The sequence below is a fragment of the Dromiciops gliroides genome, chromosome 2, assembly GCF_019393635.1.
Source record: "Dromiciops gliroides isolate mDroGli1 chromosome 2, mDroGli1.pri, whole genome shotgun sequence".
In the NCBI taxonomy this organism is placed as follows: domain Eukaryota; kingdom Metazoa; phylum Chordata; class Mammalia; order Microbiotheria; family Microbiotheriidae; genus Dromiciops; species Dromiciops gliroides.
In genome coordinates, this window is record NC_057862.1 from 176,707,579 (window position 1) to 176,851,757 (window position 144,179).

The following is a 144,179-nucleotide window of genomic DNA, read 5'->3' on the forward strand; positions in this document are numbered from 1 at the left end:
TGCCACCAAATGGTGATGTTACCTCAGAACTGAAGGACTGTAGAAGGGAAGATATACTGATTTTCAAAAATCAGTTGAATGAGGAACTTGACTCTGATTCTGGGCAAAATTCTAGAATGTACTATGAAATTCAAACCATTGACTATTTAGAGTCAAGCTAAAAATTAACATCAAAGTAGAAGAAAGATCCAGGATGAGAAGGAGAAATAAGAGACAACAACTTCAACCTGATCTATTAAAATGAACTGCTTGGGGCAGCTAGGTAGCACAGTGGATAAAGCACTGGTCCTGGATTCAGGAGGACTTGAGTTCAAATCCAGCCTCAGACACTTGACTCGTACTAGCTGTGTGACATTGGGCAAGTCACTTAACCCTCATTGCCCCGCAAAAAAAAAGAAAAAGAAAAAGAAAAATATATGTTTCTAAAATGAACTGCTTATGATAAAAAATGGGATGTTGAAAAAAGTCAACCATTTTCAGTTTCCTTACACCTCCTCTTCCTCTCCAGCCCTTTACCATATACTCTGCAATCCAGTGATACTGACTTCTCTGTTGTCCCTCAAACAAGACACTCCATTTCCTGATATCAGGCATTCTCATTGGATGTTCCTCATACCTGGAATGCTCTTTCTCCTAATCTCTTGGATTCCTTCAAGTGACAGCTAAAATCCCATCTTTTATAACCTTTTCTAACCCCCCTGAGTTCTAGTTCTCTCTGTTGTCCCTTCTTTCTGTTGATTATTTCCAGTTTGTTTTGTATTTGTATTGTTTGTACACAGCCATTTGCATGTTATTTCCATTAGACTGTGAGCTCCTTGAGAGAGCAGGGATTATTTTTTGCCTTGCTTTGTGTCCCTGGTACTTAGCACAGTGCCTGGTGGAAGGTAGGCACTTAATAAATATTTATTGACTAACAGTCACCTTTCTTGTAAAAGCTTAATCTAAAGCAAAGCAGTCACCATAACAAGGAGGCCAAAAAGACCCCAGAAATTGCTTTAGCCTGCAAATATTTGATTTCCTTCCCAAATAGAGAGAAATGGCAATTGAGGACATTGATTTAGAATAAAAACATAATTGTAAAATACCATGGAAGAGGGTGACAGATGATTAAGTGCATTCTTTCCTCATAAAACTACAAAAACAGTAGAGGCAAAACCAAACCTATAATATGTTTGGTCTGAGACCCAGTTGAGCTGTGTCATTCCAAGAGCTTACTTAGAGAAAAATGGCAAGAGAACAATGAATAGATGAAAAAATAGATGGAACCAATTTGTTCAAGTTTCTATAATTTATTTTCATCTTTGGAGGCAATGGAGCCATCATGCTTGGATGCTAATACTTCAGTTCCTGATGTGCTATGTGAGGAAGCTGAAACAGAATTAAGAAGATGAAATTAGGGGCAGCTAGGTGGTGCAGTGGATAGAGCACCGGCCCTAGAGTCAGGAGGAACTGAGTTCAAATGTGGCCTCAGACACTTAACACTTACTAGCTGTGTGACTCTAGGCAAGTCACTTAACCCCAATTGCCTCACTAAAAAAGAAGAAGAAGAAGAAGAAGAAGAAGAAGAAGAAGAAGAAGAAGAAGAAGATGAAATTAGGAAGAGAAGTCATAGCAGACTGGGTGTCCATCAAAGTCTTCGCTAGTGAACATGTAGACTTGAAGCTTTGCAGGATCATTTTACAAGATGAATCAGGGATAAGAAGATACTAGAAGTATGGAAAAAAATGATGATGTGTGATTATCCACAATTGGTGATTGAGAGAACACAAATAGCAACTATACATTATATCTATTTGTTCACCTTTATAAAATCCTTTAAATGATATGTATATCAAGAGTATCCTTGGTGAAAACACAAGAAATAAACCTGATGTTGTTTGTCCTTCATTCTTGAAGAGGTGACATGACATCAGGGTGATGTCATGACTTGCACTAAATTGGATTTAAGTGAGGTAGGGCTGTGCAAGGTCACCAACTTCACTCTTTCCTTTAGAGTCATCTCAGTCCAGTGGCAAGCTATAGATCAGAATGACTAGAGATGGCCCCAGATGTTTAAGGCAATTGGGGTTAATTGGTTAATTGGTGTGCCCAGGGTCACACAGCTAGTAAGTATCTGAGGTGAGATTTGAACTCAGGTCTTTGACTCCAGGGCCAGTGCTCTATCCACTGTGCTACCTAGCTGCCTATATATTTATAATCACACAATTAACTGAAAGGGACAGAGAATTAAAAAAAAATATTATGCTGAATTTATTATTTACTAATTGAACAAAAAGATTCAGTACATTGAAATACACCCTCCAAGAATCTCTCTTCCAGTCTCTCATGCATATGTTAAGATCATATAAGATTCCTTGACAGACCCAACCACAGAGACAGTTTTATTCAATGATCCTGTGGTAATTAACATCAAACAAGGCATTATGTATGCTTACCAATGCTGTTTGCCACTATCCTGGAGCATGTCTTTTTCTTTCTTTCTTTCTTTCTTTCTTTCTTTCTTTCTTTCTTTCTTTCTTTCTTTCTTTCTTTCTTTCTTTCTTTCTTTCTTTCTTTCTTTCTTTCTTTCTTTCTTTCTTTCTTTCTTTCTTTCTTTCTTTCTTTCTTTCTTTCTTTCTTTCTTTCTTTTTGCAGGGCAATAAGGGTTAAGTGACTCGCCCAGGGTCACACAGCCAGTAAGTGTCAAGTGTCTGAGGCCAGATTTGAACTTAGGTCTTCCTGAATCCAGGGCCAGTGCTCTATCCACTGTGCCACCTAGCTGCCCCCAGCATGTCTTTTTTATTCAGTCAATAGACATTTAGTAAGCACCTCCTTTGTGCCAGACACCATGCTACAGGCTACAGGGATACAAAAAGAGGCAAAAGACAGTCCCTGCCCTCAAGGAGCTTTCAGTCAAAGGCTCAAACAGAAGAGGGATTCTTCATATGCCCTAAACCAAAGCTGCTTAAGTTGTGGGTCTCGACCAAATATGGGGTAGTGTAACTGAATGTGGGGGTCATGAAAAATTTGGCAACAGTAAAAGGTTATGTATACCTATTTTATATACCTAGATACCTGGGGTCATGTAAAAATTTCTCTGGTGAAAAGGAGTTATTAGAGGCAGCTAGGTGGCACAGTGGATAAAGCACCAGCCCTGGATTCAGGAGGACCTGAGTTCAAATCTGGCCTCAGACACTTGACACTTACTGGCTGTGTGACCCTGGACAAGTCACTTAACTCTCATTGGCCCACAAAATTCACAGAAAAAAAAGTAAGGAAAAGGAGTTATTATTGGAAAAAGTTTAAGAAGCCCTGCCCTCAACCTTTAGATGTTCCTATTTGCAGATGATATTGAACATTACTATACCTTAATGAGATCCATGACTGTTTAAAATAGATTATTCACACATTTGTCAAAATAATCTTCTTACAACACAGGTCTGACTATATTGCTCTCTTGTTCAAAAATCTCCAGTGGCTCCCTATTGCCTCTAAGATAAACTACAAACTCCTCAGCTCAAGAAACTTCAGCAGCTCCCTATTGCTTCTAGAACGAAATGCAGACTCTCCACTTTGGTGTGTAAAGCCCTTCACTATCTGGCTCAAGCTTACCTGCAAGACTTCTTTTAATTTACTCTTCTTCATGAACTCTATGTTCCAGCTGCACTACACCATTTATTATTTCTCAAATTTGGCATTCCACTTTGTATACTGTGATAGGAGCTGTTCTAGTTCTTGGCCTGCTGGCCCATCTCCTAGGTGCAAGACATGCCAAAATGAAGATCTGAACAAAAGGCCTTGAGCAAATGTTAATCTGCTCAGTGGACCTTTAGTATGTTTTAGAGTCTAGAGACTGGCACAGAGGAGTTGAGTTAAATCAGAAATTCAAGTCATGAACAAATTATGGTGCTTCTTTATATGAACTCATGGCTTCTAGTATAGGGGAAAGTTTCTCAGAAGTCTTGTTCAGACCATGAAGAGTGACAACTAACTCTATTAAAGAAAAAATAGGACCAAAACCAGACATTTGCTGAGTTAGATTCTCTACTTCCCTATTTGTTGTTCAGTCATTTCAGTTGTGTCCAACTCTTCATGATCCCATTTGGGGTTTTCTTGGTAAAGATACTGGAGTGGTTTGTGATTTCCTTCTCCAGCTTATTTTACAGATGAGGAAACTGAAGGTTAAGTGATTTACCCAAGGTCACACAGCTAGTAAGTGTCTGAGGCCAGATTTGAAATCAGGAAGATGTCTTCCTGACTCCAGGCCTGGCACTCTATTCACTGCACCACCAACCTGCCCCACTTTCCGATTTCCTCTTAGATTAAATACAAATCCCTTAATTTAAGAAGCTTTGGCATGAGTTATTTTAAGATTTCCCAGAGGCAACTCTAGGTGGGGGCAAAAGAAGCTGAAGAGAAATTATTTTGGGGGTTGCCAAGAGTGAAACTAGAACCCAGTGTCTGAGGTGCTGGGCCACAGGTTATATCTCAGAGACAGTGCCTTGTGGTTTTGTTCTCGATTGTTCTTTAATTATTGTATTTATGTTAGTTTTTTCCCTCCAATTTGATTAGAGCTAATTAAAGGACCATATCTGCTACTTTTGTATATCTCAGACAATCCCGTAGAGTGCTAAGAACATAGGAGATACTCAGTAAATACTTGTTTATTGATAACAGGCACTCTAGGAAGGGCAGATTGTAGTTTAAGGAACCGTTTCTGTATTGTTCATCAACACAGGTTGCCATAGCATCATCACATTGTCCCCCAGATAACTTCTCATCATGGAGCACCAATCGTGTCCAGGGAGAGTTTTAGATATAGGCACCCTACTCAGCTTCGAATTAGGGATTTTATGACTTAAAATTGGAGAGAGTTGGGTGGAAAATTGGAAAAATATTTATAAGTCTGGGTCATAAATTCCATTCAGCTGCCCAGGCTGGGAATTGCATTCCATTAATCATGTGCAAAAGTGTGTGACAGACACTGACTGTGCAGAGCTCCATATTAATACCCTGCGGTGTCTGCCTCTAAGGAGTTCAGAGCCCTGGGGTATGAGGAGTCCTCACAGGTGCCACCCCCCCCCCCCCGCCCCACTTCATTGATGGAAGGGTTGGAAGCACAGGTTATCCACAGAGCTAAGGGTGAAGCTGGTGTGTAAACCTGAGTGTCTCAATATCTAGCCATAGCTCAACCAACTAAGCTATTCTGGGAGTTTGGCTCCTGGATGGCTAACCCAACCTAATCCAGAGGTGGCTGGAGGCTAGCAACAAAAAAAAAAGTGGAATAGTGATCACATGGAGAAGGCACGAGGGAGTAAGAGCCATTCTCTTTGTATGTTGCCATTCTTCTATAGGTTACCCTGTGGAGTGACTCTAGGTTTTGCCCCTGCAGAGGGAGGAAGCTCCCCCTAGAGAGAGCTGGGCTAATGAGAACTTTGTTGTAATTGTGACTTTACCTGCCCAAGTTTTATAGATGATTAAAGTGAGAACACAATTAAAAGTGAACTTTATTCCCCAGGGCATGCATTCCCAGCTAGCTCTGATTTCCCTGTGCTTGTTAAAAGTTTGGGTGTGTGAATCTTGCCCTGCCTGGGCACAGTGACAGGGAGGATGGCACAGAGCCTGCAGCTGGTTCCCAGATTCTGTCCTTTAGATGCCTCTTGGTGAAGTCCAGCCTGGCTCCAGGAAGCAGAATGATGTTTACCCTGAACAGGAGTAGAATTAAGGCATAGGAGAGAAGCGAGGAGGCTTGGAAGGATGTAGTAGAGAAAAACATTCTAAAAACGCTAATGTTTTAGATGTCCACTAACTTAAAATTATAAAAATAAATGAGAATTAGAGTTCCATTTTAAAAAGCAAAATTTAGACATAGAATTAAGTCATGCGATGGTATCTTAGTTTAGGTAGTAGAAAGAGTTCTGGAATCAGAGGACCTGGGTTCAAATTTTAGCTCTGTTGCTTACGTGACCTTGGGAAAGTCACTTGACCTCTGGCACCTTTGTTTTCTCATCTGTGAAATGAAAATGGAGTATTAGATGATCTCTATGGTCTTTTTCAGCTGTCTCCATATGATCCCTCTAATAATCATAGAATTGAGGGTTTTTTGGGGGGTAAGGCAATTAGGGTTAAGTGACTTGCCCAAGGTCACACAGAGCTAGTAAGTGTTAAGTGTCTGAGGCCGGATTTGAACTCAGGTACACCTGAATCCAGGGCTTTATCCACTGCGCCACCTAGCTGCCCCATAAGATTGAGTTTCAAGAAATAGATTATTAGAAATTATTTAACCTCATAATTTTATTTAAAACATTTTAAATTATTATTTTTAACTGAAACTTGCTATAATTTACAGATTCCTGGTCACATAACAGGCTTAATGAAATCAGTTCCCCCAGAAATGGATGGGCACCTTAGATACTATATATTATATTTTATCCTTGGCACAGAATGAATAAAAACAAAAAAATCACACACTGAAAGATATTTACCACACAACTGTGTCTCACAGCTTCTTCTAAACCAAGGCTGCTCCTAGAAAGGACAAAAATTGCTCTGAACCCAGGAGTTTCAGGAAAGACCTAGTTCATTTTTATTTAATATCCTATCATGGCTCCTCCTGCAAGTGGGTAAAGGAGTATACAAAAGTGAAGGAAAATACAACATATTCCCCAATTAATGTTTGACCTATTCCATCTAGTAGAGAGCTGGTTTCCAGATTAAGGCTCAGAGATCTCTGGACTCAGGTCTCAGTGCTTTCTCATGAGAGAGTATAGTATATACTTTTTTTCTATTAGGTGTCCTGTTTCTGTCAGGGACCTCTAATTGTATGATTTACTGTGGTTAGATCACTGCTTATTGAGCAGAGAGGATAGACTTGGAGAGAAACTCTCTACACTGGTTTGCCATCTTGCTTCCTCTATCTCTACTCTCATTTTTGACCTTGAATCATTTAGTTCCAGTGACTGAGAGGTATAGCACATCCTTTGCAGTCCCATGGCCCTCCTCAATTTAAAAAAACTTTTTGGATGGGTCTGATGGAGATGCAGGACTCCTACTACCTGTGCAAATTATGTCAATGTTTTGTTAATACGTTTATTTAAATGCCTATAACTAAATGTTCAGGAGGACCTGAGTTCAAATCTGGACTCAGACACTTAACACTTACTAGCTATGTGACCCTGGGCAAGTCACTTAACCCCAATTGCCTCACAAAAACAAAACAAAAAAAATAGATAAGCAAACAGTACCTTTCTGGAGCATCTAGGAGTTGCCAAAAGGCTCTGGGTCCCAACAAATAATAGTCCAGAGGAAAACTTGGGCATTTTTGCAGGAGACTGAGAATTTGAGAAAGAGAGAATGAATGAGTATGTGGATGAATAAATACTTGACTCTGTGAAGGGATAAATGTATATTCAAGTTTCCCACTTAGGGAGGTTCCAAAAACACTGAACTGATTGTAAAGAACTGGAGTCTGTTGATGGGAATACTGGCGTGCTGAGTTGGGGAGATAGAGGTATTTGAAAATATTCATATCTGAAGCAAGAGTTAGCAGGAGGATCAAACAGACATTGAGGAGAGAGCAAAGAGGAATGACCTGAGTGTCAGGCTAAAGGACTTGGCATTGGAATAATAGGATTTAAGTCCTGCACATACAGAGATTCTTTTCAGCTCTAAAGTGATTATCCTTCACTCAGTATCTTTGTTGACACTGAGTTTTTTATACAAAGCCAGCCCCATCTTCTAGCTTCCCCTAAATTTGCTGTATTAGTTGCTACCACTAAGGCTAGAAGCCTTACTCTCTAAGGAAATGGACATCTCTAAGTGGTTATTGTATGTTATTCTGCTTGGGAATATTCTTGAGCCTTGGACTCGATGGGGAGCTATCAGTAGAAGGCTCCTATTAATTCAGCGGCAAGAAGGTGGTGTGTTTACCAAGTTCTTTCTTCTGTTCATCATCAGTGCCCTCATGAATTAAGAATTTTCTTGCTGAGAAACTCTTCATGATCCACCCACTACCAGGACTGTGTGTGATGGAGCACAAATGTGAAATATGAGATGAATATGCATTGAGGCTGAGTGCTGGCATTTGCAAGCCATTGGCTTTGTTTTCTGAATATTTGGGGATAGTTCTCTCCCTCAGTCTCCTAATTTCCTTTGAGGGTCCCAACAGTTTTGAGATTCTCAGTGCTTGGTCATACTTGGTCCTCTACATGCAAACCTGTCCCTCCCACCAAACTCTACTTCTCTGTGCTCATAGGAATATTTAATCAGTGGTAATGCCTTCCCTCAGTCTCCTGAGTTGCTTCCAGTTCTTCTGGGTTGTCATCAGTCACCATCATTGTGGTTGAGGGGATGACCACAGGAGAAATTTGGAGTGAAATGCACAGTTGAAATGGAAGGGAGGGTTTAGGGTGGAGACAATCATTTGCATTGTTAGAGCAGAGTTTTGGGGTGGGCAGGGAGGTGGACCAGTTATGTCCATCATAAGAAGTATAACAATTAAGTTAGTAGTCCTGTGTTTAGTTGCTTTCTACTGACTGGTCATCAGATTACAGGCAAAAGGCAGGGGAGAAATGAAGCCTAGGTTGAAAGGCAGTGAACAGGGAGAATACAAAATGCAATGTAAATTGCATAATATGTGATGGGATGCTGTCTAGCTAGAGGACTTCATAGAGAAAGAAATGTTTGGTCTTGAGTGCAATGGGGGATGCTGTGAGGGCAATTAAATGAACCATAGTTGTGAGGGGATTCAGTATCCCAAGGAAACACTTGTGATAAAGAAAGCTCCACTTTATAATCTATCATCAGTCCCAGTTTCCCTCCCTGTCACTTCCCCAGGGCCACTGGGGAATTCACAAGATCATAGATTTAGAGCTATCAGGGATATTAGACATAATCTAGTTCATCCCCTTTATTTTACTGTTGGGTCCCAGAGAAGTCAAACCCACAACCCCCTCAAATTTTTATAGATCCTTGGTTGTTGCAAATACCCTTCATTGAAAGTCTTTCTCTACCTTTATGGCTATATCTAATCTCCCCCTTGTCTTATCACATGTTCTAGGAATTCAAGTTCTTTCTCAATGGATATTTCTCTAGCTTCTTATGAACATTTGATTCTGGCACAGGTATTGATGAACTGTTTTTGCCAAGGTGATATACTGACCCCTAAAAAGTCAAGATGGGGGAGGGGGAAAAGGAAGTAATAAGCATTTATATAGCACCTACTATGTGCTGGACACTGATAAGGATTTTTGTTTTTGTTTTTTTCTGGGCAATTAAGTGACTTGCCTGGGATCGCACAGCTAGTAAGTGTCAAGTGTCTGAGTCCAGATTTGAACTCAGGTCCTCCTGAATCTACTTTAATCACTTAAAAAAATCATATATCATCTCATTTGATTCTCATGACAATCTGAGACATAGGTGCTATTATTATTCCCATTTCACCATCACAGAAACTGAAGCAAACAGAGGTTAAGTCACTCTCCCAGGATCACACAGCTAGTGTCAAGTGTCTAAGGCAGGATTTGAACTCAGGTCCTCCTGAATTCAGGGCCAGTGCTCTATCCACTGCGCCACCTAGCTGCCCCAGCTAGTAGGTTTCTGAGGCGGGATTGGAATTCAGATCTTCCTGATTCCAGGCCTAGTATTCCATCTACTGAGTCACCAGATGCTTCTGTATGTGCTACTGATTACACCACTATTCACTTTGACTAGCAGCTTGTGAAAGGTCATTTCTTAAAGTGTTGGAAAACTATCTGGCCATCCCACAACCAAAAAGTTATTACTTTATATTTCAACCATTCCTGATCTATCTGAAATGCCATCCTCTTCATGGAGTTGGATCAGGTTATGGATTCCTAGCAGTCTGGTAAAGGTAACTGCCCACTGTAGCAAGGCCAATTATTTGAGTATCCTATATACCAGGCCATGAGAGAGCTTGATAATCATGGGAAAGTCTTGGTTCTTTATTATTTTTTAAGTTTAATTTTTTTATCCGGGGAGGAGATATAAAAATATTAATAAATTCTTTAGGCACATTTTCTCTAGAAACTCCCAGAGCATTTCCTTCTTGGGCCTAGTCAGTGAATAGTTGTGGCTTGAGAGAATGGAGACACCTGGAATCAAATTAACTTTGTATTCCCATGGTCCGTGTGGGGAGGGCATTTTTTCCTATGTGGTATGGAACATGTCCTAGTGCTGCTGATGTGGTGGGGGAAATATGATATCTAGCTCTGGGGAGGCCATTTGCCATGAGCCTCTTGAATATTGCAAATAGTAATATGCATAATTGACCAAGGCCACCCTGAGTTCTAAGAAATGTCGGGTTATGCTGAATCAACCACTCACTTCACCACAGTATGATAGGAAATATGGGAAATCAGGTTATTCATGATTTATAGCACATATAACTGACTATAAGAGCTATCCATCAATACTCTCCACTACCACCAGGCTTCTCCTGGTGATGCAAAGGCACATGGGATTTCTGGGATAGTTTTTTATTTAGAAAATTTGCTGAGGATTCTAAGCCCATCAAGACATGAACCCAGAGCAACTAGTGCCCTAGTGATGCCATTTTGAGAGACAGCAACATTTGGGATGACAATCTGGGTAGATTGGGGGAAGGAAAATAGAGGTCACCACATAGCAGAACCCTTGCATTTCCCTTGACTGATCATTCCAGTGAGTAATGCCCTGGGAGGCCCTTTCCATTCCTCTTTGGTGTTAGTTTGGATTGGGCCCCTCCAAGTTGCATTGGCTTTTGTCGATTGAACAGTATGAGATTTCAGATTAGACTATGGGTTGGATGTGGCCTGTACTTAGGTTATCATCACAATTATGAGTTAAGGGGCATCTTTATCATACTGAGCTATTTGATGAGATCTAATAGTTACTTTGACAACACTACTTTGGGAAATTCATCTTAGATTATATTTGCCAAGGCCTCATAAGGTGATCCATCAATGTTAGTGGTTTCCATCAGATGCCTTGGGCCAGAGTGGGAGAAAATACTGTTGCACTTTCCCAGGGCTGGCAGATCTGTTGGTGGGCAAGTTTTGAGTAAAATAGGTCATCAGAAGCATCCTGGAGTTCCCAGAGAACTATCAAAATCAGTAATCATGGTGGTTGCCAACTAAATTGGGTATGGCTCAACAGGTGGTCTCTTTCATTGGTCAGGATACCTTAGAGGCTGCCGTAATGTGTTTGGAGTGGAATAATCCAAGTAGGAATCCCTAAATAGCACCAGTTGAACACTCTGTCTAAGAAATTGGCACTCCAAGGCACTCATTGAACCATTACCTTCTGTTGGCTCTACAGTGAGCTGGCTACACTGCCCCAAATTGTGTTTTGGCTATTGATAAGCCCACATCTTTCTGGAGAGTTAGTATTTTGGATCTGTAGTTATGACGGCTGCTGTTGAAGCAGGCCCATTCAGGTTTTAGATCCCTCATCACTATGGTAATCCCTCATTTCTGGAGTGCTGCAAGATTTTATTGTTCTTTCTGCTCCCATCTCTAGTGTCAGGGAAAGATCTTCATATAGGCTGGGACTTTGTATTTCCTGGTACTGGTTGAAGACTCCCAAGCCAGATGCTATAGCTAGAAGGTTCCTACCTGGTGTCCCATCCTACTTGAATGAATGAATTCTAACCCATGGAATTCAGGAAGACATCACTTAGCTGAGAAATGTTGGTTGTAGCGGTTATTAAAAAGTCCCAAATTAATATGTCCCTTGTCACTTTTTTTTGGTTGTAGGACCTATTTGAAAATGGTGATGATAGGAAAGTATTTCTACTAAAGGAAGAGTTGCTCATCTTTTCCAGGGTGTCATGATGGGATTTGGGTGGTAACAGAATGGAACAGTCTGTGAGGAACCAGGATCAGGAGTTTGCCTAGATAGGACTAGTAGGTCCTTCCAAGTTGTGAGGTCAGTGGTTATGTCAAAGGAGGTCAGTTATGACAGGTAGAAGCAGGAAAGTATCCAAAGTCTAGGCAGAAAGGGTTTAATTTTAAATTAAAATTAAAACTTAATTTAATTGAGGGGGATTAACTGTCATGGAGGGAATAATTAGGTAGACACATTCAGATTAGGTAAGTGAGAGATGATAACCAGACTCTGGGAGTGGTAAGGATGTATGTTCTTATGGAAACCTAGGTTAGATTACCAAATAACAAAAGTTAAGAATTTATGCAAGAGGGGGCAGCAAGGTGGAACAGTGGATAAAGCACCGGCCCTAGATTCAGGAGGACCTGAGTTCAAATCCATCTCAGACACTTGACACTTACTAGCTGTGTGACCTTGGGCAAGTCACTTAACCCTCATTGCCCCCGCAAAAAACCCAAACCAAAACAAAAAGAATTTAGGCAAGAGGTCTGTATAGGCCCAGGACACCAGAAATGAGTGGAGCTTGTTACATAGAGACAGCCAAGAGAAACAGTAACTTCTTTCTGAGATTACCTCTCATTTACAGTGTATATGTTTTGTATGTACAAAGTTGTTTACATGTTGTCTCCACTGTTAGAATGTGAACTCTTTGAGAGCAGGGATTTTTTTTTTGTCCTTGTATTCCCAGTGCTTAGCACTGACTACTGATTGGTAGTCAGTCAAGCAAAAAGCATTTATTAAGCTTCTACTATGTGTCAAGCACTGTGCTAAATTCTGAGGATACAAAGAAAGGCAAAAACCAGTCCCTGTCTTCTAGGAGCTCACAATCTAATGGGGGAGGCAATATGTAAACAATAACATACAAACAAGCTATACATAGAATAAATAGGAAATAATTAAAGTGGTAGAATTAAGAGATTTTGGAACATAGTAAGCATTTAATAAATGTTTGTTGAGTTGATGATGATGGTGGTGGTGGTGGTGATGGTGTTGGTAGTGATGAAGAAATAGGGAATCAAAAGCCATTCTCCAGTAGTTAAGTGGTCAAAGGATCTGAACAAATAATTCCAAAAATGAGCATTGTAGACTATTAGCAATCATATACTCCAAATCACTAATTATAAGAGAAATGCAGATCAAAAGAATGTGGAAATTTCACGCTAAACCCAATGAATTGGCAAACATGACCAAAGTTGAGACTAGAGATGAAAATGTAGGGGTTGTAAAAACAAAAGTTATCAATAAAAACTTATTTAGAAAAAAAGACTTGGGAAAAAAAAAGAAAAAAAGATGAGTTGATATTACTACTCTGTGTCAGGATCTGTTAAGTTGATTCCTGTCTAGGATCCAAACTCTCTCAGAGCTCAGGTAGCACTGAGCTTATAGGGAGAAGCAGGGAAGATCAGACTTGAGTGAGGGAATTTAGAGCTGGTCATTTTAAATGTGGGATTTGATGTCCTATCACAGTGAAAGGCATCAATGTATCTTTTTTTTTTTAAAGATTCTCTTCCTTTTCAAAAATTATTTTTTAAAAAATTGATTAAACATTTATTTTCTCTTTCTCTTCCCACCACTCTCCCACTCTCATGGGAAAAAAAAGAAAAAAGAAAACCCTTGTAAAAAACATGCATAGTCAAGCAAAACAAATTCCTGTTTTGGCCAAGTTAAAAAAATGCATAGTTCTCAGTCTGTGCCCTGAGTTCATCACCTCTCTGTTGGGGGGGGGTGGTTGGAATGTTTGTCATTGGCCCTCTGAACTTGTGATTGATTATTGGGTCAATCAGAATTTCTAAGTCTTTCAAAGTTATCTCAAGCATGGAAATTATCTCAGAGTCTCCTCAAGCATGAAACCTCATAAATATTTTAAAATTGGTGTAGCCATTCCATTCAAATTCTTACTTGTTGAGTGTCTGCTATGAAATTACATCATGAACTATATTAAAGTTTATGAGAATTATAATAATGGAACAAATTAGGGTTTACAAACCCTATGAAGCAGGCCATGTAAATATTATTGCCCCCTGTTTTATAGATGGGAAAGCTGAACCTCAGAGGGGTTAAGTGATTTGCCCAGGGTTACACAGCTAATAAGTGTTGAAGGTTAGATTTGCCCTAGTTGTTTGCTGACTTTGGAGTCAGCCAACCAGTCCAGTTTTCTTCTCAGTATACTGTGTTAGACACCAAGATTCAAAAGAATCATATATAACAAAGTTATAATACTCAAAGAGCTTATAAATTTTGTTGGGGAGGCATGATTTATATGCATGAGACAATTGGAGAATAATATAAATTAGCACAAAATAATATGCTAAACTGAGGGGGGCAGCAATGTGGTATAGAGAAAAGAGTTCTAGCTCTGGAGTCAGATATCCTGGGTTCAAATTCCACTTCTGATGCTTACTACCCATATGACCTTGAGCAAACCATTTAATCTTCTTAGGCTTTAGGGGCAGCTAGGTGGTGCAGTGGATAAAGCACTGACCCTAGATTCAGTAGGACCTGAGTTCAAATCCGGCCTCAGATACTTGACATTTCCTAGCTATGTGACCCTGGGCAAGTCATTTAACCCTCACTGCCCCACAAAAAAACAAACAAAAAAGGAGTCTTTGAAATCTTCTTAGGCTTTAGTTATATCATCTGTAAAAGAAAGGGTTGGAATAAGATGGTCTCTGAGGTCCCTTCCAGTTCTAGATTTGTTATCCTATGAATACCAGTAAGTTCTAAATGTATGGAAGAGGTGGTGGGTGCCATGTCTAATCTGGAAGATGAAAGAGAAATATTGGCTAGAGTAATTGGGGAAGGCCCTCGAGGAGGTGTGTGGGGGGGTGAGTTAGAGATTGAGTAATTAATAAAATCTGGGTAGATGATGAAAAGGATAAGAGCATCCTAAAAGGGTTGAACAGTACAAGAAACAGCACAGATGTGGGAATAAATCATATTTATATAGCTGGCAAATGGTAAAGAACATTGTGTATGCAGGGAAGAAGAGTGATAAGACGAGGTTGCTGTGGCTGGAAGGAGAGAGAAGCAGACCTAGATTTAAGTCCTATATAGCCACTCACTAGCTGTGGAAATTTGCTCAAGCTGCTCCACTTTTCTGGGCCTCAGTTTCCTCATTTGTAAAAATAATAGTTTGAACTAAGTGGTCTCTCTAGTCTCTTGTAGCTTTAAGTTAATATATAAGTACAGTTGTTATCACTTTTTAGATTTGGGCATGGTGTGGTGCAGGATAAAGAGTACTGGCTTTGAAGTTCTGGAACTGGGGTTAAAATCCTGTCTCTTATTTATTCTGACCTTGGCCAAGTTGCTTCCCTTGGCAACAGTTTTCTCAACTGTAAAATGAGGAAACTGGAGTAGCTGATTTCTAAGATCCCTTCTTGATCTAAATCTATGATCCTATGTTTTCAAAAGGTCATTTCTTTCTTTCTTTTTTTTTTTTAGTGAGGCAATTGGGGTTAAGTGACTTGCCCAGGGTCACACAGCTAGTAAGTGTTAAGTATCTGAGGCCAGATTTGAACTCAGGTACTCCTGACTCCAGGGCCGATGCTTTATCCACTGCACTACCTGGGTCATTTCTTTCTTTCTAGGGGCTTTGCCTGTAATCAGGGTAGCCAACCAGGTGCTGGCTATGACTTTGTGGTGTGGACAGCTAGATTTCCTGTACTGGCATACCTTGTTTTATGGCTCTTCACTTTATTGCTCTTTGCAGATTTAAAAAAAAAACAAATTGAAGGTTTATGGCAACACTTGTTGAAAAAAGTCTATCAATGCTATTTCCCCAACCGCATGTTTTCGCATTGTGTCTCTGTGTCACATTTTGGTAATTCTCACAATATTTAAAATTTTTTCATTATTATTTTATCTGTTAAGGTGATCTGTGATTAGTGATCTTTGATATTACTATTATAATTATTTGGGGGTGCCACCAACAATGGCATATAAGATGGTGAACTTAATCAATAAATGTGTGTGTTCTGACTACTTCACCTATGGGCTGTTCCCAGTCTCTCTCCCTCTCCTTGGGCTTCCCTATTTCCTGAGACACAACAATATTGAAATTAGGCCAATTAATAACCCTACGATGGCCTCTAAGTGTTCTAGTAAAAGGAAGACTCAATCATTGAGGCAAACTTCTTTGTTGTCTTATTTTAAGAAATTGCCACAGCCACCCCTAAAGACTTTATCATTTTTATGGCAGTTAGAAAGAGTCTACATAGACAGTGGAGAAGGATGTATCACTTACATTGGGATGATCTCTTTAAAAAATGAAGGGGTAAGAAGGAGGAATTCATTGGGAAAAAGGGGAAGGGAGAGATAGAATGGGGAAAATTTTCTCATGCAAAAAAGGTGCACAGGAAGAACTTTTTAGTGGAGAGGAAAATGGGGGTTAGCAGTCAGTGCTTGAATTTCACTCTCATCAGAATTGGTTCAAAGAGGGAAGGATATATATCCACATTCAGTCATGTACAAAAATGTAACTTACCCAGTAGGGAAAAAGGAGGTGAAGGCAATAAGAGAAAAGAGGGGGCACTGATAAAAGGGAGGGCAAATTATGAGAGGCAGTGTTCAGAAGCAAAACAGACTTTTGAGGAGGGACAGGTTAAAAAGAGAGATAGATAATAAAAGTACCCTTATTTATTCCCATTTTACAGATGAAGCGAACAGGCTCCAAGGAGTTACGTAACTCATCTAAGGTAAATACAAGCAATGATGGTTTGCAAACCCCAGGAAGCACTGAGGATGTTTTTAGGGTTGTCATTGCTTGTTTTTTCAGGATTTTGTTTGTCTTTTGGGAATCCATTGAAATTCACTCCAAGTAGAAAGGCCCTGACCCCCATAGGCTTCTTTGATAGACAGTGTCATAGGATCTATTGTGTAGGACAAAGTGTTGAGTTTCCCTTATGTGACCTCTAGGTTAGGAGTTCAGAGGCTCTGGTGAATTAGTGTAGGCAAGGCCAATGGCTACTTTCACCCAGGCAGGTTCTTTTCAAATGGAGTCATTGAGTCCTGGAAACCCTTCTACAGAGCAAACATCCTTGTACAGGTCCTAGGTTAATATTAATGAAGAATTGATATAGTCTGGGGCAGACATATTACCTTTCTTGAATCTATTAATTGACAGGTTCTTTCCACTACAGGTCTCAAACACCATTTGGAGCTTCAGGAGCTATTCTCGGATACAATGATCAAGTGACCAGTTTGGTCAGGCAGGTGGTGGGGAAGCCTATATTTGTGCAGTCATTTGGGAAGTGACAGGGGAATAACTCCATATAAAAGTGAACTTGGACCAGAAAGCTGGGCAGCACTTCTAAAGTCATCTTAATCTATCTGATTTGGGAAAGGGCAAAAGAAGTGGGTGTACTCCTAAAGACCAGGAAGGAAACCTCAAGTTGCTTGCACAGGTTCTACTTGTGCTCATCAAGAGAAACTATCCGTATAATACCTTTTTCTTCTTCTGTAGTGCCTCAGTGATGGCTAGATGGTTTTACAGTATGTTTTATAGAAGTGGGGTATTTGGAAGGACCTTCCTGATACAAGCTCAAAGCAGGTGAGGCTCGGTAGCTCTAAGATACTACTGGTTGCAGGGCTTCAGTTGCCTTGGAAAATGGAGACAGAGCTCAGGTGTGGAAGCACCTGGTGATAGTATGGTTGGACAACTGTTTGTGAATTGACTGGAGAGGCCTGGTAAGATACATCCTGGAGAGTCACAGTGAAGACAAGTCATCAAAGGCATTGTCTAAACCAGTCTAGTTGTAAAAAGGACAGGTCATAGAATAAGAGAACAGACAAAGGTGGAGTCCAACACAGAATAGAATAGAGAGCTAGGAAAGAGTAGGTTACTGATATGACAGGATTAGAACTAATGGCAGGAGTCTGCAAGGCAAGCATGGTTAAAAAAATGCTTTTAATGTTTTATTGATACTAAAAACCCCCAAAACATTATGGTCACTTCCTAATCACTTCTTTCTCTAAGAACTTTCCTATGTAACAAATAAGTAATAATAACAATTTGCATTTATCTAGTGCTTTAACCTAACCATATAAGTGCTATTTCCCCCCTCATTTTATAGTTGAGGAAAGATTCAGAGATATAAAGAACTTGCCCATGATCATACAAGTGTCTCAGGTGGGATTTGAACCCAGATTTCTCAGATTCCAAGTCCAGTGCTCTCTCTGCTATGTCATGTTGGTCATGTCGAGCAATGTACACCTCATTCTTCCTATATGAATTTCACCATCAGTCCTTTGGAGTCATTATTGGTCATTTTATCACTCAGAGTTCTGATGTTTTTTTCGATGTTGTTTTTCTTTACATTATTGTAGTCATTGTGTAGTTATTTTCTTGGTTCTGTTTAGTTCATTCTGCATTAGTTAATACACATTTTTCAAAGTTTCCCTGAATTCTATATATTTATTATTTCTTGTGGAACAATAATATTCCATTCCATCAATTTACATACCACAATTTGTTTAGCCATTTCCCAATTCCTAGGCACCTACTTTGTTTCCAGTTTTTTGATGCCACAAAATGTGTGACAATAAATGTTTTTGTACCTATGGGGCATTTTCCTGTTTTTGACCTTCTTATGCTATGCCTTCTAGTGGTATTGGTGGGTCAAAGGTTATGTATAGTTTCGTGATTTTTCTATCATAGTTTCAAGTTGTGTCCCAGAACAATTAGCACTATTTATATCTATCAACAATGCATAGGTGTGCCTGTCTTTGGATACTCTTTCCAACATTTACCATTTTCATCTTTTGTCTTCTTTGCTAAGTTACAGATGATAATTCTTAGGTGAAGCTTCAAAGTTGTTTTAATTTGCATTTCTCCTTTTCTAAAAATTTTTATTGATATATTTTTAAAAAATTAATTTGCATTTCACCTATTAATAAATTGGAACATTCTTTCATAAGGTTGTTGATAGTTTGCATTTCTTATATTGAAAACTGACTATTCATATCCTTTGGACCACTTATCTACAGGAAGGATCTTCAATAAACATGAGCATTGAGAACCCCTTGAGTTGATTCTGCTAAGTGAAGCTCTCATTGCAATCCACCAGCTGCGCATCTAAGAGCCCCTCTAACTTCTTGTAGTTGCCTTGTCTTTAGGCAATTAGGAAGTCAGTAGTCTGAGCCCTTCATCCATTGAGCTAACCAATTCTTAAGGAATGTTTCACTTTTTTTTTCTTTTTTCTTTTTCTTTTTTTGGTGAGGCAATTGGGGTTAAGTGACTTGCCCAGGGTCACACAGCTAGTAAGTATTAAGTGTCTGAGGTCAGATTTGAACTCAGGTCCTCCTGACTCCAGGGCCGGTGCTCTATCCACTGCGCCACCTAGCTGCCCCTTAAGGAATGTTTCAACTAACCTAGTCTGAGTGGAATCAGGTAAGAGTGGAGGGAGATATTGCTCCTATGATAGTGGGTATGCAAAGGAATGCTCTGTGAATGTCAGAAAAATTGAGCAGATAGGCTCAGAAGGAGGATTACATAAGGGAAGCTTGAGAGTGTAATTATATGTTGTGTTACCTTTTTAAATACTTCTATGAAAAAAACTACCTCTATGGAGTTAAAGTCTGCATCTTCACTGGTGGAGACTTATGACCTGCTCTTGCCCAGGAGGTCATATCCTTCTCTTTGACCTAAATTTAGTTGCTTTATATGGAATTATAAAATGGCCCTTGTGCAAATGGAAAGGACAAAGGCCTCTTGTTAATGATCTTTTTTGGACACTCTGCTAAACAGTTCTCTTTCTCTTCCCACTAAAACTTCTCTGACTCCCACCCACATCTCCCTGAGGATCCACTGCACAGTGTCATTGCACAGGGTATAGATGAAGGGGTTGAGGAAAGGTGCCACCACACTGCTCAACACCGAGGGTATTTTGTTGATCTCCAAGGTTTCTTTCTGTGAGGGAGTCACATAGATAAAGGCTGTGATGCCTCCAGCTATTACAACGATGGTTAAGTGAGAAGCACAGGTGTTAAAGGCTTTCTTCTTCCCACTGGCTGATGGGATGCGTAAGATAGTCGTGTTGATACAAGCATAGGAATACCCAGTGAGAATTATGGAAAAAATAATGACAGTGGATGACAGCAGGAAGTTCATCAGCTCAATGGATGCTGTGTCTGCCAGGGCCAATAGAGGTCCACTGTCACAGAAAAAGTGGCTAATGCTATTGGCTCCACAGAAGGGTAACCTAGAGATGAGTATGATAGGGAAAAGAACAGATAAGAAACCACCCAACCATGAGAAAAGAAACTTTCCAATGGACACAGAAAGACTCATGATGGTGCTATACCTCAGTGGGTTACAGATAGCAGCATACCTGTCATAGGACATGGATGTCAGTAGAATAAACTCCATCATTTCCAGGAAGAAGTAGAAATAGCACTGGGTGATACACCCAGCAAAGGAGATGTTCTTATCCCCAGTGGCCAAGTTGTCCAGTACCCTTGGAGAAATGACAGAGGTGAAGAGGATGTCCAAGACAGAGAGATTGCAGAGGAACAAGTACATGGGTGTATAGAGGCGTGAGAGGGACATAACGATGTAGATGATGAGGATATTCCCCAGGAGTGTAATCATGTATGTGGGAAGAAGGAGCATGAAGAACAGCAGCTCCACCTCTCTATCGATGGGAAAAGCAAGCAGAATGAACTCGGTCACTGCAGTGGTCTGATTCTCCATGGATGGTGAAATTGTCCTGGATCTCTTCCCATGAGGGAACAATAGGAAAGAAGTGAGTTGCCGAACTCCATAAATTGTCTCTAAACAATTCACAGTAGGAAATTAAATCTATGGGAAGAGAGTGTTACCTTGGGCATCATAACTCTGGGACATACTAGAGTGTTAAGAACTAGGACTGGAGCTTCTCATGGTATAAGTGAGGGCTATGGCCAGGATGTGTGGCTAGGCCAAGTCCCCCACCTCCCCCAAACCTCCCAAACACAGCCTGTTAGAAAACAGATATTGATTGAATCTTTGTAACCATCTTCTGTTCTCAGACCTCTTTATAAATAAATCCCTAAAACTAACAGCAACCCTACCTTGCTTTTTTTTTTTTTTGTGGGGCAATGAGGGTTAAGTGACTTGCCCAGGGTCACACAGCTAGTAAGTGTCAAGTGTCTGAGGCCGGATTTGAACTCAGGTCCTCCTGAATCCAGGACTGGTGCTTTATCCACTGAGCCACCTAGCTGCCCCCCCTACCTTGCTATTAGGAAATATGCAGATGATAGAGAAATCATCTTGTCCTCAAAAGAACATTGAGAGCGGTGTTAGGACACCTGGCTTTTAGTGTCATCTCTATACTAACTAGCTCTGTGACCTTGAATAAATCACTTTACTTCTCTAGGCCTCAGTTTCCTCATTTGCAAAATGAGGAGTTGGACTAGACTTCTGGTTGAATTTTAATCTCTGAAATTCTATGATTTAATGACATGACAGCGGTTAAACAATGCCTTCTAGCTCCCAGTTCCCATTCCCCCAGTTCCCACCCCCCGCCATCTTACACTCAAGACTGAAAGGAAAGCTCATCCTTCCTCTGTTTGAAGTAATTTCTTCAAACTTATTAGGGGAGTTTTAAGCTCTATAAATTTTCAGTTCTTCAGTCACAGTCCTAAATTTAGAGCTTATGGATAAAATGAAGAGTAAGATCTAGTTAACTGATGTTCTGAAACTAAACTCCCTGAGGGACTTATTTACTTGGCTTGCTCTCTCAGTTGGCTTTATCATTGGTACCTACTCATGCTATCATATGTGACACATGATAGAGTGAATTGGATATTTTTTAATGGGACCTATGATTTCAGCAGTGAAAGGAACCACATGGTGAAGGTCTTCTACCAGTGCTGATCAGTACTTTCCCCACCTTCTACAAGAAACTTTCCTTACCCTCTCTCTCTTTTTTTTACATTTATATTTAGAATTTTATTTTTCCCAAATGACATGTAAAATACAAATTTTGACATCAATTTTTTGTTTGGGTTTTTTTTTTTTTGTGAGGCAATTGGGGTTAAGTGACTTGCCCAGGGTCACACAGCTAGTAAGCGTCAAGGGTCTGAGGCTGGATTTGAACTCAGGTACTCCTGAATCCAGGGCCGGTACTCTATCCACTGCGCCACCTAGCTGCCCCTTGACATCAATTTTTAAAAAACTTTGTGTTCCAAATTCTCTTCCTCTCCTCCCCCTGCAAGAACTCAGTATAAGCTATAATGAGCAGTCATACGAAACATTTCCACATTAGCCAGGTTGTGAAAGAAAACAGACAAAAACAAAACTTCAGATAAAGGAACTAACAAAAAAAATTATGTTTCAATCTGTATTCAGATACTATCAGTTCTCTCTCTGCTGATGGATTGCATTTTTCATAAGATCTTTAGAGTTGTCTTGGATCATTGCATTGCTAAAAATAACCAAGTCATTTACAGCAAATCATCTCACAATATTGCTGTTATTTTATATTCAGTACATTTCACTTGGCATCAGCTCAGGCAGGTCCTTTCAGGTCTTTCTGATAGCATTTTTAAAAAATGGTAAACTACATTTATATAGTACTTTCAAGAGAGATTACCTTATAATAAACCCATGAGGTACTTATCCTATATATAGCTTGCTTTCTACATATTTGTTTGCATGTTATCTCCCCCATTAGATTGTAAACTCCTTCAGGGTAGTTACTGTCTCTTGCCTCTTTTTGTATCCCCAGTTTTTAGTGCAGTTTCTTGCACATAGTAGGTACTTAATAAATATTTATTGATCATTTGAACTTATAGTCTTTGAGAGTTGCCTAGGAGCACTGAGAAGTTAAGTTATTTGCCCAAGATCATATAGCCCCTATGTGTCAGAGATAAGATTTGAACCCAGGTCTTCCTAGTTTTGAGGCTGGCTCTTCATCTACTATAGCACTGCTTCCTCTCCTGTGAAAGCAATGCTACTTCTTAATGATTCATGGTCTCAAATTATTACCAGATGCTTTCAGGGCCTGTTCTCATAGGTAGCTTTAAATAAAGTGGCATATTTCTTCCTCCTTTCTTATCCTTCTCCTTTAATCCTGTCCTTTCTATTACAACCAATTCACTCATAACATAGTGAAATTCTTGTGAGAGACTGGGACCATAATATTTTCCTACAATTGGAAGGTATTCCTTATTGATGCTTGGTGTCCAGTGTAAACAAAGGGATTCTGGCTGTCAAAACTCTCTCCTAAGGTAACCTCAGTTTAGCTGAGACCAGATGATGAAAATGTAATTTAAAAAAATTCATGGCTGCTATGCCAGAGAAGTGGGACTATATATTATACACACACACACACACACACACACACACACACACACACACGCATATATATATATATATATATATGCACACCCACCTATCCACATACATGGATATGTATATATGTGTATATGTATGTATGTATGTAGGGAATACAGAAAGATGAAGGGTTAAGGGATGGCACAGATATTTCTTCTGGGCTCTGAGCTAGGAGTTTGCCTAGAATAGGCTTGGTCTGTGAGCAAAACCCAAAAGCACCACTTTTTTTTTTTTTTTTTTGCGGGGCAATGAGGGTTAGGTGACTTGCCCAGGGTCACACGGATAGTAAGTGTCAAGTGTCTGAAACCAGATTTGAACTCAGGTCCTCCTGAATCCAGGGCTGGTTCTTTATCTACTGCATCACCTAGCTGCCCCCAGGGCTTGGATTTTTAATAATGATTTGACCAGGAGCTCAGAGATGGGCCTGGAACCAATACAAAAAGGATCTTGTTTCCTCAGTAACACAAAGTATTTCAGAGAACTCCAGAATTCCAGAACACTCCTGAATGCTTGAAGAAAATGATAGGATTAAGGGGAAGCTAGGTGGCACATTGGATAGAGTACTGGCCTTGGATTCAGGAGGACCTGAGTTCAAATCTTACCTCAGACACTTAACACTTACTAGCTGTGTGATCCTGGTCAAGTCACTTAACCCTCACTAAAAAAAAAAAAATGATAGGATTAAAAAAAAAGGGAATTGCCATTCTATACAGTGAGCAGTCAATTCTGGGAACTCACTACTCTACATGCAATTAAGACATTTAAAAGTATCCAAAATTTTACATACATTTCGGGGTGATAATGAGCTATTTTGGGTCCTCACCATTCCTTCCTCTAGACAACTGCAAAAGATACATATGAGTTTATGAGTCAGCAGGTAGTCTGATTGCTCTCCGGGAGTAGTCCCACCTTGAGTCATTCTTTACATCCTCTTTAAACTGGATGCTGATAGAAATACCACCTTTTGAGTTTGGCTCTGCTGGTTGGCCCATTGCTGTCACATCTATTATTTATAGTCACCACTTGATCCCCAATAGACATTCATAGTAACAATATTTTATTCCAAGGCTTCCAAGGCCTGCTTCTCTGGTGTGGCTTGCCTGGGGCTGGATCTGTGCTGGTGTGGCCTATATGGTTCTGTGCTCCACTCTCACCCTGGTACAACAGACCTTTCTTGCCGACCTTCTAAGCTGTCTTTGGCTGGAAAATGATCTCACCCCATCCTTTTGTGGGTTCTGCTGCTCCAGGAATTGTCTTATGGCATTATTTGAAGATATTTGGAGGAGTCTTGGGGAAAGCTCAGGGAAGTCACTGCCTTTCCTCTGCCATCTTGGCTCTGCCAATAACAATATTTTATAAAAATATTTTATAAGCAAATACTGACTGTTTTTCAACTCATTGAAATTATTCCATCTGACTTCTTTGACCTTGTACCAACCTTGAAGGATCAAATGACATTTGTAAAAAAAGTGCTTTCTTTACTAAAAAAAAAAAAAATTAAAAAAAAATAAAGGGGCAGCTAGGTGGCACAGTGGATAGAGCACTGGCCCTGGAGTCAGGAGTACCTGAGTTCAAATCCGGCCTCAGACACTTGTAATGATTGGAATGATGCCACCTACTGGAGACTTGCTGTGGGAAAGCTCTGCCATGAGGAAAATGCCTCAGAGGCATTGTGGCTTTTCCTTGGCATCAGGAAATGACTTTTGCTCATGGGTGCTGTCTATCAAGGCTACCAGCCAATCAACTTGAGGAGCCTCCTATTTTCTGGGAGGAGACAGGAAGGAGGAAAGGGAGCCTGCACAGAGAGCTCTCGTGCTTTTGGGTTCCTGACTTGATGGTAGTGGTGGTGGCAGAGGACTTCACAGGAAATTTGAGGAAAGATAGGAATGCCAGGCTGTTGGAATTCTGTTCTCAATCTTTTTCTTTCTATTTTCCAATAAACCCTTGAAAACCTAAACTCGTTTTATCAGTGATTTTAGTTAGTTTCCCCCGAAACTGGGGGAACAGATTAGAATCCACATTTAGAATCTTAAATTATGCACACGTAACACTTAACTAGCTGTGTGACCCTGGGCAAGTCACTTAACCCCAATTGCCTTACTAAAAAAAAAAATTAAAAAAATTAAAAAGTGCTTAGCACAGTGCCTGGCACAAAGCATACAAATGCTTACTCCCTTCCCTTCTCTTCCTCTCTTGCTATAAATTCTTCCCTGACAAGTATTTGAGTGCTACTATCTGTATGTTAGAAAGTCTATTAAATTTGATATGTATATATATATATATATTTTTTTTTTTTTGGTGAGGCAATTGGGGTTAAGTGACTTGCCTAGGGTCACACAGCTAGTAATTGTTAAGTGTCTGAGGCTGGATTTGAACTCAGGTCCTCCTGAATTCAGGGCCGGTGCTCTATCCACTGTGCCACCTAGCTGCCCCCAATATGTATATATTTTTAAACACATCTCAAGAATTTGGTCTTTGACTCTCACAAAATAAGAGTCACAGAATCTGAATTGGAAAAGAAGAGTTCAAACTGTACCTGAATTTTAAGAATCTCCTCTACAAGATTCCTGAGAAGTAATCCAGCCTTTGCTTAAAGACCTTTGGTGAGGAGAAACCCATTACCTCTTCTAATTGAGTGAAGTCTTTAAAGTCTTGTTGACCCTGTCTGATACTTTGCTAAAGAGAGGAGAATGTGTCTAAATCAAAGGCCACCAGGCCAATGTGGCTTGCAAACTCTGAGCATGGCTTATCTAGATTAAAATGTAATTGGGAAATATTTAACAAAAATACATAAAAATACAATAGAACATAGATAATGTTAATATGAGTTTTTCTAAGTCTATGTAGCACCCACATGGTTCCTTATTTATGGTTTAGTCTAGATACCCAGATATATTCTGACATTACAGGAGCTTCTTACAGCTCTCTGCTATCTGCTCCATTCAGTACCAAACAATCGAGCCAGAGTTGTCAGCCTATATTTTGAGCTGATTTATTATTCTTTTTTCCCCACATTTTTTTCTCAGTTATCCTTAGGATCATAGGTTTAGAGCTGGATTACATCTAGTCTCAAGCCCTCATTCTATCTTCAAGTTCCCCCTTCTTCTCAGACTCAAGCAACTCTGTCCTTGTTATGCCCTGTTACAAAGTAAGTATATAGGTGTTGTTTTTTTTGTTTTTCTTTTTTTAATTTAATTTTTTTTTTTTTTTTAGTAAGGCAATTGGGGTTAAGTGACTTGCCCAGGGTCACACAGCTAGTAAGTGTTAAGCGTCTGAGGCCGGATATGAACTCAGGTACTCCTGAATCCAGGGCCGGTGCTCTATCCACTGCGCCATCTAGGGGCCCCTGTTGTTTTTTTTAAAGGCACTGGATTTGACATTGAGTTCAAATTGTGATTCTGCTATTTACTACTAGTTTGTCCTAGGAAAAGTCACTTAAGTGCTCTGGACCATTTGTAGAATTAAAGTGGCTGGACTAGATGATTTCTAAGGTTCTTCTCAGTCTTAAAGCCCTGATCCTTTACTTTAAAAGAGGAAGAATAAAGTTGCCACCCGGGTATTATGTTGGTTTTTTTTTTTTTTTTGTGGGGCAATGAGGGTTAAATGACTTGCCCATGGTCACATAGCTAGTAATGTCAAGTGTCTGGGGCTGGATTTGAACTCAGGTCCTCCTGAATCCAGAGCCAGTGCTTTATCCACTGCGCCACCTAGCTGCCCCCCGGGTAGTATGTTAATTTCCTGATTGAACTCCAGTTTTGTACCCGTACCATAGCATTTTAGAAACTGACAAACCATCAGATCTTTAACAATTTTGGCTCCCTAAGCAAGAAACTTGAACCATACTTCTATTAAATGTTCTGAAATAAGTTTAAAAAATAAATTAAAATAGGCGAGAGATGGGAGAGACTCTGGGGAAACCACCCTCAGTTGGGAGACAGAAAAATTGGGCCACTGAATCTTCTTAGTGGTAGAGGATCTCGTCAGCCAGTCAGTCAGTAAATATGCATTTATTAAGCACCTACTACTATGGTAGGTTCAGAGGATACAAAGAAAGGCAAAACCAGTTCCTGTCCTCAAGAAGCCCCCAGTCTAATGGGGGAGACAAGATGAAAACAACTATGTACAAACAACCTATCTACAGTATAAAATGGGGTTGGTTTCAGAGGGAAGGCACTAAGATTAAAGATTGGGAAAGGCTTCTTGCAGTTGGGACTTCTGTAACGTTGTGATGCTGCTTTTGGATGCTACTCTAGGACTATGTTGGAAAGAACAAACCTAGGGTGGCTGAAGGAGTGGGAGAGGAAGACTGCCAGCTAGTAACTATTTTAATGAACTATTCTTGCTAGATGGGTATTAAATACAGTTATTTTGGGGGGGGCAGGGCAATGAGGGTTAAGTGACTTGCCCAAGGTCACACAGGTAGTGTCAAGTGTATGAGGCCAGATTCGAACTCAGGTCCTCCTGAATCCATGGCCAGTGCTTTATAAACTGCACCACCTAGCTGCCCCCTAAATCCAGTTATTTCTTTTTTTTGTTGTTTGTTTGGTTTTTTTTTAGTGAGGCAATTGGGGTTAAGTGACTTGCCCAGGGTCACACAGCTAGTAAGTGTTAAGTGTCTGAGGTCAGATTTTTTTTTTTTTTTTTGCGGGGCAATGGGGGTTAAGTGACTTGCCCAGGGTCACACAGCTAGTAAGTGTCAAGTGTCTGAGGCTGGATTTGAACTCAGGTACTCCTGAATCCAAGGCCGATGCTTTATCCACTGCGCCACCTAGCTGCCCCTAAGGTCAGATTTGAACTCAGGTACTCCTGACTCCAGGGCCCGTGCTCTATCCACTGCACCACCTAGCTGCCCTAATCCAGTTATTTCTAAGCTACTGAAAGTGTGCTATTAACACCTTCTAAATTGTGGCCCTGTGGTGGAGCTAAGCTTTGATTATTCTGCATTAGTTATGGCTCTGAAGGTCCTAACCCCATAGTATCATACATATTAATGAAAAACATTTAAAACTTGTTCTAAGGAGCTTTATTATTATATTGTTTCAGTCACATTAAGGATCACATCATATCCCTCAGGAACACCAGGATGCATAGAGCATCTCTCTCACTAAAGTACAGGAAGCTTAAGTATGCTGTTACTGGTGGTAAGTTTTTCTTTCCAGTTACGACATGATCCCAGTATAATTTATAAATAAAATCATCTTATTCTAGTCATTACATGTTGTTTGCTACTGAGAATGAAGGTTATTTCCTCCAGTGGAGTATTTAAGACTCACTTGTCCAAGGTAGCAATGTTTCTACTTCTGTGGAGAACTGAAAACAGTTCCTTCACACACTTCCTACATTCTCTGGCAGAATCAATAAGTTTGAGGCTACAGAATACTCACATTACCCTAACTGAGACAGGCGGTGGCAGAACCTGGGATCCATTGTTCCACAGAAGGACTGGCTGAAGATGCAGCTTTTCTCTTTGAGCTCTGAGATCTCAGAATTCCAGGGTTTCCAGTGCTTCTGGAGGCTGCTGTATTGAGACTTCCCCTGCTGAGACTTGGTGAGTCTTGGGTCTGAGTACACCCTGCCCTGGCAGGATAATGTAGGGTAGGATAGAGAGGGGCTTTGGGCTTGGGTTGAGGGGCATGGTAGGTTCATCTCTAATTGAGACCAGTGTACTGTTGATGAGTGGGACTGTTCTCATTCAGCAGAGGGACCTCTAGGACCCAATCAATGGAGATCTCTCAAGGGGCACAATTTACAAACTTGTTCCTGAGCACAAAACCTCAATGTCATGCTCCTGAGGATTGCTCAGGAGACTGTGCCAACTCAAACATGTCTGTACTGGAAGACCAGCCAAGGTGAACAATACTTCACTAGTGCAGCCAAATCCTTTTTCCTTCCTCCTTTGCAGAATTTCTGTAATCTGTCATTTTATTTCCAGTCTGTCTCTTTTCATTCTCAGTCTCACCACTCTAGTACAGGACCTTATGGAGTCACCTGGATTGCAATAACAGCCTCCCAACTTGTCTTCTTACCTCCACACTCTTTCCCTCACATTTATCCTACATCCCAGACTAATCTTTCTAAACTGACATATTTATAAGGTCATGTCCCTTCTCAAAAAGCCTTTAATGGTTAGCCATACCCTGTAAGATGACATCTAAGACCTTCTAAAATCCTGCCCCCTACACAGACTTGTTTCTCATAGGATTTAGAGTTGATAGGAGTCTTAGTGTTCATGTAGTCCAACCCCCTCATTTTACACATGAAGAAAATGAGGTCAGAAGTGAAGTAACTTGCCCCAAGTCATATGGAAGTAGTAAGTAGCAGAGTTAGGATTCTTCTTCTTCTTCTTCTTCTTCTTCTTCTTCTTCTTCTTCTTCTTCTTCTTCTTCTTCTTCTTCGTGGGGCAATGAGGGTTAAATGACTTGCCCAGGGTCACACAGCTAGTAAGTGTCAAGTGTCTGAGGCCAGATTTGAAATCAGGTCCTCCTGAATCCAGGGCTGGTGCTTTATTCACTGCATCACCTGGTTGCCCCAAGAGTTAGAATTCTTATGAAGATCCTATGCCTTTGCATATAACCCTCTTTCTACTATACCTTTCCTATGAACTGTTCATTGCAGTCAGATTGGCTTATTCTCTATCCTCCAAATACTCCTTTGGCATTTGAGCCTTTATTCATTTGTGTTTTTTTAAATAGGATTTTATTTTTTCAGTTAATAAACATTGATTTTTTTCTCATTACCAATCTCCCTACTGGAAGAAGAAAAAAATTCTTCCAATACATATACATAGTTAAGCAAAAAAAATTCCCGTATCGTGCAGGTCAAAAAAATGTATGTCTTGTTTTGCATATTGAGTCCTTCAAATTATATGAAAATACTTAGAGAAGCCTGATAGTTGGTTAATAAATATTTATTAAGTACTTACTATGTGCCAGGCACTGTGCTAAGTTCCAGGGATATAAGAGGCAAAAGTCAGTCCCTGTCCTTAATGAATTTACAATCTAAAGGGGAAGACAACACACATAAGGAAGCAGCAAAGGTGCGTGGGGGGGGGGGGGATGGGACACCAGGGGTATTTGGCTTGGGGACATCTTGTTGCATGGAGGGCAGGGCAGCAGATGCAAGGTGGAGGGATCTGAGAGTCCAGATTCTGCCCTTTAGAAAGGAAGGCATTGGGAGGAGTTTGATACTCTACCTCCAAACAGAAGAGAGAGGAAGCTGAGGGAAGTGGAGTCAGTCAAGGCTTCAGTTGGCAGCATGGTGGTGAGTTTACAAGTGATGAGCTTATCTTGGGAGGGGTATCTTGTTGTATGGAGTTGAAACCAGGCAGGGCAGCAGATGCAAGATTGAGCCCATCACAGGTACTTAGGAACTATTTGCTGGCTTTAATAAGATTTTCTGTTTCATCCCAAAGCATACATTTGCCAATAAATTGACAAAATTATGTCTACATGTTAGTATTCTTGTGGGCAAAACTAGATGATTTGGAGGTTTTCTCAAAGAGAGACATCTTCAGCCAAAGGCAAGGTTAAAGCTACTCCCAAATAGCAGTATTTGAACATGGTCCTGGTGTAAGTTATAAGTAAATTCATTTCACCCTGTACATATATCCTGTTTACTATTGATGAAAACTAGTCAAGTAAAGTCAAGTCAAAAAACACTGTTCTAAGCCCTGATATACCAATATAAACAGAAAGACATTCCCTGCCCTCAAGAAGCTTACATTCTGATAGAGGAAGACAACACATGAAAGGGACCTAAAGGGGAGGGGCTTGGAAGACAAAAGTTATCCATATGGAACATATTGGAAAAAAGTCTGGAGAGTCAGGTGTGAAGCCTGGAGAAAAATGAAAATGTGACTGGCCTGGGAATTTTCCTTAAAGTGAAGATTTTGGGAGGAAACAACCAATCAGAGGAAGGGGTTGCAGGGATGTATTTCCAGTGTGAGAAGGCCAAGGGTAGAGTGAACTTCCAGGGAGAAGAGAACACAGGGCAGAGTGAACTTTCAGGGTGAGAAGGCTATTGTGGCATGGTGGAGAAAGTCTGAAGTATTTCCCATGGAATTCTGTAAGATTCTTCTCCAGACTATCACTGCCTTTATCTGGAGTACCTGGCTTTGCCTTATTGGGAATACTATGCATAATACAATTCATTACTGCCTAATACAAGCCTAGACTATTGCAATAGCTTTCTGGTTGGTTTCCCTATCTCAAATCTCTCCCCACTCCAATCCATCCTCCACTCAGGTATCAAAACGATCTTCTACTTGTTGCATGGAGTCTTGAAAGTTCAAGTCTGACTATATTACCTCCTATTTAATAAATTCTAACAGCTCCCTATTACCTGTAGGATCAAAATGTAAAATCCTTTGTTTGGCATTCATAATCCTTCATAATCTGGCCCCTTCCTACCTTTCCAATCTTCTTCTTCTTCTTTTTTTTTAGTGAGGCAATTGGGGTTAAGTGACTTGCCCAGGGTCACACAGCTAGTAAGTGTTAAGTGTCTGAGGCCGGATTTGAACTCAGGTACTCCTGACTCCAGGGCCAGTGCTCTACCCCCAATCTTCTTATACTTTACTCCCTCCTACATACTATATAATCTAGTGACACTAACCCTCTTGTAGTTCCTCCCTTGAGATGTACCAGTCTCCTAACTCTGTGTATTTTCTTTAGCTGCCCTGGAATTCTCTCCATTTTCATCTCTACCTCCAGCTTCCCTGGTTTCCTTTAAATCTGTGCTAAAATCTCACCTTTTTATAAGAAGACTGTTCTGGTCCCCTTTACTGTGAGTGCCTTCTCTGTTTTGATTATCTCCAATTTATCCTGTTATATTTTCTGGGTCTATAGTTGCCTAAATGTTGTCTCCTTCATTAAACTGTAAACTCCTTGAGGGGAGGGACCATTTTTGCCTTTCTTTGAAATATCCCCAGGATTTAGCATAGGGCATAGAACGTAGTAGGTGCTTCATAATTTCTTATTGAGGGGCAGCTAGGTGGTGCAGTGGATAAAACACCAGCTTTGGATTCAGGAGGACTTGAATTCAAATCTGACCTCAGACACTCGACACTTACTAGCTGTGTGACTCTGGGCAAGTCACTTAACCCCAACTGCCTCACCAAAAAAAAAAAAAAGCTTATTGACTGAATGTCGGATATGGATTTTGCACTCTGCCAGGCTCAATCAGTGTTTTCATGTGGATGATAACTTTCAATATGGAAAGTGTCTATCTGTTAAAAATGTTTTATTAGTACTCTTTTTTCTAAAAAATAACACCCTGCCTTCCCATTGACTTTCCTCACTCACCCCTAACTACTAACAGCACAATACTAATTTGAACAATTAAGCAAAACAAATTGAACACATTGGCCATGACTGACAAAGTAAACCTTTATGCTTGCAGTCTACTAGCTCTTTCTTCTGAGAGGCAGGAGACCTGCCCTATCATCAGTCCTCTGAAGTTGCTGCATTGATTAGAATTCTGAAATCTTTTGAGTGTTGATCTCCTTTACCTTATTGTATTGTTATTGGGTAAACTGTTTTCTTGGTTTGGTTATTTTTTTAAATGTTTGTACAAATCTCTCCAAGATTCCCTGAATTTTTCTTATTGATTGTTTCTTATGGCACAATAATATTCCATTACACTCACATACCACAATTTGTTTAGTCAATCCCCAAATGATGAGCACTCATTTTCCTTCCCACTCCTGGCTGTTCTAAAAAATGCTGCTATAAATATTTTTGTGTATACAAAATCTATCATCAGTTTTTAAAGAAAGCCATTAACTTCAGCTTACCACAGTCAAAATGAACATTGTCAGTTGAATTCTCACGGGGAAGTCAATCACTTCAGAAGAATATGAATTTATGAAAATGCTTCACACTTGGAAAAGCTAGCTTTCTTTTCACATTCTTTATTCCAAAAGGGTTTCCAGATTCCTGATCCCCAAACCGTGTAAAATAAGCCAAGAAATGCCTGAGACCCAGCTTCACTGACTACTTTGATTTCTGGCCAGATGGCTTTTTGGGCAAGAAATGCTATTTATTATTTTACTTATATGACTGGAAGCAGGGGAGATTTTTAGAGAAAGCGGCAAAGGTGAGAACCTCTCTTAAGACGCCCATCTTTCCCAAAACTCTCCCACACAGACACACATACCTCTACTGCTGATATTGCCTGACCTCTTTATATCTGACCCACAGTTTCTAAATCCCCCAGTTACAGTGTTATTTTCTGTCCTGTCCTTAGCTAATGGCTGTAAAACCCACAGCTTTGAAACAGGCTTGCCCTCTTGTCTTTCTCCTCTGGTCCTTTGACTAAGGTCACTAAACTTCATCACAAGTAAAGTTCCTGTCACATATGGAGCAAACAGAAAAGTTTTAGTTCTCTAGTTAAACTAAATACTAGCTAAGGGACGTGTGAAGCATCTGGGGCCTTGTTATCACAGTGTTAAACTGATTTCTTGGAAAAACCCAGCCTCATCATCCCAGAAAAGGCAGGGGATCACTGGGCAGGTGTATACTATGGACTATCTACTGCTGTTTCTGTAGAAACAAAACATTTCTGTGCTGCAGAACTGGGACCTGCTCCAAAGGGAGCCAAGGTCTTTCTTCCACAAAGATCTCATTCACAAAGTTCTCTGGGGGCACATAGCCCCTGGATATGCCAAGGATGAAGCAACTGAACCTCCATCAGCCAGTGTGGTTCTGGGAGCCAGAGGGGGAGGGAGGATGATTTATTTCCCAAAATAAGCTTCCAATTCACTAATTATCCGAATTCACTTTACTGTATGTATTTAAATCTGGAAAGGACCTCAGAAGAGATCTGATCCAAATTCCCTCATTTTATTGATGGGGAAATTGAAGTATAGAGATATTAAGTGACTAGCTTAGAGTCCCACAAGTAGTAGTATATGGTGAAAGCAGGATTCTAACCTGGGTCTTCTGGCTCCAAATCCAACATTTTTCTTCCTGAAAATCACACCTGAACCCCCATGGAGAGTTCAGATTTAGCATCATCAGAACAGAATGTCCTGATGGGCTAGAATGAAAGGAATATCCCAAGAGCTTGGTCACTCCAGAGAAGCAGAATGACAGGTGGAGCCTAAGAAAAGCTTCCTCTGTGTTCTTGAGTTGGTTTGGGGGAGATATATATATATGTATATATGTATATATGTGTATATATATATATATATATATATCAGTGGTATCACATGAAAGAAGCTGTCTTACAGGAAATGTGATTGACAAAAGATACTGACAAGGAGAGAAATGGGTTTGACATATAAAGGCAAAAAGAATACAACCTCTCTTGTTTGGGGCTTGTAGAATATGATCAGCTCCAAAAGCTGTCAGTGAGAGACACAAGTCTTCTGCCACCTTCTGAACAGCATTCTCAGTCAAGTCAACAAACATTTATCAAGTGCTGTCTATGTGCCAAGTGCTATATTTTAAGCATCGGGGATACTGCACAAAGAAAGGCAGAACCAGTCCCTGTCCTCAAGAAGCTGATAATCTAATGGAAGAGACAACATGCAAATAACTTGTATAAATAAAATATAGACAGGATAAACAGGGGATAATCAACAGAAGGAAGGCACTGGCATTAAGGGGGATTGGGAAAGACTTTAGGCAGAGGATGAGATTTTAGCTGGAGCTTGAAGAAAGACACTGAAGCCAAGAGGTGGAGATGAGAAAGTGGAGATTTCCAGGCATGGGGGACAGCCAGTGAAAATACATAGAGTACAGAAAGGGAGTGTTACATGTTCAAGGAACAGTAAGAAGACTAGTGTCACTGGATTATAGAGTCTGTGGAGGATTTTAAGGTGTAAGAAGACTGAAAAGGTAGGAAGGGACTAGGTTATGAAGGGCTTAGAATGCCAAGCAGAAGATTTTGCATTTTACATTCCAGGGGGCCACTGAAATTTGTTGAATAGGTGGGATAACATAGTCAGACCTGCACTTTTGGGAAAGACCGATTTGGCAGCTGATTAGAGCTGCAGTGGGCTGCAGTGAGGATAGATTTGAGACAAAGAGACAAACCAGAAGGCTATTGCAGTAGTCTAGTTGGGAGGTGATTAGGGCCTGTACTTGGGTGGTGGCAGTGCCAGAGGAGGGAAGAAGGCATATTCAAGAGATATTGCAGGGGGCAGCTAGGTGGCACAGTGGATAAAGCACTGGTCCTGGATTCAGGAGGACCTGAGTTCAAATCTGGCCTCAGATACTTGACACTTAACTAGCTGTGTGACCCTGGGCAAGTCACTTAACCCTCACTGCCCCGCCCTCCACCCCCCCCCCCCAAAAAAAAAAAAGATATTGCAAAGGTAAAATCGACAGGCCTTGGCAACAGATTGGCTATGGGGAGTGAGAGAGAGAGCAAAGAATTGAGGATGATGCCTGTGACCAGGAGCATGGTGGTGCCCTTGACAATAACAGGGAAGTAGGAAGAGGGGAGGGTTTTGAGGGAAAGATCCCAGTATCATCAGCCTGGAACTGCTTTGGAGGGCAATCAGGCATCTCTCTGGTGGCTCACGACCCAACCTGAATCTTCATTTTTTGTGTAAGAAAGAGAAAATAGTACCTGGAGCTCATGGAACCTCTGCCCTGTAGTTTGGAATCTTTGTGTATATGTGTAAACAGCATTGTCTCATAAGCCTCTGGCCCTCTTCTGTGTCTCATAATGGATGCTCAATCTTTGAGTCATGGTACCAGAATAGGAGGAGATCTATAAACATTACCCACATACACTTTACAGTCATGTTTATAAACTATTTTCTGACCAGTTATATCATTTGATCTACACAATACCTTGTGAAATAGGCAGGGCAGAGAAAAAACTGAGACCCAGGGGGATTAAATCATTTGCCTAAGGTCATACTGCACTCTGAACCCACTTTGACTCCAAGTTGTGGGTTTGTTTTTCTCCTGCTGCACCAGGTTGTTTTCCTGTTCTCCTCTCCCGGTGGGAGAAAAGACTGCTTTTGGCTACTGGACTAGTCTCTTCTCAGGTCATCTAGAGCCCTGAGGGAAAGGGAGAATCTAGAGAATTATCCGATAGACAATCTTTTCTCTCCAACAGTCACATATATAAACAAAGAACAAAATTATTTTACATAAAATCATAAACTTACATCATTTGTAATTTAACAAAATTATTTAAATTAACTTTAATAACACATTTATTTCCTTATAGATTTCCTTTTCCTTCTACTTCATTTTCTGCATTTTCCAGATTATTATTGTTATTATTATTCACATAGTTATAATGATTTATAGATCATACTCTTGATATCTCTTTTGTAACCCTATATCACTTCCTATAAATCTTTCCATATCCCTTTATATCCTTCATATTTATTATTTCCTATAGGGGAGGAAATTATTTAGATTTAAGAGAAAGAAAGGAGCTCAGTGGTCATCTAATCCAAACATTTTATAGATGAAGAAACTAAGTCACAGTTTCCTGAGTTTCCTGAGGTCACACAGATACACAGCTGGAATTTTAGCTCGGGTTCTTCCACTTTATGGTCCACTTGATTTCCTTTATGCCACACTGCTCATGGAACAATAATGTTTCATTACATTTATATACCCCAATTTGTTCAGCCACTCTTTCAATAATTGGATACTGGGGTTGTTTCCAGTTTTGCTATTACAAAAAAAATGCCGGTAAGGTATCTTTTCTGAAAGATATTTTACCTATCAATAAAATCAATGGGTTATAGTACCATTATATAATTGCTTCATTGGGTCAAAGAGTGTGAAGAGTTTTGTAAGAGTAGAATTATATCAACTCTTATTCATTAAGTGAGATCATTTGTTGTTCAGTTGTTTCAGTCATAGTCAAATCCTTATGACCTCTTTTGTTTGTTTTTTGGCAAAGATACTGGAGTGGTTTGCTATTTCCTTCTCTAACTTATTTTGCAGATGAGGAAATGGAGGCAAACAGGGTTAAGTGACTTGCCCAGGCTCATACAGCTAGTGTCTGAAGCCATATTTGAACTGAGCCACCAAGTTGCCCTTAGAGAATCAACTAAAAAACTAATCAAAACAATTAACAACTTCAGCACAGTTAAAGGATATAAAATGAACTCACACAAATCATCAGCATTTCTGTTTTACCAACAAAACATATCAGGAAGAAATAGAAAGAGAAATCCTATTTAAAATAGTTATAGACAATAAAAGAATACCTGGGAGTCTACTTGGCAAGACACACAAGAATTATATGAGCACAATTATAAAACCCTCTACACAAATAAAGACATCTATATAATTGGAGAAATATTAGTTGCCCATGGGTGGGCCAAGTCAATATAATAAAAATGACAGTAGTACCTAAATTAATTTACTTATTCAGTGCCATACTAACCAAATTACCAAAGAATTACTTTATAGAGGAAGAAAAAAATCATAACAAAATTCACCTGGAACAACAAAAGGTCATGAATATCAAGGGAGGGGGCAGATAAGGTGGCACAGTGGATAAAGCACCGGCCCTGGACTCAGGAGTACCTGAGTTCAAATCCAGCCGCAGACACTTGACACTTACTAGCTGTGTGACCCTGGGCAAGTCACTTAACCCCCATTGCCTGCCCAAAAAAAAAAAAAAAGAATATCAAAGGAATTGAAGGGAAAAAAAAACACAGGAAGGAAGGTAATCTAGCAGTACCAGATTTCAAGTTTTACTGCAAAGCTGTAATTATCAAAACAATTAGGTGCTGGCTAAGAAATAAAGGTTAATCAATGGAATATACAGATGCAAATGAGTATAGTAACCTAGTGTTTGATAAACCCAGAGATTCTAGCTATTGGGACAAGAATTCACTATTTAACAAAAACTGGGGAAAACTGGAAAGTCACCTGGCAGAAGCTAGGAATAGTCTAATATTTTACATTATAATATCTTGTATATCAAGGTAAATTCAAAATGGGTACACAATTTAGACAAAAAGTCTTTTTTTTCTTTTCTTTTTTGGTGAGGCAATTGGGGTTAAGTGACTTACCCAGGGTCACACAGCTAGTAAGTGTTAAGTGTCTGAGGTCAGATTTGAAACCAGGTCCTCCTGATTCCAGGGCTGGTACTTTATCCACTGTGCCACCTAGCTTCCCCTTGACATCATAAGCAAATCAGTGGAGCGTGGAAGAAATTACCTATTCGATCTGTAGATAGAGGAAGAGTTCATGACTAAATAAGAGATAGACAAATTTACAAGAAATAAACTGGATAATTTTTATTACATTAAATTAAAGTTTTTGAACAAACAAAACCAATTAAAATGAGGAAAAAAGCAGGGAACTGGGCAAAAAACCCCACCCTTTTCAGTCACTTTCTCAGATGAAGGTTTCATTTCTAAAATATATAGAGAAATATATATAAAATATATATTCATATTTATAAGAGCAGGAGACAGCCCTCAATTGATAAATGGTCAAAGAATATGCACACAGTTGTGTGATCCTATACAAGCCACTTACTCCTGTTTGCGTTGTTCCTCATGTGTAAAATGAGTTGGAGAAAGAAATGGCAAACTACTCCAGTATCTTTACCAAGAAAACCCCAAAATTGGGTCACAAAGAGTCAGATACAATTGAAACAACTGCATAACAACAACAATTATGAATAGGTTTTCAGAGAGTGAAATAATAGCCTTATGAAAAATTGTTATCACCAATAATAGAGAAATGCAGATTAAAACAACTCTGAGATACTACCTCATACCTATTGTGTTTGTTAAGATGATGAAAAAGGAAAATGGCAAATACTGGATGGGACTCATGGTGAAAAATACTATCCACCTCTAGAAAGAGAACTGATAGACCCACAGTGCAGAATGAATACTTTTTTGTTTCTTTCTCTCCTCCCCCTCTTCCTCTTCTTTCTCCTCTGCCTTCTTTTTCTGAAACATGACTAATGCTGAAATTTGTTTTGTCTTGAACTATTTGTAGTGGGTTTTATATTTCTTGCTTTCTTATTGGGTAGGTGGGGGGAAGCGTGAGAGAATTTGGAACTGAAAATTAAAAAAACAAACAAATATATATATATATATATATATATATATATATATACACACACACACACACAAACACAAAATTCAGGTTGGGTCATGGGCTAGTTCCCAGCCTGATGATACTGAGATCTTTCCCCCCAAACTCTCTCTTCTTCCAAACTTCCCTATTACCATCAAGGGCACTACCATTCTCCCAATCTAGATGCCATTCTCAACTCCTTACTCTCTTTCACTCTTCAAATCCAATCTGGTGCCAAGGCCTGCCAATTTTTATCTTTTTAACATTGGATTAGATCACAGCTTCTTATGCTTTTTCCACTTTTGACCCCTTTTCAACTGAGACATTTTTCAGCAATCCCAGTTATATAGGTATATAAAATAAGTCTACATAACCTTTTACTGCTGCTAAAATTTTCACGACTCCCACATTCAGTTATGCAATCCTCTATGGGGTTGTGACCCACAGTTTAAGAAGCTTTGGGATAGACGACTTCTAAAGTTCCTTCCAACTCTAAACTATGATCCCATGGATTTTCATTATATCATGGTCCCTTGTTCTTACTATAGGAAAGTGTACTGTTTTCCATAGGGTTCATGCCTTCAATTGTATAGTTAGTGTCACTTACATAGGGGTATGTATGTATCCTAGAAAGCTTTTGATTCTGAGATAAAATATTAATAATTTAAGTTGATCCTTTTTAATTATAATATTCTTTGGGCCTGAAGTCTGCTTTAAGAAAACTCATATACAAAAATTCAAACTTAGAAAACAATTAAAGAGACATTGTTTAAACACAAGGGAATGTGCTTGGAAAGAGAAAAATGTGAAACCAGCCTACAGTTCCTTTCAAAATAAGGTGACCAGTATTAATAGACTTTAGACTCTCACCAGTACTAGCTTTTCTCCTGCCCTTAGTTCCCCCCAAACCAAGCACTACCATACCCCCTTCCATGGTTACAATGGCCAGACTGTTGACACAATCTTGTTTGCTCATCTCCCTCCTCCAAGTGCCTCAAAGCATTATCAAAGTTAACAATGAAAAAATAACTTTCTTGGCACAATTAAAGTTTATCAAAAGTAATTCTATTTCTTGGCAAGAATAAAGGAAACTCTTAGTTCCAGTGCTAGAAAAAGTAACAGCCAAATGGGTTGTGATGAGGCTGAGTCCTTGTTACAATAGTGTTATAATGAATCTCTAGGGAGCTCAGCCCCATCAATTCAGAGGAAAGAGTTTATCCCTTAGTGAGTCCATAGTTTGGGGTTGTGTATGTTTCTATCTCCATGAAAACAAATCAGCAACTCAAATAGTACAGATCTTGTGCCTGCTCCACAGAGACGCCCATAGTCTATTTCACCAAAGTCTCATGTACAAAGTCCTCTGTGGCTACAGTGCTCTGAGACATGAACAACAGGCCCCTTGAGCCAACCTGGGGATGGGTTAAGTGAGCCACCATCAGCAAAAGTTACCCTTTTGGACTAGGATGAGAATGATTTGGACTAGGAGAGATGATTTGTAACCAGTGATGAACATATCTTGCTTCTATATCCATTTCCATTGGAAGCTACTCCTCACCACTGTCCAAGAGAATATAGAGATATAGATCAGAGCAAAGGACATTGTCAATTTATGATGCCATGATGCTGGAAGAACAAGAGGGTCCTGAAAGGGAAGCATAGGTCTATGGGAGATCAATGTGATACTCTACTGAGACTGGCTGAGAAGAGGGGTCCAGAGGAAGCCTCTTCTCTCTCATTAAGTGGGAGGTGAGAAATGGATTGATAGTAGTGCAGGGAACCAAGGAAAGGGTGTTTCTGGGAAACAGTGAACTTCCTGAGAAACATGGCAGCCCAGGTCAAGAAAAGAGGGGACCTCTGACTGTTTCAGATCTGCAGACCATGTGCTGTCCCCTGGAGCCAGTGGGGAGAATCAGATGTACCCTGCCACCCTGTGAGTAGCACCATCAGTATTATCAGAAGTACAATTGACCCAGAGGGGAATTTGGGTATTTGCCCAGTGACCTGTGACATAATTTACATAGTAGACCCTTTTTCAAGGAGTTAATGACTGGGGCAGCAGCTGCATGGGAAGCCCTGGGAGGTATCTTGTAGTCACCAATTTTTTAGCTGCTTATGCACAGAGTCTAATATGACCTAGATTGGGCATTCTAGAAAAAGTGATGATGGATAGACAAAAGGAAGGAAAACACAGTATTGAAATTCATCTTGCCTGGCTTGTCAGGGTTGTTTGACCCCATGGATCACATTACTGTCCCAACTGAAAAAAGTCAAAGGTCCTGGCTGTCTCAAGTTAGGGTTGAATGAAATTCCTTAGTGTCCTTACACAGGATAAAGATGACATATCCTCCATGTGTAAAAGTGTCACAGAATCTGAGTTGAAAGGGTCCTCAGAGGCTGCCTAGTCCAACCTTTACCTGACCAAGAATTCCCTGACAACATACCACTAAAAATACCCCACCTTTGTGCAAGGGGAACCCAACAGTTCTAAAGGCAGTCATTCTGTTTTTGGATACCTCTAATCATTAGGGGCAGGTAGGTGGCTCCATGGATAGAGCAATGGGCTTGGAATCAAGAAGACTCATCTTCCTGAGTTCAAATATGGCCTCAGACACTTTTTGTAGCTCTGTGACCCTGGGCAAGTCTCTCAACCCTGTTTGCTTCAGTTTCCTCACCTGTAAAATGAGCTGGAGAAGGACAGAACAAGACACTCCAGTATCTTTGCCAAGAAAACCCCAGATGGGGTCACAAAGTGTCAGACACAGCTTAAATGACTGTACAATAACAGCCATCATTAGGAAGTCTCACTTTACAAATCTGTTTTCATGTAGTCTCAACCCATTGTGCCTAGTTCTGCCCCTGGGGCCACACAGAACAAGTCTAATCTCTCTTCTGGCTGACATCCTTCAAATACTTGGAGGCAGCTTTTCTAGCCTCACTGCCTCCTCGGTTCTGGGATAAACATCCCAGTTCTTTTAACTTCTCTTTAAATGGCATGACCTCATGCCCCTAAACCATGCATGTTGCCCTCCAGTTTAACAACATCCTTAAAAGGTGTTACCCAGAGCTGAACATAATATGGCAGATGTGGTCTGAACAGGAGGGGATAGAGAAAAACTACCACATCCCCATTCTGGACATTATGTCTCCTCTCTTCATGAAGTCTAAGATTGAGCTCTTCTTGGGGGCTGCTCTTTCACTCATAACTGTAACAATTGGAGTGATGCCACCTACTGAAGAGTTACTGTAGGAAAGCTCTGCCATGAGGAGAAGGCATCTGAGGGCAAGCCATGTATCTTGGGAGGTCAGTTCCTTGGCATCAGGAAGTGATGTTTGATGTTTCCAGTTGAGACAGGAACCCTACAGTCAACCTTTTAACCAGCTGAGGAAATAATGAATAACATTTATATAGAACTTTAATATTTGCAAAGTACTTTGCATACATCATCTCATTTAATTTGTGAATTAATTTAATTTAATTTGTGAATCAATCTTGAAAAGTCCATGTTGGGTAGCTAGATGGCGCAGTGGATAGAGCACCAGCCCTGGATTCAGGAGTACCTGAGTTCAAATCCAGCCTCAGACTTAACACTTACTAGCTGTGTGACCCTGGGCAAGTCACTTAACCCCAATTGCCTCACTGAAAAACAAACAAACAAACAAAAAAGTCCATGTTAACCATCCCTCCTGCATGAGTCACCTGCACATTTGATAAGCATAACTTCTCTGACTTTATCCAAGGCTTTGATCAAAATCTTAAACTGCATGTGGCCAAGCTCATGACCCTTCATGACTCCATTGGAGACTTCCTTTGAAGTTGACACCAAGCCATTAAAGACTACTCTTTTGGTCTAATTATTAAACCAGTTCTTAATGTACCTAAATGTACCATTAACCAGCACACATCTTTCTATCTTGACCATAAGAAGAGCATGAAAATACTTTATTAATTTAAAAAAAAAAAGAAGAAGAGCATGAGATGTTTTGTCAAATTCTTTACTCAAATCTGGGTAGATTCCATCTCTAGGATTTCCTTGTCCTCCTCCTCTATTAACTCTTTCAAATAGTACTGGACAAGCCCAGGATAGAACCTGGCCTGGAGCACCATGAGGCAAGATCACTCCTGCCAACACAGTAATGACTTTCAAACCTGGCCAATCCACTTCCACACAAGTCTATAAAGAAAAAGAGCTACTCTCACAATGAAGAATATGATGTTATTTTTTTTTCTTCTCCAGCCTCTACACAGTGAGAACCCAGATTCTTTCCACCTACAGTTGGGGAGAATATTATGAATTCATAGGAGGATAAAGCTCTACTTCCTACCTAGGAGGTCTGTCATAAATTGTCTCATTCTGGTTTGGGTCTTGCATATTCAATTCCTGAGAAATACCAGAAGGACTGATCTGATTATAAATTGATGCTCAGTATATTTTCTGGAACAATGTGTTTTATACTCTTCTTGGAATATGTCACTATCTCGCTTTTATTTTTCACAACAGCTTGGTATAGTTGATTTATTTTCAACTTATGTTTTACCCATAAACCCTAAATTTTTTTCCTGCCTGAATCACATAAAAACAGCTCTTCTCTGTCTTATTCCTGGGTGTCTCTTGAACTATCTCATCCAACTCTTTTTTTTTTTTTTTAAGTGAGGCAATTGGGGTTAAATGACGTGCCCAGGGTCACACAGCTAGTAAGTGTTAAGTGTCTGAGGCCGGATTTGAACTCAGGTACTCCTGACTCCAGGGCCAGTGCTCTATCCACTGTGCCACCTAGCTGCCCTTATCCAACTCTTAATCCTAATGAATTTGATTCTGTTGACTCACAACTTCTCCAGATTATCCTGATCACTGTGATTCCTGCGCCTGTCCTATAGAAGGGGCTACAAACCAAACCTTAGCCAGCAGCCAGCCCTCATCATTGAACTTGATGATGACACCATGTAGCTCATTGTGACTTCAACATTCAATTCAATAAATGTTTATTAAGTGCCTACAATGTGCAAGGCCTTGTGCTAGGTGCTAGGAACATAAAGACAAGAATGAAACCATCCTTTCCCCCAAGGAACTTAACCTCTACTGAGAGGACACAACAGGTATATAAATAAGCACAGTATAAGAAAACTGAGGAGGGAGAGAGAATACTAATGATTCCAGGATCTGGGAAGGTTTCCCAGATGAAATAACTCCTGAGTTTAATTTTAAAGGAAAGTTTAGGGGTTCTGATAGGCAAAGCTAATGATCAAGTTCATTCAGGCAATGATGAGTGACTTCATAGTTCATAGAGCTGAAAGAAGCATTGTCAAGATGAGGGAATGGATAGTAATCCAATCTGACAAATATACGGAATGGCAGGGAGTAGTATGAAGCAAAGCCAAAAAGGGAGGTGGGAGCTAGGTTATAGAGGGCCTTCAATGCCCAGTTCTGGGCACTCATGAGGAACTACTGAATGTTTTTCTTTCCCTTTTTTTGGATTTTTCCAATTATTTGCAAAAACAATTTTTATCATTTTTAAAAAAATTTGAGTTTCAATTTCTTTTTCTCTTTCCTTTCCCTTCCCTCTCCCTAAGAAGGCAAGCAATTTTATATAGGTTATGCATATGTTGTCATAGAAAACATTTCCATATTAGTCATGTTGTGAAAGAAAACAGACAAAAAAATCCCAACAAAAATAAATACAGTTTTTTTTTTTTTAAGAAAAGTAGGCTTCAATCTGCATTCAGAATCCATCAATTTTTTCTGTGGAGGTGATTAACTTTTCATTTATTTATTGTCCTTTGGAATTGTCTTGCATCATTATATTGCTGAGAATAACTAAGTCATTCACAGTTCTTCATGGAACAAAATTGCTTATTGTATACAACATTCTCTTGGTTCTGTTCACTTCACTATGCATCAGTTCATGTAAGTCTTTCCAGCTTTTTCTGAAAGCATCAGGTTCATTATTTCTTGGGGCACAATAGTATTTCAATCACAACCATACACCACAACTTGTTCAGCAATTCCCCAGTTGATGGGCATCTCTTCAATTTCCAATTCTTTGCCACCACAAAAAGAGCCACTACAAATATTTTTGTATATATAAGTCCTTTTGGTCCCCTCCTGCCCCCACCTTTTTAATCTCTTTGGGATATAGACCTAGTAGTGGTATTGGTGGGTCAAAGATTATGCACAGTTTCATAGTCCTTTGGACATAGTTCCAAATTATTTTCCATAATGGTTGGATCAGTTCATAACTCCAACAACCATGCTTTAGTGTCCAATTTTTCCACATCCCCTCCTACATTTATCATTTTCCTTTTCTCTCATATTAGCCAATCTAATAGGATGAGGTGGTACCTCAGTGATGTTTTAACTTGCCTTTCTCTAATCAATAGTGATTTAGAACATTTTTTCATATGACTATAGATAGCTTTAATATCTTCTTCTGAAAACTTCCTGTTCCTATCCTTTGACCATTTATCTCTTTTTTTTTTTTTTTGTGGGGCAGTCGGGGTTAAGTGACTTGCCCAGGGTCACACAGCTAGTAAGTGTTAAGTCTGAGGCTGGATTTGAACTCAGGTACTCCTGAATCCAGGGCTGGTGCTCTATCCACTGCGCCACCCAGCTGCCCCCTTTGACCATTTATCAATTGGGGAATAATTTATGTTCTTATAAATTTGATTCAGTTCTCTATATATTTTAGAAATGAAGCCTTCATCAGAGAAACTTACTGTAAATTTTTTCACAGTTATTATACTGTGTATTTCCCTCTATCCTATTTTTTCTTATTTATACTTTTCTTTTTCTTCCCTTTCACCCTTTCCCTCCTCAGAAGTGTTTTGCTTCTGACCACTGCCTCCCCCAATCTGTCCTTCCTTCTCAGCCCCATCCCCTTCTCTTATCCCCTTTTCTTTTTATTTCCCTGTAGGGCAAGATAGATTTCTATACCCAATAGAGTATGTATGTTATTTCCTCTTTGAGCCAATTCTGATGAAAGTAAGGTTCAAGCATTGTCTGCCATTTCCCATCTTCCCCTTCACTGTAAAAGCTCTTTTGTGCCTCTCTTTTGTGAGACAATTTATCCCATTCTACCTCTTCCTTCTTTCTTCTTCCAGTGCATCCCTATTTCTCATCCCTTAATTTTATTTTTTAAGATGTGATCCCATCATAGTTAACCCATACCCATGACCTCTGTCTATGTATACTCCTTCTAACTGCCCTAATACTAATAAAGTTTTTAGAGTTATAAGTATGATCTTCCTATATAGAGATGTAAACAGTTTAATCTTATCGAATCCCTTATGGGTCCTTTTTCCTCTTTACAATTTTATGCTTTTCTTGAATTTTGTATTTGAAAATCAAATTTTGGAGCAGCTAGGAGTACCTGAGTTCAAATCCAGCCTCAGACACTTGACACTTACTAGTTGTGTGATCCTGGGCAAGTCACTTAACTCACATTGCCCCTCAAAAAAAAAATTAAATTTTCTATTCAACTCTGGCCAGGAATGCTTGGAAGTCCTCTATTTAATTGAATATCCATTTTCTCTCTGAAGGATTATACACAGTTTTACTGGGTAGTTGATTCTTTATTGTAATCCTAGTTCCTTTGCCCTTCAGGATATTATATTCCAAGCATTCTGATTCTTTAGCATGGAAGCTGCTAAATCTTGTGTGATCCTAACTGTGACTCCACAATAGTTGAATCGTTTCCTTCTGGCTGCTTGAAATATTTTCTTCTTAACCAAGGAGCTCTGGAATTTGCTTATAATACGCCTGAAGATTTTCATTTTGGTATCTCAGGAGGTGATCAGTGGATTCTATCAATTTCTATTTTACCCTCTGGTTCTAGGATATCAAATTAGTTTTCCTTGGTAATTTCTTGAAATATGATGTCTGGGCTAAATTTTTTTTATCTTGGTTTTCAGTAATTTTAAAATTATCTCTCTTCAATCTACTTTCTAGGTCAGTTGTTTTTCCAATGAGATATTTCACATCTTCTATTTTTCATCTTTATTGTTTCTTTTCTTTTGTGGGACAATGACGGTTAAGTGACTTGCCCAGAGTCACACAGCTAGTAAGTGTCAAGTGTCTGAGGGTGGATTTGAACTCAGGTCCTCCTGAATCCAGGTCCAGTGCTCTATCCACTGTGCCACCTAGATGCCCCTTTCTTTATTGTTTCTTAATGTCTGATGGAGTCATTAGCTTTCACTTGGACAATTCAAATTATTAAGGAATTATTTTCTTCACTGAGTTTTTGTAACTACTTTTCCATTTGGCTAATTCCACTTTTTAAGGAGTTCTTTTCTTCAGTGAGTTTTTGTATATCTTTTACCATTTGATCTTTTTTTTTTTTTTTTTTTTTGCGGGGCAATGGGGTTAAGTGACTTGCCCAGGGTCACACAGCTAGTAAGTGTCAAGTGTCTGAGGCCGGATTTGAACTCAGGTACTTCTGACTCCAGGGCCGGTGTTCTATCCACTGTGCCACCTAGCCTCCCCTGATCTATTCTTTTTAAAAAGGTATTATTTTCTTTAGTATTTTTTTGTACCTTCTTTTCAAATCTGTTGACTTTTTTTCATAATTTTCTTTTATCACTCTCATTTCTTTTCCCAATTTTTCCTCCACCTCTCTTACTTGATTTTTTTTTTGGTGGGGCAATGAGGATTAAGTGACTTACCCAGGGTCACACAGCTAGTAAGTGTCAAGTGTCTGAGGTCAGGTCTGAACTCAGGTACTCCTGAATCCAGGGCCAGTGCTCTATCCACTGCGCTACCTAGCTGCCCTCTCTTATTTGATTTTAAAAATCCTTTTTGAGCTCTCCCAGGATTTTTTTTTTTGGATCTGAGACTAATTCACATTTTTCTTTGAGTTTTTGCTTGTAGCTATAAAAAATTTTTTTCAATATTTAGAATTTTATTTTTCCCAATTACATGTAAAAAACAAATTTTGACATCAATTTAATAAAAAACACTTTGTGTTCCAAATTCTCTTCCTTGGGGCAGCTAGGTGGAGCAGTGGATAAAGCACTGGTCCTGGATTCAGGAGGACCTGAATTCAAATCCAGCCTCAGACACTTGACACTTACTAGCTGTGTGACCCTGGGCAAGTCACTTAACCCTCATTGCCCTGCAACCCCCCCAAAACAAAACAAATTCTCTTCCCCCCCGCCCCCCAAACTCAAGCAATTCTATATAAGCTATACATGAGCACTTATGCAAAACATTTCCACATTAGTCACATTGTAAAAGAAAACAGACAAAAACAAAACTTCAGATAAAGGAATTAACAAAAAAATTATGCTTCAATCTGTATTCGGATACTATCAGTTCTCTCTCTGTAGATGGATTGCATTTTTCATAAGATCTTTAGAGTTGTCTTGGATCATTGAATTGCTGAAAATAACCAAGTCATTTATAGCAAATCATCTCACAATATTACTGTTATTTTATATACAGTACATTTTACTTTGCATCAGGTTATGTAGGTCTTTCCAGGTTTTTCTGATAGCATCCTGCTCATCTTTTTTTTATAGTAAACTACACTTATATAGTACTTTATTATTATTATTATTATTTATTTTTTAGTGATGCAATTGAGGTTAAGTGACTTGCCCAGGGTCACACAGCTAGTAAGTGTTAACTGTCTGAGGCCGGATTTGAACTCAGGTACTCCTGACTCCAGGGCTGGTGCTCTATCCACTGTACCACCTAGCTGCCCCTATATAGTACTTTAAAGAGAAGTTTCCTTACAATAAACCCATGAGGTTGATTATAGCAGTGATATCTAGAGGTTGGATTAGAGGAAGGAAGATCTATTTGGAGGCCATTATAATAGTCCAGGGTGTGATAATGAGAGTGTGTTCTAGAGTGGTGGCAATGGGACTAGAGGAGAGAACAGATCTAAGAGATATTGTAAATATGGAATCAATGGGACTTGATTTCTTATTGGATATGAGAGGAGAGAGAGAGAGAGAGAGAGAGAGAGAGAGAGAGAGAGAGAGAGAGAGAGACTAGCCAAAGATGTCCATAAATTTAGGAATATTGGAGATGTTTTCAGTGTCAGACACTTATATACTATCAGAGGCAGTGCCATTGAAAGAAATAGTAAAGTTGGGAGGAAGGGCAGTGTTGGGGGAAAGAGAACTTGGGGCTTAACTTTGAAATCTTATTGGGGAAAAAATGGGCAGCTAGGTGGCGCAGTGGATAAAGCGCTGGCTCTGGATTCAGGAGGACCTGAATTCAAATTTGACTTCATACACTTGACTCTTATTAGCTGTGTGACCTTGGGCAAGTCACTTAACCCTCATTGCCCCACCAAAAAAAAGGAATCCTATTGGGGACATCCTGATGGTGATTATCCTGAAGGTAACTAAAGATGTGAGTCTAGTAGTCAGGAAAGAATCCAGGCTAAAGATAAAGATTTGGAAGTCATGTGTGTAGGGAGCCATAGGAATTAATGAAATCACTAAATGAGCATATAGTGAAAGAAGAGGGCACGACCAAAACTGAAGTAATATATTTACTTTCTATTGGCTATTCCTGGTCCTCTGGTCCACATCCTGACTTCCTCTAGGCCTGACTTCCTTTCTGTGAGTCCCTACCCACTGGCATGTCAGAAAGTAAAAGCAATAGCAAAAATCATAGAAATCAAGTGGGCAGCAAGCCTCTGGACAATCAAGACCATGATGATGAAGAAACTCCTTTTTCTTGTATCCTTGAGGAGCCCCCCTCAAAGCAAGTAGCTGTTTTGACTTTGTTGTCTTCTCAGTTTATATTGTGATCTTGTCACCTTAGTAACTTTCTATGATTAGGGTTTTTTGGGCTTGTTTGCTCATTTTCTAGTCTATTTCTTGACTTTTAACTTCATGTTAAAATTTGACTCTACTTCTGGAGTGTGGGGGGGTTACTGTTCCAAGCTTTAGGTTTTCATACCGCTATTTTTGAGCTAGTTCTGAGGGTCTGTAAGTTTTCAGTTTTTTCAGGGTGATCTAAGGAGCATTGTGGTCATTGATCTTCTTGTCTGTGAGGGACCATAAGCCCTCTTTTCTGCCCTAGAACTGTTACCAGGATCCCAACTTCCTGGCAACTTCTTCCTCTAGTGTGTTAGTGCTCTCCTTGTCCTAATACTGTGACCCAAAACCACTTATGGGAAATGCAACAGAGTACTGCCCCCAGTACCAACAAAGGGTCCCTTGTAATCCCATTCTGATCAGTTGTCCAACCCCTTTACTTTCTGTGAGCTGAGAGCTCTGCAAGGTACTGTTGTCAATTCATTCACCCTTAAGACCTGCTGCTGTTTTGCCAGGGCATCATGGCCTGCACTGGATTGCACTCTACACATGAAAGAGAAATATCCTTCCTTCCAACCTTTTAGGCTCTCTTGGGCTGGAAAATTGTTTCACCCCATCTTTTTGTTGGTTATGACACTCCAGAATTTTTTTTGAAGTGCTATTTTAAAGTTGTTTGGAGGGGAATTTGAGAGAAGTCAGGGGAGGCCCTGCCTTTACTCCTGCCATCTTGGTTCTGTCCTCACTACTGAATGTTTTTAAGCAGGGGAGATAACATTGGCAAAACTGTGCTTTATAAGGATGACTTTAGCCCCTGTGTGGAGTATGAATTGGAAAAGGGAGAGAATAGAGAGAATGTAAATTAGGAGTACATAACAGTAGCCTCTAGGAAAGAGATGGCAAAGGTCTGAATTGGGATGGCAGGCATATGCATAGAGAGAAGAGAATGAATATGAGAAATGGTGTGCATATAGTTTCTAGATTAATTAACAACTGATTAGATATGGTGAATAAGGAATAGACAATAGTCAAAGATAGCTTCAGGCATGTAGGTGGTACAGTGGATAGAGTTCTAGGCCTAGTCAGCAAGATCATAGTTCAAATGTTGCCTTAGACATGTACTAGCTGTATGACCTTGCACAAATCACTTAACACTGTTTGTCTCAGTTTCCTTATTTGTAAAATGAGATGGAGAAGAAAATGGCAAACCACTCCAGTACCTTTGCCAAGAAAACCTGAAACGGGGTCACAAAGAGTCAGACACAACTAATCAACCAAAAAAAAAAAAAAACTTGAAATGACTGTCAGCTTTCTGGTAGTTGGTACTATGCGATTAGAGTTGAGTAGAGAAATTAAGGGTGGACATTTAAATGAATCTTTAAGCTCATTGATATGAGTACTTCCTCCAATTGCAATACATTCATCCGTGCTTACAATTTTAGAAATGTTCCCATAAATACCCCATGGAGTGTATTAACCAGAATTTGGCTCAGAATATATCCTTGAGTACTAATAGTCTTCCAAAGTTGAAATTGAACAATACTTTTGATATCATTCTTTTGTTACTGTTGTTCCACTCATAAGGCTCACTGAGTACAAGATAGTGAATATCATATACAATGTACATGATTTCTGATCTCTATAGCAAATTGTATGCTTAGCATATATATATATTCCTCAAAAATGCATCCTACAGAATATAATTCTCTTTCATCCAGTTTAATTCTTGCTTTTGTTTTAATTACTTCTAATATGAGCTTCTAGTTTTTGTTCCTTCATGTTAATTTTTCCTTTTCCTTACTTAGTTAACGATGTAATAGATTCAAAAATGAAAAATTCAAAATGAGGAAATTTTAAAAAATAATTTATTTTCTGTGTTTATTATCTCTGCTTCCCACTACTTCACCACTGAATAATAAAAAAATTAAACCCTTATAATAAATATGTATAGTCAGACAAAATAAATTTCCCCATTGGTTATATCTAACAATGTATGTCTCATTTTGCATATTAAATACATTACCTTTTTGGCAGGAGGTGAATCACATATTTCATCTTCAGTCCTCCACACTTTGGGTTTATCATTGTGTTTATCAATCAATTAATCAATGATTAGAATTAAAAAACAATGAAAAGTTATTTTTCTCTATAATGTTTTCATGATATAAATTTTTCTTAGTTCTCCTCACTCCACTCTGTATTAGTTTGTAGAGTTATGTCCAGTTTCCTCTGAAACTATCTATTTAGTAATTTTAATGGCATAATATTTCAGAGAGCGCAGTTTTCCGATGTCCTCGTTGCAGGAGTAACTGCACAGCCACACCGTGGCCTGTGGCTCTTCAGGGCGCTGATCCATGGTCGTCCTCAACTGGTGGAAGCCTACTACTACTATATTAATATACCATGATTTTTAACCTTTCCCCAATATGAGGACACCCAATTCAAGTTTTAGGATATTATAAAAAAGCCACTACAAATATATTTTTTTTGTCCATGTAAGTCTTTTTCCTCTCTCTGTGATTTCCCCAGAGTATAGGTATAGAGTATAGGTCTGGGGAGCCAGGCAGTACAATGGATAGAATGCCAGACCTGGAGTTGGGAAGACTCATTTTTTTGAATTCCAAGCCAGCCTCAGACACTTATTAGCTATGTGATCTTAGGCAAATCACTCAAGCCTCTTTGCCTCAGTTTCCTCATTTGCAAAATGAGCTGGAGGAGGCAATGGCAAACCACTCCAGTATCTTTACCAAGAAAAACACAAATAGGGTCACAAGGAGTTAGACACAATTAAAATGATTAAACAGCAACACAGGCCTATATGGTATAGCTGGGTCAAATTATATGTTCATTTTACTTAACTTTGGGGGGATAGTTCCAAATTACTTTTCAGAATGACTGGACTAATTCCATCAGTTCCTCCAATAGTTCATTGATGTGCCTGCTTTCCTTCAGCCCTTCCAACATTTATCATTTTCCTCTTTTGTCATCTTTGTCAGACTGATAAGTATATCTCAATGGTATTTTAATTTTCATTCCTCCATTTATTAGTGATTTGGAATATTTAAAATTTTTAAAAGAGAGAAGCTCCTATTAGAAGTAACATTGGGGGCAGCTAGGTGGCGCAGTGGATAGAGCGCCGGCCCTGGAGTCAGGAGTACCTGAGTTCAAATCCAGCCTCAGACACTTGATACTTACTAGCTGTGTGACCCTGGGCAAGTCACTTAACCCCACTTGCCTCACTTAAAAAAAAAAAAAGAAGTAATATTGGCCTACTGTCATTGACACCTAATTTCCACTCATACATACACTCATATAGATGGAGATGGAGACAAAAATAGTGCTAGAGATACTTAGATATGCATATGGATATAGATAAAGACATGGGTATGTAGATATAACCAAGCTTCAATCCTCCTAGTTCTATCTGAATGCCTCCTTATAGTATGCAGGTTCTGAAAAGATGTGTCAGTTGAGCACAGGCTTTGATAAATCCTATTAAGCTAGAAAGATTAAAATATAATCTGTCAGGAGTTTGAGGTATATCTGATGACAATATTAATGAAGTTGAAGAAAGTCCATCATTACTATGTCTATGAAGAGAAAAATTTCAACTCCAGCAGCTCTCAAAAAACCCCCTATTAAATGTTAGAAGAGTTTCAATCTGTGTCAGTAAAGATAGTCCCCACATCAATGAAATTATACAGATTTTTGAAGCCTTGATGCAAAGAATCAATACTGGAAGGACAAGGAAGGAACACTGGGTAAACAAGCATGGTTACTTTCAATGTCTCTGCTTTGAGTGACCTGATAGGGGATAGTCGAGGGGAAATGTTTCATGGAATGATGCAATGATGTCTAGAGTGCCAAACAGCATTTAAAAAGATGATCCACAATCTGGGATAAAAGAAAGAAAGAGAAGTGTTGAGAACAGGTTTTCTTATAAGGAACAGAGTAAGTACAGAAAGATTGGAATTGGCTTGCTTGGGAAACTAAAGTAGATAAGTTTGGCTTACATACGCTTAAATCAATTATCTGAGTTATTATTCAGCTTTACACTGCTGACCCCACTTATTCCCAATCCAAGGCAAATTCTATAGGTCATTCATTGGCCAAGAGGCTATAATGGGTATGGATCTGGAGGTTAAAGATATTGCTGTACATGGAAATAAAAACTCCTTCATCTGGAAAGGCTTCCTTCATCCCCTATTCCCTCCACCTCTAGATCAGTAGGGATCTTGCAGTGTTACAGCTTCTTGTCCTAAACTTTCATCTCTTTTTGCCCAGCAGGGAAAATGGGGAACAGCACCACTGTCACTGAGATCATTCTTCTGGGACTCACAGATGCCTGTGAATTCCAAATGCTGATCTTTGTGGGGCTCCTCCTGACCTACCTGATCACACTGCTAGGGAACCTCCTCATCATTGTCGTCACCCTGATGGACCATCGCCTTCACACCCCCATGTACTACTTCCTTAGAAACTTTGCTGTTCTGGAGATCTGGTTCACTTCTGTCATCTTTCCCAAGATGCTGAACAATATTCTAACAGGGAGTAAGACCATCTCCTTATTGGGATGCTTCCTGCAGTGTTTCCTTTACTTCTTCCTAGGAACTACAGAATTCCTCCTCCTGGCTGTGATGTCCTTTGATAGGTATGTGGCCATCTGTAACCCCTTGCGTTATGCCACCATCATGAACAGAAGGGTCTGTGTGCAGCTGGTGCTGTCCTCATGGGTGGGAGGTTTCCTTCTCATCATTGTCCCAAGCTGCCTCACATTTCAGCAGCCTTTCTGTGGCCCCAATGTCATTAATCACTTTTTCTGTGATAATTTCCCATTGCTAGAGCTTATATGTGCAGACACAAGCCTCATGGAATTGATAGGCTTTATGGGAGCTAATGTCAGTCTGCTGGGCACCTTATCTGTCACTGCTTCCTGTTATGGCCACATCCTCTACACAATATTGCGCATCCCTTCAGCCAAGGAGAGACAGAAAGCCTTCTCCACTTGTTCCTCCCACATCATTGTGGTATCCCTTTTTTATGGCAGCTGCATCTTTATGTATGTCAGGGCAGGTAAAGGCAGTGAAGGGGAAGACCTGAACAAGGTGGTGGCCATCCTCAACACTGTGGTGACCCCAATGCTCAACCCTTTCATCTACACCCTGAGGAACAAACAGGTGAAACTGGTGATTAGGGAAAAGGTGGGCAAGTGGATCTCTCAGGCTTGAGCTGGAGCTGCAGAGCAGGGAGAGTTCTCCATAGGAGGCAAAGGCTCTTGAAGTTCCCTGAGAAGACTGTTCTTGGGGTCATCTTGGCTATCAACCCAGATTTTTTTCCCTTCCTCTCCTCCCTGGAATGTGTTGTGAACAAAGTTCCTGTCCTCTTCTCAGTGCTTTGTTCCCAACCATCCCAAAGGAATCAAACCACAGTGCTCTATTGCCCTGCTCACATCATGGGAACCCGGTGATTATTCAGTTTTTCTAGTTAAGGAATCAGAGAAAACAAGGGGGTCAGCACCACTCTGGTGGCAGGTCTTTCCTGGTATCTAGTTCCTGACCCATGCTTGCATGCAAGTGATAGTTCCTGTCACTCATAGTTCATCATTCATTTATAACAAACCCAGGTGCTATTCTTGCTGGGATAACATCTACTTAAAATGATAAAAATTATCACCCAAAGCCCTTTTATTACACTGTTGTATAAAGCTCCTAAAAACTGTTAAATAAAGCTATTAAAATTATATAAAGTTATTCAAATGTTATATAAAGCTATTAAAAATATACAATACTTGCCCCCTGGGTATATATTTTGTAAAATATGCAAATTTAATGTGGATTAAGGTGCCAAGGTAAGCAAAAGCAAAACCCCCCCCCCACCATTAGAAATCGTGATTAAATGATGCATTTATGTAAATTGAGGGCAATATGTGGGATTTACAAGTGTAGGCCCAGAGTCATTTGGATGAAGGAAGATGGTATGGTGATCCATATAGACAGACTATTGTGGTACTATGTTGTTGACATATAAGACATGGCTCAATCATGGGAAACATTCAGATGAAGAGAATGGCTAAATTTCTGTGTTAGAAAGAGGACCAAAACAAGGAGAGTGGGGTCATCAGGGCATGTTTACTAAAGGCTTTTGAAACATACATTGAGGGGCAGCTAGGTGGCACAGTGGATAGAGCACCAGCCCTGGAGTCAGGAGGACCTGAGTTCAGATCCGGCCTCAGACACTTAACACTTACTAGCTGTGTGACCTTGGGCAAGTCACTTAACCCCAATTGCCTCACAAAAACAAAAACAAAAACAAAAGCTACCAAAGGAAACATACATTGAGGGTCAGCTAGATGGAACAGTGGATAAAGCACCGACCCTGGATTCAGGAGGACCTGAATTCAGATCTGACCTCAGACACTTGACACTTACTAGCTGTGTGACCCTGGGCAAATCACTTAACCCTCATTGCCCTGCAAAAAAAAAAAAAAAAGAAAGAAAGAAACATACATTGAGTTTCTTAAAGCTGAGCCAGAGTAGTTGAGGAGGGTAGCAGAGAATCCTAAAAAGGTGTATGGAATAGACAAAATGAAGGCTAAGAAAGCAACTTTGGTTATGATTTAAGAACAGATCATTGGTTGGAAGGGAGATGAGGCTTGCAATGTCTCGGCAAGAAATTGCTAGAACCCAAGATTGAGTAAATATTTGATCTGAGAGAAAAAATAAAATTCAGGAGATATTATTAAAGGTGAAATAGTATATTTTGACTCCAGCTGGCTGTATAAAGGGAAAGACATTTATACTCAGATGTCACACTATTACCTCAGTAGAGAGAACAACTTCCTCACTGGTAGGAAAGTCTACCCAGCAAAGATGAATCTCCTGGGGTGATTTGCATTGACCATTTGTGTGGTTGGAGTTGATTGAAATCAGAAGTAATTTTCTCCATCTAGCTCAAAGAGTAGATTGAATATAAGGAGTGACACTTCAGGCAGATGAGAAGCAATTGTAAAAAAAACCCACAATAAATTAGGAGAACTATTCATGCAATGATCATAACACAGTAAATGAAAACAACTTTAAAAGATAAGAATTCTGATCAATGTAATGACCAATTATGATTCTAGAATACTGATGATGAAGCTTGTCTTCCAGCTCAGGATGGATTGGTGAAGGACTATAGATAAAAAAATGGTATATACATGTTCAGAAACAAGTGATACAATACAAGTTTGTTTTCTTTGACTATTTTATTGTTATCCAGCTGTCAATCATGTCTGACTCTTTGTGACCCCATTTGGGGTTTTCTTGGTGAAGTTACTATAGTGGTTTGTCATTTCCTTCTCCAGCTCATTTTACAGATGAGGAAACAGAGGCAAACAGGGTTAAGTTGACTTGCTTAGGGTCCCACAGTAAGTATTCGAGACCAAATTTGAACTCAGAAAGATGAGTCTTCCTGACTCCAGCCCTGGTACTTTATGAACTGTGCCATGTAGCTGCCCAACTTTGACTATACTTTTTTGTTTTGTTTTTTCATTTTTTTTAGTTTTTTGAAGGGCAGTGAGGGTTAAGTGACTTGCCAGGGTCACACAGCTAGTTAAGTGTCAAGTGTCTGAGGCTGGATTTGAACTCAGGTCCTCCTGAATCCAGGGCCAGTACTTTATCCACTACTCCACCTAGCTGCCCCTGACTATACTTATTTGTTAACATGAGAGAGCTTTATATTTGTGGTAGGGGAGGAGAATAGGAGAGAGTGATAGTAATGAAAAAAAAAACCCAGAAGAGAACTTTAATGAAATATTTTAAAATACGTAAAAGAGAGCAGAAGGAGTTCAGATAAGCAGGGCAATATTGGCACTACCATATTAAATTTTACACATATTAAAAACAAACTATATATAATAGATGCACAGTTTTATACACAATTCTCTTTTCCTGGCCTTCTTTAAATATGAAAATGTTCACATTTGCTAAGGATGTTCTAGTTCATATTAAATTTTTTTTAAAGACAATGCCTAGGGACAGCTAGGTGGCTCAGTGGATAAAGCACTGGCCATGGATTCAGGAGGACCTGAGTTCAAATCTGGCCTCAGACACTTGACGCTTACTAGCTGTGTGACCCTGGGCAAGTCACTTAACCCTCATTGCCTTGCAAAAATAAATAATTAATTAAATAAATAAATAAGAAAGAAAGAAAGAAAGAAAGAAAGAAAGAAAGAAAGAAAGAAAGAAAGAAAGAAAGACAATGCCTAAGGATTTCTCTAGCTGGCTATCAGACTAGCTGACTATGGCTCTAAATCCTAAAGTGTTGAACCAGTCCCTGAGTCTGTAAACTAAAACAGTTGAAAACTCTACTCCCATTTAGTGGAGAACCAGTAGAGAATGATTCAGAAGCATGGGTAGTAAGCAGGAGCAGACAAAGCAGTTCACATTGTAATACCATCACCAGGCCTACTGCATTGTTTAATTACATAGCATTTGCCTTGAACTGGTATGTCCTCTGGTTGGTTTGGCAGAAGAAATATCAAGAGATGTTTGCCATTTGTGGTTTTGAATGAATGCTGATCCAAAAGATCTCCTGAAACGCAGACAGCTTTCAGAGGGTCCTCAGTTGAGGAGGATCCCAGGACACACTTCCAATTCAACATATCCTGAACTAACCTGCCTCCTCAAGTTCCCCATTTTTGTCCAATGGCATCACTATTCTCCAGATAATCCAGGCTCAAGATCTAGAGGTCATCTTCCAGCTCCTCCCTCTCTTAAACACTCTTATTTGTCATCAGATTCTCTCAATAGCTCCCTTCACAATCACACTCAGATACAATCTGTTCCCTGCATGCCCACTCTCACCATGACATCTATCTGTTGACACCTGGATTACTCCTACAATAACATTCTTCCTCTGATCTCCCTACCTCCAAACCATCTTGCACAACAATGCCAGCTTAGTCTTCCTAAAATATTGCTTTCCACAGAGACTGGTGATGATTTCAATCACACTCACCTCCAGTCTACAGGGTAGATTGTGTGTGAGAGAGATTGGGAAGTGATCTTCAGTGTCACAGAGAAACAAAGCCACAGTGATATCAGGGAGATCTGGGTTCTCACCCTCATATATTAATATTTTATAATTCCACCAGGCATGTCTGGCTAACCTTGAAGGAACTATGAGAGTAGAGGCTAGGGGGCAGCTAGGTAGTGCAGTGGATAGAGCACTGGCCCTGGAGTCAGGAGTACCTGAGTTCAAATCCGGCCTCAGACACTTAACATTTACTAGCTGTGTGACCCTGGGCAAGTCACTTAACCCCAATTGCCTCACTAAAAAAAAAAGAGAGAGTAGAGGCTAGGGAAATGTAATCACTGGAAGAAATGTCAATGATGGAACAAATTGTTTGACTGAAGATGTGCTTTCCCTGCTTTCTCTTTTTTCTGGAAGAAGCTCTACCAGAGAACTGACCTCTGACACAGGTTAATCCGATTGTATGATTAAATTAGCAAAAGTGAGTTGTAAATAATTAATGGCCATCTCACAGGCTTAGAGTTAGAAGACACCTTAGATATCTTCTAGTCTAACTCACAAGTGAAACCTAAAGGGACAATGAATAATGTTGGTTTTGGAGTCAGGCTGGCCTGAATGCAACTCCTTCATATAATCATATCTAGCATATTTTCTCTCCCATATGCTAGAGGAAGGGATAGTCAATAGTATCACAAACTGCATAAAGGTCAAGGAAATGAGGACTGAGAAAAAGGTCATTGAATTTAGCATTTCAGAGATAGTTGATAACCTTGGAAATAGTAGTTTCAGTTGAGTGGTGAGGTCAGAAGTAACACAATGGGCTGAAAAATGGGTGATGAGGAACTAATGATGTAAAAGAGGCAAAATGATGAAAAAGCTATTTCTAGGATTTTGACCACGAAAGGAAGGAGAAAAATAGAAGTATAGTTTGAGGTGATAATATGAGTCATGCATGTTCCCTGTGTGGGTCACTGTTCATTTTCCCAGGCACATAGTATGTGCCTACCAATTTCACTGGGCTAGATTGAATGACACAACTGATCTGAAAGTAGTTTATGAAACTGCATGTGTTTGATGTTTATAGTTCTTCTCTTATTCTGGTACCATGATTTGAAGATTGAGCATCCATATGAGACGTAGAAGAATGGCAGAGAGAGAATGCTACCCATGCCCACACCGATTCCAAACTACAAGGCAGAGTTTCCATGGCTTTCAGGCACTGTTTTTCCATTCTTATTTAAAAAATTCATAATGGGGCAAAGTCTCCTACCTCTCCTACCTCTTCCAACATGTCTCCTCTACAACAACCTATAAAATGAACCATACTGAATTCTTGACTCCAAATCCAACATTATCCACTGGGCTCCTTTGCTTCCCCTTGAGAGAATTGTACTGTACTTATAATTCCTGAAATTTATGTAGCACATACTATGTGCCCTGCACTATGCTAAGCACTTTATAATTATCTCATTTGATCCTCACAACAACCCTGGGAGATAGGTGCTATTATTATTTCCATTTAACAGATGGGGAAACTGAGGCAAATCAAAGTTTAGTGACTTGTTCAGGGTCACAGAGCTAGTAAGTGTCTGAGGTCAGGTCTTTTTGACTCCAGGTTCAGATGACCTTTAAGGTCTCTTCCAATTCAAACCCTGTGAGATGGTATAATGGTTATTTGATATTTATACCTCAGCATTGTGCTAAGCACCTGGGATACAAGTAAGAAAAAGAGTTCCTGCCCTCAAAGAGCTACAATCTAATGGAAGAAGACAACACAGAAGGAAGCTGAAAACTGGGAGAATGACAAAAGGGGGATACCTGGTACTGGGGCATGTATTTCTCTAGAGTGGGCACCAAGCAGAGCTGCTGGTAGAGAATGGAGTCACCTGGAATGTTGTGAGCCCTTTCTAAAGGAAGGTTTTGGGATGGGGTTAGTGCTCTACCCTCCAGTCCTCCAATCAGAGGGAAGAGGAAACTGATGGTGTCCAAACCTGAGACATTCTTCTTGGGGATGAGATTTCAGCAGGTGATTATCTTGCTGTGGAGGGGTGGGGCATGATATTCCCTGGAGAGAAAGCCACACAGAGTTACTTATGGGGAATGGAGATGGATTCAAAGGAATCTTTTCATTCTGCTGAGGATACCTCTTCACGTTTTGCCCTAGAAGGAGGAAGGATAAAAGGAATTAAAACAACAACAACAACAACAACAACAACAACAAAACGGCTCTAAAGAGAGATTTAGACTTAATTGTGCAATATTCAGGACATATGGGTGGCCTGGGAAAATGAACAGAGTGTCCCATACAGAGGGAACATGCATGGCTCAGGAAGGTTTGTGGTTGGGGCAGCTCAGGCCTCTACTGTTGAGGAGCCTCCAGGACCCTCTGGTGATGCCACCCTGCTCCTACTCATATACAGGGAGATGCTCTCTCCTAGGCATATCTGTTCTCTGTTAGGCATTTCTGTTTGTCTGCTTCCCTGCTCTGGGGCTATCCAGTGGCCTTTGGCTGCAATGTGCATCTTTGCTGAGCTGCTGTTGAGGCTGTTAGGTACTCAGTTCCAAAATATTCCTATCCTATAGGAAGTTTTCAGGTGAAGAAATCAAAGCTGTCTACAGCCATATGAAGAAATGCTACAAATCAGTATTGAATAGAGAAATGCAAATGAAAACAATTCAGAGGTACCACTTCATCCTATCATATTGGGTAATATGACAAGAGAGGAAAATGATAAATGTTGGAGAGGATGTGGGAAAATTGGGATACTAATGTATTGTTGGTGGAGTTGTGAACTGATCCAACCATTCTGGAGAGCAATTTGGAACTATGACCAAAAAGTTACAAAATTGTGCATAACATTTGACCCAGCAGTACCACTATTAGGTCTGTATCTCAAAGTGATCACAAAAAGGGAAAAGGACATGGACAAAAATATTTATAGCAGCTCTTTTTCTGGTGGCAAAGAATTGGAAATTGGAGAATGGTGGAACAAGTTGTGGTATATGAATGTAATAGACTACTATAGTACTATAAGAAATATGAGCAGGTGGATTTCAGAAAAATCTGGAAAGGCTTACATGAATTGATGCAAAGTGAAATAAGTAGAACCAGGGGAACATCCTACAGAGTCTGAACAACATTGTGCATTGAACAACTATGAATTTAGCTATTCTTAGCAATACAATAATCCAAGACAATTCCAAAGGATTCATGATAGAAAATGCTATTCACATACAGAGAAAGAACTGATGGAGTCTAAAAGCAGATCAAAGTATACTATTTTCAATTTCTCTTTTAAATGATTCTTTTCTTTTGGTCTTTTTCTTCTTTCATAACATGACTAATATGGAAATGTTTGCGCATTATGATTGCACATATATAACCTATATCAAATTGCTTACTGGCTTAGGGAGGGGGTGGTGACAAAATGAGAGAGACAATTTGGAACTCAAAAAATTTTTTTTAATGAATGTTGTCTTTATGTATAATTGGAAAAAACAAACTACTGTTTAAAAAAATGTTCCTTTCCTGAGGCTATTTTTGGACTTTGGAGATTTAGATCGCTGTTAGCTGCTTCTAGTTGGCTAGCTAGAAAATTCCTGAAGTATTTGTCTGTCTTTTGAAAATTTTTTTCTGCTGTAGTTCTAATGCTAAACTCTAAATTCTTAATTTACCTAGTGTGAGAATAATTACTTTCCACTCCCATGCCACCCACTGTAGCCCAAGTTCAGCACAGATGCCATCTTTTACATGAAGCCTTTCCTGAATGCCCCTCCCTCCATCTTGCCAAATGGCATCCTTGTGTATATGCTCTACTCTGTACCTAATTAGGTGTGCACACAATGCACATGTTGTGTTCCTGATGGACCGGAAGCTCCTTGAGAACCAGCCCTGCTTCATGTTTGTATTTGTAACACCAGCATCTAGCACAGCACCTGACCCTCTTAGGAGGCCCTCAATAAGTGCTTGTTAATTGATTGATTGAACATACATGTTGTTCAGTATAACTTTTCATAGTCTCCTCACCCAGATTTATTTGTTTCCTAAATTTGGATTTTCACATTTGACATGTTCTCAAAGCAGGACATACTTGTACTTGGTCCCAGTCAGCTTCACAGACTCTTGAAATATTACAGCTGGGGGCAGCTAGATGGCGCAGTGGATAGAGCACCAGCCCTGGAGTCAGGAGTACCTGAGTTCAAATGCGGCCTCAGACACTTAACACTTACTAGCTGTGTGACCCTGGGCAAGTCACTTAACCCCAATTGCCTCACTAAAAAAAAAAAATATTACAGCTGAAAGGGTTTTGGAGGAGGAAGATGAACCTGAGCACTGTGAATGTGGGGAAAACATGGTTTTTCTAGCAGCAATGTAGGGCTGTGAGACTTAGACAATAAGGAAAGCTGAACGGTGAAAAAATCGATGCTTTCAAATTGTGCTGGAGAAGACTTTTGAGAGTCCCTTGGACAACAAGGAGGTCAAATCATTTGGTACTTAAAGAAATTAATTCCGACTATTCATTGGAAGGCCAAATACTGAAGCTGAAGTTTAAATATTTTGGCCACATGAGAAGAAGATGGGACTTGTTGGAAAAGACCCTAATATTGGGAAAGATTGAAGGCAAAAGGAAAAGAAGATGGTAGAAGATGAGATGGATAGATAGTTTCATGGAAACAATGAACATGAGTTTGGACAGACTTCAAAAAATAGTGGAAAATAGAAGGGCCTAGTATACTCTGGTCCATGGGGTCATGAAGAGTTGGAAGCTATCGAACAACAAGAACAACAAAATTTCTTTCCAGATAAAGAAACTTCCAATGCAACAGAAATGGAACTATGGGGTAATATCAAGAGTGATCCTAAGACTTCTATTTCCCTCCTCAAGGACATTTACAAGAAGAGCAAGACTGATTCTATCTTCAAGAAGACCTCCACTATCTTAGAGATTACTAACCAAAGAGGAATTTGTTTTTCCACTGGAACAAACCTGATTTTTATCAATTCATTGAGACTTTCACAATTGCCTCTCCAACCCCCTCACCCCCAACTGCCCCATAAGACAGATTCCTTAGAGCTTTCCTTATTCAGTGGATGGCCAAATATATGTTCCTCATTTGTGAGAGTATTTTTTCACGTTAAGATAGAAAGTGTTCTCTATATGTCTGTAATGGAATACTATTGTATTATAAAAAATGATGAAATGGATGGTTTTAAAGAAATCTGGGAAAGCATGGATGTACTTTAAAAAAATTCTATGAAAGAATATTGCACTAAAGTTACACTTTTAAATATTTAGTGCTTATTAGTCTTAAAATAAGATTATTTATTAATATGATCTGTACCTGTGATTTCATTGATTTGGGGAACTCTTGGTGAAGAAAGTTCCTCAACCAATGCAGATAGGCCCATTCATGTGACTCACAGACTTAGAGATTTGACTTAAGGCATTAAGAAATTCAGTAACTTGTCCAGGGTTACACAGCTGGTATGTGTAAAAAGCTGAACTTGAACACAGGTCTAACTGTTTCTGAGGCTGGCTCTCTCTCCAAGATTATTTTTGAAAAAATTTTTTTCAATTACTGAGAATTTGCCTTCTCTCCCTTTCATTTCCAACCCCCTTTCTCATCCCATTGAAAAAGAAAAGAAAAAACCCTTTTGCAGTTGTATATCATCAAGCAAAAAAATCCATATTTTGTACCTGAAGTCCATTGCCTTTCATGAGGCGGAAGGTAGAGGGAAGTGAGTGAATGGCTTCTTCATGAGTCCTCTGGAATTCTGTTGGTCTTCTCATTGATCAGAGTCCTAAAGTCTTTCAAATTTGTCATAGCAGCACTCTGTGATAGCACAGAACTATAAATCATATCCGTTGATTGGAGAATGAATTTTTAAAATGATGTCATAGGAATATAATTGAATATAATTGTGGATTAGGGAACAATGAATATGAAGAATTCAGAGAAATATGGGATTTGTTTGAAAGTGATAGAGAGTAAAAAATTAGAGGCAAGGGAATATATACAATATACAATGACTATATAAATGGAAAGATTGCCAAAAGGTGGCAAGATGGCATAATGGATAAAATGCTGGGCCTGGAGTCAAGAATACCTGAATTAAAATACTACCTCAGACACTTGTAATTTGTGTGACCCTTAAACTCTGTTGTGTCACTTAACCTCTGTTTGCCTTAGTTTATTCACCTGTAAAATGAGAATAATAGGGGCAGCTAGGTAGCACAGTGGATAAAGCACTGGCCCTAGATTCAGGAGGACCTGAGTTCAAATCTGGCCTCAGACCCTTGACACTAACTAGCTGTGTGACCCTGGGTAAGTCACTTAACCCTTATTGTCCCACCAAAAAAAAAATTCTCTGACTCCCACCCACACATCCCTGAGCATCCCCAGCACAGTGTCACCACTCAGAGTGTAGATGAAGGGGTTGAGGAAAGGTACCACCATACTGCTCAACACTGAGGGTATTTTGTTGATCTCCAAGTTTTCTTTCTGGGAGAGAATCATATAGATAAAGGCTGTGATGCCTCCAGGTATCACAATAATTGTCAGGTGAGAAGCACAGGTGTTAAAGGTCTTCTCACTGGCTGATGGGATGTGTAAGATGGTCATGATGATATAAACATAGGAATATCTAATGAGGATTAGGGAGCAAAGGATGACTAGGGAAGATAGCAGGAAATCCATCAGCTCAATAAATGTTGTATCTGTACAGACCAAGGTGAGTAGGTGCCAGTGTCACAGAAAAAGTGTTTAATAATATTGAAGCCACAGAAAAGTAAACTGGGGATGAATGTGCAGAGAACAAATAAGAAACCACCCACCTATGAGAAAAGAACCAGCCCAATGTACACAGAAAAACTCATGATGGTGCTATGCTGCAGGGGGTTACAGATGGCAGTTTACCAGTTATATGACACTGATGTCACCTGAAGAAACTCTGCTGTCCCCACGAAGAAGCAGAAAAAGCATTGGGTGATACACCCAGCAAAGGAGATGGTCTTATCCCCAGTGGCCAGAACCCTTGGGGAAATGACAGAGGTGAAGAGGATGTCAAAGAGAGATTGCCGAGGAAGAAGTATATGGGTGTATAGAGGCATGAGCGGGACACGATGTAGATGATGAGGATGTTCCCCAGGAGTGTCAGCAGAAAGAACACAAAGAACAGCAGCTCCACCTCCCTACTGATAGGAAAACTGAGCAGAATGAACCCAGTCACTGGAGTAGTCTGATTCTCTTCTGGTTAGGTCATCTTGGGTTTCTGTGAGAACAATGGAAAAAAATTCTGTGGAATGGAAATGAATGGATGAATTCTATGGCTTCTGTCTAGACAACCATGGAAATAAAGAAAACTTATGCAAAGAAAATGTTATACTGGAAATAAAAAATCCAAAACATACCAGAGCTAAAAACTAGTTTTTTTCAGTGATAGCCTAAGGATATGGCTATGGTGTGTGGCCAGCCAAAAGAAAACAGGTTGAAAACAGACTGTAGGTTTTTCCCACTAACTTTTAGGAAATATTCTCATAGTTCTTTATACAATAACTACCACCAGCCCCACCTTGAAATCAGATGGTAGACAAATCATATTGTAGTGGAATGACCATTGGACCTGGTTTTAAGAGATCTGCTTGAGTGTTGTCCCCAGTACTAATGAATTGTATTACCTGAAACAAATTACTTCAACTTTCTAACCTCAGGCCCATCATTTGTTTAATAAAAGGACTGAACAAGATCATGAGTCCAATTCCCTTATTGGAAGTTTTATGATTCTAATAAAATAATGTGAATAAGGTTAAACAATCTCACATTTTCTTTCAGTCCCAAGTATTGTACTCATGTCCCCTTCACTGTTTAAAGGAAAGACAAACTTTTCCCTTCTATTTAAAAATAAGTTTCCTAAACTTCTCCAACTTAGAGCTTATGAATAAAATGAGGACAAAGTAGTTACCAGAGACTAAATTGCCTAAGTGAGTTATCTACTTCCTCTCCTTTCTCAGAGATGCCTTCATCAATAGTGTTTACTTTCCTATCATGGGAAATACATCAAAGGGATGTTGCTGTTTAATGATTCGTGAGCCTCAATTCTCACCAGTTGCTCAGAGGACCTCTGCATGGGGTATATTTAAATCATGTGGCTCATCCTGCACCATTGATGCCCTCATCTCAATCCTTGGGATCCAGTAGTATGAAAAATGAGACTTTTGTCAGGGATTGAGATTGCATTTAGAGCACATTCCTCATGGATACTGTGTGTAGTATGAGCAAGGGAATGGTGTCCTCCAAACATCTCTCTGGAATGATGAAGTAAGCTTAGTCCAGCTCAGACAAGTCATCTACATGTAATTGGTTTTAGATATGGTAAGGGGATGGGTGGTTATGGGCAAAGGATATGAACAAATTAGCATTTTGTTTTGTTTCTAGAAATAGGAAGTATATGAAAATGAGAAAGGATTAAGGGAGAACAAAAGATAATTTTATTGGGTATTTGTCCTGGGCTGTATGTAACAAAAGAGTGTAGACCAGGAATGATCTATGAGTGGAAAATAGGGGAACCACTTGGATTTTGACTGAGAGGTGAATCTGTAGGTAATATAAAAAGGATCTTGCTTCTTTTTTACTAGCACTCTGGTTGTTACTGGGAATGCTGCTGTTGGTGGTGGAGGAATTAAGAGCCAATTAGGAAATAGGACTAGATAGGAGCTGGTAAAAGTTTATATTATCTTGTGCCATCTTTAAGAAAGTAATGAGTTGGGGGCAGCTAGGTGGCACAGTGGATAGAGCACTGGCCCTGGAGTCAGGAGGACCTGAGTTCAAAGCCAGCCTCAGACACTTAACACTTACTAGCTGTGTGACCTTGGACAAGTCACTTAACCCCAATTGCCTCACAAAAAAACAAACAAACAAAAAAGAAAGTAATGAGTTAATACTTGTAATTACTTTCCTTTATATGTTTGAACCCAGGGATCTCTACACATACATGGAAGCAAAGTAGGTTTTGTCCTCTAACTAACTATTCTTTCTAAGCTATATATCTCAGAGAACACTGTGGGAGAAGAATACTGCCTGAAATGGGGAAAGCCATAGAGATGGGAGCATGGGTTGTGGAGGGGAAACCACAATGAATCTTACTCAGACCAGTGGGAATGGCATTAGGGAATCTTCTTAGGGCTTTTTTTCACAAAGATAAAGCATTTCTAAAGCAAAAGCACGCTAAAAAATTGGACTCTTTGGTCTCAAAAAGACAAAGTCTGAGATAGGACAAAATCAAAGTCTCTAAAATGTTGAAGTGCATGGATAGGGCAAGCATGATTTTCCACTGAATCTTGGAGTACTAGAATGTGGGAGCAAATGTGTGTTCACTTTGGCCGTTCATTAGAAGGGCCTCTTCCCTTTGATTCTTTTGCATCTCAAGAGTTTGATGCCTGCCACTTACAGAGCCAGAACTGCAGAATCTAAGAGTTGGAAGGACTTCAAACATTGTCCAGTTCAATTTATACCTGAAACAAGAATCCCTTCTGTGACATAGCTGACAAATGACCATCTAGTCTACACTTTGAGATCTCTACTGAGGCAGAACCCACAAGCTCTTTCAACCCAGTGAGGACACACAAGGCTGTAGGTCTTGCCTCACCCTTGGTTAATGAGATGGTGATAATAGGTCTAGGTGCTGAGGAAATGTCTAGAGTCTCAGAAATTCTTTGTAACTCGTCTACCACTTAGACCCCTCCCTGCTGCTCCCCTCTCTGTGCCGACTCTGGTGTGGAATCAGCAGTAAGCCTGGGTTACAAACTGCTGTGTTGCTCTTTCCCCCACTCTGTTTTCATTTCTCCTACCCTTTCAAAAGATCCAAGGATCATAGTGTCATGGGGTGCAGAGCACCCCAGAAGTTCTCTGGGGCACATCGAGGAATCTTGTCCTTGAGAGGCTAAACCAGAGGACAGATATGCCTAGAGAGATAAGCAGAACCAAATCGGACTGAGCTAGCTTCGGATTCCCACCCTCCATTCTGGTCTTCCTTACGCCTGGGGAGATAAATTTGGGTGTGGCTGCAGCCTTTGTGTCCAGAAGAGATCCGTAGCCACCCCTCACCCAATTCCTCCAGTCACTGCCAGTGGGGGATGGTCCTCCCTCACTAAAGGAACTTTCCACAGGCAGATGGTCCACCTCCATCAGTCCTCTATAAAAGTACCTGCCGGTCTCCTGCTTGAAGAGATTGGTACCTCTGAGCCACCTGCTTTGTGCCTATCTCCCCATGAGAAGTCCAAGGATTTCTTTCATGGTTTCCCTTCCCTCCCACCCCTTCCCTTGCCCCTAAATAAACTATCACCTTATTCTAACTGCTTTTGTGTGCAAGAGGGTGTAATTCTTTAAAGAGGAATTCCTAAGAACCCCAACCCCTACCCAAACCCGTACCCCATTTCCCCCATTACATTAGGTTTTAGGGTTCAAAGTTCATTTATTTCAAGATCCATATTCTACTCTCAAGCTCCCTTGCTCCTCACAAGGAGACAACATAATCTTTGTGATTCCTCCTTGGCACAGAATAAGAATATAGAGGAAAAGAACACTGAATATGGAGTCAGAGGATCTAGGTTACAACTTTGGCTCTATTGTTTTCTCCCTGTGTGACTTGGCAAGCCATTTAGTTGCTCATGGCCTCAGTCTGGCACAGTGGGTGAGAGTGCTGGACTTGGAATCAGGGAGATTTAAGTTCAAATCTCACCTCAGACACTTAGCAGTTGTGTGACCCTTAGCAAGTCACTTAATTTCTCTCAGCCTCAGTTTCCTCCTCTGTAAAGTGGGGATGATAAGAGTATCTTCTTCACAGCATTGTTGTGAGGATCAAATCAGATAATATATGTACAGTGCTTTGTAAACCTTAAAGTTCTATATAAATGTTAGCTATCATCATCATCGTCACCATCATCATTATTTAGTAATAGTAATAAAATAAGGGAGTTGGACTAGCTGATCTTTAGGTTTTTTAAAAAATACTAAAACCAATTGCCTCATTTTGCATATTGAATGCAAAACTTCTCTGTCAAGGAAAGTGTTTCATAATCAGTCCTTTGGAATCATGATTGGCTATTGCATTATTATTTTTTGGGTTTTTTTTTTTTTTTAGTGAGGCAATTGGGGTTAAGTGACTTGCCCAGGGTCACACAGCTAGTAAGTGTCAAGTGTCTGAGGCCGGATTTGAACTCAGGTACTCCTGACTCCAGGGCCTGTGCTCTATCCACTGCGCCACCTAGCTGCCCCTGCATTATTTTTTAATAATAAACATTTTTATTTATAAAAAAAATACTAAAACCTATGATCTCATGATTATAAAGAAAGACAAGAATCTACCACACAGAATCCAAATAGCCACCATCCTCCAGTTCCAGTTTCCTACCCATAGAACACCATGTCAGAGACTGACAGGTGATGTAAACTTAGCACTATGTGTATTACTGAAATACAATAAAATCCTGTCAAAGAGACTTCACTATTCACCATGATTTTTATCACACTGAACATAGAATTACATTTTCACTGATATACATTGTACACAACAAAAAGCCAGCCTTCCTTATACTGGTTTTTGGTTTGTCCTCCTAACAATAGTGTCTCTACCTGTTCTAGTGTAAATTATACATCAATTCATCTTACCCTAGCTAGCACATCCTGTTTGGTGAGAGAAGGCCAGTCTTCCCAGTGGGCTATTGCAAGGCTCTCTCCTTGCCCTCCTAGGATAGAGAAGTGAAAACCTTTGTTCCACCAGTAGAGTCACCAAGTTTGATGAAACTGCAAATACATCATTCTGACTGAGACTGGCCATGCCGGCATCCAAGGAGCCCCTCACCCAAAGAACATCTGGCCAGGGGCAATGTTGCTCTGAGATCTCAGCATTCCAAGGCTGCTTCCTTCTGCAGGAGACTGCTGTATTGAGTCTTTTCATGTGAAGACTTTCAAGGTTCTTCGGCCTATGTACATTTGCCCTGATGGCACAGTGGAAGGCCGACCTCAGAATGACTCTTGGGCTTGGTTGTGGGACATGATCCAATCATTTTTTTTTTAAAGTGAGACAGTTGGGGTTAAGTGACTTGCCCAGGGTCACACAGCTAGTAAGTGTTAAGTGTCTGAGGCTGGATTTGAACTCAGGTACTCCGGACTCCAGGGCCGGTTCTCTGCACCATCTAGCTGCCCCTAATAATTTTTGCCAGAGACCAGGGTGCTATGGAGTAGCAGAGGGATTCTTATTTTGGGAAAGTTAGCTCCAGCATCTGAGCATAGGAGACGCCTCAGGTGATACAATTTACTTGTCTCTGAGCACAAAATCTGAATTCAACATTCTTGAGAATTAAATACTTTGGAGACTGGGCCAACTCCAACATGTCTATACTAGAGGGAGTTGGGACCAAAATACCAGCTATGATGTATAATACCCATTGCTGCTACCTGGTCCTGTCCCTTCTTCCTTTGTATGGCTTCTCTAATCTTTCCTATTTTTTTTTTCCCAATCCCATTGCTACCACTTGTTTGAGTCTTGGATCTGATCACCTCACATCTGCGGTAGAATAATGGCTTTCTAATCTGTCTCCCCTCTTCTAGGCTCTCCTCCAATTCACCCTACATGTCTCCACCAGATTATTATTATTTACATTTTATAGATGAGGAAACTGAGATAAACAGATTAAGTGACTTGCCCACATAAGTAGCAAGTATTTTAGGCCAGATTTAAATTCAGGTCTTCCTGACTCCAGTCCCAGTACTCTAATCACTGTGCTAAGATGACCACTAAGGTCTCTTTCAACTCTAAACCTGTGAGATACAATAATGGCCATTGCATCATTCATTCCTCAGTGTAAATTACTTTAATCATACAATCAGATTCACCTGTGTCAGAGGTCAGTAGAGCTTCTTCCAGAAAAAGGAGAAAGCAGGGAAAGCACATCTTCAGTCAAACAATTTGTTCCATCATTGACATTTCTTCCAGTGATTACATTTCTCTAGCCTCTACTCTCATAGTTCCTTCAAGGTTAGCCAGACATGCCTGGTGGAACTATAAAATATTAATATATGAGGGTAAGAACCCAGATCTTCCTGACATCACTGTGGCCTTGTTTCTCTGTGACACTGAAGATCACTTCCCAATCTCTCTCACACACAATCTACCCTGTAGACTGGAGGTGAGTGGAAAGCAATATTTTAGGAAGACTAAGCTGGCATTGTTGTGCAAGATGGTTTGGAGGTAGGGAGATCAGAGGAAGACTGTTATTGTAGGAGTAATCCAGGTGTCAACAGATAGATGTCATGGTGAGAGTGGGCATGCAGGGAACAGATTGTATCTGAGTGTGATTGTGAAGGGAGCTATTGAGAGAATCTGATGACAAATAAGAGTGTTTAGGAGAGGGAGGAGCTGGAAGATGACCTCTAGATCTTGAGCCTGGATTATCTGGAGAATAGTGATGCCATTGTACAAAAATGGGGAACTTGAGGAGGCAGGTTAGTTCAGGATATGTTGAATTGGAAGTGTGTCCTGGGATCCTCCTCAACTGAGGACCCTCTGAAAGCTGTCTGCGTTTCAGGAGATCTTTTGGATCAGCATTCATTCAAAACCACAAATGGCAAACATCTCTTGATATTTCTTCTGCCAAACCAACCAGAGGACATACCAGTTCAAGGCAAATGCTATGTAATTAAACAATGCAGTAGGCCTGGTGATGGTATTACAATGTGAACTGCTTTGTCTGCTCCTGCTTACTACTCATGTCTCTCCTGAATCATTCTCTGTTAGATCTCCACTAAATGGGAGTAGAGTTTTTAACTGTTTCAGTTCACAAACTCAGGGACTGGTTCAACACTTTAGGATTTAGAGCAAGTCAGCTAGTCTAATAGCCAGCTAGAAAAATCCTTAGGCATTGTCTTTAAAATAATTTTTAAAAACATGAAATAGAATATCATCAGCAGATATAAACATTTCCATATACAAATAAGACCAGGAAAAGAGAATTGTACATGAAACTGTGAATGTTAAGATTGCTTTGCTTATCTATATCTGTATATACATACATATATACTTATACATACATACATACATATTTATATATTTTAGTGTGGTAGTGCCAACATTGCCTTGTTTATCTGTATTCCCTTCTGTAATCTTCTGTATACTTCAGTTTATTCACTTGAGTGACACAAACCAGCAATAAGCGATAGGTATGTGTGTGATAAAGCTGCAGGTGACATATCTATGCCTCTATCTATCTATCTATCTATCTATCTATCTATCTATCTATCTATCTATCTATCTATCTATATCTATCTATCTTCTCCCCCCAAAAGCTACAAAAGAGAGCCATAAAAATTAAGATGTTTCTTACAAAGGAATTTGGTCAGAACAAGTTGACCAATAGGCATGAAAAGGCACTTATTACAACAAGAGAGAATGCTTATCATTCATGACAAAGGAAAGAATATGTTCCTTTTAGCTTAACAATTTACACTAGACCAAAGGAAACCCTACTTTATCAGTCAGTCAATAATCATTTGTGGGTGCTTTATCAGATTGAATAAAGAGAAATGGACAACTTCCTTAAACTATCAAAGTTCTCTTTAGTCCTCTTTTGTAGTCATAAAGCACTTTGGAGGAAGGGAATTGTTGAAAGGGCAGTTTGCTTTAGGGAATACCAGCAGTAAGGCCTGAGATGTCATATAACAACAACAGCAACAAAACAGAAAACTGTTATCAATACAACAAAATGGAATTCATTATTTGAATCCCTAATAGACCTCTTTGAGCTCTTAAAAAATCCTTTCAACACCTTTATATAGCTACTGGAACTAAATCCTATGATTATCCCCTGCAGGACATCTCTCATATTTGCTCCTTTCTCTCAGATCACACTTTTACTTCACTTGAGGACCCAGCAATTTCTTGCCTAGGTGCCACAAACTTCCCCTTCGTAACAAAAAGATGATCTATTCTTAAATCGTAACCAAAGTTTGACTATACCATCCACATGTTTATTTATATTTTGGATCAAGTTTAAGAAACTCATGGTATGCTTCAAAAGCCTTTAGTAAACAAACCCAGATCATTTCACTTCCCATAATCTTTTTCCTTAAACTTTCCCACCCTCCCAACTTTCTCATTTATTATGGGGGAAAACACTATCCTCCTATCCCTCAGGCTGGTAACCTAGGTGTCTTTCTCAACTCCTTCCTATCTCTCCAACTACATATTCAATCATTGGCTTAACCCTGTCATTTCTACCTTCATAATATTTCTTTTTTTAAAAATCATAATAGTATTATATTATTTTCTAGTTACATGTAAAAATAGTTTTCAGCATTGGTTTTCATAAGATTTTAAGTTCCAAATTTTTCTCTCTCCCTCTCCTCCTCCCCAAGAAAGAAAGCAATCTGATACAGGTTATATACATACAATCATATTAAACATATTTCTGCATTAGTCATGTTGTGAAAGAAGAATCAGAACAAAAGGGAAAAACCTAAAAAACAACAACAAAAACAAAAAAGTAGAAACAGTATGGTTCAATCTGCATTCAGAATCCACAGTTCTTTTTTCTGGATGTGGAGAACATTTTCCCTTAGGAGTTCTTTGGAATTGTCTTGGATCATTGCATTGTTGAGAAGAGCCAAATCTATCCTCTATCATAGTTGATCATTCCACAATGTTGCTGTTACTGTGTACAGTGTTCTCCTGGTTCTGCTCACTTCACTCAGCATTGGTCCACTTAAGTCTTTCCAGATTTTTCTCATAATTTCTTATAGCACAATAGTATTCCATTACATTCATATACCACAATTTGTTCAGCCATTCCCCAATTGATGGGCATTCCTTCGATCTCTAATTCTTTGCCACCACAAAGGGAACTGCTATAAATATTTTTGTACATGTGGGTCCATTTCCCTTTTCTATGATCTCTTTGGGATACAGACCTAGTAGTGGTAATACTTTGTCAAAGGGTATACACAGACCCATAGCCCTTTGGGCATAGTTCCAAATTCTTTCCAGAATGGTTGGATCAGTGCACAACTCCACCAACAATGCATTAGTGTTCCAATTTTTCCACAGCTTCTCCAACATTTATTTTCATTTTTTGGTCATATTAGCCAATCTGATAGGTGTGAGGTGGTAACTCAGAGTTGTTTTAATTCGCACTTCTGTAATCAATAGTGATTTAGGTCATTTTTTCATATGGTAATAGATAGCTTTGATTTCTTCATCTGAAAACTGCCTGTTCATATCCTTTGACCATTTCTCAATTGGGAAATGTACCTTCATAGTATTTCCTGTGTATCCTTCCCTCTTCTCTGAGAGTGTCACCATCCTATTCAAGCTCTCATCATTTCATTTGTTATTGTGTTGTTTTTCATCATGTCCATATTTTTTGACTCCACTTGGGGTTTTCTTGGCAAAGATACTGTAGTGGTTCAACATTTCTCCAGATCATTTTATAGATGAGGAAACTGAGGGAAACAGGGTTAAGTGATTTGTACAGGGTCACACAGTAAGTGTCTGAGTCCAGATTTGAACTTAGGATGCAGGCCCAGCACTCTATCCAGTGTGCCACCTAGTTGCCTCTATCACCTCATACCTGGATTATTACAATATGCTCAAATCTCTTCCCCCTACAATCTATCCTCCATTCAGCTACCAAAGTGTTTTTCCTAAAGTGTAAGTCTGACCAAGTCACCCACTATACGCAATAGACTCCAGTAGCTCCCAGTTGCCTACAGGATAAAACAAAATGCTCTGTTTGGCATTCAATGCCCTTTCTTACCTAGCTCCCACCTATCTTTCCAGCCACATACTTACTCCCAGCCACATACTCTGATTCAGTGACACTAGCCTCCTTGCTGTACCTAGAACAAGATGCTGCATCTTGCTCCTGCTGACATTGTCTCTGTCCAGGGCTGTCCCCCAGGCCTAGAATGCTCTCCCTCCTCACCTCTACCTTCTGTCTTTTCTAACTTCCTTTAAGGTCCAGCTAAAACCCCATAATTCAAGAGGAAGCCTTTCCTAACTCTTCTTAATTCCAGTACCTTCCCTCTGTTGATTATTTCTGATTTTTCTTGTATATAGCTTCTTTGTAAATGTTTGTTTGCTTATTGTCTCCTCCATTAGATTGTGAAATCCTTGAGAGCAGGAACTTTTTGTCTTTTTTGTATCCCTAGTATTTAGCATAATGCCCAATATCTATATTTATATTGATATAGATAGATAGTAAGTACTTAACTGTTTTATTGTTGTTCAGTTGTTTCAGACTCTTTGTGACCCCATTTTTTTTTTTTTGGCAAAGGTACTGGAGTGGTTTGACATTTCCTTCTCCATTTCATTTTACAGATGAGAAACTATGGCAAACAGGGTTAACTGACTTGCCCAGGGTCACACAGCTAGTAAGTATCTGAGTCCAGATTTGAACTCAGGAAGATGAGTCTTCCTGACTTCAGACTTGGCATTCTATTGATTGTCCATCTTCATTTGAACTTTTCCTGTGACAGAGCCTTGTTTTCTATGTCAGAAAAATAATAGCACAATTGGTCACCATGTCTTCTTCCTTCATTCAAATGGCCCTGGACAAGGTTTCTTTTCCAGTGAGATCATCTCCAGGTGCAGCCTATTTCCAAATTAACTCAATTTGTACATCCCGCCCCCCCCCCATTAGCTTCAAGTTATATAGATGCATCATTTAATTTGGATTTTAAAAATATTTGTTTGCTTCTTCTATGACCTTGACATCTTAATCAATATTAAATTTGTTTATTTTAGATAATATACTCCCAGAGGACAAGTGTTATATATTTTTAGTAGCTTTATATAAAATTTTCCAGAAAGGTACAATAAAAGACTTTTGGGGTGATAATAAATTTTATTTTAAGCAGATGTTATCTCAGAAAGAATAGTACCTGGGTTTGTTGTAAATGAATGATGAACTATTAGTGATAGAAGCTATCCCTTACATGCAGTCATGGGTCAGGAGCTAGATACCAGGAAAGACCTGTCATCAGAGTGGAGTTGACCTCTTTATGTTCTCTGCTTCCTTAATCAGAAGAACTGAATAATCACCAAGTTCCCAAGATGTGAGCAGCGCAATAGAGCATTGTGGTTTAGTTCTATTGGGAGGGTTAGGGACAATGGATTAAGAGGACAGGGACTTTGTTAGCAAAAAGGAAGAAAGGAAAGGAAAAAATCTGGGTGAATAGTGACACTTCTAGAACAATCTTTTCAGGGAACTTCAAGAGCCTTTCCCTCCTATGGAGAACTCTCCCTGCTCTGCAGTTCCAGCTCAGGCCTGAGAGATCCACTTGCCCACCTTTTCCCTAATCACCAGTTTCACCTGTTTGTTCCTCAGGGTGTAGATGAAAGGGTTGAGCATTGGGGTCACCACAGTGTTGAGGATGGCCACCACCTTGTTCAGGTCTTCCCCTTCACTGCCTTTACCTGTCCTGATATACATAAAGATGCAGCTGCCATAAAAAAGGGATACCACAATGATGTGGGAGGAACAAGTGGAGAAGGCTTTCTGTCTCTCTTTGGCTGAAGGGATGCGCAATATGGTATAGAGGATGTGGCCATAGCAGGAGGCAGTGACAGATAAGGTGCCCAGCAGACTGACATTGGCCCCAATGAAGCCCATTAGTTCCAATATACTTGTGTCTGCACATATAAGTTCTAGCAATGGGAAATTATCACAGAAAAAGTGATTAATGACATTGGGGCCACAGAAAGGCTGCTGAACTGTGATGTAACTTGGGACAATGATGAGAAGGAAACCTCCCACCCATGAGGACAGCACTAGCTGCACACAGACCCTTTTGCTCATGATGGTGGCATAACGCAAGGGGTTACAGATGGCCACATACCTATCAAAGGACATCACAGCCAGGAGGAGGAATTCTGTAGTTCCTAGGAAGAAGTAGAGGAAACTCTGCAGGAGGCATCCCAATAAGGAGATGGTCTTACTCCCTGTTAGAATATTGTTCAACATCTTGGGAAAGATGACAGAAGTGAACCAGATCTCCAGAACAGCAAAGTTTCTAAGGAAGTAGTACATGGGGGTGTGAAGGCGATGATCCATCAGGGTGACGACAATGATGAGGAGGTTCCCTAGCAGTGTGATCAGGTAGGTCAGGAGGAGCCCCACAAAGATCAGCATTTGGAATTCACAGGCATCTGTGAGTCCCAGAAGAATGATCTCAGTGACAGTGGTGCTGTTCCTCATTTTCCCTGCTGGGCAAAAGGAGATGAAAGTTTAGGACAAGAAGCTGTAACACTGCAAGATCCCTACTGATCTAGAGGTGGAGGGAATAGGGGGTAAAGGAAGCCTTTCCAGATGAAGGAGTTTTTATTTCCATGTACAGCATTATCTTTGACCTCTAGATCCATATCCATTATAGCCTCTTAGCCAATGAATGACCTATAGAATTTGCCTTGAATTAGCAGTATAAAGCTGAATAATAATTCAGATAATTGACTTAAGAGTATGTAGGCCAAACTTATCTACTTTAGTATAAGAAAACCTGTTCTCAACACTTCTCTTTCTCTCTTTTATCCCAGATTGTGGATCATCTTTTTTAATGCTGTTTGGCATTCTAGACATCATCTCATCATTCCACTAAACATTTTCCCTCAACTATCCCCTATCCTTCAGGTCACTCAAAGCAGAGGCATTGAAAGTAACCATGCTTGTTTACCCAGTGTTCCTTCTTTGTACTTCCAAGTATTGAGTCCTTACATTAAGACTTCAAGGATCTATAATTTCACCTGTGTGGGTACTATCTATACTGACACAGTCAACTCTTCCATCATTTAGTAGCAGATTTTTTTGAGATCTGCTGGAATTTTGTCTTGTCTAACTACCTTGGTAATGATGGATCTCTTTCAATTTCATTAGAATGTCCTTATACATTATATATATATATATAATATATATATTATATATAATATATATAATATATATTATATATATACACACACACACACACACACACGTATATATATATATAAACACCAAATCCACAGTTGTAAGTCATTCTATATTCTGAGGATTTATCAAAACCTGTGCTCATACTATGATAAGGATTCAGGTGGTACTTGGAGAACCAAATATCAGTCATATCTATATATCTATTCACCTCTATCTTTATATATTTCTATCTTTCTATCTGTATATACTTATATGTGTATATGGGGGAGCAAATTAGGAGTCTATTATAGTAGTCCAATATTACTTCTTATAGGAGCTGCTTTTAAAAAGACTGCCTCATTTTAAAATATTACAAATCACTAATAAATAGAAGAATGTAAATTAAAACAGTTCTGAGATTCTTTCTCATACCTGTCAGCTTGGCAAAGATGACAAAAGAAGAAAAGGATAAATGTTGAAGGGGCTGCAGGAAGACAGCCACACCAGTGTACTGTTGGTAAAACTGGTGCAATTGGTCCAGCCATACTAGAAATTTATTTAGAATTATGCCCCCAAAGTTATCTAAATTGGGTTATAAACCACAAACTAGGCCTGTACCCCAAAGAAATCAAAGAGAGAGGAAAATTGTGTGTGTATGTATATATACAAACACATAGTTATGTATGTGTGTATAAATAAAGAAAAAATATGCATATACACATACAAATGCACATATATATAAAAGCTCCCAGTGACCTTATATATATATATACATACATACATACATACATACATATTTACACCCATACATACACACACACACAAATATTTATAGCAGCTCTTTTTGTGGCACCCTAAAACTTGGAGGTAAGGGGTTGTCCTCTAATTGGGAATGGTTAAACAAATTGTGGTATATGAATATTATGAAATATTATACAGTAAGAAATGACAACATGAACAGTTTCAAAGGAAACTGGGAAGATTTCTATGAACTGATTTAGAATGGAGTGAGCAGAACTAGGAGTACGATTTATGTTATGACAATATTATAGAGAAAAACAACTTTGCAAGACTTTAGAACTCTGGTCAAAGCAATGATAAAACATACATCCAGAGGAATAAAAATGCAATATGACACAACTGCTGCCAGAGAAGTAATGGATTTAAAATGCAGAATGAGACATACATTGTTGGGCATAACCAAGGGGGAATTTGTTTTGTCTGAACTATATGTATTTGTTAAAAGGACTTTAATTTTAAAAATTGATTAATGGGGGAGCAGTGGAAAGGAGAGATAATGAGCATTTACAAAATAGATTATTAAAAAACCTTCAGTTTAACAATTCTCCTTTTTACATTTTATTATATTATTAACAATGTAAGAAAAATGAAAAAAGGAAATTAACAAGAAGCAAAAAAAAAAGCAGCCCTTATAAGAAGTAATTAATATAAAAGCTAGAATGAAACTAGATCAAAGAGAATGACATTTTGGGTGACATTTCTGAGGAATACATGTGCTGTGTTCGATATATTATAGAGATCAGAAATCAGGCACTTTATGTATGATGTTCACTATCTTATACTCAATGAGTATTATGAGTTGAACAATAGTAACAGAAAAATGATATTGAAAGTATTGTTCAGTTTCAATTTTGGAAGACTGTTAGTACTCAGAGATATGTTCTGAGCTGAATTCTGGTTAATAGTCTCTATGGGGTATTTATGAAAACATCTAAAATTGTAAGCACTGAGCTAGGATATTGCAATCTTTACCGTTTGGAGAAAGTACCCACACTGATGAGCCTAAAGATCCATTGAAATGTTCACCCCTAACTTTTCGCCTCAACTCTAGTCACACTTCACCAACTTCCAGATAGCCAATGGTCATTTCAAATTTAGTGTGTTCAAAATAAAAATTTTTATCTATCTCCTTGAACTTACCACGACTCTAACCTTTACTAATTCTGATGAGGTCTTGGTCACTAATGCTGATGCTATCTTTGACTATTGCCTATATCCCTCATCCACTATATCTAATCAATTTCTAATTCATCTGGATATTATACATTCATTCCCTTTTCTCTACTGATATCCCTACCACCCCAATTCAGACCTTTATTACCTCTCATCTAGAGACTACTGTAGGGGACTCTTAATTTCTATTCTTTCTATTGCGTAGTACTGTTTTAAAGAGTTAATAAACTAGGTGGCACAGTGGATAGAGGACTGGTCCTGGATTCAGGAGGACCTGAGTTCAAATCCGGCCTCAGACACTTGACACTTACTAGCTGTGTGACCCTGGGCAAGTCACTTAACTCCCATAGCCCCGCAAAAAAAAAAAGAGTTAATAAACTAGTAGGTTAAGGAAATCCTATAGTTGTGGTCTACCTAGATTTTAGCAAAGCACTTGATAAAATCTGTTGGGCTTTTTGTGGATAAGATGGAAAGATGTGTCAGAACTGGTTTAATGGTTACACCCAAAGAGTAGTCTTTAATGGATGGGTATTAATTTTAAAGGAAATATACAATGGAGCCATGGCCACGTGCTGGTTAAGATTTTTATCAAAGACTTGGATAAAGTCAAAGAAGTTATGCTTATTCAATGTTCAGATGACACATGCAGAAGAGATGGTTAACATGGACTTTTCAAGATTGTGTGAATCAAATAAGATGATGAATGTGACACTTTGCAAGTCTTAAAGCACTATATAAATGTCAGTTATTACTTTCTCGGCTAGTTAGAAGGATTGAATCTCAGGGGCAGCTAGGTGGTGCAGTGGATAAAGCACTGGCCCTGGAGTCAGGAGTACCTGAGTTCAAATCCAGCCTCAGACACTTGACACTTACTAGCTGTGTGACCCTGGGCAAGTCACTTAACCCTCATTGCCCTGAAAAAAAAAATAATAAAAGGACTGAATCTTATAAGAGGACATTTATGAGGAATTAATGTTACATTTGGGTGCAAAACATTGATGTTGTAAGTAGAAGAGGAGGGAGGCTTGGCTAGACAGCAATTTGCCTGAAAGTGATCTGGGGGTTTTAATGGCCTGCAAACTTAATGAGTCATGAGTGAAAGAGCAGGCTCCAAGGCTAGCTCAATCTTAGACTTCATGATGAGAGGAAACATAATGTCCAGAATGGGGATGTGGTAGTTTTTCTCTATCCTCTCCTGTTCAGACCACATCTGCCATATTATGTTCAGCTCTGGGTAACACCTTTTAAGGATGTTGTTAAACTGGAAGGCAACATGCATGGTTTAGGGGCATGAGGTCATGCCATTTGAAGAGGAGTTAAAAGAACTAGGGATGTTTATCCCAGAACCGAGGAGGCAGTGAGGCTAGAAAAGCTGCCTCCAAGTATTTGAAGGATGTCAGCCAGAAGAGAGATTAGACTTGTTCTGTGTGGCCCCAGGGGCAGAACTAGGCACAATGGGTTGAGACTACATGAAAACAGATTTGTAAAGTGAGACTTCCTAATGATGGCTGTTGTTGTACAGTCTTTTAAGCTGTGTCTGACACTTTGTGACCCCATCTGGGGTTTTCTTGGCAAAGATACTGGAGTGTCTTGTTCTGTCCTTCTCCAGCTCATTTTACAGGTGAGGAAACTGACAAACAGGGTTGAGAGACTTGCCCAGGGTCACAGAGCTACAAAAAGTGTCTGAGGCCATATTTGAACTCAGGAAGATGAGTCTTCTTGATTCCAAGCCCATTGCTCTATCCATGGAGCCACCTACCTGCCCCTAATGATTAGAGGTATCCAAAAACAGAATGACTGCCTTTAGAACTGTTGGGTTCCCCCTTGCACAAAGGTGGGGTGTTTTTAGTGGTATGTTGTCAGGGAATTCTTGGTCAGGTAAAGGTTGGACTAGGCAGCCTCTGAGGACCCTTTCAACTCAGATTCTGTGACACTTTTACACATGGAGGATATGTCATCTTTATCCTGTGTAAGGACACTAAGGAATTTCATTCAACCCTAACTTGAGACAGCCAGGACCTTTGACTTTTTTCAGTTGAGACAGTAATGCGATCCATGGGGTCTAACAACCCTGACAAGCCAGGCAAGATGAATTTCAATACTGTGTTTTCTTTCCTTTTGTCTATCCATCATCACTTTTTCTAAAATGCCCAATCTAGGTCATATTAGACTCTGTGCATAAGCAGTTAAAAAATTGGTGACTACAAGACACCTCCCAGCCATGCAGCTGCTGCCCCAGTCATTAACTCCTTGAAAAAGGGTCTACTGTGTAAATTATGCCACAGGTCACTGGGCAAATACCCAAATTCCCCTCTGGGTCAATTGTACTTCTGGTAATACTGATGGTGCTACTCACAGGGTGGCAGGGTACATCTGATTCTCCCCACTGGCTCCAGGGGACAGCATGTGGTCTGCAGATCTGAAACAGTCAGGGGTCCCCTCTTTTCTTGACCTGGGCTGCCATGTTTCTCAGGAAGTTCACTGTTTCCCAGAATTACCCTTTCCTTGGCTCCCTGCACTATCAATCTATTCCTCACCTCCCTCTTAATGAGAGAGAAGAAGCTTCTTCTGGACTCCTCTTCTCAGCCAGTCTCAGTAGAGTATCACACTGATCTCCCATAGACCTATGCTTCCCTTTCAGGACCCTCTTGTTCTTCCAGCATCATGGCATCATGGCATTATGTCCTTTGCTCTGATCTATATCTCTATCCTCTCTTGGACATTGGTGAGGAGTAGCTTCCAATGGAAATGGATATAGAAGCAAGATATGTTCATCACTGGTTGCAAATCATCTTCTCATCCTAGACCAAAGGGGTAACTTTTGCTGGTGGTGGCTCACTTAGCTCATTCCCAGGTTGGCTCAAGGGGCCTGTTGTTAAACAATTCTTTCATGTCTCAGGACATTGTGCCCACACAGGAGTTTGTGCATGAGATTTTGGTGAAATAAACTATGGGTGTCTCTGTGGAGCAGGCAGAAGATCTGTAGTATTTGAGTTGCTGCTTTGTTTTCATGGATTTAGAGATGTATACAATCCCAAAGTGTGCACCCACTAAGGGATCAACTTTTTCCTCTGAATTAATGGGACTGCGTTCCCTAGAGATTCATTATAACACTGTTGTAATGAGGACCCAGCTTCATCACAACCCAATTGATTGCTACTTTCTCCAGCACTAGGGCCTGAAGTTTTCCTTTATTTTTGCCAAGAAATAGAATTACTTTTGATAAATCTTGTGCCAAGAATGAGTTATTTTTTATCTTTAACTTTGATAAGGCACACAGAGGAGGAAGATGAACAGACCGATTTGTGTTCAACAGTCTGGCCAATGTAGCCATGGGAGGGTATGGTAGTGATTGATTTTGGGGAACCAAGAGCAGGAGGAAAGCTAGCATTTGCAAAGGTCTAAAGTCTCTTAATGCTGCCTGTCTTACTTTGGATCTTTTCCCATGTTCCTTCATACCCTAAGTATCATCATCTTATTTCACAAAATAATTTTTTTACCCTCCAAATCCATACCTTGTAGAATATTGACCTAGAACTTGGGAAAGAATATAGCCTCTAACTTTTCTGTTCAATAATTTGCTTTACTTAAGGCCTGTGTTAAATTTTTTTTAAAAAGAAAGTATAAGAAAATGAAGAAGTAAAAAAATACAACTCTTGTGGAAAATAAAATTATGGAAGAAAAATATTTGGCAAAAGCAAATGATAGATATTATAGTTGATGCCTGATTGAGATATTCAGGGGTTTTAATCAGTAGAAATTATATAATTTTATAACATAATATAATAATATAATTAGAGTAGCAATTATATCATTTGATTATTATGCATAGTAACTAAAACTCTTGAATATTATAGAAATGATGAACATTATGAACACCAAAGGCATGATAGTTAAAATTGTTCAATATAAACTTCAGAAGATGTAAATAAATGCTAGTTCTCAAGAATTTGTTTAGAGTCTAGTTTTGGTTAATGTGTCATAAATGACCTAGATAGTGGACCTGTTGTGATGCATGTATAAAGCTAGAGCATTTATTAATCACATACTTTGTGTCAAGACACTGTGTAAGCACTGCAGAGTCAAATACAAGCAAGTAAGATAGTTCTTGCTCTCAAGAAACTGATATTCTAAAGGGGAAGGCAGCATAGGGGTCTGGAAAGGGGTGGAGGAGGGTACATGGAAGAGGACATGGTGAGGAGACTCCAGGAAATCTCATGAAGGCCTGGGCCCTGACAATGTAAGACAAAAATCTCACCTGTCAGAGTTGGGGGAACCAGAGGTGGAGCCCAGGTTTTCAGTGGGATGGGAATGTTTGGACAGTAGAACCATGATAGGGAAACTTTGGGCAACTTTAGTCATTAAATTAAAGGATGTGGCTAAGTGGCTGGGAAGGGTATCTAGCTTTTCAATTGGAACAGTTTGGGGTGATTGTATAGACTGTGGAAGGAAGGAAGGAAGAAAGGAAACAAGCATTTATTAAGCCCCAACTGTGTACCAGTTCCTGTGTTAAGTACTTTGCAATTATTTTTTTCTTTGGTCCTCACAACAACCCTGGGAGATAGGTGATATTATTATTCCCATTTTATAGCTCAAGAAACTGAGGCAGACAGAGCTGAAGGGATTTACCTGTGGTCACACATCTAGTAAATGTCTAAGGCCAGATTTGCTATTTAGGTCTTCTTGACTCCAGGCCTAGCACTCTATACCCTGTACCACCTACTTGACATCTAGAAGTAGTAAAGATCAATAGAATGAAATTCATTAAGATTAAACTTTGACTGGGATACTTCAGGCGGAGACACTAAAACACAATGGCAAAGATTTGCCTTTTGAGTGATTAGGGAAGGGAAATTTTTGGGTTCCTACTGGAGCATAAGCTGAAAACAAGTCAATATAATAGAATGCTGTTGAAAAAGACAAGCAATGAAACTAGAAATCTTATAAAAACAAATGTTGAAAGCTATCTCTACATATAACTAGAAAAAACATTAATTAAAGAAAAAAAAGACAAACAAGATAGTCCTAAAACCTTATATAATAACAATAAGGTCTCCTATTTATGTAGCTCTATGTATGGGTTCAGCACATAGGCTGAGGGCCACTTGGTAATCAAGTTTCTCCTGTTTCTCAGGAAATAAATTCACAAAACTAAAGCCATGAAGGGATAGCTTTTTGAGAGCCTACCTGAATGTGAAACAGAAATTTACTATCTTGTAGATCATTGATAGACTCCCCTCTTCCTAGGGGTTTGCCTGAAGGGGAGCAAAATTCATATCTAAGACATCTGGGTTTTCAATTTTACAGTTATTGAAAGAAGGACCTGAGTCGCCTCCTTTAGTTTAAATGTAGCTTTCTTTCTTTGTAGGATCATGTGAGTATGGAGGGGGAAGGGAAGGGAACAAGCATTTATTAAGCACTTATTATGTGCCAGGTTAAATATTGTTAAGTGCTTTACAAATATTAACTCATTTGATCCTCATGACCACCCTGGAAAGTTGGTGCTATTATTATCCTCGTTTTATAGATGAGAAAACTGAGACAAACAGAGAATAAGAGATTTGCCCAGGATCACTCAGCTAATAAGTGCCTGAAGCAGGATTTCAATTCAGGTCTTCCTGACTCCTCTCCCAATGCTCCATGTCACATAGCTTCCTGGGAAGGGTCAGGCTGGGAAGTTATAGTTTTGATGCCCTTGGTGGCCTTTTCCCACTTGGGCCTGTGTGGAATGGGAATATGATTTTCTCCCTATATTTCAGGATGCTTGAGGATTTTGCTGAAACCTGATGCTATTGAGTATTTGAGAGTTCCATATATGACAATTAAACTATACAGAGAAGGTTCAACAGCCTTGACAAAACCGACCAAGGCAGTTTCCCATGAGAGTCAATGGCATTCCCAGAGTCCTCACTCCAAGCAGCATTAGACTCCAAGGGTAAATTCTTTAAAAACCCCCAAAGCAGATGGTAGACTATAAGTCAGAATTTCCTGGATACTGTGGAACTCTTGGGCTATTCCCTATCCCCCTCAAAATGTGCATAAAACACAGGTTAATCCCACATGTCACTAGGCAAATGTTTAGTTCCCTTCTGGGCTAGTTCTGCTCCTGGAAAATATTGAGAGTGCTTTTCATAGGGTTGCAAGATATATGTGATTCTCTGCCAGTCCCAGAAGTCTATTCCATTATCTGTAGATCTTAAACAGAACCAAAGTTGTGTTCTCTTTATTGAAGATCAATAGAATGAAATTTATTACTGAAGTTCCTATCTCTCACTAAATTTGTGTTTTGTAGCAAAGCTTCTCGTATGAGCAGCAACCGTTGCATAGATGTACCCCATGTCACTTCAAAATAGAGTACAAATTACAGGGCAGCTAGGTGGCGCAGTGGATAGAGCACTGGCCCTGGAGTCAGGAGGACCTGAGTTCAAATATGACCTCAGACACTTGACACTTACTAGCTGTGTGACCCTGGGCAAATCACTTAACCCCCAATTGCCTCACCAAAAACAAAAACAAAAATAGAGTAGAAATTAACTCTGAAATCCTTCTTTCCATTCCTTCCATAGCAGCATCATACCCTGATGTCACAAATTCTTTTTCTTTCTCTTAGGAACCTTTTAAAATTCTAGTCCCATCATTGCCCTTGTGATTTGAGGTTGTCTTCATTTCTTACTTATTTTTGTGGCTGTTGCGGGTTAGGGATTGTTAAGGGCTAAAATTCTAGCTAGTCTGTCTAAAATATCTAATGAGTGGTCGCCAATAAATTATAAGCTTTAGCAAGAGTTAGACCTTTAAGCGTTTATTAAGGAAAACAAGAATTTGGTAAAGAGAGAGAGAAAGGCCTAGATTCCTATCTATTAAAGGGAGAGCACATTTCTAGCTCCGCTCTCCACCAGAGTCCAAAGGAAAGAGCCCCAGACTCAGCGCCAGTCTCTTCCTTCCTCCTCCCACTAGTCTGCGTCACTTCCTCCCCGCCAAAGAAAAGACTCCTGGTCTTGCCCTCAAAGACCTTCGCTTCATGGGCAGAACTCTTCTACAGTAAGTATCCAGCAGGTGGCGTTATTCCAATCGTTACAGTCCCCCCTGTTGTTCCTCAAGAAAATGTTTCCTTGACGGAACAGTAAAAAGAATATAATAACTATTGCTAACTAATAATATGTGAACAACAATATAGAAAAGGAAGAGAGGAAAGTTTTGTCCAGAGGGGTGATTTTTTTTTTTGTCCTCATGAACCGACGCTTTGACATTGGTCTTGCAAAGGGAGGGCCTCTGCAGAGAATACATGTTACAGATGGTGTATATTATAACAGAAAGAGAAAAAAACCAACAAAAACAACAAATCAAAACTGTTCATTTAAAGTCTCTGAAAGTCTTTTCTCAGATGTCCTCTAGGTGTAGTCGTGGAATGGAAGTCTTTTCAGGGGTTGATGTGTGGATACTGGTAATCAGCCAGGAAATTTCCTACAAAATTGAGCTTAACACAACTTTAAAATAGCTTTGTCAATAATCAAATCAAACAATGAAAGTTCTCAAAAACATGTCTAAGGGAATTCAGAATCTTAGTTGTTACACATGAAACATATTTCGTGGTCAGCCATCTGTTAAGGGTTAAAATTCTAGCTAGTCTGTCTAAAATATCTAATGAGTGGTCGCCAATAAATTATAAGCTTTAGCAAGAGTTAGACCTTTAAGCGTTTATTAAGGAAAACAAGAATTTGGTAAAGAGAGAGAGAAAGGCCTAGATTCCTATCTATTAAAGGGAGAGCACATTTCTAGCTCCGCTCTCCACCAGAGTCCAAAGGAAAGAGCCCCAGACTCAGCGCCAGTCTCTTCCTTCCTCCTCCCACTAGTCTGCGTCACTTCCTCCCCGCCAAAGAAAAGACTCCTGGTCTTGCCCTCAAAGACCTTCGCTTCATGGGCAGAACTCTTCTACAGTAAGTATCCAGCAGGTGGCGTTATTCCAATCGTTACAGGATAGGTGAAGGGAAGGAACTTTCTATGGATGTGGACACGAAGACCAAACAGGTTTATCACTGGGAGAAAATCATTCTGGTGTCTAATAGTATATATTTGGTTCTGATGGTTTTTCTTTTATTTTTGTTGTTTTTACTTCGTTCATATTTTATTTTGGTCATTTGATTTCTCCACCCTCCCTTTATCAATTTAACTAAAAGTTTGTTATTAAAAAAAAAAAAACACTTTCAGTCTACTGGCATCTTTAGGAGCCTTCTTAGAAATATGGCCTTGGCAGCTAGGTGTCACAGTGGATAAAGCACCAGCCCTGGATTCAGGAGGACCTGAGTTCAAATCCAGCCTCAGACACATGACACTTACTAGCTGTGTGACCCTGGGCAAATCACTTAACCCTCATTGTCCCTGGGGGAAAAAAAAAGAAAAAGAAAAGAAAAGAAATATGGCCTTGGTGTGTAGCTGGGCAAAGAAAACATTCAAAACCAGACACTATAGGTCTTCTCTTCCAACTTTAGCCAGCATTCTTGGAACTTTCTATAAAATAAATATCAGTAGTCACACTTTAGAATTAGGAAATTTTGACAGGAAAGAAGAGAACACGCATTTACTAAGTACTAGGCACCATGCTAAGAACTTTACAAATGTCTCATTTGATCTTTGTGACGACTGTGAAAGATAGGTGCTATTACTATCCCTCTTTTACAGTTGAGAAAATTGAGACAGAGGTTAAGTGGCTTTCCCAGGGTCACACAGCTAGTAAGTGTCTGAGGCTAGATTTGAACTTAAGTCTTCATGATGCTGGGTATAGTACTCTAACCACTGTATAACCTGGCTTCCTCAGGATAGAGAGATAGTGGAAAGAGTGCTGAACTCAAGGAATTTGGGTAATTGACCAACTACTGGCACTACTAGTTTTGTGATTTTTTTTGATTCAACCTCTTCATTTCTCTGGGCCTCAGTTTCTTCCACTGTAAAAGAAACAGGACTAGATTTTTAGTTGAATCTTCATCTCTGAAATTCTGAGTCTATGAAATGATAAGACAAGGCTTAAACTATGCCCACGCTAGGCCCTACTTTTAGCCTTATGTCACTCTCAATGACCAGTGGAAAGATAAGCCTTTCCCTCTGAGATAACTCCTTCAAACTTCTTTTTAGGGGAATTTTAACCAGTGTAATTTTTCAGTTTTTCATCAGATTCAAAAACCTAGGGATTATGGATAAAATGCAGAGAAAGGTCTAGCTCATTGGTCATTGGAGAGTAATCTCCCCTACCACATTATCCATGTTCCTCCCTCTCTCTGATGGTTCCATCATTGGCGTCTAGCTTTACTATTGTGTGGCCATGTCCAATTCAAGTAAGGGTTTGATGGCCTCTAATCACCTTTTCCCACATCATAAGGCAACCCTCGTCCAGCTAATACCCAAGTAATCAAAACATAAGTGGTTTTAAAATATGGTGGAAGTGGTGGTGGATGTGTGTGAACAATGTAGTAAGACTAGTCATTTTCAGAGGAAGGGAGTTTTAAAGGAGGGTAGTTTTGGGGAAGCTGAGGAAGGATTACGGGAGATCAAAGTTTTCTTTCTTGGATATTGCTCTCAGGCTGATACCAAGAAGATGTCTAGAACAGGTATAGTCTGTGAACAGAAAACAGGGGGCCATAGTTTTGAACTTCTAGAGGTTTTGACCAGAAACCAGGGACTAGATCTGGAATCAATATAAAGAGAATCTTGCTTCCTTGGTGAAAGGAAGAAAGTTTTCGCTAAGTCTGTAGATGGAAGTAAGAGTGAGCTAAGAAGAAATTAATACTAGAAATAATGCTAAAATTTTTGCATTAATCTTTGCCAATGCAAAGTGAATAATGAATTGGTACTGTCACCATGACTTTCCCTCTCAAATCTCTTGCAATCCTCCTTCCCCAGAGTGTTTTCTGTAATATTAGCTTGGGAAATGGAGGAGAAATCTCAATGAATCTGTGTAGGACCAGTGGGAAATTAGTCAGTGGCATTGGGAAACTTCCTAGTGAGGCTCTTTGTCCCAGGAATGGAGCAATTTCTATATGAAGAGAGACTAAAAATTTTGGACTTCTCAAGTCTCAAAAGACAAAGGCTAACACAGAATAAAATCAGTTTCTGGAGTGATGGATGTGGATGATAATGCACTTTATTGGGCCTGCTTATCTATGAAAAATTATAAAAGGTATAGATAAACCTATAAGCCACCAGGCAAATGTGCAGTTGGGTATAGTTTTAATTAGAGTCACCCCTGTTCATACCATTTGACCCAGTGGTACCACTGCTAGGTCTGTATCCCAAAGAGATCATAGAGAAGGGAAAAGAACCCACATGTACAAAAATATTTATGGCAGCTCTCTTTGTGGTGGCAAAGAATTGGAAATCAAGGGAATGCCCATCAGTTGGGGAATGGCTAAACGAGTTGTGGTATATGAATATAATGGAATACTATTGTGCTGTAAGAAACAATGAGCAGGAGTTCAGAGAAGCCTGAAAGGACTTATGTGAACTGATGCTGACTGAGAGGAGCAGAACCAGGAGAAAATTGTACACAGTAACAGCAACATTGTGTGATGAACAATGGTGATAGACTTGGCTCTTCTCAGCAGTGCAATGATCCAAAATGATTTCAAAGAACTCATGATAGAAAATGTTCTCAACATCCAGAAAAAAGAACTGTGGATTCTGAATGCAGATTGAACCATACAGTTTCTACTTTTGGACCATTCCCCTCCTTCCTTTGTGAGGTTTTCCCCTTGTGCTCTGACTCTTCTTTCACAAGATGACTAATGCAGAGATATGTTTAATGTGATTGTACATATATAACCTATATCAGATTGCTTTCAGTCTTGGGGAGGAGGGAGGGAAGGGAGAGAAGGGAGGCTGGGAGAAAAATTTGGAACTAAAAATCCTGTGAAAACAGATGTTGGAAACTATCCTTACATGCAACTGGAAAATAATAAAATACTTTTATTTTTTAAAATATTAATTAGGGGGGCAGCTAGGTGCCACGGTGGATAGAGCACTGGCCCTGGATTCAGGAGGACCTGAGTTCAAATCCAGTCTCAGACACTTGCCACTTACTAGCTGTGGTGACCCTGGGCAAGTCACTTAACTCCAATTGCCTCACCAAAAAAAAAAATTAATTAGAGTCACCCTCACAGCCTCCTTTATGTGACCACTTCCTTGAACCTCTGCCTCTTGGGTTTGCTCCTTCTACCTAGTAGTTGCTTCTTTTGGCATCTAATCTTTTATGATATTCATTTTATATCCTGCCCCTTCAAAGAGTAAGCTACACATTTACTGTAAGAACATTTTATAAGCACAGATTGACTTAGCTTGTCTCAATTCTTGCCATTAGACTCATTCCATAAGATGGGCTTTTTTGGTTTGTTTTTTAAATTCTAGCTGCAAATTTCCCCCTCATAACATGTACATATATATATGGTGGGTAGCATGCTAGAAAGGACTATTCTGTTTGATTCTTGCATCCCTCAGGAGTTTGCTGTCATCCATAGAACAATCACAGAATCTTAAAGATATCAAGTCCAATCTGTCCCTGAAATAAGGTTTCCTTCTACAATACCATTCTCTATTCCCCATTTTCTTCAAGGCTATCCAGCCTCCAATGAGGGAGAACACATAAATAATTCCCACTGAGTGAAGTCTTGACAGTTTTTGTTGGATTTACCTAATTCTTAATGAGAGGGTGGTATGGTAATGTCTAGATGTTCAGGACTGCCTGAAATCCCAGGAGCTCCTTCCAGTTTAGCTACCATGTGGGCCCCTCCTTATTGACTATTTTCTCTAGCCTAGGAGGTGAAGCCCAGCTGTTTCCAGCTGTTGCTTGGTTCTTTCTTCCACTTCCCTTTAATTAGTTCATCAAATCTTAGGAGTACAGGCTTCAGAGTTGGAAGTACATTTAGTTTAAAACCCACATTCCACTCTAAAGCCACCCCCATTATCCCCACTACAGAACTGACCAAATCTGTCCTACACAGCAAGTGTACTCAAAAAACATTCATGTTCTAGTTATTATATATAGGGTAAGTTCAATTCAACGAGTCTTTATTAAATGCTTTCCATGTGCCAAGCTTTGTGGAAGGTGCTGGCATTACAAAGGCAAACAATCCCTGTCCCCAAGGATCTCTAAAGTCTAAACCAAAGCTTCTTAAACTGTAGGTCATTATGGGGTTGCATAACTGGATGTGGGGGTCACAAAATCGACAATAGTAAAAGGTTATGCATACTTATTTTATATACCTATATACTGGGGTTGCATGAAAATTTCTCTGGAGAAAAGTAGAAAAAGTTTAAGAAGCCCTGGTCTAAACTGCTTAACCTTGAGATCTACTACAATCTTCTCCCTTAAGGACAATTCTTAGAATTCAAGATTGAAAAGGGCCTTAGAGATCACCTCCAGCTCTCACTTTACACACAAAATAACTGAGCATACAGAAGGTTCAATGACTGGCCCAAGGTCATACCAGTTAATACTTGTAGTATAGCTAGGATTTTAACATCAGGAGCATGGCAGTTTTGGTTGCTGGGGTTTAGAGGTTTGGGATAAGGGATAAGGGTAAAGATTTACTGTTTTACTAGTGCCACCCAGTCCCTATTTACTGGGATTATGACTGGCATCATGGAAGTGAAATTTAATTCAACTCAATAAACATTAAGTGCTTACATGCCTGTCAGTGTGATGGGCACTGGGGCATGTTTTTCTCTAGAGTGGGCACCAAGCAGAGCTGCTGGTAGAGAAGGAAAAAAGGATTTAAAAAACAACAACAAAAAGACTCTAAAGAGAGATTTAGAATTAATTGTGCAATATTCAGGACACATGGGTGGCCTGGGAAAATGAACAGAGTGTCCCATACAGAGGGAACATGCATGGCTCAGGAAGGTTTGTGGTTGGGGCAGCTCAGGCCTCTGCTGTTGAGGAGCCCCCAGGACCCTCTGGTGATGCCACCCTGCTCCTACTCATCTCCAGGGCATATCTGTTCTCTGTTAGGCATTTCTGCTTGTCTGCTTCCCTGCTCTGGGGCTATCCAGTGGCCTTTGGCTGCAATGTGCATCTTTGCTGAGCTGCTGCTGAGGCTGTTAAATGGTCCTGTCCTGAGGCTATTTTTGGAATTTGGAGATTTAGCTTGCAGCCAGCTGCTTCTGGTTGTCGAGCTAGAAAATTCCTGAAGCATTTGTCTGTGTTTTGAACTTAAAAACAAAATCTTCTATATTATTCTATATTATATTCTCATTCTAAACCCTAAACTCTTAATTTACCTAGAGTGAGAATAATTACATTCCACTCCCATGCCGCCCACTGTAGCCCATGCAAGTCAGATTCGTGTCGGAGGCTCTCCCCTCACCACCTCCTAGGATCCCTTAGTTTTCTTCTAATTTCAGCACAAATGCCATCTCCTACATGAAGTCTTTCCTGAATGTCCCTCCCTCTAGCTGTTAGTGCCTCCCTCCGGCCTCGTTGTGTATATACTTTATTCTGTACCTAATTAGGTGTATACTGGATGCACTTCTTGTGTTCCTGATGGACCAAAAGCTGGTTTCTTGGGAACTAGCCCTGCTTCATGTTTGTGTTTGTAACACCAGCATCTAGCACAACAGCTGACCCTCTTAGTGCCCTCAATAAGTGCCTGTTAATTGATTGATTGAACATACGTGTTGTCCAGTTTAACACCCAGATTTGTTTCCTAAATTTGAATTTTCACATTTGACATGTTCTCAAAGCAAGACACATTTGTACTTGTTCCCAGTCAGCTTCACAGACTCATGAAATATCACAGCTGCAAGGGTTGTGGAGGAGGAGGATGAACCTGAGCATTGTGAATTTGGGGAAAACATCTTGTTTCCAGATGAAGAAACCTCCAAGGCCATAGAAATAGAGCTATGGGGCAATAACAAGAGAGACCCTGAGACTATATTCTATTGCCCTTCTCAAGGACATTTACAAGAAGGGTAAGACTGATTTTATCTTTAAGGAGACCGTCACTATCTTACTAACCACAGAGGAATTAATTTTTCCACAGGAACAAACCTGATTTTTATCAACTTCTTGATACTTTTATAATTGCTTTTCCCCTTTTTCCTTCGTGACGAGCAATGTTGCTGATTGGCTCTGTACCTGGCCCCTTTTGCTATATTATAAGAACCACAAGTTCATCCAGCCAAGTGGGACTTTCTTTGGATACTTCTCTCTCACTAATAAACTCTTTTCTCCTTAGCTAATTCTTTATTTATCTGACAGTCTGATATGGGTGTTGGCTCAGAGAAACTGAAACCTGGGAAAGACCTTAACTTAAAAAGGCCGAGGTCTCCCACTACATCCTGGGCCATCACTAGTCATCTTGACCTGTGTCTTGCTACTGGACTCAGATGACTCTGGAGGAGAGAGTGAGGCTGATGACTTTGCACAAGTCTGCCTCACTTAAATCAAATCTACTCACTGGTCATCACCCTCAGGATGTCATTGGTTCTCTTGAGAACAAAGGACCAACAACAATAGTAACTGTCTGACCCACAGACCTGTTTGATAATTGAGATCCATTTCAGACCTGTTGGGGCCTGAGGTTGTGATGAGACAGATTCCTTAGAGCTTTCCTTATTCAGGGGATGGACAAATATGTGCCCCTCATTTGTAAGGTCATTTTTTCATGTACAGATAGAAAACATTCTCTATATTACTGTAACAGAATGCTACTGTACCATAAGAAATGATAAAAATGGATGGTTTTAGAGAAATCTGGGAAATATTTATGTATTTTTAAAAAATTCACAGGATATTGTAATAAAGATACACTTTTAAATATTTTTAGTGCTTATTGTTCTTAAAATAAGATTATTTATTGATTTGATTTGGACCTGTGATTTCATTGGTGTGGGGAACTCGTGGTGAAGAAAGGTCCTCAAAAGGGCCAATTTTTGTGCCTCATAGTCTTCAAGATTTGACTAGAGGCATTAAGAAATTGAGAAACTTGTTCAGGGTCACATAGACAGAGGCTAAATTTGAACAAAAGTCTTCCTGACCCTGATGCTGTCTTACCCTCCATATTTATTTTATTTTATATTTTAAAATATATTATTTATTTTCATATTCTTTTCTTTTTAAATTTGCCTTCCAAATAATCTCCTTCTCCCCCCCCCACCTGTTCCATCTACTAAGGCAAGCAGTTTACTACCAATTATACATGTGAAATCATGAAAAACATATTTCCATATTAGCCATATTTTTTAAAAAGCAAGAAAAATAGAGTGAGAAAACTATACTTCAATTTGCACTCAGAGTCCATAAGTTGTTTCTCTGGAGGTAGATAGCATTTTTCACCATGATTCCTTTGGAATTGTCTTGGATAACTGTATTGATCTGTAACGATTGGAATAACGCCACCTGCTGGATACTAACTGTAGAAGAGTTCTGCCCATGAAGCGAAGGTCTTTGAGGGCAAGACCAGGAGTCTTGTCTTTGGTATCAGGAAGTGACGCGGACTAGTGGGAGGAGGAAGGAAGAGACTGGCGCGGAGTCTCGGGCCTCTTTCCTCTGGACTCTGGCGGAGAAGGGAGCTAGAAATGTGCTCTCCCTTTAATAGATAGGAATCTAGGCCTTTTTCTCTCTCTTTACCAAATTCTTATTCTCCTTAATAAATGCTTAAAAGTCTAACTCTTGCTAAAGCTTATAATTTATTGGCGACCACTCATTAGATATTTTAGACAGTTTAGCTAGAATTTTAGCCCTTAACAGATGGCTGACCACGAAGAGGAAAGCTAACCCTCAGTCTTCTTCTGATCTGCTGGTTGGGTAAGAAATTTCCCCTCCCTCTCCCTTTAACTGCTAAGTACTGGTGTACTGGCTGTGTTTTTCCTTTGAATTTTTTCGAATGGACCTTTTAAACTCCCTAATTATCCTATTTTTGATTTTGGTCTGTTTAACCAGACAAATGGGAGATAAGATCATGTTAATGCTTTGTTTTTGTGGATTTTCTATTTTTCTTTTTATTTTTGTTAAAAGAGCCAGCAACTTACTCACACAAGGAAATATCTCTCCCTCTCCCAACCATGCTTTTTCAGAGAAACCTGAAGAGATTCCTGCAGCTTTTCCCAGTTCCAACACTAATTGTTGCTCTAATTTTGCATGCCTAGAGGCAATGACCCACCCTCTTGAAGCTTTTAATCCCCTAGCACTTGGAGGCAAAGTGGGGGAAGAGGAATCCAGGCCTGAGTTCAAAATCAAGTCTGATTCAAATTGCGCTGGTCCCTCCCCTCTTCTCCAGACCCCACCCTCTACTCCTCCCATGGCCAAGCCCATTGCTTCCCCTGCCTGGGAAGTCCAGAGAACTGATGCGCATGCTCAACTTTCTCTAACTACATTTGCAGCTTCAGGCTCAGCCCTTTCCCAGCCTGGCTGTGCTTCTGAGGCAACCTTAGAAAACCCTTTAAATTCCAGATATGCTTGTTTTGTTCATAATTTTGCTAACCTGCTTTTGTCTTTAATTAGTAATCTTATAAAGCATTTGTATGGTGAAAAGACTGACAGACAATATAAAGGGGTTAAAGAAGAAAAACTTAAGCTGAATAAGAATGACAACCATCAACATAGTTCAAGACTCTGCTTCTTTTGCCATGGAAGGATATATATTTTAGAGAAATGTAGAAGTAAGCAGCAAGGTATTGATATGAGTGTTGGGGATTTTAGATATCGGAATCAAAAGTGTTCTAAATTCACTCAGATTATTAATAGTATCAGTTCAGAGGTTACATAGGATTTCTATACTATTACATATACATTTTGAAATTAATGGTATGGGTTTATTTTCATAGAGATTTTAATGCTTTTGAGATTGTGTCTTATACTTAGTTTCTAAAACAAGGAGAATATTTGTAAAAGCTTTTTATAGTCATGTGATCAAGTTTATATTTTATAATACTCTTATTGATATTAAGTTCATATTCATTTAGATTTCCTTAGTTTGAATTTCACTGTATTTTATTGTTCCATGTGTATTTTCTTCTATTCATTTGTCTATCTAATTTTGAAACATTGCAAGATGGTTTTGATTTTATTATACAATGTTAATTCTAGGAGTATTGTGCTCCCATATTCTGAGTTATTTGTTTTTGTTATTTTTTCTCAACTGATTATTTGATCAAACTCTTTAAAGCATTTCCCTAGCAAATTGTTTGCCATGGCAAGTGTAAATTGATTCTAGAAGTATTATTTTTGATAAGCATATTCCAAAAAAAAAAAAGAGGGGAACATTTGTAAAAGTTTTCTTTGAGATTGTGTTGTGCTTTAACTTGTATTTAAATATGTTCAGATTTTTCAAAAAAGTAATTGTATACTAAGTTAAAAAAAAGGGGTATTATTTGAAATTGTTGCATAATTATATATTGTGTTCTGAGTCAAGATGTATTCACATTTTTTGCAATCATTTATTATCCTCAATTTTTAAATCCATATGAGACTTGGATTATGGGAACTTATCATTTAAGACACTAATTACCTTTATTCTGAGTTATCAGATGCCAGTTGGCCAAGGTTCCATCCAATCACAAGAGGAATACATGCAAGAGCAGACACTGAACTGTCACATGAGGGGAGACATGCATGAAGTCAAGGTATGGCCGAGAGAACGGCTTTTGACAAATGTTGAGGTTGGATTCTCTTGGTTTAATATTTTATTTTATTTTTCCCCACAATATTGTACAGATGGCTGGAAGTATTCATCCCACCCATCTCACTTCTACACCTGGCTTCTATGCTCCCTCCTATATGCCTGATGCCATGGACATCTTAATCCCATGGATCTGATTAAGTCTGACTCAGTTTCCTCCAATATGTTCGGTGGCATGGACGTATATTCCATCCACCTATTTTAAGCCTGGCATACTGTATGGGCAGTATATATTGCTCAAGTGTGGGAACGCTCATATCCCATCATTTCTCTGTTCTTTTATGGTAACCCCCATAATTATCTCAGGTGTCATGATAAATACAGTGTTGAATTTGGCCTTGACACCTGTTACCAATTATATTAGATTTTTAAATTTCTCATAATGGCATGAGGATAATTAGGCAGATGATGCAAAAAGTGATAAAACAAAGATAAAAATTATTTTTATTAATTAATATTGCAGCAATTGTCTTCTCAATTACCCTCCATGAGGGGGGACTATAGTAAGATTATAATTTTAAAGAATGTTTCAATTTTTGTTTTATTATATGTTTCATGTGTAACAACTAAGATTCTGAATTCCCTTAGACATGTTTTTGAGAACTTTCATTGTTTGATTTGATTATTGACAAAGCTATTTTAAAGTTGTGTTAAGCTCAATTTTGTAGGAAATTTTCCTGGCTGATTACCAGCATCCACACATCAACCCCTGTAAAGACTTCCATTCCACGACTACACCTAGAGGACATCTGAAAAAAGACTTTCAGAGACTTTAAATGAACAGTTTTGATTTGTTGTTTTTGTTGTTTTTTTTTTCTCTTTCTGTTATAATATACACCATCTGTAATATGTATTCTCTGCAGAGGCCCTCCCTTTGCAAGACTAATGTCAAAGCGTCAGTTCATGAGGACAAAAAAAAATCACCCCTCTGGACAAAACTTTCCTCTCTTCCTTTTCTATATTGTTGTTCACATATTATTAGTTATCAATAGTTATTATATTCTTTTTACTGTTCCGTCAAGGAAACATTTTGTTTCTTGAGGAACAACAGGGGGGACTGTAACGATTGGAATAACGCCACCTGCTGGATACTAACTGTAGAAGAGTTCTGCCCATGAAGCGAAGGTCTTTGAGGGCAAGACCAGGAGTCTTGTCTTTGGTATCAGGAAGTGACGCGGACTAGTGGGAGGAGGAAGGAAGAGACTGGCGCGGAGTCTCGGGCCTCTTTCCTCTGGACTCTGGCGGAGAAGGGAGCTAGAAATGTGCTCTCCCTTTAATAGATAGGAATCTAGGCCTTTTTCTCTCTCTTTACCAAATTCTTATTCTCCTTAATAAATGCTTAAAAGTCTAACTCTTGCTAAAGCTTATAATTTATTGGCGACCACTCATTAGATATTTTAGACAGTTTAGCTAGAATTTTAGCCCTTAACAGATCAGAGTAGCCAAATCTTTCTTAGTTGATCATCATTACAACATTGTTGTTACTGTGCATAATGATAACCCAGTTCCTCTTTATTTTGCATCAGTTCATATAGGTGTTGCCATGTTTTTTCTGAAATCACCCCCCTCATCATTTCTATTAGCGTAATAGTAATCCAACCCAATCATATGCCACCACTTGTTCAGCTGTCCCCCAGTTGATTCCCCCTCCATTGATTTTTCCCCTCAATTTCTACTTCTTTCCAACACAAAGAGCTGTTATAAATAGTTTTGTACATATATGCCTTTTTGCTTTTTTGTTCATATTATTGGGATATACACCTAGTTGTGGTATTACTGGATCAAAATATATGTGTAGTTTTATAGCACTTTGGGCATAGTTCCAAACTATTTTCCAGAATGGTTGGACCAGTTCATTTCTCTAAAAGCAGTTCATTAGGGTCCCTGTTTCCCCACACCCTATTCAGTATTTGTCATTTCTGATAGGTGTGAGGTGGTACCTCAGAATTGTTTTAATTTGCATTTCTCAATATTGAATGTTGGAGGGGATGTGGGAAAGCTGGGACATTAATCCACTGTTGGTGGAGTTGTGAAAAGATCCGACCATTCTGGAGAGCAATTTGGAACTATGACCAAAGGGCTATAGAACTGTGCATACCCTTTGATCCAGCAATTCTACTGCTAGGTTTATATCCCAAAGATAGCCCCCAAAAGAGAAAAAGGCCTTTTTGTACAAAAATATTTATAGCACCTCTTTTTGTAGTGGCTAAGAATTGGAAATCAAAGGAATGCCCATCAATTGGGGAATGGCTAAACAAACTGTGGTTTATGATGGTGATGGAATATTATTGTGCTATAAGAAATGACAACAGGATGACTTCAGAAAGGCCTGGAAAGATTTGTATGGACTGATGCATAGTAAAGTGGGCAGAACCAAGAGAACATTGTGCACAGAGACAGCAATATTGTTATGAAGAACTGTGAATGATTTGACAATTCTCAACAATACAATGATCCAAGACAATCCGAAAGGACTGTTGATGAAACATACTATCCACCTCCAAAGAAAGAACTGATAATGATGAAACAGACCGAAGATGCTATTTTTCACTTTCATTTTTTTCCTTTTAATCAAGTTTTCTTGTACAAAATGAAAAATGTGGTAATGTTTTACATAATCATACATGTATTACCCATATGTGATTGTTTGCCACCTCAGGGAGGGGAGAGGGGTGGGAGGGATAAAAATTGGAACCCCAAACGATAAGTAAAAATGTTTATATAGTAATAATAATAATTTGCATTTATCCAATCAATAGTGATTTATTTTTTTATATGACTATAGAGAGCTTTGATTTCTTCTTCTGAAAATTGCCTGTTTATTTCCTTTGACCAGTTGGGGAATGGTTCTTATTTTTATAAATTTGACTCAGTCCTATACTCAGTACATATTTGATAAATGAAACTTTTATCAGAGAAAGTTGCAGTAAATTTTTTTTGATATATTTCATTGTCTATGATAACATTTAGCATAATGTAGTTTCCCTGATAATCTCTTTTAATTAGGTCTGTTTTTGCTTTTGCTTTCTCTGAGATCATGATTGCTACCCCTCCCCCCCTTTTTTTTAGTTCAACTGAAACATATTAGATTCTGCTCTAGCCCTTTATTTGAACTCTGTGTGTATCTTTCTGGTTCAAGTGTGTCTTTTGCAAATAGCCTATTGTTGGGTTCTAGATTCTAATCCATTCTACTATCTACTTCTGTTTTATGTGTGAACTCATACCATTCAGTCACAGTTATGATTACTAACTATATTTCCCTCCATCCTATTTTCTTCTGTTTATCCTTATTTTTCCCCTTTTAACCTGTGCTTCTTCAAAAGTCTGTTTTGCTTCTGATCACTGCCTCTCTTAATCTGCCCTCCCTTTTAACACTGCCCCCAACCCCCACCCACACACGCCTTCTCTTATTCCTTTCCCTTCCTATTTCCCTTTTGGGTGTTACATACAACTGAATGTGTGTGTGTGTGTGTGTATATATATATATATATATTTCCCCCCCTCTTTGAGCCAATTCTAATGAGAGTAAGGTTCAAGCACTGCTTGCTAACCCCTGTCCCCATTTTCTCCTCCATTGTAAAAGCTTTTTCTTATACACCTCTTTTATATGAGAAAAATTTCCCCATTCTACCTCTCCCTTCCCCCTTCTCCCAGTGGCCCTTCATTTTTTTTTTTTTTGGAGATTATCCCAACATAATTGACTCACTCATGCCCTCTGTCTATGTAGACACCTTCTAACTGCCCTAATAATGATACAGTTCTTAGCAGTTACATTTATTATCTTCCCATATAAGAATGTAAACTGTTTAACTTTATTGAGTCCCCTATAATTGTTGTTGTTGTCATTTTCAGCTGTGTCCAACTCTTTGTGACCCCATTGGGGATTTTCTTGGAAAAGATACTGGAGTGGTTTGCTATTTCCTTCTCTAGCTCATTTTATAGGTGAGGAAACTGAAGCAAACAGGGTTAAGTGATTTGTCCAGGCTAGCCATACCAAATCTGAAGCTATACTATAAAGCAGCAGTCATCAAAACTATTTGGTACTGGCTAAGAAATAGAGTGGTGAATCAATGGAATAGGTTAGGCACAGGAGACACTTTGTAAATGACTATAGTAATCTACTGTTTGATAAACCCAAAGACTCAAGCTTTTGGGATAGGAACTCAGTTTTTGACAAAAATTGCTGGGAAAACTGGAAGATAGTATGGCAGAAACTAGGCATAGACCAACGTCTTACACCGTATACTAAAATAAGGTCAAAATGGGTACATGATTTAGATATAAAGGGTGATACCATAGGTAAATTAGGAGAGGATGGAATAGTTTACCTCTCAGACCTATGAAGAGAAGAACAATTTATGACCAAACAAAAGATAGAGAATATTATGAAATTCAAAATGGATGATTTTGATTACATTAAATTAAAAGGTTTTTATACAAACAGAAGCAATGCAGACAAAATTAGAAGGAAAGCAGAAAGCCGGGAAACAATTTTTATATCCACTGTTTCTGATAATTCTAAAATCAGTTCTAAAGTTCAGTTCTAAAATATATAAGGAGCTAAATCAAATTTATGAGAATGCAAGTTATTCCCCAATTGAGAAATGGTCAAAGGATATGAACAGGCAGTTTTCAAATGAAGAAATTAAAGCTATCTATTGTTATATGAAAAATGCTCTGAATCACTATTGATCAGAGGAATGCAAATTAAAACAACTCTGAGGTACCACCTGATGCCTATCAGATTGATTAATATGACATAAAAGGAAAATAATACATGTTGGAGAAGCTGTGGAAAAATTGGAACACTATTGCGTTGTTGGTAGAGCTGTGAACTGATCCAACCATTCTGGAGATCAATTTGGAACTATGCCCAAAGGGCTATAAAGCTGTGCATACCCTTTGACCCAGTAATACCATTGCTAGGGCTGTATCCCAAAGAGATCATAAAAAGGGAAAAGCATCCACATGTACAAAAATATTTATGGCACCTCTCTTTGTGTTGGCAAAGAATTGGAAATTGAGGGAATGCCCCATCAATTGGGAAATGGCTGAACAAGTTGTGGTATATGAATGTGATGGAATACTATTATGCTATTAGAAATGATGAGCAGGCAGGTTTCAGAAAAACCTGGAAAGACTTAAGTGGACAGGGGCAGGTAGGTGGTGCAGTGGATAGAGCACTGGCCCTGGAGTTAGGAGGACCTGAGTTCAAATGTGACCTCAGACACTTGACACTTACTAGCTGTGTGACCCTGGGCAAGTCACTTAACCTCAATTGCCTCACCAAAACAAACAAACAAAAAACCCCCCAAAACTTAAGTGGACTGATGCTGAGTGAAGTGAGCAGAACCAGGAGAAAATTGTGCACAATAACGGCAACATTGTGTGATGATCAACTGTAATAGACTTAGTTCTTCTCAGCAGTGCAATGATCCAAGATAATTCCAAAGAACTCATGATGGAAAATGTTCTCCACATCCAGAAAAAAGAACTGTGGATTCTGAATGCAGATTGAACCATACTGTTTTGGCTTTTGTTTTTGTTTTTATTTTTGGAGGATTTTCCTTTTTGTTATGATTCTTCTTCCACAACATGACTAATGCAGAAATATGTTTAATGTGATTGTACATATATAACCTATATCAGATTACTTTCTGTCTTGGTGAGGGGCGGAGGGCAGGAAGAGAGGAAGAAAAATTTGGAACTAAAAATCTTATGAAAACAAATGTTGAAAACTATCTTTACATGTAACTGGAAATAATAAAATATTTTTTATGATTAAAATAAAATAAAATGAAATATTTAAAAAGTGACTTGCCCTTGGTCACACAGCTAATAAGTTTCTGATGCTAGATTTGAACTCAGGAAGCCGAGTCTTTTTGGCTCCAGGCCTGATATTCTATCCATTGCACCAGCTGGCTGCCCCTTATGATTACTCTTTCGTTTACCTTTTTATGCTTCTCTTGAGTCTTGTGTTTGAATGTCACATTTTATATTCAGCTTTGGTTTTTTTATCAATAATACTTGAAAGTCTGCTATTTCATGAAATATAAATCCCTCCCCCTGACCTGGAAGGATATACTTAGTTTTACTGGGTAGATTATTCTTGGTTGTAATCCTAGTTTCTTTGCCTTCTGGAATAACATATTTCAAGTCCTCTGCTCTTTTTTTTTTGTGTGTGTGAGGCAATTGGGATTAAGTGACTTGCCCAGGGTCACACAGCTAGTAAGTGTGTAAAGTGTCTGAGGCAGAATTTGAACTCAGGTCCTCCTGAATCCAAGGAATCTACTGCACCACCTAGCTGCCCCATCCTCTGCTCTTTTAATGTGGAAGCTGCTAAATCTTGTGTTATCTTGATTGTGGCTCCATGATATTTGAATTCTTTCTTTCTCGCTGCTTGAAGTATTTTCTCTTTGATTTGGGATCTATGGAATTTGGTTAGATTATTCCTGGGAGCTTTTATTTTGGGATCTTTTTGAGGAGGTTATTGGTAGATTCTATAAATTTTCATTTTACTCTCTAAATCTAAGATATCAGAGCAGTTTTCTTTGATAATTTCTTGAAATGTGATGTCTAGGCTCTTTCTTTGTGACTTTTAGGTAGTACAATAATTCTTAAATTATTTCTCCTTCATCTATTTTCCAGATCAGTTATTTTTCCAATAAGATATTTCACATTTTCTTCTATTTTTTCATTCTTTTGACTTTGTTTTATTTTTTTCTGATGTCTCTTGGAATCATTAACTTCCACTTGCCCAATTCTAGTTTTTCTAATTTTTAAATTAATTCTTAATAATTTATTTGAAATTAAATTTCTAATTGCTATATTAAATTCTAATTTAAAATGTATAGTTTTTCCATTTGGATGATTCTTGCTTTTTTTAAGAAGTTATTTTATTCAGTGAATTTTTCCATTGGCCTATTTTGCTTTTAAAGGAGTTCTTCTTTTCAGTGGATTTTTGTTTCTCTTTTACCATTTGGACAATTCTGTTTTTTAAGGTGTTATTTTCTTTTGTATTTTTTGGACCTCATTTACCAAGCTGTTAATTCTCTCTTCATAATTTTCTTGCATCATTCTCATTTCTTTTCCCAATTTTCTTCATATACATATGTATAGACACATATATTCAAGTGAAAAAAATTCCCTCAGTATTCCCATCCAAAAAAAAGATCTCATTTTGCATCCTAAATTTATCACTGCTAGGGACGTAGGAGGCAGAGGGATGTGGGGAGCTTGTTTCCTCATGAGTGCTCTGAAATCACAGTTGGTCCTTTCATTAGTCAGAGTTTTAATGTCAAAGTTTGTCATAGAAGTACTCTTTGTGGTAGCAAAGGACTGGAAATCAAGCTCATTGACTGAAAAATGAGTGAAAAAAGTATGTCACAGTAATGTAATTGAACATTATTGTGAAGAAAGAAATAATGACAGTGAAGAATTCAGTGAAATATTAGATTTGTTTGAGGTGATGTAGAGTAAAATTATATATATTATATATATATATATATATATATATATATATATATATATATATATATATATATATATGATGTGGAAATGGAAAGATCATTATAAGGCAATTTGGTGGAAGGATGGGATCAATCAATCGGCTTAGAGTCAAGAAGACCTGAGTTCAAATTCTGCCTCAGAGATTTAATAGTTCTTTGATCCTGGGCAAATCATGCAATTTCTGTTTGCTTCAGTTTCCTCACCTATAAAATCATGATAATTATAGCACCTAACCCCCAGTTTTATTGGGAGGATGAAATGAGATAAAATTTGTAAAGCATAATTCTTAGCAAATAGTAGGTGCTTCATAAACTCTTATTCCCTTCCCCATTCTGTCCCCTAATAGGAAATCTGAGCAAATCAAAAAACAGTTAGCAATCTGGGGAAACGACAGTGAAAAATTCCATTCCTGTTATGGCAAATATGTGGGGACCTACTAAGAAAGAATATCAGATATATAGTCAGACTTCTAGGTGAAGAGAAAGAGAATTCAATTCTTTTGTCAATGAATTTTTTTATATACTTAACTCAGTAGTTCCTTTCTCTCTCCCACTAAAATACTCTGAATCCCACCCATACCTCCCTGAGGATCCCCATCACAGTGTCATTGTGCAGGGTTTAGATGAAAGGGTTGAGGAAAGGTACCAACACACTGCTCAATACCGAGGGCATTTTGTTGATCTCCAGGGTTTCTTTCTGAGAGGGAGTCACATAGATAAAGACTGTGATCCCACCAGCAATCCCAACAATAGACAAGTGAGAAGCACAGGTGTTAAAGACCATCCTCCCACTGGCTGATGGGATGTGTAAGATGGTCGTGATGATATAAACATAGTAGTATTCAATGAGGATTAGGGAGCAGAGGATGACTAGGGAAGATAGCAGGAAATCCAGCAATTCAATGGAGGTTGTGTCTGTACAGGTCAGGGCGAAAAGAGATCCACTGTTACAGAAAAAGTGGTTAATGATATTGGAACCACAGAAGGGTAACTTGGAGATGAATGTGATGGGGCAGAGAACAGATAAAAAAACCACCCACCCATGAGAAAAGAACCAGTCCAATGCATACAGAAAAACTCATGATGGTGCTACACTGCAGAGGGTTACAGATGGCAGTGTACTGGTCATAAGACTTCACTTCTAGGAAGAAATAGAAATAGCATAGGGTGATACACCCAGCAAAGGAGATGGTCTTCTCCCCAATAGCCAAGTTGTCCAGAACCCTTGGGGAAATGACAGAGGTGAAGAGAATGTCCAAGACAGAGAGACTGCAAAAAAAGTACATGGGTATATAGAGGCATGAGTGGGACACAATGATGTAGATGATGAAGATGTTCCCCAGGAGTGTAATCATGTATGTGGGCAGAAGGAGCATGAAGAATAGCAGCTCCACCTCTCTAGTGATGGGAAAACTGAACAGAATAAACCCAGTCACTGTAGTGGTCTGATTCTCTTCTGATGTGGTCATCTTGGGTTTCTGTAGGAACAATGGGAAACAATTCTGTGGGATGGAAATGAATGGATGAAATCTATAGCTTCTGTCTAGACAACCATGGAAATAAAGAAAACGAATATGAAGAAAATGTTATACTGGAAATAAAAAATCCAGAACATACCAGAGCTAAAAAACTAGTTTTTCAGTGATAGTGTAAGGATATGGCTATAGTGTGTGGCTAGCTAGAGGAAAACAGGTTGAAAACAGAGACTATGGGTGTTTCCCACCAACTTTTAGGAAATATTCTCATAGTTCTTTAAACAATAACTACCACTAGCCCCACCTTGTAATCAGAATATTTCCCCCTTTGTTTAAAGGTAAATTCCTTAAACTTCTGCATCCTACAGCTTATGAATAAAATGAAGAGGAAGTAGTTATCCTAAATTAAACTATCCAAGTGAGTCATCTACTTTCCTTCTTCTCTTTGAGATGACTTCATTATTCATATTTACTGTTTTATCATGAGGGACATGTATAAAAGGGATACTGTTGCTTAATGATTCATGGTCCTAAATTCTCACCAGTAGCTCAGAGGATCTGTGCATAGGGATGTGTTTAAATTAAATGGTTCATTCTGCACCTTAACCATTGGTTCTCTCATCTCAATCCTTGGGATCCAGTAGTATGAAAAATGCAGTTTTTGTTAGGAATTGAGAGGACAATATATTCTTGCATTTAAAGCACATTCACATTTAGTGTGAAGTGTGATTAAGTGAATGGTGGCCTCCAAACATCTCCCTAGAATCATATAGTAACCTTAACCTAGCTGAGACCAAAAATAGTCCACATTTAATTGTTTTTAGATATGATATTGGAATGGGTGGTTATTACCAAAGTATGTGGAAAATGAGCATTTATTTATTTATTTTTGGTGAGGCGACTGGGGTTAAGTGACATGCCCAGGTCACACAGCTTGTAAGTGTTAAGTGTCTGAGGTCTGACTTGAACTTAGGTCCTCCTGAATCCAGGGCCGGTGCTCTATCCACTGTGCCACCTAGCTGCCCCAAATGAGCATTTATTAAAAGAGAGAGTACAGGAAAATGAGACAGGATGAAGGTTGAAAAAGAAGCCTCTATTGGATATTTGTCCTGGGTTGTAGGTGAGGAAAAAGTCTAGATCAGGGATGGTCTGTGAACAGAAAAATAGGGCAACCACTTGGATTTCATGTTTGGATTTTGACTGGGAGGTGAACCAGTAAAAAGGATCTTATTTCTTCTTTGACTAGACCTCTGATTATCGCTGGTGGTGCTGGGGGTGGTGGTGTTAAAAATAAGAGGAAATTAGGAAATAGAACTAGATAGGGCTACTAAAAACTTGATTTTCATAGTAACCTGTATAAAGAAAATCATGTGTTGATACCTATAGTTCCTTTCCTGTATATAGTTTGAGCACTGGAATTTCTACACTCACACACTGAAGCAAAAGTTACATTTGTTCTCTGACTGACTATTCTTCCTAAGCTCTATGCCTCAAAGAACACTGTGGGAGAAGATTACTGCAGAAATGAGTGGGGAAGTCATAGTGATGGGAACGTGGGCTGTGGAGGAGAAACCACAGTGAATTTGAGTAGGACCAATGGAAATGGTTTTGGGGAATCTTCTCTTGGGGCTTTGTGTCACAGGGATGAAACATTTCTAATGCAAAAGCAGGCTAAAAATATAGAACTTCTTAGTTTAAAAAAAGGTCTTAGATAGGATAAAAACATAGTTTTAAAAATGTTGAAGGACATCAATAGGGTGAGCATGGATATATTTACTAAATCCTGGAATATTAGAATATAGAAACATGCTTTAATTTTTGAAGGAAAAAATTGTTGGATAAAAAAGTGAATTACAACTTTTAAACAGTAAGTAGTGAACTCAGAGAATTCACTACTCTTAGTGGTCATACAAGTTAAAAAATTAATAGGATCAAGAAATTTTGTTGATGCATTACTTAATGATAATAAGCATTTACTGATCTCACTTCTGGAAAATCGAAAAATGTACAGATGAATTTATAAGCCATGAGGCAAGTGGCCAGTTGCCCTTTTGAGGCTGTTCTCCTTTGGGGTCATCGTCACATTTTCCTTATCCTGGGCACTTCCTGGAAACTCCACTTCTTGAGTTTGTTTCTGCTCATTGGAATTTGCTGCTATCTCTAATTACTTCCATTAATACAATGGTTCTTAACTCTTTTTTGTGTATGTCATGAGCCCCCTAGGTAGTTGGGTGAAGCCTATGGACCCCTTTTCAGAATAAAGTTTTTAAATGTACAAAATAAGATGTCTTTGTTTACAAAGGAAACCAATAAATTATATTGAAATATAATTACCAAAATGTTTTTTTTTTAAAGTTCATGGACATCATGTTAACAGCCTCTGCCATTATCCTTCTCTAGGGAAAGACAAGTGATCTACACATTTCCAGGCACAGTATCTGTAAACACAAATTGACTTTTTCTAACTCAATTCTTGCTTTTGGAGTCATTCCATGGAACTTCTTGTTTGGCTCTTGCTCTGAATTCTTCTTTTACAAATATGTGTTCACTTCAACTACTCATTAGAAAGCCTCTTTTCTGATTCTTTTGCATCTCAAGAGTTTGATGCCTGCCACTTACAGAGCCAGAACTGCAGAATCTAAGAGTTGGAAGGACTTCAAACATTGTCCAGTTCAATTTATACCTGAAACAAGAATCCCTTCTGTGACATAGCTGACAAATGACCATCTAGTCTACACTTTGAGATCTCTACTGAGGCAGAACCCACAAGCTCTTTCAACCCAGTGAGGACACACAAGGCTGTAGGTCTTGCCTCACCCTTGGTTAATGAGATGGTGATAATAGGTCTAGGTGCTGAGAAATGTCTGGAGTCTCAGAAATTCTTTGTAACTCGTCTACCACTTAGACCCCTCCTTGCTGCTCCCCTCTCTGTGCAGACTCTGGTGTGGAATCAGCAGTAAGCTTGGGTTACAAGCTGCTGTGTTGCTCTTTTCCCCACTCTGCTTTCATTTCTCCTCCCCTTTCAAAAGATCCAAGGATCATAGGTTTTAGGGTTCAAAGTTCGTTTATTTCAAGATCCATATTCTACTTTCAAGCTCCTTTGCTCCTCACAAGGAGACAACATAATCTTTGTGATTCCTCCTTGGCACAGAATAAGAATATAGAGGAAAAGAACACTGAATATGGAGTCAGAGGATCTAGGTTACAACTTTGGCTCTATTGTTTTCTCCCTGTGTGACTTGGCAAGCCATTTAATTGCTCATGGCCTCAGTCTGGCACAGTGGGTGAGAGTGCTAGACTTGGAATCAGGGAGATTTAAGTTCAAATCTCACCTCAGACACTTAGCAGTTGTGTGACCCTTAGCAAGTCACTTAATTTCTCTCAGCCTCAGTTTCCTCCTCTGTAAAGTGGGGATGATAAGAGTATCTTCTTCACAGCATTGTTGTGAGGATCAAATCAGATAATATATGTACAGTGCTTTGTAAACCTTAAAGTTCTATATAAATGTTAGCTATCATCATCATCGTCACCATCATCATTATTTAGTAATAGTAATAAAATAAGGGAGTTGGACTAGCTGATCTTTAGGTTTTTAAAAAAATACTAAAACCAATTGCCTCATTTTGCATACTGAATGCAAAACTTCTCTGTCAAGGAAAGTGTTTCATAATCAGTCCTTTGGAATCATGATTGGCTATTGCATTATTATTTTGGGGTTTTTTTTTTTTTTTTTAGTGAGGCAATTGGGGTTAAGTGACTTGCCCAGGGTCACACAGCTAGTAAGTATTAAGTGTCTGAGGCCGGATTTGAATTCAGGTACTCCTGACTCCAGGGCCTGTGCTCTATCCACTGCGCCACCTAGCTGCCCCTGCATTATTTTTTTAATAATAAACATTTTTATTTATAAAAAAAATACTAAAACCTATGATCCCATGATTATAAAGAAAGACAAGAATCTACCATACAGAATCCAAATAGCCACCATCCTCCAGTTCCAGTTTCTACCCATAGAACACCATGTCAGAGACTGACAGGTCATATAAACTCAGCACTATGTGTATTACTGAAATACAATAAAATCCTGTCAAAGAGACTTCACCATTCACCATGATTTTTATCACACTGAACATAGAATTACATTTTCACTGATATACATTGTACACAACAAAAAGCCAATCTTTCTTATAGTGGTTTTTGGCTTGTCCTCCTAACAATAGTGTCTCTACCTGTTCTAGTGTAAATTATACATCAATTCATCTTACCCTAGCTAGCACATCCTGTTTGGTAATGAGAGAGAAGGCCAGTCTTCCCAGTGGGCTATTGCAAGGCTCTCTCCTTGCCCTCCTAGGATAGAGAAGTGAAAACTTTTGTTCCACCTGTTCCTTCCATTCTCCAGTAGAGTCACCAAGTTTGATGAAACTGCAAATACATCATTCTGACTGAGACTGGCCATGCCAGCATCCAAGGAGCCCCTCACCCAAAGAACATCTGGCCAGGGGCAATGTTGCTCTGAGATCTCAGCATTCCAAGGCTGCTTCCTTCTGCAGGAGACTGCTGTATTGAGTCTTTTCATGTGAAGACTTTCAAGGTTCTTCGTTCGGCCTATGTACATTTGCCCTGATGGCACAGTGGAAGGCTGACCTCAGAATGACTCTTGGGCTTGTGAGGCAATTGGGGTTAAGTGACTTGCCCAGGGTCACACAGCTAGTAAGTTTAAGTGTCTGAGGCCGGATTTGAACTCAGGTACACTTGACTCCAGGGCCGGTGCTCTATCCACTGTGCCATCCAGCTGCCCCCATGATGCAATCATTTTTGACAGGGATCAGGGTGCTATGGAGTAGCAGAGGGATTCTTGTTTTGGGAAAGTTAGCTCCAGCATCTGAGCATAGGAGATGCCTAAGATGATACAATTTACTTGTCTCTGAGCACAAAATCTGAATCCAACATTCTTGAGGATTAAATACTTTAGAGACTGGGCCAACTCCAACATGTCTATACTAGAGGGAGTTGGGACCAAAATACCAGCTATGATGTATAATACCCATTGCTGCTACCTGGTCCTCTTCCTTCTTCCCTTGTATGGTTCCTCTAATCTTTCCTGTTTTTTTTCCAATCCCATTGCTACCCCTTGCTTGACTCTTGGATCTGATCACCTCACATCTGCGGTAGAATAATGGCTTTCTAATCTGTCTCCCCTCTTCTAGGCTCTCCTCCAATTCACCCTACATGTCTCCACCAGATTAATCTTCCTAAACTTCCATATTTCCCCCGATTTTTCTTATATTATATCGTGACTTTATTCAGAAAAATTTTAATGTCTAACAAGTATTTATTAAGCACCTAATATGTGCCAGGCAATGGGGCACACAAAGACAAAAATGAACCACTTCCTACTCTTGAGAAGTTATGGTGTTCACATTGCTTGGCTGTCCTTTCAAGATCCCTTACGAGCTTCCCTTTCAACCTCATTTCCTATAAACATAAGGATTTATCACTGGAAAAGATCTTAGGGATAATTTAGTCGAATCTTTTCCTTTCACACATGAGAAAAGTCTAAGGGAAGTTAAGAAATTTGACCCAGGTCATTCATGTAATAAATAATACAGCTAGGATCAGGAGTATAGGTATTTTGCCTGCTGGATGGGAAGCTCTCCATCTCTACCAACTCTCTTTGATCTGTGTGAGTTATTGCTGACATTAAGTGGAATTAGAAAGGGGTTAAAAGGAATATTTTCACTCTAAGGCAAATAAGACTTTAGGAGGGGGCAGCTAGGTGGTGCAGTGGATAGAGCACTGGTCCTGGAGTCAGGAGGACCTGAGTTCAAATCTGGCCTCAGACACTTAACATTTACAAGCTGTGTGACCCTGGGCAAGTCACTTAACCCCAATTGCCTCACCAAAAAAGAAAAAATTAAATTAAAAAAAAATAAATGCAAGAAGTATACCCAAAAAAGAAAGTTATTATTAAAAAAAAAGACTTTAGGAGGTGAGATTTTTCCTTGCAGTTAAGATAAAAGGAATTCAAAACAGAGACTTAAATGCTTGTGGGCCTTACTAAGTGCATATAGCTGACTTGGGTCTGTATCTCTAAAGAGCTGAACTAGCTGGTAAAACATTAGTGGAAGGAACACAGTTGGTGGGCCACATATGTGGACATTGGTATTCATGGAGGGTCCATCAACATGGAGGGAATTGACATACCTAAGGAAAATTGTGGCCCAGGGTGATTCATCTCTCTGATTCTTCAGAGCAACCAGTGTCCTCCAGTGACATCATCATGTTGTTTATCACTACCGAGCTGCTCTCCGTTGGCACCTCTGCTGACCTGCTACTGCTCTCTATGGAGTTTCTGCTGAGCAACTGCTCTCTGCTGTCATCTTCTTGTCTTCAGCTGTGATTTAGCTTCTTTGCTAAGAGGTTGTTGAGACTCTTCTCTGTTCTTGTCCATTGATCTTCAGCTATAACTCAGCTTCTTCTTTGAGCTGCCACTGTAGTTGCTAGCATCTCAGTTCTCAAAATCTTATCACCTCAGAATATTTCAGTTTTGTTATGATTTAGACCCCAACAAATTGTACCCAGGTGGCTGGATAGAAAGCTCTGGGGCATTTCAGTTTGTCTTTTTTACTCCATTTCTCATGCTTCTACTTGCAAGGGTAGAGGAAATGTGACACTTAATTCTTATTTGACTTAGAATGAGAAAATTATTTTTCTACTCCCATTACACCAATTTGATCCCATGCAAATCTGAGGTGAATCTGGCAGAGTAGGTGAACATGGAGCCATTTGCCATACTTCTACCTTTACTCCCCCTTTAGCAGCCAAAATTTCTGTACTCCCTTTATAACTGTGATTCTCTAACTCCAAACTCATATTCTTTTCACTATACCATGCTGCTTCTCAACTGTACCTTCCATTTATGGTAGAGGTGGCATTTGAGCTGGACTTTAAAGGATGAGTAAGATTTAAAAGGCAGAGGATGGGGCTGGGTGAGAGAATGAAGGGGATTAAGGTGGTATTTCAGCCATAAAGAACAAACAAAGCTCTATGGGAGCATAGAGGAAATAAACAGTGGAACCAGGAGTATATTATGAAAGCCTAGTTATGGAGTTTGGAGTTTATTCTACCCACAATAGAAAGCCACCAGATGTTTTTTGAGTAGGGACTATAATCAAAGTCACACTTAAGAAGCAACCAATGGCACAGTGATTTGGAGTCAGGAAGAACTGTGTTTGAACTCTGTCTTTGACCCATATATGCTAAGTGAACATGGGCGGCTCATTTAACTTCTCTGAGGTTGAGTTTCCTCATCTTTAAACCTATGTTAATTTTTTTTTTTTTTTTTTGCCAGGCAATGAGGGTTAAGTGACTTTCCCAGGGTCACACAGCTAGTGTCAAGTGTCTGAGACTGAATTTGAACTCAGGTCCTCCTGAATCCGAGGTCAGTGCTTTATCCACTGCGCCATCTAGCTGCCCCCTAAACCTATGTTCTATAAAAGGAGGATTAAATATCTTCAATATGTATTATAGTGGGTTGTTGTGAAATTCAAATGAGACAATATATGTAAAGTTCTTTGCAGATTTAAAAAAATTATCATCATTAGTCAGAAAGGAATGGTGCAATTGGAATACAATTGATTGAGCCAGGGTAGACTGAAATAGCAGTTCTCAGAGTGTCAGGAGGCCTTTCATTCTCTTTCATTTCTCTCCTTTCATTTATAAATTTTCTAACAATAGTTACTAATGCTAAGTCCAGGGAGCTGGGGTATTTGGCCCTCTTCTAAGTCCTCTAAGCTTCCCATGTTATCTCTAGACCCAGATATGTGGTTCTGACCAGGTTCATGCTGGCATTTAATGAGAGTTTAGCTCTCTTTTCTTATACTCTCCATCTCATTAAGCTTATAAATTAGGTTTAAAGTGAGGAATAAAAAGGTACTCAGTGTACCTTTTTATGAATCAGATATAGGACAGGTAATTATTTCCAAAACATAGGTGAAATGCTAAAATATGAAAAAAATAATTGCATTGTGGGAAAACTTTATTGCATTGTTTGAACCTAGCCCTGTGTGGGTGAGAGCAGACTCTTTGCTTAGAGAACAGATTTGTTTAATGCTTAACTAAGGACTGCAGGTTATGCTGATCCCCCAAAAACCTTCCAGGGGATTGATGAAAGAAATGTAAGGTGTTTCCTCCCACCATATATCTCAAGTAATCTTAGGAATCTTATCTAGAAACTGCCTCCATTCTGACCAATCAGTTGTTTCCTTGTTCCTTTGTTTGTTCTCTATATAATATAAAACTCACAGAGACTCCAGGGGAGTGGCCACCCCCTGTTTGACTTAATAAATTTCTTTCTAAAACTTTTTTCAGTTTTGGGTTTGTTCTTGACTGACTAATAGTTAGTCATTGACAAGACTTAGGCAATTAGTGACATAGCTACCATGACAGTCTTATGGGGAGCTGAGTCATAAACACAGGAAAATAAAGCCTTTTGTGTAACTACCAAATAGGCATTCCATAGTCCACCTTAATTCTGCCCTGTCCCACTCACAGCAGATGTTTCCTATGAAACTGGCCCAGGTTTGGGGTTCAATTACCTTTTCCAAGAAGTGCTGGAATATCTGTAGTGGTGCCTCCCGCTGCTTCTAGTCAGCTCCAGCCAAAGTACCTAGGGTCTCCAGACCTCTCAAACTCCCAGGGTGGCATCTAAGTCTGGACATGTCAGTTTTAGGGTTGATGGTCATTCATTTAAGACTGGGAAAGAAACACAGAAGAGGTACTGCAAGACACAGAATAAGGCTTATGTGGGTCTTTAGCTGCCTCATGGCAGCCAGGAAACAACTTGACATTTCCTTCTTGTTTTTGTTGTTGTTCATCCTTTGTTTTGGTTTTTTGTTTGTTTTGGTGGGGCAATGAGGGTTAAGTGACGTGCCCAGGGTCACACAGCTAGTAAGTGTCAAATGTCTGAGGTCAGATTTGAACTCAGGTCCTCCTGAATCCAGGGCTGGTACTTTATCCACTGCACCACCTAGCTTCCCCAGATCCTCTTTTTTTAAAGAGAAGCAATGACATCACGGGGTGATATCTTGACTTGCTTTAGAAATTGGATGTGAGACAGGGTCGTACAAAGTCATCAGTTTTACTCTCTCTTCCTGAGTCATTGGAAGTCCTGTGGCAGGACTAAAATCAGGTTAACTGGTGATGGCCCATGCAGAGTGGTCATACCACAGTAAACATTTCCCTGGATCAGGAAGGGAAGGGGAGAGGAGGGGAGGGAAGAGAGAGATTACCTTTTCCTGTTCAATGGCCAATAAGGGGTTTACTTCATCATCTCAAAGTGCAAGCCCATCAGTCTTGAGTCATCCATGACTAGAAGCCAAAACGGATTCTGTTTCCAGGTTTTGTGCAATCCGGGTTATAATTGTGACTAATGGAAAGTATTCACTGGCACGTTTTGATCTATAGTTAAGTTTTATGCTACTCTAGAGCCTAGTTTCTTAAACTGTGGGTCATGACCCTATATGGAGATCCGTAACTGAATGTGGGGGTCATGAAAAATTTGGCAACAGCAAAAGGTTATGCATACCTATTTTATATACCTATATATCCAGAGTTGCGTAAAAATTTCTCAGGCAAAAAGGGATTGTGAGAAGAAAAAGTTTAAGAAGCCCTGCTCTAGAACACATGCACAGTCCACACCCACATTGGAGGGGTGGTAATGAAGCTATATCTCACATCCCAAACAAGCCTAGACCTGGACCTGTCTAATTAGAAGAGGGGTGCCCATAGACACCCAAAGGAGACGTGTGGGAATGCTCCCTTTCAGCTACTCCATAATTTGACTCCAGCCAGCATTGCTCACTTCCTTTCCTGAACTTTAGCTGTTTTTACAGTCAGCATAAGATCACTTAGCACTTGATTGTTTTCTAATTGTTTTGCACTTACTTGGTACACTTCATTATTTAACATGGAACATTTAAGACTAGGGAGTTTGCCTTACAATTGTTTAAAGCCTCTAGAGTTCCTACATTGCAGAGAATGATCAGAGGTGTTTAGTAACCATTTTCTGATCTTAACAAAACCTTCAATTTCATCCTACATCATACCTTGCAATAACTGACGAAATGATTTAAGCCTATATATTAATGTTCTTTGGTGGGAAACTAGATGGTAGGTATATCTTTTCCCTGAGGGCATGTTACAGCTATCCCTCCATAGCAGAACATCTTGTAATTCATAAGTAGATTCATCTCAGCTTAGCATAGTGTTTGGCACATACTAGGCACTATATGTTTATTGATTGGTCTCAAAATGATTATAGACATGATTATCATGTTTTCTATGAGAGTTAAGACTATCTTCTCAGTATCATTCTGTGAGACCCATTTCTTGTTCAAACTGTTATTGTGCCTGTTTGGGCACGTGTTGGGGGTTGGGTGGAGAAGGAATACCAGTAAGGAAATTTCTTTACCAATGAAGATCAATACTGAAACTTCTAGTCTTTGAGTCATGTTTGGGCACTTAAACAAAAAAGATTTTACAGAGGGATAAAAATATAATGTATCCAGAATTACAAATATTTTCCCAACATGTTAGAACACATTCTTTCCTATGCCACTTTGATTCCAGGGAAGAATGTCTTCAGACTTAATGCAATTTTGACCTAACGTTTGCTTCACCAGTTTCACTTCTAAATGTGATGAGGCCAACGGATGTATGGATCCCCAGCTCTGCTGCTGCTGGGGTGAGCCAGAAAGGTCACTGCACTTTATGTACAGTCGGTGCTCACTTACCGGCTTCTGACAATGGCACGGATTGAAGTTCCCAGACATCTGGTGGTGTGCTTTCCTGACCTTTTGAAGCTCCAAAGGTTATAACCATTTTCAGTCTCCTTCACCTTAAAGAAGGAAAGAATATACCCAAGAGTGATAGAATCAACAACAGGGGCATAGTCTCCCTCAGCTTAATGCCAGCTCTGGGAAAGAGAGAAGGCCCAAGACCCTTTGACCCCACAGAGGCCCCACAGCAGCTTATTCTCCTTTTCTAAAACTAAACAGTCCAGATAAAACCAGAGGCAAGCACTTCCTGGGTCACTTTTAAGTGATTTGTCCAGGGTCCTATGGACAGCTAGGTGGCACAACAGATAAAATGCTCGACCTGGAGTCAGGAAGAATCATCTTCATGAGTTCTAGTCTGGCCTCAGATAACTTACTAGCTGTGTGATCCTGAACTAGTCACTTAATCTTGTTTGCCTCAATTTCCTTATCTGTAAAATAAGCTAGAGAAGGAAATGTCAAACTATTCTAGCATCTTTGCCAAAGAAAACCCCAAATGGGGTCATGAAGAGTGGGACATGACTGAATTGACTGGACAACAACAGAGCCAGGCATCGAGAGAAACTTATCCTGGCTTGTTCCACCATCTTGCTTTCTCTGTCTCTTTTATGTTGTTGACCATGAGAACTTCAGGTCAAGTTTGGGTGAGTTGGAAGTATGTCATATGCCATCTATCCCTTTGTTCTCCTTGTCTTTTTGGCCTTATGGTCAGGGTTGACTCCAGGCACAGAGCTATGGATGGCAGGTAAGCATAGATAAGATTTTCCATATTGGGATCAGAGCACACTGTAGAGTAAGTGACTAAACAGGTTCAGTCAAGGAGTCATCTGAAATCTTATTATTTTTTTTTTTTGGTGAGGCAATTGGGGTTAAGTGACTTGCCCAGGGTCACACAGCTAGTAAGTGTCAAATGTCTGAGACTGGATTTGAACTCAGGTCCTCCTGACTCTAGGGCCAGTGCTCTATCCACTGCGCTACCTAGCTGCCCCTGAAATCTTATGCTAATGGTAAAGTCATGAGACAACTATCCCTCATTTAGCAGTAAGCTGATGAATAGAATAAAAGAAGTGAGATTTGACAAAAACAGTTTGTGTGATGACATCCTCCCTTTTCCCCCCCAAACCCATTATTTATGCTTTCTGCCTGTCCCTGCTACCACTGTTACTTCTTGGTGTGCTTGGGTCTCATGGCTAATGTACCTGGTTACTGCTAGCTGATAGGAATGAGCACCTTGACAAGCTCAACCAATACTCCTACAAGGTGCTAACAGCTCCTAATGAGTATTCCAATCACCATGTTTTTTAAAAAAAATCTATTGGCTTCTGACTAAAACAGTAAAGATATACACAAAAAATATAGTCCCTAATGAAAGGTGGATTGCTTCTGAAGAGGAATTTATTTAAATGCTTTACTCATGTGAAAAATAGCTTTCTCTTCTCACCTTTCATTCCAGAAGAATTTCTAGTCTCTCATGTCTCAAACCTGGGCAAAATATCCCAAGAAGTGCTTGTGTCCTACTCCCATTTACTGCCTCGATTCCAGGCAGATTGTTGTTGTTGTTTGTCCTTCATTCTCGAAGAGGACCATGACATCAGGAGGTGATGTCCTGACTTGCACTGAATTGGATTTAAGTGAGGTAGGGTTGTGCAAGGTCACCAACCTCTCATTCTCTCCTCCAGAGCCATCTGAGTCCAGTGGTAACATATACATGAGGACAACTGGAGATGGCCCTGGATGTTTAAGGCAGTTGGGATTAAGTGATTTACCCAGAGTCACACACCTAATAAGTGCCTGAGGTGAGATTTGAACTCAGGTCCTTCCAACCTCAGAGTCAGTAGTCTATCCACTGCACCACCTAGCTGCCCCTCCAGGTAGATAGTTCTCTGGGAAAGACTTTTTTACTTTTAAACTAATATGGATGAGAAGTCAGAATATTTCATGATAAAGGGGGCAAAGAATTCCTATCCTTACACTGGCACTGGCAGATTTCTATTCTCTACTTGGCTCATAATTTATAAGTCACTTAGGACCATAGAGTCACTCCTTCTGTACCAGGTTCATGACTGTTAACAGCCTTGACCATAGCTTTGATGTAGGTTGCCTCCTATCTTCTTCCTCTAGTCCCTTAATCAAATTTGCTAAGTGTTATTTCAGGTAAAGTTTGAATCATGTCAGGAACAAAGAAAAGTTTTAGTTCCAAGTTGTAGTAAGAGCCAAAGGGCTTTGGAGTGGCTAGAGTCTTCTTATCATTTTTATGACTCCCCATTGAAGCCCAGCTCTATCAGCACAGAGAGGGAGGGAAACCCTGGCTCAATTCCAGTGGTTCTATACTTCTGTATTTCCATGGAAATGAAGCAGCAGCTCAAATGCTGGGGAACTGGTATCTGCTCCAAAGCAAGACAATTGATTTTACTCCACAAATATGTCACATATCTCTGTGGGCATATTGTCGAAAACCACTTACCAACAGGCCCTTTGGGCTGATGTTAGGATGAGCAAAATGAACCTCCAGCAGCCAAAGTCATTTGATTGGCTAGGAGGAAAGGGAGGGTGGTTTACTTGTAGAGATAAAGTGCTCTTGGCTTCTGAGTCCACTTCATAGTATAAGGAATATTTAGAGTTGGAAAGAAACTTAGAGATCATCTAAGGAAAAGAATCTAAGTGACTTGCTCACTCACAAAAATAATAACGGAATAAAGATTAGGACCCAGGTTTTTTTATTCTAAATCCATCATTCTTTCTATTGAAAATTCTACCCTTCCAACCCTTAGCAGAGGTAAGACATGTTGCAGGCCATAGTTGTGACCTTCATCGGCATATAATGTAATGGATAATGCAACTACAGAATTGAAGGGACAGGAAGACACTCAAAGCTTGGCCAGCCCATTTGGGCTGAATGACAGGAGGGGTGCTATCTCTAAGTAGATCTGGGGTCTGTGTCAATTATGGCTCATAAAAGAAGGTATATTATGGAAAATGGGTTGTTGAGAAACGAGAATGACTTAGTGATAGAAATCTAGGTGTGGCCATGCATAAAAACAAAAAGGACACAGTTTGACTTGCCCCAGAGTTATAGATCACATTATATCCTTAAGGAACCAGATGTTTCCTGCCACCATAGTATTCTCAGGCTCATCCCAGAGGGCAATTGGGGATCTGCCCAGTAGCCAACGATTTAATTTGGTCCTTATGCATTGTGTGTGTGTGTGTGTGTGTGTGTGTGTGTGTGTGTGTGTGTGTGTGCTCTTGCAGAAGAGTGAGAATGTAATAATGTTTGGCACTCTTGGAAACTGTCTTGTAGCTGAGCACATTTTCTTTTATTTGGGGATCCATTCATCATAACTCTCCAGACTCTACTCCTTTGTTTCATATTTCACATAATAGGGGGCAGCTAGGTGGCACAGTGGATAAAGCACCAGCCCTGGATTCAGGAAGACCTGAGTTCAAGTCTGGCCTCAGACACTTGACACTTACTAGCTGTGTGACTCTGGGCAAGTCACTTAACCCTCATTGCCCCACAAAACAAAACAGCCCCCTCCCCAAAACATATTTCACATAATGGTCACCCAAATTATCTTTGAGTTATAGTTTCAGAACAGGAATAGGGCAGCTAGGTGGCTCAGTGGATAAAGCACTGACCTTGGATTCAGTAGGACCTGAGTTCAAATCCAGCCTCAGACACTTGACACTTAACTAGCTGTGTGACCCTGGGCAAGTCACTTAACCCTCATTGCCCCGCAAAAACAAAAAACAAAAACCAAAAAAACCAGAACAGGAATGGACCCATAGATGTCATGATAAACATTCATGTAGTTTATGAATTGTTTTAGACTCATTTTTTTCATCATTACTCTGAGTAAATTTTTATTCATTACTTTGTGAGATAGATCGGACAGATATTAGTATCTTCCATTTTACAGATAAAGAAACTGAGGCTCAGTGAAGTTAAATGACTTTGTCCAAGGCCACATAGTATTTTTTGTTGTTGTTGTTTTTGTTTTAGTGAGGCAATTGGGGTTAAGTGACTTGCCCAGGGTCACACAGCTAGTAAGTGTTAATTTTCTGAGGCCAGATTTGAACTCAGGTCCTCCTGAATCCAGGGCCAGTGCTCTATCCACTGCGCCACCTAGCTGCCCCTTGGTCACATAGTATTTGCCAGAGTAGAGAGCAGAATGCTTCATTGTTCCACTCTCTCAGAGCGAGTACAGTAGCATTTGGCTTCAGACTAATCTCCTCTTAGATCAGCCAGAGTCTTGAAGGAGAGAGAATGCTTGAAATTTGCAAAATTTCTCCAGTCCCACATGTCACATGACAAATATGAAGAACATAAAGAAATATAGAAAGATTTATATGATGCACTTTAGAATCGAGAAGGTAAAATCTTTCATTCTGGAGCCAAAAGCAACCTCAGAAGCCAAGTAGTCCAATCTCTTCATAGTAAAAATGAAGCACCTGAGACTTAGAGAAGTTAACTGACTGCCCATGGTCACACAGGTGATGAGTGTCAGAGCCAAGATTTTAAACCCACATTCTCCAAATCCAAATCTAGTGTTCTTTCCACTGTTGTTGTTGAGTTGTTTCTCTCCTTGACTCCATTTGGGATTACTGGAGTAGTTTGCCATTTCATTTTACAGATCAGGAACTGAGGTAAATGGGCAGATGGATGTGACTTGCCCAAGGTCACACAGCTAGTAAGTATTTGAGGTCAGATTTGAACTCAAGTCCTTTTGACTCCAGGGCCAGCACCCTATCCACTGTGCCACCTAGCTGATCGTTCTGGTAGGTACCTACTAAATGAGTGATGAATCACTATGTGCCCATAAATCCATATAATCATGCATGTATGTATGCCCGTTTGTATGGGACTCTCCTGATTAGTGGAAATTTTTTGCTTAATGTTCCATGCCTATATAAGGGGCAGTTAGTGAGAATGTGGAAGTAGAGAGATTCTGTTCTTTTGGCTTCCAGTTTATTTTTTTATTTTGTTTTTGGTTTTTTTGGTGGGGGCAATGAAGGTCAAGTGACTTGCCCAGGGTCACACAGCTAGTGTCAAGTGTCTGAGGTCAAATTTGAACTCAGGTCCTCCTGAATCTAGGGCTGGTGCTTTATCCACTGCACCACCTAGCTACCCCATTGGCTTCCAGTTTTGAGAACAAAGACATCTGGTTCCAGATTCTCTTCAGGTGTCTGGAGAGAGAGAAAGACTCTGGGAAGAAGTTGACATGTAGAGAAGCTGGCACCTTGGTCATGTCCCTATCCTTAGCTTACTGCACTAGAGGCTTCTGGGAATTTCCTCTTGGGTGAGATCTAGGAGTTTTTCTCTTGAGCTGAGATAGAAAATGAAAGCTCATTTACTTTGTGTGTCATCTAATTTATCCTCATCCATCTACCTGCCCTGATTTCTGTTTGTTATTGGCTTGGATTATTTGCTTTTCATTGAGTGGTGTTTGTTCATTTAGTACAAAAGGAGTCAAGCCTTGGATATATAGCTTGGGGATACTCCTCTGTTAAGGTATAGCCTGAACCTTGACATTTTTTCCTAGACTAACAGTATTTGGGGGTGAGGGGCAGGTAGATATAATTCAGATCCAGGATACTGTGATGAAATAATGGGATTTAGCAGACACTCAAAGACCCACCTGGAGATTAATCTATACTGATTGAATCAAGTGAGAGTGATCGACTGCTGATTAAGCCTACTTAAAGTTAATTGGATTGTAATCACACCTGGCTATCCCTTAAGACAGTATTGTTCAGGGTGGCTAGTTGGCGCAGTGGATAAAGCACCGGCCCTGGATTCAGGAGTACCTGAGTTCAAATTCGGCCTCAGACACTTGGCACTTACTAGCTGTGTGACCCTGGGCAAGTCACTTAACCCCCATTGCCCCGCAAAAAACAAACAAAAAAAACCCCAAGAAGGTATTGTTCTCAGAAACTAGACTGTGAACTCAACTTGAGAACACCTTCAAAGCCAATGGATTTGGATGACACCAACCAATCACCTTGAAGCAGTGTGTAAGGACCGGCTCTGTTCCAGTTCTATAAAAAGCTTCCACAAACAGCTTGCTAGGGTTTTCCTGATTAAAGCAGGCTCATAGAGGAGGACTTCAGGAAGAACCCAACCAGGCTGGAACTCTAGGCTAGACTGGAGCTGAAGCTTCTGATTTAAGGCGACCACAATTTAGATTTTAAACATCACAATACCTTCTTTCTGAGAAGAAAAGAATGACCAGCTTCTACTTCCACCCTCTTACTTTCTCTTGTGGCAGAAATAAAGGCCTCCCTTGGAGAAGGATGGACAGAGGAGACTTTGAAGATATCTCTACTCATATGTCCCTTCAAGTCACATCTAAACATCTCCAACTGGGCACACACAACCTACATGGGCACCACACATATTATTTGTGTGTATGCACATACACACTCATAGGAAATCCACATACATATACACATTCACACACATGTCAATCAATCAATAAGCATTTATTTAGTGCCTAGCATAGGCACTAAATATATACAGGTTTTATGTATATATGTTTATACATATATGTATATGCACATACATATATACACACATGTGTATGTATGTGTGTATCTATCTATATTTGTATATTCTCTCCTAGTGAAAGAAAACTATTTGAGGAAAAAGATTTTGTCTTATCTTTGTATCCTGATGCCGTATACAGTATCTTCATGGAATAAGCGCTTAATAATTGTTTGCTGAAAAAAGGGAGGAATCATCGAATGAACAAACAAATTAATGAACTGTGTACTTACAAGGCCTTTCACAGATACTACCATTAAGTGGATTGATGCAGTTGTAACCTTTAAGCCTTGGGTGGTAGTGCGACAAGATTCAACAAAATGTAGCATTATTTGGTTTTTTTGGATGACATTGACTCTCCAGTCAAGCATTTGGTAAACAGACGCATTTATTCCAAGTACCAGTATAACGCATAAATCTTCCAGAGGTTGTTTTGGATTATAGGTAATATATATGAAATAATATACATGACTGATAGCCCACCTGATTTCTGGTGTGTGTCAGGGATGCGGGGGTAGGGACAGAGGGAGCCATTCAGAGTCCCAATTCAATTACACACAACCTGATACTCCCAACTGCTCAGCACAAGTTCCCCCAGGAAAGGGATGGGCTCTGAGGGAGATGGAAGAGCATTTTGTGGTGAATGTGTTCATGTCATTCCTGTGATAATTTACTATGCTTATTTTGTAGATGTGAAAAATAAGAATCAGAGAGAACAAATCACTTGCCAAAATTTCTACAGAGGCCATATAGCAAAGTTATCATTTGAACTTTAAATAATACTGCATTATGTCTTGGGTGATATCTCCTATGCAAGGACTTTTCTCATCCCTCCCAGTTGTTAGTGTTCTCTCCTTATTGAAATTACTATCTGACTTTGTATATACTGTGTAGTCAGCTTTCTGTGTAATAGCTTTTATTTCTCTCACATAGAATGTAAGATCCTTGAGGGAAGGGATAATTTAATTTTTGTCTTTTATCTCCACCTTCTTGAACATAGCAACTAATAATAGTAAATTCCATATAACCAAGTGTACATTTTGTTTTACCCATCTCTAATCTCTGGACACCTGGTTATATCCTAATTTATGTTATTAGAAGTAATGCTAGGTGGTGCAGTGGATAAAGCACTGGCCCTGGATTCAGGAGGACCTGAGTTCAAATGTGACCTCAGACAAGTCACTTAACCCTCATTGAGAAGAAGAAGAAGGAGGAGGAGGAGGAGGAGGAGGAGGAGGAGGAAGAAAGCTGATAAAAAATTTATATGCAAATATCCTCTCTCCCCATTCCCCAAATGATAGTATCTGATGGACAAAATCTCAAAATCTCACTGGGTCAAAGGGCATAAACAGTTTTGTAGCAAGAGAGCTCACTGTTTAGTCAGTAAAAACCAAACCACTTATCAACACTAACTCATTCAGCAGCAACATTAGTGCTGTTGTTACATATAATAGGGGATAAATAGTATACCCCCTCCCCTTGGACTGCTTTGTCACTCCATGGAGTGCTAAACCAGCCTCCTGGCCCCTTCTGGGGAAACATGTAGCTCAGTGCTAAAAGGACTTGGAACTTTTCTATGACAACAAAGTTTAGTGGTCCCAGTACCCCCAGGAGAGTGAGGTGCTACATTAGTTAAAAGGGAGCAAATTTCTGGTTCCTTAACTCTTGAAGTAGCAAGTAAACTTCTTTCTTTCTCTTATAGGAAGGAAGGGGAGAAAACTGCCCTTTCCCAAATATGACAGCATGGGCCTTGTATTTCCTCAAATGATCAATAGTCAAATGATATGTTGGTTAAGAAGCATTTTTAGGTGCCTACTATGTGTCAAGCACTGGTGCTAAGTGCTTTGGATACAAAGAAAAACAAAAGACAGCCCTAGTCTCAAGGAGCTTAAGGTGTAATAGGAGAGACACCATCAGAACAACTTGGCAATACTCCTGTAGACAATGATTATAGTCGGTGTCAGTTCCAACTGTTAAAAATTTTTCTATCAGTATTTGCTTCTGGGTCTTGTGTATGTTCTTTTGTATGGAAGTGTTTCTTTTGTATGGAAGAAACAAATGGCTGTTCATGCCAGATTTACTTTGAATAGCTTTCTACTCCTTCCTTTTGGAGGAAGAACCTAGACATAGGCCAAACCCAAATTTTAAGTTAATTTTCCTCAGGTTCTAAAGTGGAGGCATAGTTAAAAAGATGATGCACGAAAGAGTGCTCCTTTTTTTCTTTAACGTGTTAGCCTTCCCAAAGACTGAGGTGCATGAGAACAGTTTCTCAATGAAGAGAGAAGGGGACTGTCTAACTCTTCTGGCCCAAAGCAGCATTAGGAGAATGGTATTGTTTTTGTTCAGGCACATCCAACTCTTTGTGATCCCAGTTAGGGTTTTCTTAGCAAACAAACTGGAGTGGTTCACCACTCCCTTCTCTGGCCCATTTTACAGATGAGGAAACTGAGGCAAACAGAATTAAATGACTTGTCCACTTCAGCTAGTAAGTACCTGATCCTGGATTTGAACTCAGGAAGAGGAGTCTTCCTGACTCCAGGCTCAGCACTCTATCCACTGCTCCATCTAGCTGCCCCTAGTTGTTATTGTTACATAAGCATGATGAATGTTCTGATTGGGATAGGTCCCTCTCCCTCACTTGCCTTTTATATAACAGTTCCATTTGTTAACTCAGTGTTCAACTTAGGATCATCATCTGCTGTGAGCCGCAATGAAGAGCTCTGTCACATATAGACACTTACTTGTTCCTCATCTTAAGTACTTGCTATTATCTCCTTTCTTTCTTTCTTTCTTTTTTTAGTGAGGCAACTGGGGTTAAGTGACTTGCCCAGGGTCACACAGCTAGTAAGTGTTAATTTTCTGAGGCTGGATTTGAACTCAGGTCCTCCTGAATCCAGGGCCAGTGCTCTATCCACTGTGCCACCTAGCTGCCCCTTATTATCGCCCACTTGACATGAAGGAATTGCATTTTTTTTCCCATTTGAGACACATGTATTGATTATTGTTGTTGATCAGTCACTTTTCAGTCATGTCCAACTCTCTGTGACCCCATTTGGGGTTTTCTTGGCAGAGATACTAGAATGGTCTGCCACTTCTTTTTCCAGTTCATTTTACAGATGAGAAAACTGGGGCAAAGAGGGTTAAGTGACTTTCCCAGTGTCACACAGCCAGTAAGTGTCTGAGGCAAGATTTGAACTCATAAAAACAAGTCTTCCTAACTCCAGGCCTAGTGCTCTTTCCACCCATTGTCTTAGGAAGATTCTGAAGATCACCTGGCAGCATAAGATACCAGACACTGAGGTCCTCTCTCAGGCTAAACTGCCAAGCATTCAAACTACTGAAGAGAGCATAGCTCCAATGGGCTGGACATGTTCAAATGCCAAATGTACACTTGCCTAAATAAATGACTATTTTTATGGAGAACTCACAGAAGGCAATCCCTCACAAGGTGGTCAGAAAAAGAGATATAAGGACACTCTCAGGGTCTCTCTTAAGAACTTTGGAATTGGGGGGCAGCTAGGTGGTACAGTGGATAAAACACCAGCCCTGGATTCAGGAGGATCTGAGTTCAAATTCGGCCTCAAACACTTGAGACTTATTAGCTGTGTGACCCTGGGCAAGTCACTTAATCCTCATTGCCCTGCAACAAACAAACCAACCCCCCCCAAACAAACAAAAAAACTTTGGAATTGATTGCATGACATGGGAGATGCTGGCACAGGACTTCCCAGAATGGTGTGCCCTCATCAGAGAAGGTGCTATGCTTTATGAGGAAAGTAGAATTGAAACAGCTCAAAAGAAATGTGAGATGCACAAATTTAAAGAATCCAACCCAGGGGGCAGCTAGGTAGCTCAGTGGATAAAGCACTAGCCCTGGATTCAGGAGGATCCGAATTCAAATTTGGCCTCAGACACTTGACACTAGCTGTGTGACCTTAGGCAAGTCACTTAACCCTCATTGCCTGGCAAAAAAAAAAAAAAAAGAAAAGAAAAATGAAAAAAGTATTCAACCTAAATGTTCACATGAATTATTTGTGCCTGACCTGTAGAAGAACATTTTGAGCTTCTACTGTTCTGATCAGCCACAGTAGGACACACTGTAACTTGACTCTAACACAGTGATGTCATTTTGATCCTCTTCAAGAACAAAGGCCAACAACCAATCAATTTATTGGACATTCTCTCTCTCTCTCTCTCTCTCTCTCTCTCTCTCTCTCTCTCTCTCTCTTTCTGTATACATAAATGTATATGCATAGAAATACATATGTGTATGTATATTTACACACATATATACTGTTAAAGCTAAAATTCTAGCTAGTCTGTCTAAAATATCTAATGAGTGGTCGCCAATAAATTATTAAGCTTTAGCAAGGGTTGGGCTTTTAAGTATTTATTAAGAGGAATAAGAATTTGGTAAAGAGAGAGAGAAAGGCCTACATTCATCTATCTATTAGAGGGAGAGTGCATTTCTAGCTCCCTTCTTCACTGGAGTCCTCAGGAAAAAGCTCCAGTCAGAGCGCCAGACTCCCTGCTTCTTCCTCCCACAAGCAAATGTCATTTCCTGACGCCAAAGAAAAACTCCTGGTCTTGCCCTCAAAGACCTTCACTTCATGGCGGAGTTTTTCTACAGTAAGTCTCCAGCAGGTGGCGTCATTCCAATTGTTACAATACATATATACATACATATACATACTATGAAGCAATGTAATAAATGAAGTGGGAATGCCAACATGCATAAGACAGTTTTCAAATTTTGCCTCATTGAGCAGCTTACAACCTAGTTTGGGAGCTAAGACATTTTAAAAAGTTATAACACAAGACTATGTGGCAGAGATAGCAAATGCTATTGGAGTTGACATAGTTTAATTAATTCATTTATTCAGTAAGTATTTTATGTGTGTACTATATGTTAGATATGTTAGGCACCAGGGAAAATAACAACAACAAAGTTAAAAATTTGAGGGCAGCTCATTGCCCCACAAAAACAAAACAAAACAAGACAAAAAAATTAAGGGCAGCTAGTTGGCGCAGTGGATAAAGCACCGGCCCTGGATTCAGGAGGTCCTGAGTTCAAATCTGGCCTCAGACACTTGACATTTACTAGCTGTGTGACCCTGGGCAAGTCACTTAACCCTTATTAACCCACACAAAAAAATAAAACAACAAAGTTAAAAATTCTTGGACCTCGAGGAGCTTACATTCTATTGTCTTCAGTGGGGGAGAGGGGAGGATTGACATGTACTTGCAGAAATAAATTCAGAGCAAAAGGACACTGGTTCTGTGGCACTGGGCAAGTCATTTAACCTCCATTTGCCTCAGTTTCCTCAGCTGTGAAATGGGGATAAAAATAGCGCCTCTCTTGCAGGGTTGTTGTGAGGATCAAATGAGACAATAATTGTAAAATGCTTAGCACACTGCCTGGCACATATTAAGTGCTATATAAATTTTAGTTATTATTATTGTTGTTGTTGTTGTTGTTACTATTATCAGCAGCAGCTAGGGGATCAGGACAGGCTTTATGTAGGAAGTGACACATGAGCTGATCCTTGAAGGATGGTCTTAATTTGATGAAACCAAGGAATATGTTCCTGGCATGGGGACTGCCTGCATAGAGGCTACAAGATGAGAGATGGTATGTTGTGTAATGTGAATAACAAGTCAGCAAGGTTGACTAGATTTCAGTGTGTGTGAAGGAAAGTTATGTGGAATAAGCTAGGACAGAAGGTTGGAGCCAGACTAGGATAGTCTTTAAATACAAAGCAAACTAGTTTCTATTTTTTCCTAGAGGCAGATGGGAGCCACCAGAGTGTCTTGAGTAGGGAAATGACTGGTGAGATCTGTTGATTAAGAACAGGAATATTAATTAACTTGGCAAGAGTATGGCGAATGGATTGGAGCAGGGGAGAGACTACAATTGGGGACACCAATTAGAAGGCAATTTCATTAATTCAGGCCCGAGGTGAAGAGAGCTAGAACCAGGACTGTTCTAGTTGGAGAAGAGAGAGGATGATGGCTACAAATCTCATCAAGGCTTTAAGCTGAAAAGGGAGGGGTGGTGAAAAAACTTGTATATATGCTAAACCAGATAACATTGAGAGTATGGACTTCAGCACAAAAAATAGTTAGAGGACTGACTAGTAATTCATCAGATACACAATCCCAGAAGGCAATAAAAACAAACAAAACTAACGAAATCCCAGTGGCACAGATTCTGTGGAATAAACAGGGAGATCTGTACAGTCTTACTTATTGAAGAAAAAACATTATTAATATTGTGCTCTGTGATTTAGCTTCAGGTTCACCAGAAACAATTTGCTTTAATTTAATATTAATCTTGTGAGGAAATGGGGGTTGGGCTCCTCTCAACCCGGACCCGTTTAAAAGGTCTGCCTCTCCTCTCTCCACCCCCCCCCCCCCAAGCAAACAAAATCACATGATTCAGGGAAACCGTAGGCTGGCTACAATTAGATCTGCTCCTGAGCTGTGTCTATGTGGGGGAGGAGTTGAAGGGTTGTCCCTGTTGGCTAAGGAACACTGCATTCTGATTGGCTAGCTTGAGTAATTGGGGAAGAAGGGGAGGGTCATGTTAAAAGCTTGCAAACCTCCATTTTGTTGCCCATTCTACTAGGGAATGACCCGTTCTCTCCAGAATGACAATAAATAAGCCTTTGATACATCACCCACACTGAGTTCCAGAAGTTTTTGGAGTTCTATTTCTCACAAATCTATAGCCAAGTAATTTCTAGTTCAGAGAGAGAAATGTCCAAACAACTATTTTCTCCTACACCCTCTGACATGACTTTGCCCCAAGACAGTTTCAGGTAGCATTTATGGGAATTTCAAACAAGGAAAAGATAACCTGAAAAATACTTTTCAGAATTGAGCATCCAAGTCATTATTCCATTTTTCCTCCTCCTGACTTCCTGCCTTTCATTGCTTATCTTAATTCTTTCTGTTTGTAAAAGATGGGACCAAACCCTTCTCCAGGACAAATCAAGAGGAGAGGCTCTTAGATGGAGTCAATAACATAATCACTTCTGGGGAAGGGAAGTAAATAAAACTAGAGTTAAATGTAGGGTTATCACCCTTAATCCCTTTTCCTTAAGAAAAGTCATTTTCTACCGGAGGCCTTTCTGATCCCTCTTAATTCCATTGCCTTACTTTGGTTGATTATTTCTAATTTATCTTGTATCTAGCTTGTTTGTACATAGGTCTTTGCATGTTGTCTCTCCCCTCCACCCCACCCCATTTGACTTTGAGCTCTTAGAGAACAGGGACTTTTTTCTTCTTTTCTATCCCCAGGACTTACTACCTGGAACATAGTAGGCACTTAATAAATTTTTATTGACTGACTTTTGTTCCAACCTTTAAAGGGAGCTTTTCCTAGGAGTCTGGAAAAGAATTTTAGAGAAAAATATTATTTCTTTTTTGTTTTTCTTTTTTGGTGAGGCAATTGGGGTTAAGTGACTTGCCCAGGGTCACACAGCTAGTAAGTGTTAAGTGTCTGAGGCCGAATTTGAACTCAGGTACTCCTGACTCCAGGGCCGGTGCTCTATCCACTGCGCCACCTAGCTGCCCCCCAAAAATATTACTTTTTAATTTAATATTTTTAAAAATAATAAACATTTTTATTTATAGTTTTCAATTCCAAATTTTATCCTTTCCCTCCCTCCCCTTTCCATCCCTCTCTGAGGTGGTAAGCAATCAGATGTGGGATATACATGTGCAGTTATGTAAAATATTACCATATTAGTAATTTTGTACAAGAAAACTTGAATTAAAAGAAAACACTGAAAAAGTAGCATGCTTCAGAATGTATTCAAATAATTTTTAGAGAAACTTAAAGGGAAGATTTTAAGAAATGGGGTGGTTTCTCGATGGCTGTACTAGTGGAGCATAAACTCTGGAATGAACCATCATGCTTCAGGAAAAATGCTCTTTGCTTGGTTCCAACAATGTACAACATCTGCTTTCTGAGGAGCAAGTGTGACTACTCATCAGTAATAGGTTGATCACTAAGCAATGAATTTTTTGACTATAGTAACCAATGAAACAAAGAAAAAAAAAGACTTTATATGGCTACCTTCCAGGGCCTTAATTAGAGTGGTTTATGGTATGAGAGGAGAGAAAATGATGGTTGCAAATTTCATCTGTGCTTTAAGGTGAAAAGGGAGGGGTAGTGATGATGTGGGCTGGAATTTAGGGTCAAATTGATTGTGAGTCATCCCAAAAGAATTACAAGACTCAGTGACTCAGTTTCCCAAATTTTATTGCAATGCTGTGGGTGACCACAGGGAGAGAACCAGAATAGCGGAAAGGTCTCTCTCGAAAAGTGAAAGGAAAGGCAGTTATATTTATAGCATGGATAAATTGATTATCAGTCTCATTATAATAATCTCCACCTTAGGGAGGTACAGGGGAGGGCCTGTCCTACTCATTATAATATTCTCCACCTTTGGGAGGTACAGGGGAGGGCTTATCCTAATTTGGAATTCCTGGGGTCCTAAGCCAAACCCCGAGGTGGGTACCTTTTTCTTTGGAGGTTTGTTTTTGGGGTTTACGTGTCATAAGGTGAATCTGGGGACAAATTTGGCCTTTTCTGCACATGTCTCTTTCTGTTTCCCATGGCTAGTTTCATATTTTTCATTAGAATTTCTATACCCTGTCTTGTGTACTATTGATATATGACCTAACCCTTTATGGTCCCGTTATGGGTACTGATCACTGTGGGTATGATAACCTAGTATCCTAACATGTAAGTTATCCATTAACTGGGGTCTGACTCCTTTTTGGAGTTAATATCTGAATTAGAGCTTGGATCTTAAGTTTTTCTGTTAACCTCTTTTTTTCCTCCTACATCATCCCCCGCTTTTCATATATCCTGGAGAAAAGGACAAAGATCAATTCTTCTGTATCTACTTCCTGCTGAGTGGGGGTGAAGTAGGGGCCCATGGGGGTTTTATGAATTGAGGGAGATCTAGGAACTAGTTACAAATGCAAGAACCACAACACAAAACACAAATGATTTACAAACAGACCAAGGGGCAACAGGGACCCTAATACAGAATAAATCTAAGAGTTCCATAAAAAAACAACAATACACACACACACACACACACACACACACACACACACACACACACACATACACACACACACACAAAACTAGATGAAGCAGGATGGAGCCATTACATAGAGCAGCAGCAGCAGCAGCAGAGACGGCAGCATAAACAGAGCTGCACGGCCAAGATGTGTGACTTCATGGAGGATCAGACTGCTGAGATGAATGTGAAGGTGTTGGACTTTGAACACTTTTTGCCAATGCTGCAGACCGTAGCAAAGAATAAGGACCAGGGCACATATGAAGACTATGTAGAGGGACTTCGGGTGTTTGATAAGGAAGGGAACGGCACAGTCATGGGCGCTGAAATATGGCACGTCCTTATCACTCTGGGTGAGAAGATGACCTAGGAAGAAGTGGAAGTGTTGGTGGCAGGGCATGAGGACAGCAGCAGTTGTATCAACTATGAAGAGCTAGTCCAGATGGTGCTGAATGGCTCAGAACAAAAGTCCCCTTTCCATAAAGAATCCCCTAACTTTCTCAGTGTGAAAATGATCCTCTTGCCCCTGAAGCAACTAACTATATTTTCAGGGTTACCAACATCCTTCCTTCCAACCCCCACCACATGTTTTCTTTGGCCTACCTGCTCTCTGCTTTCATCAAATTAAACTTGCTAACTGCTCCTAAAAACAAAACAAAACAAACAAACAAAAAACCCAACTAGATGAAGCAAACAGTTGTGAACAGTTTCAGTCATCCAGGTAACCTCTGTATGGTAGCTCATCCTTCAGGAGGTGTTCTGAACCATATAGACTCCGCCTCAGTCCAGGACCACATTTGCCAGAGAGTTTGAACATTCTTCCAATTCTAGTAATCCTAATGCATTAGAATTAGAAACTTATTCTATTACCAAAGTTAAATTTGTAAGCATAGCTTCATGTTCAAGTTACCCAACAAAAGCAATAGCGAGGGCAGCAGTTTTCCAGACCCATCAAAGAAAATTATCCCAGGTTCCTCTTCTGACTCTAGTATGAGAAGAGGCAGTAGCATTCTTACTCTGGGATCCAAATAGCCCAAGATAACAAACATATGGGTTTAAGCAGTTGGTAGTTAACACTAAAGATTTATAATCTCCTCCTTGGTATAGGAAAGGGAGATACCTTGGGGGAACAATAGGGTGCAAGGGGACCAGGGCTAAGGTGTACTGGTGAATGGACCTGGCAACTAATCTAGCAGCAAGGTCTGCTCTGTGATTCCCTTGTACTATGGAGTTGGTAGCTTAGTGCCTTTGGTAGTACATAACAGAGATCTGACTGGGCAGATTTATGGTAAAACCTAAAGTGCATAACTATGTTTCCTAGTTACCATCCTTCCTCTCATCTGAATGGGGAGGAATTTTACTTTCTTCTAAACCAAAAAGATACCCAGTTAATTTAACCTTATCATAATACCATACAAACATTAGCAGGCAGATGACAAACCTGAATATTAATATACCTAATTTTCCTGTTAACCCATTTTTTTCCCTCCTACATCAGTAAGATAAAAATCTGCATATATGCTAAACCTACCATGAAGAGGAGCAACTACAGAGAAAGTGGCAAGAAGAAGAGACAGGAATTCATCAGAGACCAAATCCTAGAAGGTAATAAACAAACAAAACAAATAAAACTCCAATCTCTCAGATATTCCACAGTGATGCAGGAAGAGTAGCAGGAAAGGGGACAGAGGATATAAGAGCCACACAGTTTTAAACTGTCAGCATTAGCTTTTTTTTTTTTTTTGGTGGGGCAACAGGGGTTAAGTGACTTGCCCAGGGCCACACAGCTAGTAAGTGTCAAGTGTCTGAGGCCGGATCTGAACTCAGGTACTCCTGAATCCAGGGCTGGTGCTCTATCCACTGCACCACCTAGCCGCCCCCTCAGCATTAGCTTTTATTAGTTTTCATTACATAAAATGTAAGATCTTTGTCCATTGGCCATTGTGTATACGTGCTTTAGCAGAAACTGAATTGTATCAATCTTTTAAAAAAAATTTTAAAAATTGTATCAATCTTCCTTTTTTTTTTTTTTTTTTTGGTGGGGCAATGGGGGTTAAGTGACTTGCCCAGGGTCACAGAGCTTCTAAGTGTCAAGTGTCTGAGGCCAGATTTGAATTTAGGTACTCCTGAATCCAGGGCTGGTGCTTTTTATCCACTGCACCACCTAGCTGCTCCTGAATTGTATCAATCTTGACATTTCTTGCTATAAAGAGAGAGGAGAAATTTGTAGCTAAATTGAAGTATAGCTCACAAGTTTTCCTTAGGGAAAAAAAGAAAGGAATTTGCAGCTTTGGTCTTATCTTGTTCCCAAAGGCATCAGGAAAGCATCATTTCACCCAAAACTTGGTCAGTTTTGTATTTCACTGGTCATGATGAGTGTTTACAAAAAGAAAACAAAAATCATGATGAAAGTAAATATAACTTATGTGTCAACATCAGTTGCAGTGGATGGGCGGGTTTGCTGTTGTTTTGTTGATCAGTCATTTCAGTTGTAGCCAACTCTTTGATACCCTATTTCAGGTTTCCTTAGCAAAGATGCTAAAGTAGTTTGCCTTTTCCTTCTCCAGCTTATTTTACAGATGAGAAAACTGAGGCAAACAGGGTTAAGTGATTTGCCTAGGGTCATTGTGAGGGAAAAATCCATCCTCTTCTTAATAATTCTCAGGAACTCAGCAGCGAAGTGACAAAGGCTTTATTTTCTTCTCATGAGAAGGAGGCACCCTAGGGTGCAGCTAGTGGGTGCCCAGAAAGGAGGCTCACAGGCCCTGTTTTATACCCTAGTCCTTAACACGAATGGACCCTTCCCTTTTTCATTACTGGTGGGGTTACAATCTACGCACAAAACTAGCTAATCAGAATGCAGTATTCCTACTCCTCTTCCTTATATAGGCATAACTCAGGAGTGGATCTTATACTTCCTTATATGGACACAACTCTGGAGCGGACCTTATTGAGACCAGGGCTCCTTGAACCACATGACCTTGCTAACCTGAGGGGGAAGAGGGGATCTGAGACCTTTGTCCTACAAACAAGTCAGGGGGAGTATGACTGACTGTTATATCTACATTGAGAGGAGACAACTACCCATTTCTCACAGTCACATAGCTTGTAAGTGTTTGAGGCTGGATTTGAATTCAGGAAGGTTGGTGCTCTAGCCATTGTGCCACCCAACTGCCCCTAATGAACAGGTAGAGAAATCCTTTGATGAGACCATCCATATTATATTAATATATACATTGATACTTGGTAACCTCAATGCAAAGGTGAAAATAGATAAAGATGGCAAGAAATAGACTGGAAAGTATAGTTCAGGAGGAAGGAATGGGAGGGGCCAAAGACTGACAGACTGCACAGAAATCTCTTACCAATATACCATGAACACAAAAGAGTAAAAAGGCACTAGACCTGTTGAACACTGAATAACATTTTTGAAAAATAAAATTGATTGTATTTAAATAGGCAGGAAGCAACTTTTTAGTGATGTGACAGTCATTCTTGAATTAGCTATGTATTTTCAGACCACTCACCTTTTAGAGCAAAGGTCAAAATTAATACAAAGCCATAAGACAATAATAATAATAGTAACAATAACAACAACAATAATAAAGAAAAAGAAGAAGCCTGAGCTGAAAATAACTCCAACCAGACATATTTAAACAAGAAAGCTGAATGTGGAGTCAAGAAGGCCTGTGTTCAAATCTATACTTACTTGCTCTGTGACCCTGGGCAAGTCAGTTAATCTTTGCTTCAGTTTACTTATCTGTAAAGTGCGAATAATAATAGCACTTACCTCCCAGGATAGTGGTAAGAATAAAATAGGACATTTGTGAATGTCTTTGCAAATGTTAAAGCTCTCTATAAATATAGCCATTTATTAGGTACTTACTATGTGCCCACTACAGTGCTATGTGCTGGGGATGCAAAGCAAGGTAAAAACATAGGCCTCATTCTTAAGGGGCTCACATTTTAATGGATTAGAAGAAAGGACATTGACACTGGCTGTAAAAATCTCATACAGGAGTTTAACTGATGTAAATTAGATGCTATAATAAAGAAAACAACAGTCTAACAAAATCTCCTTAGCCAGCAAACACTTTTACTTATTTGACAAGTAGATACGGCAGCCCCTGGCAACACTGGTTTAGAATATACACTTATTTGTTTTTGTTTTGGTGGGGTTTTTTTGCAGGGCAACGGGGGTTAAGTGACTTGCCTAGGGTCACACAGCTAGTGTCAAGTGTCTGAGGCTGGATTTGAAATCAGGTCTTCCTGAATCCAGGGCCGGTGCTTTATCCCCTGCACCACCTAGCTGCCCCTACACTTATTTGTAAAATGTTGAGTTTGGAAGGATGATGGAATATTATGAACAGTCATCTCATAAAACAGAAGGAAACAATAGAGGGCAAAGTCATTTTAAAGAAAGTTTGCCAAGAGGCCTAGCTAAGCAAAATCACTCCCATGGTATCAAAGGATGAAATTCAAACAAAGACAACTAAAACACAAAGATGGAAAAGTTCTGAAAGTATTCTTTAAAAATAAAAGATCTTGGGGCAGCTAGGTGGTGCAGTGGATAGAGCACCGGCCCTGAAGTCAGGAGTACCTGAGTTCAAATCCAGCCTCAGACACTTAACACTTACTAGCTGTGTGACCCTGGGCAAGTCACTTAACCCCAATTGCCTCACTAAAAAAAATAAAATAAAATAAAAGATCTTTGGGGGCAGCTAGGTAGTACAGTAGATGAAGTACTGCCCCTGGATTCAGGAAGACCTGAGTTCAAATCGGACCTCAGATACTTGACACTTACTAGCTGTGTGACCCTGGGCAAGTTACTTAACCCTCATTGCCCCACAAAAACAAAAACAAAACAAAAATAAAAGATCTTCTCATCATTGAGGTGTGTTGTGCTACCACAGATAGATTCTAAAATCTTCATTTCAGATTTCTTTTTCTTTTTTTCCTTCTTTCTTTCCTTCCTTCCTTCCTTCTTTCTTTCTTTCTCTCTCTCTCTCTCTCTCTCTCTCTCTCTTTCTTTCTTTCCTTCCTTCCTTCTTTCTCTCTCTCTCTCTCTCTCTCCCCCCCCCCCCTCTCATCCTTATCTATTTTTATTTCTAAAGGAGGTAGAAATAGTCCTAAGGAGAACAATGACAAGCAAAACAGGTGGGCAGGTCCAAGGGGAGACAGAGGAGCTCCATGTTGGAAGTGACACAGTTTTAGGTGTGTTTGATTTTCAAGGAGTGGAAGATACCAAAGGTAATTACAGATCCAAATGTCTACTCTTGTCTACTCTCTCATCTACATAAAAATTTCATGGGGACAATCTGCACATGCATCAGGGGCATCCTTAGTGAGCTATTAGATGGAAATAATCAGGCTTTCAGAAGTGACATTCCACGCAGTAGGTTATATCTTTACCAAGGAACAATTAATGAAAAGTTGTAGACAATACCTCATCCGCCCTGCTTTGTTGACTATTTAAAAAAGCATTTGGTAGGTGTGGAGAAGCTTCTGACTAGATTAACTCAGGGTACCTCAGCAAATATTGAAGACCAACCATTAAGTTGCAAAGGATGTGATCTTTATTATATTGAAATACAAGTACCCATCTGAAGAAGCTCAGGATCTGGAGCAGACAAGTATGGTAGAAAAGTGTTAAAGATCAACTAAGGCTGGAGGAGCAGAAGCAGGGGTTTGCTGGGACCATCTTGTACTGGCTTACAAGAGATAATGGTTAATTCATTATGAGCATTTGCACTTTGGAAATAGGCCAGTGCTATAAATCAGGGCTTGATTTATTGTCTTGTTGATTGTCTAGACTTTGGAAAGTGATGGAGAAAATTTTAATACTTCTGCTTTAACTTAGAAGTTTATCAGAAGTACATTTTTATTTTTTAGAGAGTTGATTGTTAAACATTTACCAGCAAAACAATGAGCAGAAGTATTATTATTATGCAAGTCTTTTTAAATGGATCACTTGGATAGAAGGAGGAAAAAAAGATGAAGAATAAAGGAAACACACAGTAATAAGAATGTAATCTGGGTCCACATATTGTCTTCTCATTGATTTGAATTACTATTATTTCTCTTAGGACCAGGGAAATGGTGGTGATTACAGAAAGAGACTGAAAGCATGAGTCTAATATTTGACCTTCCCACACTTAATGGGAAGCATTGGGAGTCATGAATTTGAAATGGGCTGGAAGCTTTATGATAAGATAGAATAAATAAACTAAACCCAGATTTGAATAGGAGGAGCAGGAGAGTGGGATATACTGATTTGGGGAAGTTGTGAATCAATATTTTTGTGGTGATGTTTTATGACAGGAGTTATTGAGTGTTCCCTCTGATTATTTCCTATTTATTCTATATATTGTTTGTTTATACTTAGTTGTTTGACTGTTATCCCCCTCCCCCTCCCTATTAGACTGCGAGTTCCTTGAGAGCAGGACTATCTTTTGCCATTTGGGGGGGGGGTGATATCCCCAGTGCTTAGCACTGACACATAGTAGGTGCTTAATAAGTGCTTATTGCCTGATTTACTGACTGGATGCTGGCATCTAATATAAGCTACCTGTCTCTTTCTTCTCTTACCCCTGAGATTTGAACTTTCTAATTGCCAAAGATCTTAGGAGGATGGAGGAGATCAGTGACTGCCCTTGGAGCTGTACTTTCCTGGTTTCCTTGGGTCTAAGTTGTGATCTGCAGTTGAGCTCCCAGATAAATACCTCTTCTTTATCCTTTTTCCATGATCTGAAAGGGTATGGTTTAGTAGTTCCACAGCCAAACCTGAAGAACTAAGTAAGCAAGAAGAGGCTTTGGAAGATGACTGAAAGTAGATGGCTCTGTGGAGAAGTGCTTAACGTTTCCCTCCAACTTCCCTATGTTGAATAAACCACATGGCCACAGTAAGTAAAATATCTAAGATCTATGAATGTGTGCAAACATGACACCAGAGACGAAAACACAGGGTGGGAATAGATGTGCTACAACTGCAAATTTTGTATTTTTTATATGATGAGTAGTATTCTATTTCATTCTTTGAGATGTGAGGGATGTGAAAGATTCTCAGCAGTATATTTGAGGAGAGAAGGAATTACTATATTTCAGGAATAAGGAGGTGGGATAGCTTGAGTGAATACAGACAGGCAAGAGTCAGAATCATTGGGAATTAGAACAGTTTGGGGATTCATTACTAATTGTGTTGATTTACACTGCTCTTAAAAAATCAAACCTCTCCATTGAGGATTTTCCTATCTGTAGCAGAGTATGATTCCAGTCTAACTATCCTTCTGCCCCATGAAATGTAGTTTCCCCTTGATCCTAATTTATGTGGATAAATTATTTAAATAGTGCATTTGTTCAATATTTGTTTATTTTGTCCATTTTGATCTTTGCATGTTAATCTATAACATTCTACATTTTAAATCATAAACTCACAGAAGACAAGAACTACTTGACTTACTTGAGATGAAGTTTTTAAAACAGATACAACAAAAGTGCTTTTGGTGAAAATATATGTTAGTTTCAAAAGGTTCAAATCCAGTTTTCCTGAATCACGAGGAAAAAACATACAATCGTGTTGCAGGCATGTATAGGAACTGGGCACCAGGAAGAACCAGACACCATAGCAGTGTTGACTTTGCCATGTTCTTCATCTCCTCATGTACATTAACCTAATAAACCACTAGGTTCCCAGAGGGTGAGTAGGCCAGGAGACCTTTGGGATTTGGTATCTATGAGAAAGGTTGGGGCATTACATTGAAAATAGCTGTCTGGCAGATGGTCCTGGTGAGGAGAACAAAGCAAAACTATCTGGGTGTATAGCCAAGATGACCTCAAGAATAGTCATTTCAGGGAACTGTAAGAGGTTTTGCCACCTGTGAGGAACTCTCCCTGCTCTATAGCTTCAGCTCAGGCCTGAGAGATCCACTTGCCCATTTTTTCCCTTATCACCAGTTTCACCTGTTTGTTCCTCAGGGTGTAGATGAAAGGGTTGAGCATTGGGGTCACCACAGTGTTGAGGAGGGCCACCACCTTGTTCAGGTCTTCCCCTTCACTGCCTTTACCTGCCCTAACATACATAAAGATGCAGCTGCCATAAAAAAGGGATACCACAATGATGTGGGAGGAACAAGTGGAGAAGGCTTTCTGTCTCTCCTTGGCTGAAGGGATGCGCAATATGGTGTAGAGGATGTGGCCATAACAGGAGGCAGTGACAGATAATGTGCCCAGCAGACTGACATTGGCCACGACAAAGCCTATCAGTTCCACCAGGCTTGTGTCTGCACATACTAGTTCTAGCAATGGGAAGTTGTCACAGAAAAAGTGATTGATGACATTGGGGCCACAGAAAGGCTGCTGAAATGTGATGCTACTAGGTACAATGATGAGAAGGAAACCTCCCACCCATGAGGACAGCACCAGCTGCACACAGACCCTTCTGTTCATGATGATGGCATAACGCAAGGGGTTACAGATGGCCACATACCTATCAAAGGACATCATAGCCAGGAGGAGGAATTCTGTAGTTCCCAAGAAGAAGTAGAAGAAGAACTGCAGGAAGCATCCCAATAAGGAGATGGTCTTATTCCCTGTTAGAATATTGTTCAGCATCTTGGGAAAGATGACAGATGTGAACCAGATCTCCAGAACAGCAAAGTTTCTAAGGAAGTAGTACATAGGGGTGTGAAGGCGATGATCCATCAGGGTGACGACAATGATGAGGAGGTTCCCTAGCAGTGTGATCAGGTAGGTCAGGAGGAGCACCATGAAGATTGGCATCTGGGATTCACAGGCATCTGTGAGTCCCAGAAGAATGATCTCGGTGACAGTGGTGCTATTGTTCCCCATGTTCCCTGCTGAGTCCAGAGAGACAGGGCATTAACAAGAGAGGCTATGAGGCTCTGCGGTCACATTTGGTCTAGAATTGAAGGGAACAAGAAATGAATGAAGCTTTTTAAGCTGAAGGATTCCATTCTTTTCATGTATTGAAATATTCTCCACTTCACCTTTCACCTCTAGCATATCCTAGACTTCTCAGAAGCAAGCTTGTGGCATGTATAGACGTTTCTCTAGATTGGGACTTCTGTGGACCTTGGTATGAGAATTGCAATGTTGGCTGGGGCTGTCAAGAGGACAATATCAAGATTCGTAATAACAGTTTGACTAATGAATGAAAATTTTATAGGTAAAACCCTGTCCTTACCAGTCCCCTTATTTATAAGACCCTAAATTTCTAAGCAAAATAGGTTCACTTTTTAAAGAATTCTTATAAAAAAGTATATTCTAAAAAAATTTTGTTCCTTTATTTTTCTCAAGATGCTGGATTATCTTTTTCTATGGTTTCTCTTGCTCCAGAAATCCTCTTTTGATTGCATGAATAGCATATCTTTTTTCCAAATCTTATGTTATAGGACATTTATGAAAGACGTGGGAAGGAATGCCCTCTCCACTTGTCTATTTGATAATTATTACTACTTGTGTCTCAAATATAATGATAATGATATAAAAATTTTAAATGTGAAAAATGCAATTCCATATAAATTATGTATAAAACTAAAGGAAGGGGGCAGCTAGGTGGTGCAGTGGATAGAGCACCAGCCCTGGATTCAGGAGGACCTGAGTTCAAATCCGGCCTCAGGCACTAATCACTTACTAGCTATGTGACTCTAGGCAAGTCACTTAACCCCAATTGCCTCACCAAAAAAACCAAAAAAAACCAAAAAAACCCAAAAACTAAAGGAAGAAAAAGTTTGGGCAAATGAGAATGTTATTTTCTTTTCATTGATGCATGTTGGAAGTGTGTGTTTGACATATTTGGTGATAATATAATATGTGTATTGTCTCTGATACCTAGAAATCTACAAGCATTACATAAAAAATTAATAGTAATTATACTAGGGGAAATAATAATAGTTATTGAAGTATTGAATAGTATCAGGAGGATAACAAAGTTTCCCCCCCCCAATGTCAGCTTCAGATGATATAAGTACTAATTATAAAGGATATATTAAAGGAATAATATTGGTTAATGACTTTATGAATGATCCAGATGGTAGAGCTTATGTCTAATCATTAAGTTAAGGTTGAGATCAATCTGCTCAATAGGATATTTTGGTTTTTTTTGATGAGTAAAATTTTGTCAGTAGACTAAACTAGAGAAGTGGTCAGATT

The 144,179-nt window shown here is 39.5% G+C and overlaps 4 protein-coding genes and 2 pseudogenes across 4 annotated transcripts; 1 reads left to right on the top strand and 5 right to left on the bottom strand.

Annotated features, from left to right (window-relative positions):
• Positions 1 to 19,573: 19,573 nt before the first annotated feature.
• On the bottom strand, positions 19,574 to 20,557 carry LOC122738455 (olfactory receptor 6J1-like). Its single transcript, XM_043980487.1, has one exon. It carries the CDS (start codon positions 20,549 to 20,551, stop codon positions 19,574 to 19,576), a length of 978 nt encoding a protein of 325 aa, XP_043836422.1. The 5' UTR covers positions 20,552 to 20,557.
• Positions 20,558 to 54,255: 33,698 nt separating this feature from the next.
• Positions 54,256 to 55,191, top strand: LOC122738809 (olfactory receptor 49-like). Its single transcript, XM_043980721.1, has one exon. It carries the CDS (start codon positions 54,256 to 54,258, stop codon positions 55,189 to 55,191), a length of 936 nt encoding a protein of 311 aa, XP_043836656.1.
• A 9,544-nt stretch (positions 55,192 to 64,735) lies between these two features.
• Positions 64,736 to 66,242, bottom strand: LOC122738456 (annotated as a pseudogene).
• Positions 66,243 to 77,292: 11,050 nt separating this feature from the next.
• Positions 77,293 to 78,228, bottom strand: LOC122738828 (olfactory receptor 49-like). Its single transcript, XM_043980735.1, has one exon. The coding sequence runs from the start codon at positions 78,226 to 78,228 to the stop codon at positions 77,293 to 77,295; it is 936 nt and encodes a 311-aa protein (XP_043836670.1).
• Positions 78,229 to 106,586: 28,358 nt separating this feature from the next.
• LOC122739968 lies at positions 106,587 to 107,526 on the bottom strand (annotated as a pseudogene).
• Positions 107,527 to 141,917: 34,391 nt separating this feature from the next.
• On the bottom strand, positions 141,918 to 142,856 carry LOC122738825 (olfactory receptor 49-like). Its single transcript, XM_043980734.1, has one exon. The coding sequence runs from the start codon at positions 142,854 to 142,856 to the stop codon at positions 141,918 to 141,920; it is 939 nt and encodes a 312-aa protein (XP_043836669.1).
• Positions 142,857 to 144,179: the final 1,323 nt, after the last annotated feature.

Excerpts from the sequence above, each read along its gene's own strand:
- LOC122738809 (XM_043980721.1), top strand. The coding sequence starts at position 54,256 with ATGGGGAACAGCACCACTGTCACTGAGATCATTCTTCTGGGACTCACA.
- LOC122738828 (XM_043980735.1), bottom strand. The coding sequence starts at position 78,228 with ATGAGGAACAGCACCACTGTCACTGAGATCATTCTTCTGGGACTCACA.
- LOC122738455 (XM_043980487.1), bottom strand. The coding sequence starts at position 20,551 with ATGGAGAATCAGACCACTGCAGTGACCGAGTTCATTCTGCTTGCTTTT.
- LOC122738825 (XM_043980734.1), bottom strand. The coding sequence starts at position 142,856 with ATGGGGAACAATAGCACCACTGTCACCGAGATCATTCTTCTGGGACTC.